This window comes from Haliotis rufescens, unplaced genomic scaffold (genome assembly GCF_023055435.1).
Source record: "Haliotis rufescens isolate VD_foot unplaced genomic scaffold, xgHalRufe1.0.p SCAF_31, whole genome shotgun sequence".
Lineage (NCBI taxonomy): Eukaryota > Metazoa > Mollusca > Gastropoda > Lepetellida > Haliotidae > Haliotis > Haliotis rufescens.
The window spans coordinates 2,815,808-2,959,986 of NW_025964013.1; the positions used below are offsets into that span (position 1 = coordinate 2,815,808).

At 39.9% G+C, this 144,179-nt stretch overlaps 4 protein-coding genes across 5 annotated transcripts in view; 3 read left to right on the forward strand and 1 right to left on the reverse strand.

Moving 5' to 3' along the window:
- Positions 1-13,428: 13,428 nt before the first annotated feature.
- Positions 13,429-104,464, forward strand: LOC124136765 (P2Y purinoceptor 1-like). Of its 2 annotated transcripts, XM_046502784.2 has the most exons (3): positions 13,429-13,892; positions 62,961-63,088; positions 101,686-104,464. In XM_046502784.2, exon 3 carries the CDS (start codon positions 101,714-101,716, stop codon positions 102,926-102,928), a length of 1,215 nt encoding a protein of 404 aa, XP_046358740.1. In that variant the 5' UTR covers positions 13,429-13,892; positions 62,961-63,088; positions 101,686-101,713; the 3' UTR covers positions 102,929-104,464. The 2 variants fall into 2 exon arrangements, with proteins under 2 accessions (XP_046358740.1, XP_048236563.1); XM_048380606.1 differs by lacking the exons at positions 13,429-13,892; positions 62,961-63,088 and adding an exon at positions 90,309-90,556.
- Positions 104,465-120,035: 15,571 nt separating this feature from the next.
- Positions 120,036-121,626, reverse strand: LOC124136847. Its single transcript, XM_046502895.2, has 4 exons — positions 121,472-121,626; positions 120,902-121,063; positions 120,586-120,687; positions 120,036-120,244 (listed from the first exon to the last, which is right to left on the reverse strand). The coding sequence occupies exons 1-4, from the start codon at positions 121,514-121,516 to the stop codon at positions 120,125-120,127; spliced, it is 429 nt and encodes a 142-aa protein (XP_046358851.2). The 5' UTR covers positions 121,517-121,626; the 3' UTR covers positions 120,036-120,124.
- A 13,219-nt stretch (positions 121,627-134,845) lies between these two features.
- On the forward strand, positions 134,846-136,445 carry LOC124136846. Its single transcript, XM_046502893.2, has 4 exons — positions 134,846-134,997; positions 135,395-135,556; positions 135,786-135,887; positions 136,238-136,445. Exons 1-4 carry the CDS (start codon positions 134,953-134,955, stop codon positions 136,358-136,360), a joined length of 432 nt encoding a protein of 143 aa, XP_046358849.2. The 5' UTR covers positions 134,846-134,952; the 3' UTR covers positions 136,361-136,445.
- A 6,843-nt stretch (positions 136,446-143,288) lies between these two features.
- Positions 143,289-144,179, forward strand: part of LOC124136845 — a 2,243-nt gene continuing 1,352 nt past the window's right edge. Inside the window, exons 1-2 of the mRNA XM_046502892.2 lie at positions 143,289-143,396; positions 143,867-143,992. Of these exons, the coding sequence (XP_046358848.2) occupies positions 143,325-143,396; positions 143,867-143,992 (198 nt within the window). The 5' untranslated portion in view covers positions 143,289-143,324. The remainder of the gene's footprint in view (positions 143,397-143,866; positions 143,993-144,179) is intronic.

The window sequence follows — 144,179 nt, forward strand, 5'->3', positions numbered from 1 at the left end:
ACAAAAACATGAGTTTTAAGTAAAGGAACATATTCTCGCCCATGGGCCTGCCCATGGGCCTACCCATGGGCCAAACCTTTTTCTCGCCCATGGGCGAAATATTTCAATATCGCTATAAAATAGTTGAATTAAGTTAAAATGAGTTAAATTTTGTGTCATGATACTTCAATAAATACATTTAATGTATTTGCGAAACAAAGTCATGAGTTTTAAGTAAAGGAACATATTCTCGCCCATGGGCCAAACCGTTTTCTCGCCCATGGGCGAAATATTTCAATATCGCTATAAAATCGTTGAATTAAGTTAAAATGAGTTTACTTTTGTGTCATGATACTTGAATGAATACATTAAATGTATTTGCGAAACAAAATCATGAGTTTTAAGTAAAGGAACATATACTCGCCCATGGGCCAAACCTTTTTCTCGCCCATGGGCGAAATATTTCAATATCGCTATAAAATCGTTGAATTAAGTTAAAATGAGTTAAATTTTGTGTCATGATACTTGAATGAATACATTAAATGTATCTGCGAAACAAAAACATGAGTTTTAAGTAAAGGAACATATTCTCGCCCATGGGCCTGCCCATGGGCTTACCCATGGGCCTACCCATGGGCCAAACCTTTTTCTCGCCCATGGGCGAAATATTTCAATATCGCTATAAAATAGTTGAATTAAGTTAAAATGAGTTAAATTTTGTGTCATGATACTTCAATAAATACATTTAATGTATTTGCGAAACAAAGTCATGAGTTTTAAGTAAAGGAACATATTCTCGCCCATGGGCCAAACCGTTTTCTCGCCCATGGGCGAAATATTTCAATATCGCTATAAAATCGTTGAATTAAGTTAAAATGAGTTAAATTTTGTGTCATGATACTTGAATGAATACATTAAATGTATTTGCGAAACAAAAACATGAGTTTTAAGTAAAGGAACATATTCTCGCCCATGGGCCTGCCCATGGGCCTACCCATGGGCCAGACTTCGCCCATGGGCAGGCCCATTGCCACACTTCGCCCATGGGCAGGCCCATGGGCGACATAGTCTAAATATTGAGTTTTTAAACAATTTTTTTTCCATTTTTTCTTCCTTTGTATGTTCCCATGAAAACGGCATGTTTAATTTTGTAAATACCTTTAACCGAGACTGGGCAAAGAGCGTAGAGTTTCTGGACTTTTGGGTTTCCAGAATTAAAATGGGACGTGTTATTTTATTGTTTAAATTGTATTTCCTACATTTTGAAAAGGTGGCTAAAAGTTTGAAATGGCCGCAAGATCAGTAGATTAGTTGCTGCAAAGTGTGTTAAGGGGAAATGTACAGGAAGATTATTCTGCTTTACCTATTGATAGTTCTGATTATCCGGTTGTTAAGGCTGACGTTGTGAAGGCTTATTTGTACTACCTCCGTGGTCTAGTGGTAGAGCGTCCGCCCGGAGAGCGGAATGTCCGGGGTTCGATCCTCGACCGCGTCATACCAAAAGACGTCAAAAGATGGTACTTGTTGTTACCCTGTCTGGCGCTCGGCATTAAGGGGCTAAAACAAGGACTGGTCGGCTCGGAGTCAGTATACTGTGTCTGAGTGGGGTATTCATGTTAAACTGCGGCATGGTATCTCAGTGAGCTAGCACTATAAATCGGCATCAGTCCGGACTAGTACAAGCAGCCACACAAACACACACACGTACATGCACGTCGCTATATACGTGCAATAATCTTGGACGCGACGTTAAACGCCATTTCACCTCACCTTATGTATTGGTTCCTGAAGCATACAGGCAAACGTATAGATCTGCTAAGAAAAGGGGTGATTTTACTTTTGTTGAGTTTGCAAGGGAGACAAAAAAATATATTTGGTAGGTGATGTACTTCGCGGAAGGTCAATGGTGATTGAGGCAGTTGGTTTTGCTCGAGGATATTAAGCAGTTTGTGTCAACAGACATTTGGACATATCTTGATGAGCAGAAAGTGGATCAGTTACACAAGGCTGCTACTCTGGCTGATGATTATTCGCTGACTCAAAGGGTTAGTTTTAAGCACTCAGGGTTTACAGGCAAGAGTTCACAGGAAAGGATAGTTCATCCTCTCCTAGATCTAGTCCTAACAAGTCTGGTTCTGAGTTTGTTGACAAAATGTCAAGTTCTACTCCAGTTGGTTTTCAGGATACTTTTGGATTTTCGTCAGCGCCTACCTATAGATATTGCCGTAAAACAGGGCATATGCTTTCTGAGTGTAGAAAGCTAGCTTTTAAAAAGGAATACATTCTTTCTCGAATGCAATTGTGAATGTCGAGTCACAACCTTTTTGTGGTTCGACTAATGAGGAGTTAGTAGTTGTTTACCAGTCATCGGAGTCTATTGTTGTGAGAGAGGAGTACTCACCTTTTGTTAGTAAGGCTTTGTGTCAGCTGTCTGAATTTAGATTGGTCGAGACAACATCTCTCTTTTAAATCTAGTTTCTATTTCCATCAGATTTATCAAAATTAACAAGCCTTTTCAAACACAATCTTAAGTGTTGGTACAGAGACCTATCGATAGCCAAGATAAAGATGCATATATGTTAAACCATAGCCGGTAAACCATAAGAAATGTGCACGTTCAATATCGGTACATCAGCTGTTTCAGATGTTTGTGTCGCTCACAAGCACTTGATCACAACAACTTTTTGAACATAATCAAATCTATTCAAAATACATAAGTAACCTTTAGTCCTACAGAATGCGTATTCACCCTTCTTAGCCCTTCTTGCTGGAATATTTTTCGCATAAGACCCTGTAAAGAGGGTGGATAATTTCAAACAGTCTTGGCTTCATTAACAATGTGACGAATGAAACAATGCTTCCTCCCTGAATAGATAATACACATTACTGTATAAAACTGTCCTGATCTTTTCAAACATACAGAGGTAATGACTAAAGCGACTATAAAATTTGTAAATTTTCTTGAACTTACCTTAATTACGTGATTGAATCTTGAAAGGGTTGCGTATTAGGAAACTGTTAGATTTGTGCTAACTGATTTCAAAAATCATATCTCCGATATATTAGTTTAGACTGGGATGACATGTGTATTTAATTATCAGCAGCGCGATGGTAAAATATGAACCATTTCAGTGAATATATTCTACTAACGTTAGACAAAACAGAAACGTAATTTTCGAGGTCATCGTGTCAACTGCGGAAATGAAAATATTAGGCCCAGTACAACGTGTAATGTTATACAAACTTTAGGATACAATAACCTACCTACTATATTATTATTATCGGTATTCAAAAACTCGAAATCTGTGTCGTATTGCTAGCAGACGTACGAAAATCGAACATGGCGCGCTTCGCCCGATCACACCAAAAAAAACAACCTATCAACAAAGTATGCATTGCTTTTATATAGACATCTAAGCAAACGTTTACTATGTTGTTAATCGACGAGTGCTTCGTTTGTCATTTTCAGCTTAACTCACGAGAGAAACGAAAATAAAAATCACGAGATTTGACAGCAAAAGCGCAAAGGTCACCGGACGTGAAATCACAGACAGGGGTCGTCTGCTGATATCTTTCGATGCAAAAAGGTAACGGTACATTTTGATATATTTCGTCTGTCACAGCCAGAATAAACACAGGTCACTACATAGTATCATTAATATCTACTCCCAAGAAATAACAATGTGGCTGACTATATGACTGACATATTATTGATACCCGTTTGACCTTGTATGCTCCAGTGGCCCGGAAACGGTAGTAGATATCTGGAGCTAAATGTCAACCTGTCACTGACAAGTTTCTTTCATTTGAAGTTTTGTTGATTGTTGAAGATATAATACATGCAACTATGCTGTTGATGTTGTTTTTAACTATGATAATTGTGTCCAACGCAACACGTCTACAGCTATCGTCGATCGGCAATAACCACCTTCCACAACATGTGCGCAAAAATGTGCGTGGCAAAATTTGTGTTTTTAAATAACATTCATGCTTTCCTAAATCTGAAAAGATATTCGCAGCTGCATGATGCATATGTTAATAAAATATTAATACATATCTGTTATTAAAATAAGTATGTTTTGATTCCTCATACAATTTGGTATATTTTAATGATTTTGGCTCTGATCATACATTATTTAATGCCTGAAAATTTTACATAGCATGTATTTAGAACAATATCACATAACATTTATAAATAAAATTATACCACAAATGAACATATCTCCTTCGTTGTGTATCGATGATAGACACTAAAATAGATCAATGCATCAGCAGTGTGTAAATTATCCATCTTCGATTATTATGTTTTATCTGAACATCAGTAACGTGAAACACATTTCAACATTATTTAATATAAGTGAACCATAAATGATAAATAGATAAGAACAATAACATAAACAAACCAAATTGACATCGTTTAAGTAGATTCACCAATTTGTTTCTGAGCAAAAAATGCTAAAAAAGAAATGCTAAAATATAGTAATGCAAAATGAAGAGGATGAATTCGTTTTTTGCCACAGCACATGCCATTTGTTTGGTGTACTCACAAAGACCTGGGTTGCACGTGTGTTGGTGGGGTAATCATATAAGTATCAGAGAAAGTTATCTTTTGAGAGAAGGAACAGGGCATATATGGATAATGTAAATCTTGCAGTTCTATTCTGTTGGAGAAAAGTACATAGAAATCATCCCTTGATTCTTACAATAAAATAATATGTAGTTGGTACAGCAGGACTTTATATGTATTGTGTCTGACGGTGATGCTTGTAGGGAGCAGTTGAATGAGTAATTATTCAGCATCACAAATTAATGTTTTCATGAAACGAAATATACATAAATAAAAAAACCACGATGATCTATAATTTACCAATGAATGGTACCGTTCGAAACATGGAACAGGGCACGCGTAAACATTGCAGCTCTTGCAAATAAAGGTGTTCTCATGCCTTCCTGCAGTTCTACGCAGTCGTTGCAGACGTCTTAACTTGTGGTGTCGTTTCCTGGATTTGCCGGGGAAATGGGGAGGTGTAAGTCTGACAGGACGCTCCAGGTTCGCTGCACGAGGCCAAGGTCTTACATTTCCATGTTGCCCGTATTCCCCCAGGCCCCATGGCCAATCTAAATGTCTCGGAAGTACGTAAGCCGTCTCTTACCTGGCTTTGCAGCTTTGAAGATGACCAGTGCACTGTTGACAGAAAGGTCCATGAGGTAAAACAATACCTTTTGCCACCACTTACAACATCATGCTATACTGCAACTGCTCGTCTGCCAGGTCCACGACCCAATATGGTGACTACAACTGAACCGCTTTTGGCTTTCTTACCTCTCATAAGCAGTTTTGTGAAGACCTAGATCTTACTCTTTTAAAAATACAAGAGCCATTTGGAACTCATGTCAAAAAGTTTCCTTTTCTTTTATCAGCACATGTGATGTAGAAGAGTGCATTGTCTCGAAATGAATGCGGATCATCACCGGCCTTGGGGCGGGCATCCTTGAAAGGCTGCGTTATATCCAGTCAGTAAGCCCCCAGTGTTCCACATGCACCTGTCTGTCAGATAGTTCCAGGAAGTGAAAACATTGTTCATGTACTCATGGTAATCCTTACCATACAGCGGTTGACACAATGGTGTTAAAACCTCATACCTAAAACTATGCGGTCTGGCTGTACATGTATAAACCTTCCCGTTCCACATGTACCCAATCCCGCTGTCTGACCCCACTACTTGATCCCCGTCTCTCCGGTTTATTTGGCATATATTGCCGCAAACCTTGTTCGTCCATTGTATGCATGCATACATTCGTCAGCAGATACCTCCCTGTCTAGTTAGAAGTGCTTCTGCTATCCCGAAACAAGAATTGTCATTAGAGGTATCAGGTTGGATCCTCTTTGGTGAAGTCTTTGGCTTTGTCATTTAAATGAAACAACATCAGAATCTGCATAAGCCAATTCTGGAGATGATAGCTTTGAACCCTTTACCTTCAGTTAGTGGGTCACTTGACCAGTAGGATTCATAAATTGACTTCTTTTACAGGCCCATCACTAGCAAGGTAGAAATGAAGACCTCATTTCGGAGGTGTCAACAGCTTTCCTATTCTTCGCACGTGATTGTACTTTCAACGTGTCGCTTAAATTTCCACCAATATTTCTAGGCTTCGATCGATCAACAAAATGTTGCAGCCATGGTGTTCGGTCGCTCCGACTAAGTGGTCCTCCGAGATATCTTCTTCCCCGTCTTCAGTGTCCAGATTGTCTACTTCTTCCAAATTCACGTCATCGAACCCGAACAAAATCGCCATCCTCCACGCTATCCGAATTTCTGAAACTTCCCCGAATATCCTCGATCGCGGAAGCCATAATGTAACTTCAAACGTTTTGTTGCGTATGGACGGATCGCAAAATAATACAATACATATTAAGATTTCTATCAACCGTTGCTACCAAGGTCAGTAATAAACAAGTGATTACGCTTACAATAGATAATTCCGTCATTTCCGTTTATTTTTGCGGGAAGATAATCCCGGAATCTCTCGAAGCCACCTATTTTAGCTCGAGGCGTGTCTGTCCGCTTTCAGCAGTTGCGGATAAAATTGCAAATATATCGCTAATTTTTAATCTACATTATATTTTGTTATTGCATTGTTTAGCCATTATTATATTGCGTTCAATGTTTTGTGTGTTATCAATTATTTTCATTTATCAGTTTTGCCATACGCGGTGATTCTAGCTCATTAAAGAACGATAAAATTATAAAAATGACATTAAAAAGAAATATCGGATTGCATGCCACTCAAAGTGAAGCGCCTCAAGTCATTGGCCGTTACGCGTGTTTTGGCCGATACTTTGTAACAAGCGGGATTTTCTTTTTGGGGTAAATAAGCTACAACAAGTTGTCATATTTAGCAAGCTGAGCAGTTGTGCATATCATAATTTAAATGATACCCAAAACCAACTTGGTAAACAGTTATTGCGAGTTTTATTTCAGGGTGTCCTTATGCCAAGCTATTTAAGTGAAAAATATTAATTGTCAGTGCAAGAGAATAACCAGCCTAGATTTTGAAACATATTCTACTTGGCGTAAAGGGTAAATATCAGTGGAAATTATATGAAATATGAATGGACCACTGAAAATCAGATGACACCAGGTGTTCTCGAAAAGGGTATTCTGCCCACACCAACCACTGTGCCACAACAGGAAGCAGTCCCTCATGTTGCGCAAGGCTGGTTCGTCTTCAGCTCCAAAACGGCGGTACTCCGACCTACTTCAGGGTCAGCTGGACTCTTTCCACCAGTACACCATCCTCATAACTACAGATCGCGATTGTCCTCTGGGTTGATGCATATTTGTAAACAGCACTGTCCCCATGTACAACTAATGTGGCAGCTATAGACGGTGAGGAGTAAGAGAGGAAGTGTCAGAGTTTGGGGCCAAAAGATAGAAATTCTGAATATGTAGCACTGTCACTGGACAGTTATTTCAAACCAACATAAGTACAACTTAAAAATAACTAAAGTAGCTAAACTTGTGATGAGAAATGAATTGGGTCATCATGTTTGTCATCAGTCATCACCACTGTCACCCGCATCTCTTGTTGAGGAAATGACTTATTGGAGCCTGAGTCTTATTGGTGTAGTATATACAGCTGGTTGCGATGAAATTAAATACATATCTATGAAGGGCTATCCGAATGCTTTATAAGAAACTATATATTTTTAACCACGATTTTGAACCAATAACGTGAGTAAATAATCTTGAGCTTGAGGAATATTTGTCACGTTTTTCACTACTGGGGACCCCCTTTCGATGTGTTCTGAATTAGTTGGCTCATTTCATATACCAGTATGTAATTACTTTACTGAATACATGGAAATCCCGGGGTTGTTGTTACTTATAGACTTTGAAAAGGCAATCGATTCAGTAGATTGGGTTTTCATCCAAGAAGCTTTGAATTAAGCACTGGATAACAACATTTTATCACGATATAAAATCTAGTGTTTTAGTGAATGCTTTTGCTTTAGATGTTTTTAAGTTACAAGAGGATGTAGACAAGGTGACCCTTTATCTCCTATATATTCTTGTTATGCGCCGAAATTTTGGCAGTAATGCTTCGCACTAATAAAAATATAAACGGAATTAAGATCGATGAGATAGAATATCTCATTTCCCAAATCACAGACGACACATCTCTCATATTAGATGGAACTGAAAATTGTATCCAAAACACCATGACAACTCTTCAAACATATGCGTCTTTTTCAGGCCTAAACATTAACACAAGCAAAACGCAAGTGTTGTGGATTGGCTCACAACGCTTCTCTGATAAAACTATGTGCAAAAGTTGGAATTTAGATTTTTTATGATATATTAAATAAAGTATCCAACAATATGATATCCAAAAAAATATTCAAAGATAGGAACATGAAGGAAGAAAATGGGCAAACGATTAATCGTAACCCCCACAGATATAATGCGTCCTCAAAACAAAAACGGTTCCAATACAGTATTATTCATAGAATTTGACCAGTAAACGAGTTACTGTACCAAATGGGATATAAAGAATAATTTCTTTGCATTTATTTGTAAAGGAGAAAAACAAACCTTGTGCACATGTACTTTGAGCGCAAAATTGGAACAACCTTACACAATGGATCAAAGACAAAACTGGAACAGTACTAGATTTTCAAAATTGACAATTTTGAAAATCAAGAAAAACGAAATGATGTATGAAATCATATTATAACTGTAACAAAGCAAAACATATTCAAATCAAACATTTCCGACTCCATACCAAATTTCCCATACATCAAACAAGAAATAACCGATTCATATTACATCAACAGAAGTAAATACATACAGTTCATGACATTTTGGGCTCTCTGTCACCACGTCATGCACAATCCAACAATATGACACTGGAATAGTTTTTGTTTGTTATTATCTATATAATCAGACGATATACTTTGTACTTTGTATGTATTTAAGATTGTATGTGAACTATTTCTGTAAACCTATTGTTTGTGTACTCCAAAAAGAAATAAAATCATAAAAAAAGTATGTAAGTACGCGTTATGAAGGATGCTGTCAGTGTTTTAGTGTTCCGGATGAAAATGAGAGGTATCAAGTCAACAGTTCGTCTTCCTCAAATTTATGAACACAACAGGTTTATATCCTGATTAATATTCCCTGTTAGCTATCATACTCATTCCGTATACGCGAATCCGCCCTGAGATAAACAATAACATACTTTAGATGTGATCAAAGTCCATCGGGAATCAATTCAATGACAGTACGTTAACATATATCTTATAAACAATCATCTCCGACATGGAAACATCAGTTTCATTATTTTACTCCAGTCTTGTATTTAAATTAATGGATGGACAGATGGCTGATTTGGTTTGTTGGGGAGTTTGTGGTCAGACAGGGTGGTGAATGGATGCATAAGGTTACACACACCCAAATGTTTTCCCATAGACTTCTATAGCAAAGTTATATATATATTTTTAAATATCCATGCATGCAACAGCTATTACCTGTACGTGTGTGCACAGTTTGGCCTAAGAGCAGCAATAAAAACCACAAAATGACAAACTTAGCCAGCTCCTTTTCCGAGTACAGGAAGCTAAACACATCAAACCCAGTTCCGCACCAAATGTTATTTGCTTGAAAATATTTGTGGTCACATTCAGCAAAAGTCATCATGTTGAAAACGACATGGTCAGTTTGAATTACTAGATGCATAAAAATCTTACACAAAATCATCCAATCACAGCTGCCAGATGATTCAATCTGCGATATACGAGAACTGCTCGTTGAGCGACTGATTCTGATTTGGTGTAGTAGAAATCATAACACAAATCATATTCCCACCGACATCAATTCTCTACTCTCGAACCGTGAAGATATGGATTAGAACATCTCTTCTTCAACCCATGCTTGGCGCAAGAGGCGACATGCTTATCGGACCGGGTGGTCAGGCTCGCTGACTTGGTTGATGCATGTCATCCCAACTGCGTGGATCAACGCTAAAAGATGTCAATCACTGGATTGTCCGCTCCAGACTCGATAAATTACGTACCGTCGGCTTTATACGTCATAGAGCTGGAATATTGCTGAGTGTGGCCTTAAACAACAAACACAAAAGCACCTCAATCTAACACTGGCAAATAAAATCCCCAGACAAATCCTGACAAAGCATCCCGTCTTCACACCAATAACCATAATATTCCGTCCCCAACAATACAACCAAACGATTATGCCTGCTACATACTCTCTTGATATGACTATAGTTGTCTTTCATCATGTTAGCCATAAGAACCCTCTCATTCTCTCACTACACTATAACAACCCTCTCAACCACACTCTTACTATTCGATAACAGCCCTCTCATACGCCCTTCACACGAAGCCACAACAACCCTTTTATCCACACTCTTAATATTCGATAACAGCCCCCTTATACGCTCCCTCACTTCTATAACAACCCTCTCAACCACACTCTTACTATTCAATAACAGCCCTCTCATACTCCCTCTCATACGCCCTCTCACGAAGCCAAAATAGTCCCCTCATCCACACTCATACTCTTCAATGAAAACCCCTTTATACGCTCCTTCACTTCTATAACAACCCTCTCAACCACGCTCTTACTATTCGATAACAGCCCTCTCATACGCCCTTCACACGAAGCCATAACAACCCTCTTATCCACACTCCTAATATTCGATAACAGCCCCCTTATACGCTCTCTCACTGTGGTATAACAACCCTCTCAACCACACTCTTACAATTCAATAACATCCCTCTCATACTCCCTCTCATACGCCCTCTCACGAAGCCAAAATAGCCCCCTCATCCACACTCATACTCTTCAATGAAAACCCCTTTATACGCTCCTTCACTTCTATAACAACCCTCTCATCCACACCCATACTATTCAATAACATTCCCTTATACTCTCCCTCAGTACGTTATAACAACCCTCTCATCCACACTCATACTATTCAATAACAACCCCTTTCTACGCTCCCTTACTTCTATAACAACCCCCTCATCCACGCTCTCACTACTCGATAACAACCCCCTCATCGACACACTTACTATCCGATAACAACCCCCTCATCAACACTCTCATTATCAACACTTTCAATGAGTGAAATCAAACCTCTCATCAATTCATTAACGTTACTATTACAACCCTCATATCGCAGCTCCCACCCAACGATAACACACACACCCTAACTACAACGGTCTTACATCCGTCACATACGCTCGCTCACTACGCTATGCCGACCCTCTCATCCACGAAACCATACAAACTACCTTCTCACTACAGCCCTTCTCAACTGTGGTGTTCGTGGACGACAACGACCCTATCGTTCGTGCTCTCACTTGGCTATAACGAACTTCTAACATCCATGCTCTCACTAAATGATAACAACCCAATGATCCATGCTCTCTGAACAACAGCAACCCTATCATCTATGCTCTCTCTAAATGATAACAACCCTATCAGCCATGCTCTCTTTAAACAACAACAACCCTATCATACATGCTCTCTTTAAACAACAACAACCCTATCATCCATGCTCTCTCTGAACAACAGCAACCATATCATCCATGCTCTCTCTGAACAACAACAACCCTATCATCCATGCTCTCTTTAAACAAAAACAACCCTATCATCCATGCTCTCTCTGAACAACAGCAACCAAATCATCCATGCTCTCTCTGAACAACAACAACCCTATCAGCCATGCTCTCTTTAAACAACAACAACCCTATCAGCCATGCTCTCTCTGAACAACAACAACCCTATCAGCCATGCTCTCTCTGAACAACAACAACCCTATCATCCATGCTCTCTCTGAACAACAGCAACCAAATCACCCATGCTCTCTCTGAACAACAACAACCCTATCAGCCATGCTCTCTTTAAACAACAACAACCCTATCAGCCATGCTCTCTCTGAACAACAGCAACCATATCATCCATGCTCTCTTTAAACAACAACAACCCTATCATCCATGCTCTCTTTAAACAACAACAACCCTATCACCCATGCTCTCTCTGAACAACAGCAACCATATCATCCATGCTCTCTCTGAACAACAGCAACCAAATCATCCATGCTCTCTCTGAACAACAACAACCCTATCAGCCATGCTCTCTCTGAACAACAGCAACCCTATCAGCCATGCTCTCTCTGAACAACAGCAACCCTATCATCCATGCTCTCTCTGAACAACAGCAACCAAATCATCCATGCTCTCTCTGAACAACAACAACCCTATCAGCCATGCTCTCTTTAAACAACAACAACCCTATCAGCCATGCTCTCTCTGAACAACAGCAACCCTATCATCCATGCTCTCTTTAAACAACAACAACCCTATCAGCCATGCTGTCTTTAAACAACAACAACCCTATCACCCATGCTCTCGCTAAACAACAGCAACCCTATCACCCATGCTCTCTCTAAATAACAGCAACCCTATGATATATGCTCTCACTAAACAACATTATGTTTCAGGTTTGTCAATACCATACCCGTGCTCGTGGGTTTAGCCGAAGTGGTAAACGTCTGAGACCTGCAAGACTTTGGGCTTTCCTCCCACATTAAACTGACACGCCGTGATATAACTGGAATACTTTAAAAAAACATCGTTAAACCCAGCTTACTCACTCACTCTAAACAACAGCAACCTTATCATCCATGCCCTCACTAAACGATAACAAACCTATCATCCATCCTATCTCTAAACAACAGCAACCCTATCATCAATGCTCTCAAAAAACGTTTTGTTTGTTTGTTTGTTTGTTTGTTTGATGTTTAACGCCGCACTCAACTATATGACACATATATGACGGCGGTCTGTCAATAATCAAGTCTGGACCAGGCAATCCAGTAATTGTCATGAGCATCGATCCACGCAAGTGGGATACGATGACATGTATCAACCAAGTCAGCGAGCCTGACCACCAGATCACGTTAGTCGCCTCTTACGGCAAGCATAGTAACAACCCTATCATCCATGCTCACTCACACTTAGCAATTACAAACCTCTCATCCATAATATCACGAAATGATAACAAACCTATCATCGATGTTCTCACTACGCGAAAGTTACACTCCTATCCACGCTCTCACCAAGTGATAACACCCCTAATGTTAACGCATGACCCTCCCATCCACGCTACCACCCAACGGCTACAACTCTCTCTCCCACGCCCCCACCCAATTTACCCATCACACTAAAATATAATTCCTCAGCCACTGCATGGTCCAGCGACAGAGCCCCTTAACAACTGCCCAGACTGCTACAGCATCTTGTTGGAACCCTTTCCCTGTCCGTATCTCCTGATTCCTTGGTTTCAACTTGAATCAGCGCCAATTAAACTATTCCGCAATGGCCTCTGACAGTAGCCTCCAAGGTGTATTAGCAACAACGGAGCATTCTGCAATTACTTTAGTCCTTTTCTGGGGCTTACCATGCCATACGTATGATAACTAAATAGGTTTAGGTTTCGTTATTGAAATAATAGCCAACGTGTCAATCAGCGCATAGGCGCTCCTGCCAATCGCTTGTTCGGCCTTGAGTGGGCGGGCTAATACCGATACTTCCACACCAATATCCGAACTGAAAGTAGCAAGTCTTAGCGACTACGGTAGAGGTTCTCGCGGTTAGATTTTCCCTCAACGACGATAGCGTCGGGAGGGACAGTGTGAGAGCATGTGATTTTCCCAGTCACTCAACATTGATTCGATCCTTCTACAAGTTGATTGGATAGCGCCATCCGAGGTCGTGTATTAGGAGAGAGGAGCAATCACCATGTACCTGACCTGGCGAAAGGTGGCGCACCAGTTTACCTGTGCAGCTGAACACTTGTTTATCACCTGTATCTAGACGACAGGTAAGAAATCATTATTCTTGCTTTTTCGACGCTAAGAGTAATATTGGTGCAAGCAGCGAAAGGTAAGTGTGAAATGATTCACTATTTATTCAACAAAAATCTTGTGTTAACGTTATCTACGCACTCAGGAGTTTATTATGAAATAAAACTAAAGTACGACTATGTCGGATTCATCAAAATGTCACTCAGAATCGCCGATTTCATTCATAAAGGATGCATGTGACATAAAAACGACAAAGCACAATCAACCAGACTGATGCAAAAAAGAAAAGAAATTAGTGACAATTAAAACTACTGTATATAAGTTCTAACAAATGATAAATGATGAAATACTTACACAACAAAATAACTCCTCACACACAGTTCTTTCTCCAGAATGACATGCCAATGACAATTTAGATTTGATTCATAACACTATTACGCTTTCATTTTGCGTCAACCATCAAAAATGGTAGCGTCGTGCTGATGTCACTGAGACACCCAATACAATCGGATTGGGAACATTTGCAGGGAGGTTGAACTGTTTCTCACGTTTTCAAATCATGCACGTAAACTGAAATATGGTAAAATAGTATACAAACCATTTGTTTTCATGTTGAAATCTATCCTGATTTGTGCACTGTTTGGTACATATATGGTACAACATAATGCAATGTAAACTATTGTTATCACGTGGTTCTGAAGATGTGGTCAGTGGACATAGAGAGTTTATCGAAATGATTACTCACATACTTGGTACTTTAACCGTCATTACTTTTCCACCCTAAATACAACATCTGGCACATTCATATATATTACCGCATTTGTAACGGAATCACAATGTTACTGACGTTAAATACTACTACCACTACAACTACTACTACTACTACTACTACTACTACTACAACCACTACTACTACTAAATTCAATGAGAGTAGCCAACACATTGTCAGGGGATGGGCAGCTTTGGCACAAACACAGTATCTTCAGCGAGCCTTTTATTACCGTCTGCGCCATGCTTGTGGTTTTGACACAGAGGTGCATCCATAGTACGACATAGAATATGAAGAGGGCGTCTTGGAAACTGATTAATATTAATTAGAAAGACGGTCATTACTGATGAGTGAGTGGGTTGGGTTAACGCCGCTTTTAACAGTATTACAGTTATATTGCGGCATGTCAGCCTAATGTGGGAGGAAAGCCCGAAGTGATGCAGGTCCCAGACGTTTACCACTTCGGTAAAACCCACGAACACGGGTAGGGTGCTGGCAGACCTAGAAACATCATTACTGACGTGAAGCCTTATGTACTTGTGTCAATATATCAAATGAAAGCGACAAAACGCTCTCCCTATGACCAAGAAATCTCTGCCAAAACTAAAGACGATCGTACAATGCCGGCCACATCATGAGCATGCGTCCAATAATCACCATCAAAAAGTGGTGATACCAGGTGTTCGCAAACAGGCGTGCGTTCGAAAACCGTGAGGGGGGAATTGGTGTCCCAGTCATCTATGGTTTCGCAATTCGCTGTGCAATGGTGATTTGCGTCCCAAGGGCGTGCCGGAAACCTATGATCGTAGATCCATCCTGATTGTATTTCAATGTTGCTCGGTAATAAACTGTGCTGGTGTGTTTCACCAAGGTGTTAAACGTCTGAGGCCAACACCACTTCGGGCTTTCCTCCCCCATAAAGCTGATTAACTGAAATACTGTTCACAGCGGCGTTAATCCAAACCAAGTTTCCCACCCACTCCCTTCAGACACTTTACAGAAGACTCCTGAATGACTAATAACAGTTTCACTGAAGTAGAATCAAAACAATTCTGGTTTAGTTAGGAAATTGTCAAGAAGCCATCACCGCAAGATATATGGCTCGTCGCCTTCGTCATACAATTGTACTTTGCGAAAATAACATTTGCAACAGCAGATTGAAGAAATAACAAATGAAGTTTCCCAAGAAAATAACAGGTCTTCCGTCATACTTTAGCATATCGCTAGGGGATATTCACCTTCGTTTATTGAATTCGAGACTCCAAATGCCGTTAAAAAGCCATAATTAGCCATTACATCCAGTTTATGACACACACGGGATCACTTTTGTTTGGATAGGAACGTGCGTAAATAGGATCCCCCTTATTTACATATCGACGATCGTACTGTATAAAGTGAAGGGCCAATACAGGCCTATATATCTCTCTGGCATATCTGATATTATTTTTGATGACGGGTCTCACTGACGTGCCCTTTGACATTGCCACCAACGACTGCTACGTTGATGTAGTCAGAGATGGCTTCTGGAAAGACATAGTAATCACACTTAGATGTGGAATAGTGATGGAAATACATCATATATTCTTTATTTTATGGACCGCCTCCGTGGTCTTGTGGTTGAGCGTCCGCCCGGAGAGCGGAAGGTCCAGGGTTCGATCCCGGGCCGCGTCATACAAAAAGACGTTAAAAGATTGTACTTGTTGTTACCCTGTCTGGCGCTCGGCATTAAGGGGCTAAAACAAGGACTGGTCGGCTCGGAGTCAGTATACTGTGTCTGAGTGGGGTATTCATGTTAAACTGCGGCATGGTATCTCAGTGAGCTAGCACTATAAATCGGCATCAGTCCGGACTAGTACAAGCAGCCACACACACACATACACGTGCATGCACATCGCTATATAAGTGCAATAATCTTGGACGCGACGTTAAACCCAATTTCACCTCACCTCACCTTTATTGTATGGAGTAATGTCTGACTTAAGGTAGGACGACTGAGAAAGTATAACATGGAACATGTTGCAATGAGGTGAACTAATATTAACTTTAGCTGGATTCTGCTGACCTCCATCCCTCCATGACCTTGGATATGCATTTGAGATGTATAGTGATCGTGTTATGTGTAGTAACTTGAGAGTCTGTATGTAAGTTTCAGGATTTGCCTGACTGTTTTGTTTAAGATCAATTTGTAGCGTACGTTTAGATCTTTCATTTGAAAAGCATACATTTTGATGTCAAGGATCTCGGACTAATTCCGGTGTTCTCTGTTGATTATGAGGTGTCTCGATATCTGTATCGACATGAATGTCACAATCAAAAGTGAAGACATGGTTTAAGGATGAAAGCGGTAATTTAGGGGGCACTGCTCTGGCAGCATTAAAAATTACGTTTTGTCAGGAATAGCCTTTCGTATTAGTAGCACTCGCCGTTCGTGAAGGTAAATCACTATGGCTCTAAGAAAATATTTTCTACTACATGTTTAAAAAATATCGAGTCAGGAGGTTAGATTACATACATAGCCATATTGAGAATGATATTTCTTCACGACACTGATCCCTTCTGAGCGTCAATGTCGTTTACCATACTGTATTTTTGTAGACACATATTCATATATCACATTATTCAGATCATTCTCCTGTCAAGCACCTATGCTGTGGAATACACTCCCAGAAGCCCTAAAAACTGCAGAGACCCTATCTGTCTTTAAGGCAAAACTAAAAACATTTCACTTTGACAAGTATTACCCTTGTACTATGTTAGCGCCACGAGCACACGAGCTGGTATGGAGTTTGGCGCCATATAAATGGACTCATTATTGACTCACAATTATTCCCAAGGTGGAATTTTCATTATTTTGTATTTCATAAGTAGATATACTATTATTATGCCTACAAGTACATAATATCGTTATCTCAGGTAGGGTGTAACGTTTCAACAATCTTAACATCTCATTTCATATCATCAATGATGACTGCGATAACCGCACAGTATACGTAATGATGGTCGTATAGATCTATTCGAGTGGGGGTTATATTACTTCAACATTGTAAATACAAACTGTCAACGCCAGGAATATTCTGTCTCGAGTACCTGCCGAAACAGATTCCATTAGCAATAAACGGCGAAATAGTGATGACAATTATATGAACGCATCACTGGAAAACAGTGACGACACCAGGTGTTCGCGAAAAGGGTAAAAACCTCACACACTGTTTCATGGCAAAAAAAGTGCTTGTCTGTTGCTAAACCTAGCCTAACACCTGTCACACGACGGTGGCCGGCAAGCAATCAAATCTGGACGAGACAATCCAGTGATCAGGAACATGCGCGAAGATCCACGTCGTTGGGGTACGGCGCTTCACCATCAACCAATTATTCACCCAGCATGACCACCGGTCGATCAGAGTAAGTGCCAGTGTGTACGAAGGAGTGAAAACTGCACGTTAGGTCATAGTATGGGAAAGCATTGAGCATCATGTTGGCAGTTTACCTATAATTATTACATATTAGTACATTCCTCAGAATGTCTACCGTAAAATTTCAGGAATGACTTGACCAGGCCTTTGATGGTAAAACTTTGATTGAAAAGCTCAGCTGTCAGGAAAATGTGTCTTTACTGAAATATGAATAATATGCACATGTTCTTAAGCACCTACGCAAATGAGTAATGTATACACCATCAGCTGGGGATGATGGTATATTGCTCTACGTGAAGGGCTGGCACCATAAATATGGCATGAAATCTTGGTAGAAAGAGCATACTCGACTGTACCTCAGACAACATAACCTGGCGCGGATAGTATATTGCTCGACGTGAAGGGAAAATTCACGATGGGAAAATCCCAATCCTCAGGCTTGACATACGGCTTGGTACACTACCATCTCAATCATCTCGCTTGACATACGGCTTGGTACACTACCATCGCAATCATCAGGCTTGACAAACAGCTTGGTACACTACCATCGCAATCATCAGGCTTGACATACAGCTTGGTACACTACCATCGCAATCATCAGGCTTGACAAACAGCTTTGTACACTACCATCTCAATCATCAGGCTTGACAAACAGCTTGGTACACTACCATCCCAACCATCAGGCTTGACATACGGCTTGGTACGCTACAATCCCAATCATCAGGCTTGACATACGGCTTGGTACGCTACCCAACAATCATCACGCTTGATATACGGCTTGATATACTACTTTCTCAATCATACGGCTTCACAAAAAGCTTGGTAGGCTACCATCGCAATCATCAGGCTTGACAAACAGCTTGGTACGCTACCATCTCAATCATCAGGCTTGACAAACAGCTTGGTACACACCATCCCAATCATCAGGCTTGACAAACAGCTTGGTACACACCATCTCAATCATCAGGCTTGACAAACAGCTTGGTACACACCATGCCAATCATCAGGCTTGACAAACAGCTTGGAACGCTACCATCTCAATCATCAGGCTTGACAAACAGCTTTGTACACACCATGCCAATGATCAGGCTTGACAAACAGCTTGGTATGCTACCATCCCAATCATCAGGCTTGACATACGGCTTGGTACGCTACAATCCCAATCATCAGGCTTGACATACGGCTTGGTACGCTACCCAACAATCATCACGCTTAATATACGGCTTGATATACTACTTTCTCAATCATCAGGCTTCACAAATAGCTTGGTACGCTACCATCTCAATCATCAGGCTTGACAAACAGCTTTGTACACACCATGCCAATCATCAGGCTTGACAAACAGCTTGGTATGCTACCATCCCAATCATCAGGCTTGACATACGGCTTGGTACGCTACAATCCCAATCATCAGGCTTGACATACGGCTTGGTATGCTACCCAACAATCATCACGCTTGATATACGGCTTGATATACTACTTTCTCAATCATCAGACTTGACAAATAGCTTGGTACGCTACCATCTCAATCATCAGGCTTGATATTCAGCTTTGTACGCTACCATCTCAATCATCAGGCTTAACATACAGCTTGGTACACTACCATCTCAATCATCAGGCTTAACATACAGCTTGGTACACTACCATCTCAATCATCAGGCTTGACAAAAGGCTTGGTACATTACCATCCGGTCTCTTTTAGAAAACAATCCATCCGAATACTTACTTCTATCACTTATATACATCCATAAGCTAGGTTGCTAGGCCATAAATCGCAATAAAAAATGAAGAGCGAGGTGTGGTTTATTTCACGATAAAACATTGTTCTATCATGACGTCATTTCTGGAGATTCGAGCATGCACTCGCAACTTGATGACGTCGTTATCCTTGAGAGTGTAGTCTAGTGAGTTGTTTCCCCCATAGATGTGGCTGTGCAACGCAGATGAACGCGATGGCCAAACCATCGTATCCGAAAGCGGGAGAGATATGACAATCGGTATTGGGAGAAAAGATACAGGTAATCCACGTGAAGATTGTGAGAATGTGCGGGCAGTACCATCCTGTGCATACAATTTACTTGTCCGACATTGCCGAGGTCAGATTCGGTCTATTCTGTCGTCTTTCCTCAAAGCGATCTTATTGCAACGGCTCTCGTAAGTATTTTCTTTTTTTTGCTTAACGCCTCATGCATTATTAGAGCCATATGACGCCGGTCTGTAAAGTATCGTGTCAGGACCAGACAGTCCGGTGATTGCCATCATGAACATCGATCTACGGAATTGATATACGATGACAGGCATTAACCAAGACAGCTAGCCTGACCTCCCATTCCCGTTCATCGCCTCTTACAACCAGCATGGGTTTCGGAAGACCAATTCTAACCCGGATCTTCACGGGTCGGATGTGTCATTGTCTGGCAGATACCGCGCTGCGAACACTGAGTTGAATGGGTCCAATTAGTGACAATATCCTTTTTGCATCGACAATGCACCAATATTCCTAGTCCGTCATACAGACCCTGAAAAAATATATCCAATACAGCCCATGCAAGTCAATAATGTTTGGAAAGTCTAGATTACTGCAGTATCAGGAAATGAAGCATCTGAAAAGGAAGAAAGTCTATGGGCTACTTCTATTATATTTCATAACTAATCTTTAGCAACTATTTCTTCTGTAAAATATGTTCATTTCAGAGACTAGATGTTAGTTTACAATATCCTATGCCTTATTTTCCTAAATGGTTCACTTGAGTTGTGTTTTTGTAACACAGTCTATTCCTAACAATAGAAATGGTTGAAAGCTGTTAATATGTGAACGTCCATGTGCTGTGAGGTTTGTGACGGCAAATATATAAAATAATATGAAAAATATCTCGAATTGTAAACACAGGTCATGAATCATATATACAGGAAAGCATTACATTACAGTATCCGTGTCGCTGACAGAATAGATTTTCGATCAGGAGCGTATCGTAACGATAAATATCAATAGAAAACGTAATAGATCGTAATTGAAAACCAACTGCATGAAAGTTAATAGGCTATCATTAATCATGTACCTATTCGCAAGCTTCAAGACTTTCGATTATGGTTTTCATCGCTTCCCCTTCCATTGTCACTAATTATCTGTTATTTCTGCGCGTCTGCAGAGCGTCAAACCCGAAAACCGGTCTTTAACCTCTCCTTTCTACTTTTTTAGAATGTATCTATAAATACACACACTATTACTCCTTCTGCCCACATATGGAGATTGAGATATATCTGTGCTTTATTAAATATTGCACGTGCTGATCGTGCAGGGTTTCACCAGTCTACACGTTGGTTTATAGACCCAGAGTTGGCGCCGTGATTTTCTTACTTCAACGAGTGTGGACACCGATAGGCAATGGATGATTTCTCCTCGTTTCCCAAAACATGCAGTTGGGCGTAAAAAGGAGTGAGTGATCATCTGGCGATGGCGCCCGCGCTATATAATGAAATTAGATGGTACAACTGTTACTTGATGTTATTGTCGAGGTGACCTTCTGGCTGCACTGTCACACTGAAAGCGGTGATAAGTTGGTCTTTCATTGTACACTTAATCCGTGCCCCATTATATGCTATTTTGAAAAAACGGAAATGTCGAGGGGTGTTTACAAAGAAAGATGAAAGGAGCCTATTTTCAGGTATCCAATTTAGAGTATTTACCGGCAACATGTCAGCACTTAAGTCATGTTTTCTGTGTAAATTATTCCTCTCAGAGGTGATAGGTGTTTTGTGATATATACTGAGGGGCGAAAGAATGTATACTGGCATTGTGGTTCATATAATTAAAAAAAATTAAGAACTGTTGTTAAATTCGATTAAGCCTATTGAACCATCACTCGAGCTCATTCCTGCAACATTCCTGTAATCTTTGGCTGGGTAAAAATATATTGGTCCCATGAGGATTGGGTTGGAGCTGAATTTGCAAACAGCATGACCCCTACCATGATTGAAATTGTGTAAGAAGCATATATATTTTGTATTCCAAATATATCAAAAATATCCATCAGCAGTTGTGTATTATGCGATTGTTTTTAGTTTGAAAATTTTCAAATCCATTATAGTTTCTTGAGTTTAGCTATGGGCATACTTTTCAACATTGGTGTTGGTTGTCACCCCAGGTGGGTATTTCAGGTGTAGAACACATGGGACCGCGTGAAACGTGTCCACCCGGAACACCGAGGACTTGCCCCACATTTTGTACATCCTGCCACCCACTGCATCACCAAACTGATCACAGTCGGCATCCCCGACAACGGTAACCGGACAAACGCTTCCTGTCATAAAGCTTAATTAATACGTGATACTGTCACGCCTGGTGTGAACATCGTGTTTTGTAAATGCAGTATTGGGGAAATGAATCAGATGATGATTTTAATGCATCTTTGAACAGTTGTATACAGTGGATGTGAAAGGACATGTCACAATGATGCAGCTCTTAGCCTGAGAACCAACTTGACTGTGCTGTTAGACCTGTACAATCAGAACCAAATCCCAAAGGCGTTACTTCCGGGTTTACTTGAGGATGTACTTGGAACCATACATTAGACATTGTCTTTCTGAATTAGGTTTTGGCGATGTATGGCTACTCCAAATGTATGGCAACCAAAATGTATTTTTAAATGTACAGCAGAGTGAGGTGAAATCCAGTTTAACGTCGCGTCCAAGATTATTGCACTTATATAGCGACGTGCATGCACGTGTGTGTGTGGCTGCTTGTACTAGTCCGGACTAATGTCGATATATAGTGCTAGCCCACTGAGATACCATGCCGCAGTTTAACATGAATACCCCACTCAGACACAGTATACTGAGTCCGAGCCGACCAGTCCTTAATGCCGAGCGCGAGACAGGGTAACAACAAGTACCATCTTTTAACGTCTGTTGGTATGACGCGGCCGGGGATCGAACCCCCGGACCTTCCGCTCTCCGGGCAGACGCTCTACCTCTAGACCACGGAGGCGGTCAAATTTACAGCAGAAACTCTTAAAGTTAATTATCGTAGTTTGGAATAATGACATTCGGTGAAGTCGAAAACTGTCCTATTATGCCCAATTCAAAGTAACTATGAAATGTGAAAATTGTTTGACATTTATGCCTTCATGTAAACTACAATGAGTATAGTCTTGCCTTCTATTGAACTGTCATAATGAAGAAACCGAATGTGGCCAACATCACAATGTACGAAGATCTTTAAGAAAATTATACTTTGTAATTCAAACTACTTTGAAACCGAGTTCTGTATGAGTGGTTGTCCAGCACATGTTAATGTGAGGCATACAAAATATGTCTGTACTCAATCTGTGGTACCCAAAGGCATGCGGTCTGAAGAAACTGGACATACCATTGATACCACAGTTTTACAATCTTACTACTACTACTACTACTACTACTACTACTACTACTACTACTACAATCTGTGTTGTGAACTCAAGCTCAACTTACGAAGCACTGCTACCAGCTGGGAGACTCTCACCCGTTCAGTGTAGCTCTGTTTCGGATACAACCCTTGATGTAAAATTACTCTTAATGTATTATTTGTACATTAAGGCTTACGTGTTAACTCTTAATGTAAACCGTTTTACATTAAGAGTAGAGAACGCAACCCTCAATGTGAAAAAATATTTTTTTACATTAAAGGTTAACATCATACATATATCGCCCCTACTGCAAAATATTCTTATAACTAAAGTGTGATTGGACATAAAGAGTACGTTTTCCTATTTTCTCATTTTTCATAGTTTTTTTGTGCACGGTTTCTTAAAATTATTTGTAAAAGAATTTATTCTTCCACATTGTGCATTTTCTCATAAATGGAAATGGTGTAAGTGCACGGCACTATTCTTATTCCGGCTACCTCTCAACAGCGACCACCTGGTAGTTATCACAGGTTGTATAAGCACAACACTAGTTTGCAAACTGACACGTTCTTATTAAGTCGGCAGTCGGGTAGCCTAGTGGTTAAAGCGTTCGCTCGTCACGCCGAAGACCCGGGTTCGATTCCCGACATGGGTACAATGTGTGAAGCCCATTTCTGGTGTCCCCCGCCGTGATATGCCTGGAATATTGCTAAAAGCGGCGTAAAACCATACTCACTCACTCACTCACTCACTTATTAAGTCACCAGCTTAATCACGTCCCTTCACTCTGTTACCAGTTCTTAAGACAATTGTGAGTGGGGAAATGTGAAATAAGGCTTCCAGATAATGTCATGAGCATCATTGTGCTCACATGTTATAGTTCCCACTGGGTATTAGTAGTTTATTGGTTTTTGTAAGCCGATGAGAAGACATTTTGGTAAATAATTATACTTGTTTGCTGTTTCGTGTAACTTCTAAATAGCATGTGAGTCGCAAATGTGAGCCATCACTCTTAAGAAATAACTATAACATGCTATAATAAATAACATGCTAAACACTACAAATTTAAAATAGCTTTATGTTTTATGTCGTGTGTGTTATATACACAAACAAATCAGAGACCTGTTAGTACAGTAGTATGATGTATGTGGTGGTCGTTGTATGATGTATGTGTTGTCCGTTGTGAACGGGGGTGGGGGCTGTAGTCGTCTAAGGCGTGGTAAACGTCTGAGAAGTGGTAAACGTCTGAGACCTGTTAAAAGTGGCGTTAAACCCAACTAGCTCACTCACTCACTCGTTGTGAACGTATCGGCATAATTCCTTTTTGTAAAGTTGAAACATTCACTTATTGTTTAGTACCATTTATCATGTAATTTTATCGGCTCGAAGTCAGTATATTGTGCCTAGGTGATGAATTCATGTTAAACTGCGGCATGGTATCTCAGTGTGCTAGCACTATAAATCGGCATCAGTCCGGACTAGTACAAGCAGCCTCGAGCTCGCTATATAAGTGCAATAATCTTGGACGCGACGGTAAACCACATTGCACCTCACCTCATTTGTAGGTTCAAATACATGTGTCAAAAAAGCCATGTGTCACACGTTGTCCAACCGCATTATTAAACGTTCATCGAGATTAGGCAGCCTGTATATTCCTATATATAAATACAAAGCAACTGGGAGTATCCCGGTCATTTCCCTCCATTCTTTCCCTCGTAGACATGGGCGGCCATGTAGCTGCATTATCGTAATCCGTTATATCACTCAACATTGGACCATGTTTGTAAACAGTAAACTAAGATCAGGGCAGACAAAGGTTGTATTTCCTTAATCAAGCACAGGCTCCGCTGTTCACAGCTGGTGACTTGCTTATCTCAGTTGGAATAATGCGGTGGTTAGAAAGATCAAAGAAACAGCGCTTGTTCGGCAGGTTTCGTTAAATCTTGTTGTTACTTCTCCTCGCGAGATTGTCATGACCGATAAATACCACCAGTATAAATATATAGGAAGGTATTCAATAATGAGATAATATCCGACTTTCATTAATCGACCCTAACGTAAGATTATGACAATGTTTTGTCTGTATTATATCACAGCGATGCAGACATTTGAAAGATTACATCTTTTGTCGTTCTCATGGATTTGTATAAATTCAGTTGGCTTTCTTTGGGAAGAAATATGACCTTCTGCTGTGTATGTGTAATCAATATTAGGTAATGCTCTAGTCCAAGCCGAATTAGAGTAGCGTACACTCTTTATCCATTACTGATGTTCCTATCCTGAACCACAAACCGCCTAAGTTTTGTATGACGCTGAGGGACGGGGTATAATCACAGCAAATAAAGGCATCAAAACCCTTTCCATAGTGTATGAATTATATATCTACAAGAAACGGAGAAGTGACAAGTATAACTCAGAAATATATTTAGAATAAGTATTAAGTAAATATGTCGCGTTTCCGACACTTTTCTCTGTGAATAATAGACAGTTAGTATATCTACATAGCGAACACATCCCCTACAGATAAAGATTAATCATTTGTCGTGTGCTTGGTTTTGTATTCCTGCAATTCCCTTTCTTCAGACAAACATTTACGTGCTACTCTATACGCATAGTTTGTATTTTGAATTTCCATTACTGTATCTAATCACAGCAATAATTTAACCACAAAACGCGTACAGTTCGGGATGACTAGTAACATTAATTGAATAATATGTCCGAGGAAACGTAAAGTGACACGTATAACCGAGAAATATATTTACTTATGGCATAGAAGAATACTGTGACTATGTGGCCATGTTTCGGTCCAGACACATTTACACATTTTGACTTACCTAGCAGTCCTGATTAAAAATTAACGTAAACTATAATGTGTCAACAAAATCAGTAAACGCGCTATGGTTTGATTGTAATTTCTCTCTGCTCCATCACTGGATTGTCTGATTTGTCTTCAGGCCAACGTCGCATGGCAGGAGTACTGTTGTGTTGCGTCAGGCAACAAGCAAAAAGTGACATATCCAAATTGAATGAGTGGCTGGTGCTGCCGACAGGACTTGCTCATCCCTTCATATAATTCCTATAATTTCCATTGTTATTTTGTCTTTCTTCTTTGCGCCCAATGGAATCTGTATCGGCAGATAGTCGTGACCGATGGTTCTCTCGCGTTGACGTTATATATTCTATTAATAATATTTTAATTTTTTATGGTCAACGGTTTGGTAGAACTAGCAGTAATGAAAGAGGCTATAGCAACTATAGAACCTCACAAGTTTGTTGGCCTCCACGGCATCAGAGAAAATTACAAGCTCAATAAAGGTAGAATGAAACCTATAGGGGTGGTATAGTATTTAATTGAATATGAGGATAGACGTTTACATCCATTTTTATTCACCCAACTTAAAAACCTTTAGTATTATTGTATCATTCACGGCAAAGTATTCAACCCAGGCAGATTATGTATGACTATGAATTTCCTACGTAAACACTAAGACTGAAACATTTGTCTTCTGGTCATAACCCTGACTTTACTTTAGGACCGATAAGCGAATATTCTGGGTATGTGGGCGTCGGGGTTTGGGTGAGCAATGCTGAATTAAACCACAAAAATATTAATAAGAATTAGGAGTGTATTCCAGTGTACAATGGTATCTTGCCCTATACCAAACAAACAGTATGGCTTAGTATGACACAAATACCGACATGACTTGCAAAACTCCAACCCACATAGCCCTGACGTGTCAGTTTGTATATTGCAAGAGAAACATCCACTGATATAAAAAAGTATAGGGAATCCGACCACATATTCCCAGATGTGCTTCATTATGGCATTCAAAACAAAAATGAGATAAATACTATATCTAGTGATGAAGATATGTTTATTCTTATGGAAACGATGACCGTTTTTACACACCTCTGTAATGTCATAAGGGTAACGAAATTTTTCAGGGCATTATCATTTGCAGAAGCCTGAGGTCTTCCATCAACTGCCCGACGAAGGAGAGCAGTTGAAAAGAGCAAGCACTTTTGCAAATGATAATGCCCTGAAAAATAGCGTAACCGTTGTTATAGCAAAAAAAGGATAGAATTTGTTATCAAACAAAAATAAACAACAATATCGGTTTTGAAACATTTACTGCAATCAACACACAACGAATGCCACTGACCCATGTTTACAAATATGGAAACGTCATAGAACAAACTAGATGACGTCACTCTTGAACATTAGATTTGATGCAGGTATTTGATGTGATGCAGGTATTAGACGTGATGCAGGTATTAGACGTGATGCAGGTATTAGACGTGATGCAGATATTAGACGTGATGGAGGTATTAGACGTGATGCAGGTATTAGACGTGATGCAGGTATTAGACGTGATGCAGTTATTAGACGTGATGCAGATATTAGACGTGATGGAGGTATTAGACGTGATGCAGGTATTAGACGTGATGCAGTTATTAGACGTGATGCAGGTATCAGACGTGATGCAGGTTTTAGACGTGATGCAGGTATTAGACGTGTTGCGGGTATTCGTCATTATGCAGGTATTAGGTGTGATACATGTATCTGTCGTGATGCGTGATGCTCGTGTTAGATGTGATGCAGGTAATACAAGTTATGCAGATATCAGACTGCGTTCCAAGGTGTTATCATCACAATATATCATTGTTATTATTGCACATTATAGCTAAAATGGATAGAATTATCAATAAACCGCCCGCATGTTATCAGAAATCAGCGGGCCACTGTAACTTGATAATGCCCTCATATTGCTTGACGACGGGCCATTATCACGCCCGCTGTTAGGTAATGTCATAGGATAGGGATAGGTGACGTCACGTTCAATAGTGACGTCATCTGGTTTGTTCTATGACGTTTCCATATTTGTAAAAGTCGGTCAGTGACATTCGTGTTGATTGCAGTAAATGTTTCAAAACCGATATTATTGTTTCGTCGTCAAACAATATGAGGGCATTATCAACTTACAGTGGCCCGCTCATTTCTGATGACATGCGGGCGGTGATAATTCCATCTATTTTAGCTACACATATCTATAGTCACTTGACTTCTTATATATTTGCGTAAAATGGGCCACTTTTGCGGCCAAATGATACGTCCCTCAAACTTTGGTCATACGAATCTCGGATTGCACATGCATAAATTTGGGAAATACCTTCCCGATCAGTACAACCAGCCAAGCACTGATGATAATCTTGAACGCGACGTAAAACTCTACTTCACCTCGCCTTATCTTGAACACTGCACTGCAACCAACTTCACAACTCGACATGATTCGATCTGGTACCGTACTACAACATTACATCGTGCACGTAGATAACGGTAAACACAGCCTTACGTTCGATTTTAGTGAACTTGACCGAGAACTGCCAGATCCCTTATATCACTGACGAAAGTCCATGACAGGACATTGTGCACGTATACATCGGGTATCACATCCTTCGTGACTGGAAGCATATATCTATTTATGGTAAAATGGCTTCATTTGAAGTTGTGGTTTACAGCCTTTTCCAACAGTTATACACGGAAATTGAAACAAATGAAATACAACAGTCAGCCTGTTCATCAAAGGCATGTCACCTAAACTCTGTCATATACTGTGGTCCGTTTAACAAGTGTTTGCCAGCCGCGTTAATTAAATAACACTCGAATGAACAGTCTTTCGGGCGAATGGTGAAGGTGAAATTATTTTCAAACATTCTCTGCTCCATCGAATCAAAGAGGCCCAACGTAATGTCAAGCAGTAGATCGACTAGAATGTTTCGACCTTCGATAATGCTTGGTAATATATAGGATCTAAACAAAACAATCATGTTCTCAATGCTTGTATCACGTCACTGATTACTTGAATTAATATCAGAAGGAACATTATCTGTGATCGATAAATCCCTACTCTTGCAAGTGTCACTCCAGGAAATAAAAACACATTGCTGCACTTGACAAAACTCATTATTCGCAGTTTACGCAACACAAGTCACCAGATGAATGATATTACGAACGGGTGCTTAGTAGCCTCAGGGTGGATAATATATAACATTATACTATGCATTCCTTCTAATAGCCTTTTCATATGCACTTACGGCATGAATGCGTGTGTCTGATCGCAGACACACAGTACGTGTTGCCAGTACGAGCGTTATCATAATGAATGATACTAATGGAGCATGCCCCTTTGCTCAGGGAGAGAAATTGTATCAGTAGGTTTGATATAATTCCACACCGTTATTGAGGAACGCATGGCTGATCTCACGAGTGTTTGTTCTGCACAGCCGGTATCGATCCCAGTGCTGCCAAAGCTTATTCCTCGTTTAGTAATTCGACATTTCAACTTCCAAATTGTTTCAGATACTCTCAACGATACAGGTCCCAAGACAATGCACCATCACCACCAAATAACGTAACCAAACCACTAAAAGTCTAGTTTCTGAGAAAGGCGTTAGAGATTATTCCGATTGTCACGAATGTTAAAAGAGTGGACTAAGTAACTTGGGAATGGAAAAGCAAGCTAAAAGCAGGAAATATTCCTCCGCACACATGCTTCCACTCTTCCCTTGTTCTCAGGTTTCTTTTTTCAGCTCACGACACAGCTCTTTGACTACCAGCATGACAAAATCATATCAGCCTGATGTTATGAAACAAAGTGCTACTGGTGTCATTGCTTTGTTCTTTTGTTGTTTAACGCCGCACTCAGCAATATTCCAGCTATATGACGGCGGTCTTAAATAATCCTGTCAGGACAAGACAATCAAGTGATTGACATCATGAGCATCGATCCAGGCAATTGGGATACGATGACATGCATCAACCAAGTCACCGAGCCTGACCACCCGATCCATCTAGGTGACTCTTACGACAAGTATAGTCGTCTTTTACGAAAAGCATGGGTTGCTGAAGACCTATTCTACGCTGGATCTTCTCGGGTCGAGCATTATAAGGGCGGTTGGGTAGCCGAATGGAAAAATCGTTCGCTCGTCACGCCAAAGACCCGGGTTCGATTCTCTACATGGGTGCAATGTGTGAAGCCCATTTCTGATGTCACCCACCGTAATGTTGCTTGGTTATTGCTAAAAGCGGCATAAAACTATACTCACTCACGGAGCTCTATAATAATATCGTCTGTTAGCTCTTTTTGAATTATCACTGATACCTATTTTCTGGTTCATTGCAATAACATAACCTTTGCCAGATCGTAAAACAGCCTTTCGATGTTGTAAGTTTTACATGAGCTAGATCTTGAGTCAAATGCTTGGGTTAGGCAAGGACGTATTCTGTCACCGCTACTTTTTACATTATACAGAGATGAAATTGTAAACGATTTTGTAAGCAGTGGATCTAGTGCAGATCATATTGATGAAGTCGTAAGTGCATTATCCATAGTTTTATTTGCCTGTGGGTCGCCCTTTTTGCAGTTATTTGTTTACAGCAAAAACATGATATCCTGGCAAAAGATACAACACAAATTACAATAAATATAGATAAGACTAAAGTGGTAGTATTCAAGAAAGGAGGTAAAGTTACAGAATGTGAAAAATGGTTTATTCGATCCGAAAAAAATTAGAAACCTTTTGAACGCTTTCATGCAGAAACACATTCCCCAGAGCATGCGATGTGCTTTGTAGAATGCTCTATATCCTATTAAGATTTATTTGCCGATTTAAAACGACACCACCTGATACCTTATTTAAGATACTTGATGGTACAATCCAACGAATTGTGCTTTATAACGCAGAAATATGTGGAACATTTACCGATACAACATAGAAAAAGTACATTCAAAATTCGGTAAAGTTGTCTAAGGTGTAGGCCTAGGCTACCTTTCTTCAAACAAGGGTATTCTCACAGAATGTGGCAGATAACCATTACGAATAAATTATGAAACAAGATTTATTTCATATTAGGTAAGATAACTAAAACAACCAGAATCACAGTCACTATTCGACACACTGCTACAACATGTTCATGTGTTAAGACGATCATGGAGATGTAAGTTGGATAATCTTCAGTTAGAGACTTTAGATTCCGATTGTCCTACTCTAGAATTTCGCAAGATGCTGGAAACCGAGAACTCTTTTTGTCTCTTTTTAAACAACGTTGCAAAGACATTTAGTATCAAGAATGGTCGTCTGATATAGCAAAACTCTAACGTTTTACTCACATACACGACATCTGAATCTACAGTTGCACCCGAGTTCTGTCTACAAGCCCTATCATCTCCGCCACTACGAAGATCCTTAAAAAAGTTATCGGTATCTTTAATTTACATATTCAACTGCTTAGAAGATCAAACGTTAATGATATTAGTATAGCTATGTGCCAGTAGTGTTTGAACATGCAGGATGATCAATTCCATATTTATTTGTGCATGTCCTTTGTATGCAGAAGAAGGAAAAAAATATATAGTCCTAATTTCTATACCAGTGATCCAAACCACCACAAATGTGTACATCTTCTCAAATCTCAAAATACAAACATAATTTTACGACTCGCTAATTTTCAAATAAAATGTCAAAAGGTAAATGTAAACTGTCTACAACTGTTGAGAATTGCATATAACTCATCTTAACAGACGCCCTGTACAAAACTTGTTGAAACTTTAGTATATACAGGCAGTCGTCATATAGCTAGAATATTGCTGATTCCGGCGTTCAGAAACAACAGTCACAGACACAGACACAGGCACACACAGACACACACAGACACACACAGACACACACACACACACACACACACACAGACACACACACACACACACACACACACACACACACACACACACACACACACTAACACACTCACACTAACACACTAACACACGCGTACACACAAACTATCTGCTATGTGATATCTGCTTTTGAACTATCACTTACTACGAAAGAGAATCCGTCGAAATATAACAAAAAATATTCTATAAAGTTCAATCCATTTAAAAGACAGCACATACACAATACTGCATGGAGAATATCCCCGTTACATCCCCGACCATAACATGATCTCCTGGAGAGCTTTTGTGCCATATAATATGATCTGCAGAAGAGCTATTGTGCCATATAATATGATCCGCAGAATATCGTCTGTGCTGTTTAATCTGATGTGAAGAATATCGTCTGTGCTGTTTAATATGATGTGCAGAATATCGTCTATGCTGTTTAATATGATGTGCAGAATACCTTCTGTGCTGTTTAATATGATCTGCAGAATATCTTCTGTGCCATATAACATGATCTGCAGAATACCGTCTGTGCCATATAACATGATCTGCAGAATACCTTCTGTGCTGTATAATATGATCTGCAGAATACCGTCTGTGCCATATAACTTGATCTGCAGAATACCGTCTGTGCTGTATAATATGATCTGCAGAATACCTTCTGTGCCATGTAATATGATCTGCAGAATACCTTCTGTGCTGTAAAATATGATCTACAGAATACCGTCTTTGCTGTATAATATGATCTACAGAATACCGTCTGTGCTGTAAATATGATCTGCAGAATACCTTCTGTGCTGTATAATATGATCTGCAAAATACCTTCTGTGCTGTATAATATGATCTGCAGAATACCGTCTGTGCTGTATAATATGATCTGTCGAATACCTTCTGTGTAGTATATTATGATCTACAGATCCTCGTCTACCTTTGTAAACTTGTGTGGTGACATCGTGTTGTAAACAATACGTTGAAGGTCATTTGAACTTAATGGTGACCAGTGTCATGGGAAACATCCTTTCGTTGCCTCGGGTCCTGTTTCAGAATTGGCCACCAGCACACACTATCAGTATTGACATGTCTTGTGGTCAGGCGCGGTGACGGATCTATTGATCACGTGCCATTGTACCCCGCAGCATGATAGTGGCTCATTATATCGATCACTGGATTGTCTGGTCTGGACTCGATTATTCACAGACCGCCGCCATATAGCTGGAATACTGAGCTGCCGAATCGCGAGTGAAGCGTTGAACAACAACAAAACAAACACACGCTATCAAGGCCTAAGCTGAAATACGATTTTCGCGATTCCAGTCTGACACCGTTGAGATGTTTGGTAACACATTTCCTTTCAAATAGACTTCTGGCCTATTCACAGTTGTTATCTTGCCCAGTAAATACAACTTTGACTAAGGTAATATGTTCACTGCCAACGTGTGATAAGGATTTGACCTCCTCGTCTTGACGTAAACATCGAGTTGTAATGCTCCCAGGTTTACACTAACGTCAATATTATGATAGTCGTAGTGATAACATTTTGAACGAGATCCAAATTCATGGAGGTAATTTCCTCCACGTATACAAATAACACACAAGTTAACACATATCACAGCTTGCAGGGGCCGTGTGGAGGTATGGAATTATGACTTATGAAATAGAAACGTGTCTTAAATTATCCTGCAATATGTCGGCATACGACCCTTCATGTGTGTATGGATACAGATGTGACTGAAACCGCCTCACCCCCTGATGGACGTTTACTCTTAACCTTCCGCCCATTAACCTAACACCGGAACACTATCTCTTGTGTGTGCAGGCTCTGATTGACTTTTATTGTTTTTGTCAATAAACAGTCTACATTTTTTTCTACCGATGCACATCTACTGTTTACTGATTTGGAATAAAAGGACCCGCCTTCCTCTTTACATCAGATGTAGACGCTGTGATGCGTCACACCTGAACGTCTCCCGTTCACATTTACATTGAGGGATGATCAGATTGGGTCCAGCTCAACAGTAAATGGGTTCGTATAAGCTTAGAGTAGACTCCGGCTGAAGCGAATTATTGGCTATTACACAACTCATAGATAAGTCATTTACCTGGAGAAAATAGATAAAACGAATACTAAGCAGAAGTTTTAATTTCAGAAATGGACACAAAATTTACATGTGGTGTAATTTAAATATATGTATTTTCAGGTGAACAATTGTCTTGCCATTGCATGTGTTTGTGACGGTGCACTCGGTGGGGCACGATACGCTCATTTTTTCGCGAACGCCTGGTATCATCAATATTTGACGGTGAACCATAAACACATGCTTTTGATAAAGACAGAATGACTCAATGACACAATGGATTTATTGTGATTATGGGCATGTTTTGGAAAAATACATATATGACATTAGTGTACATACTTATAAGATGTTCGTTGAACGTTCCTAGAGACCTACCAGAACGTACTAAACAGCCGTAACCAGATTGTAAAACCAAGTGGTTAATGCTGCTTTAAACTCCCTTTCATCTGCTATTAAAGTTTCACATCGGTGATAAATTAGAAATTAAGTTTAGCTTCAAAGTCTAAATCTTTTGAGACATGTTTTAGAATGACTGGCCCTTTCCGAACCGGAATTGCTCTGGCAATATTTTCGCACAGCCGTAGACACAAATGAAACAGTGGCACAAGGGACGACTAATGCAATAGATTCAAATATGCGCCTTGAAATGGAATGAAAAGGCGATTGCTTGCGTTGGAAAGTCGTCAACTTGATAGCAAAACAAATACATCCACAAATAATATCCTCACACAATGTACAGCCTATAATTGGAAAATAAGTTATCATTAGATGAATTTGGAAGAGACATTAAGATGGCCATGGATTGAGGCATTGTTGAACAAAGTATCTGAAAAGGTCATTCAACAAGTGCGAGAAAATTGCTTTCAGTTTTTCAAAGTGCAGTGTGAATGGCAAATTATTTTAGAACTGAAACTAAAACGCAATAACAGTGGCAAGTAGGTATGATTTCCGCATGTACTTGTCAGTCATTCATTTTCAACTAGACGTAATGCGGTAGCTTTAGTACTGTAACAACAGCCGGGCCAATCATACACGAACAGATAAACGTTTCTCTACGCGGCATGTTAATCTCCGAATACTAAGGTCACGACCTTCCTGCCAATAACAACCCTCGCGCCGCGGCTTCCAGCAGACACATGGGGGGTGTTAGCAACTAAAACACAACACTTCCTCAACGACCCATGTCGACGAGTGGAAGAAATTAACAGACAATTTCATAATTTAAACACTCCCCCGAATTAGATTTGTTTAAGTATTAACACATGTTTCCGACAACGAGGTGTGAAAGGTCAAAAGCATCCTTTAGATAATTCTCATCCTGCTGAGAACCCAAATGTGCAATTTAATTTTGATTTCGTAACAAGTGCTTTCGTAACGGAAAACATGCTTGGCAAGATACCACAGTCCATGTAACAGCGGGTTGTTTAGTTAACTGATGTTTTATATTGTAGTTCACTGATATTTCACGATTGACATTTGTTAATGTGTTGTACGTCCTGTAGCATGTTAATGTTGATATTTCACGGCATTTTACCGTAGAAACGACATTCACAAATCTAGCGCAACAGTTTACCTGAAGAAAAATACATTCAATAACACTGCTTAACGTCAACTGGGTATAACCAGACCAAATGTCACAACATCGAGGGCAGGGAAAATAGTGATAGCTATTGTATCGCTGAGTAAGCAGATTTTGATTGTTTTAATCTGAGATAAGACGTCCGTCCGTAAGGTTAGTTGTAATGATTGGGAAACATTATCTTATGAATACCTAATATTGTCAAGATGTAAGCGAAATAAACTTGAGGAAAGTCATTGTCTATATTTGACACGTAAATGTTGCGCTGATGTTATGGAGAAAAAGTCTTTGGGTGTATGTTTATATGGGACTGTGTGACACCGTTACTGATCTGCACCATGCCATGTCATATACCAGCCATGTATCAATCAGCCATTCAATTTAATCTGCATGTTATGTGTATTTGACAACGCTTCAATTGGTTTACTCGTGATTTCAATCATTGGTCCGTTTTACGACATTAAAACCCACACACTATCTGCGGGTGGCATATGTACAAATGCGCATGGCTACATCCCGAGATAACTTGTTGAGTCGAACGTAACCCATTAAGTTACTTCGCACCATTAAATATACTCACATGTTCGTCAACACACTAAAATAATGGTTTTCAATTATCCACATGGGAAGAATGATTGAACAACACATACTTTCGAACACAGATAACATGAGTGAGTGAGTTTAATTCAACGCCACTTTGAGCAGTAGGGCAGTATATCACTGAGAGTCAGCTTTATGAAGGAGGGAAGCCCGAAGTGATGCAGGTCTCAGACGTTTACCACTTCGGTGAAACCCGCGAGCACGGGTATGGTGCAGACAAACCTAGAAACATAATCCAGGCGAACCGGGATTCGAACCCACAATCATAGGTGTCTGGCGTGCCCAAGTAAGACAACACTACAACAAATCACAATAAGAAAATGACAGATTTTTCAGAGTCACGTGTCCAAACACCTTGTCATGGTAACCCTTGAAGTCCCTGAAATTGCACGGGACCAACAGACTGGCAACATCAAGGAGAGACGGGAAGTTAATCATATCTGTCCTCGTTCACCATCACAATCTTTTTACGACTGCAACTTTGACAGTCCGCAGCATCCGTGGCTTACGTCCGATTACTGTGGTATGACTGTGATGAATCGATTACGAGTGCATTACGTCCGACCACGACGGCCAGCTGTACGTCAACGAACTGAACGCTTGGCATGGTCAAGACAACATCTGATGTTCAGGTGACAGGACTGAGGGTTAGTCCTCTCCACTGATGAGTCCAGTGTCATCCTGACAGCCTTGATGGCGTCGTTTCATCAACGTGGTGGGGGCGTAATGGCGCTGGAATCAGTGAAAATCACTGTGACCTCTAATGGTCATCGATGGCAATTTGACAGATGTAGGGCAGTGTGATGAAGTTATCCGTTCTCACGTCCTCGCGTTCCCTCATACTCATGTACGTATCACCCCTTTTCGGCAGGGCAATGCACGATCCCACGTTGCACATGTGAGCACACAGAACATGTCCACACTCCCTCTGCGTACTGTTTCGCAAGATCTGACGCTCATCGAACATATGTCAGAAGAAATGAAATATCTGTTATACTGACTTCAAAACCAGCGGGTGACATTAGTCCATGTGCTACTGGCCTGTTCAGATCAAGATAACATCACAAGCCTTTCTCAATCATCTTGTGTCGTCCGTGCGGCGCCCTTGTCAACCTTGTGTCAGTGCTAATGGCGGTCTTAACCAATAATTGACAATTGACCCCAAGCCACTTTCAGCCCGAGCTGACGTTCACAGAGCACATGTGTTGACATCTTAGATGACTTCATGTTTCATTGACAACAATACCTTGTTCTGTTGCAAAACAGTTCGTTGATGTTATTTATTATTTGACAGGAAAGTCAGGGTTGGCAACTTGTGCCACTTGTATATTACAGTGTCAGTTCCGTGTGTATCTGGGGGCACGGGTGGCCGAGTCGTCTAAGGCGCCACGATTCTCTGTGCCGAGTTGCGTCCCTTGAGCACGCCCAAAACCTATGATTGTGGGTTCGAATCCCGGTTCGCCTTGATTATGTTTCTAGGTTTGTCAGCACCATACCCGTGTTCGTGGGTTTCACCGAAGTGGTAAACGTCTGAGACCTGCATCACTTCGGGCTTTCCCCCTGACGCGCCGCGATATAACTGGAATACTGTTAAAAGCGGCGTTAAACCCAACACTCTCACTCCATGTGTATCTGTAATTAGTACTAATAGTACTAATGTAGGATGATCAACTAGTCCGCTTGTATGAGTACTTGCCAGTCAGACCCGTGAAGATTCCGGGGTACAATAGGTCTTCAGCAACCCATGCTTGCCGTAAAAGGCGACTATGCTTGTCGTAAAAGGCGACTAACGGGATCGGGTTGTCAGGCTCGCTGTCATCGATCCCAATTGCGTGGCTCGATGCTAATGATATCAATCACTGGATTGTCTGGTCCAGACTCGATTATTTACAGACCGCCGTCATATAGCTTGAATATTGCTGAGTGCGGCGTTAAACAACCAACCAACCAACTTGCTAGTCAAGAGGTTCCATCAGTGGTATATTCTTGTGTCTTGGTTTTTAGTCGTCAGCAAGGGGCATGCGTGTCCCAGTCGTGACAGGCCCCGTAATTCACTGTGTATCGTTAATCGATTTGTCCCCTGGGCACGCCAGAAGCCTGTGAGTCTGGGTTCGAATCCAGTGTGAGCCCCGATTTTGTTTCTAGGTTTGTCAGCACCATACCCGTACTCGTGGGTGTTACCAAAGTGGTAAACGTCTGCGACCTGCAAATGTTCTGACCGTCCTTCCACGTAGATGGGTACAATGTGTGAAGCCCATTTCTGGTGTCCCCCGCCGTGATATCGCTGGAATATTGCTAAAAGCGGCGTAAAACCATACTCACTCACTCACTCACTCCACGTAGAGCTGACACAGAGTTATATAACTGGACTAGTGTTAAAAAAGCGGCGTTTAACCCAACTCACTCCCTAACTCGGTCGGTCATGAAGAGTCTGTACTGTAACTCACATCAGAGTTAAATGAAACACGCTGAGTTGTCAAGGCGCTAATGTGTACAGTTGACTTTGGCATAAACGAACACATAGTATACCACTGGATCTCTCCTCACCATGACTCACTTGGCATCCGTAGTTTGTCCGGAGTGCATCAGGATGTCTCGTACAGTGGCGGCCATGTCTGAATCCCAAATCTAGGATTTAGGGTGAGTTACATGTCTTTTTCTATCAGTCATGATTTTGGTCGTCCCTATTCCTGGATCCCATTAACTCCTCATGAACAAAATATGCTGAATGATAAGATTACTATCGCAAAAAAAGCTCTCATTCAATGTTTTCTGATGCAGAAGATCTGGATAAAAGACGCCTGAACATAACACTGGACATCCATATCTCATAATGCGTAACAGATAAAACACCGCCGTATGCCAAATAATAACACGGGTGATCTCGTCTAGACCGAAAACTAACTTTGTAAAGTTATCTATATGGAAATGAAGACATTTTGGATACATTCGCGTTTGTTTTAGGATTTCCTACTGTCAAAGTGCATAGAAAAGAATTCATCATAGCGAACACTCCGTGAGCTAATTGGGCTCCCCGGGGCGTGTTCGATGACGGAACAACACACACGGAAGAGCGATTGACGACCCCGTGGTTTGCCGCTGCTAGCGGCATTATATCTGTGGGTATCGGCAACACTGCTGGCATACATGCACAACAGGGTACGGACATAAAACTACATGATTCTTCAACTTTAAACAAATATATAGAACATTTTTATTACTTGTATTTCTAGCTCAACGATCTTTGCGTCTGCTGGAGCCGTGATGTGTTTGCTCCTTGCATGACGTTATGAATGGCAGAGTTAACGGGCAGTGTTGTCGCGCCTGTTCATGCCGACTACTGCGCTAGCCACACGTCCTCTAAAGTCAAAAGTAATTTTCCGCTGCGTCATCAGTAATTTCTGCTCACAGTGGGTTGGTAACAGATTTTTTGTGAATCCGACGCGGTTCTGCTGACAGGACCGATATCACTGCTACTGGAATTAATCGAGTTCCAAGAAGTTAAAATGAAGCTAAGCAGTGTGCTGGTGTTCTCTTCATCCAGCATATACATCTAAGAAAATGAAATCATGATATTAATTGCGGATCATTAAAACCACATCTCAAGCCACTTGGTCCTCATCCAATATTACATTCCATTAATCTTTTTGATAAACTTATTGCCCCACGTTGGCGCCAGGACAATTGCTGATGACACAGTAACAGCGGCACTTGTACTGAAATGTACGTTATAAGCAGACGTTTCTATGGAAACTGTTCCAGTAGAGGAGAGACCATTAATGAACTTTGGAGAAATCTTAAGCTTTCTCAAAGTGCAAATGCGATTGGACGTGGAGAGCTGAATAAAGTCCTGATCGACCAGAGGCAACACTTGAAACATGAGATGCCATCAGGTAGAATCGTCATCGCGTCATTTTGTGATACATTGCAGAAAAAGGACGACAGATTTATAGGACTGATAAATATGTGTTTCTTCCATTTTAATAACGCTACACTATTGAAAATAATGCCCGCCACATAAAACCATCTACCATAAAACCTGCTGAAAGCTTTACTTTGGCCTTGATTGGTGTAACCTTGATTAAACAAAATGGACCAACAGTCATCTGCCGTTGTTTGAATCTTCATTAAAGTAGCATTCTCGATTGGGTTGTGAAATGAAGCCACCTGAGGCTAGAACTACTGGAAGTTTGCTCAACATAAAGCACAGGAAAGTTTAAGGCATTCCTCTTGTCATATAGTCAGTCTTGTGGACAGTTTATGCCGCTCTTAACCTTCATCCACAGATCTAAGTATAAAACAGATGAGGTGGTTTTCTTGGTCTCAGTTAGGTAAATTAGTGGACCGGAATTGGTTATTTGGCCATAATTGAACGATGTCGTATCAAGAGAAGCGTGGGCAGAAGTTAATATTACGAAAACATAACAAACCCACTAATACCCAGATAGAATACGAATCCAGATGAATAATATTCAACGTACCTCTCGAGTAAGAAGCAATGTTGCTGTTTTTACAACGGAACCTTTCATTTTCCCAATTCCACACGCTGCACTGCATGTTATATTTTTTGTGCGTTTCATATGAATAACATTCATAACCAGAGACCGCAGATAGTTAAAAGCTTTTTACAGGTATAATGTCACTTCGTATTGCACATCCAAATTTAAGCTTGATGTACATTCTAAGCTATTTCAACTTGTATTGTAGTAATGGGTCTACGAAGCAGAACTGTTGGTCGGATTTCTTCAGAATTAAAAACTCGCACAGCTTTCGGGCCAGTTGTTGAGACCAGTAATGTTTCGCGAGATGACTTAAACGATGAATCAAGAAGAATTCCTATAGATTAGAATGTGTAGATATACAAACACAACCCGTGATCATTATATATTTAGAACATCAACGTAGGTGATGATCCATGAACCTATTCACTCTTACGGACCATAACTGTAAATGGGAGGATGCAGGTATTTGGGAAGATATATGTACTTAAACATGGTTCGATGACGTGGACTTATTTAGACCTCTTTTGATATCAATGATGTCACACTTTGATAATATTGGATATCCTATGATATGTATGTACATTTACAGAAGGGACTACTGCATTTCCGTGTTTGCATTATTTCTAGACTGAGTTATTGTGACTTCACTGCGTACGTCTCTAAAGCGAGGTCTGGGCCTACTCCAGATGTTTTGATTACAGGCGCGGAACTACTGATCAGATGGTCGGGCTCACCAACTAGAGAACCACTGGCAACCAATTCTGCAGAGATAGATCCATTCAGACTTGTTACACTCTTGTTAAAGGCAATGTTTATGTTTGGTTCCGCTTATCTGCATGTTGGTTCATGTCAAGTCCAAAACTTCAATCTGAAATCAAGAGCTTCATAAAGTGTGTCTGAGTCTGTGTTACAATACTATGTGACGAAAAAACAGTGCTCTGGCCCTGGACTGAGGAATACAATATCTTTTTTATATCACATCTCATAACACGAACGTCTTTGAGCAGAGACTTGAAATCTATCGATAATGGCTTTCACTAGAATTACATCATGTACACCTTATGAACATTTCGGTAGTGTGCCATTGGTTACATTTCGAAATGCGAAGTCAAAACTCATATCAATTCAAACTACCATATGCCAGTTTGACACTCGTATATGATTTCTAACCTATTGGTTAATACGTTTCGGTAGAGCAAACCAATGCATGTTCCTCTGTTGGGGCGTTTATAAGTGGTTCAATGTGAACGCAAACTGCCCCGAGGATTGTTACTTTGACGGTAGCTAATAGCGTAAGGTCCAATACCCGTTTTGATCACTGATAAAAGCAGCGCTGCAGCATGAAAGGGACAGTTGCTAAAAGCCGTTCTGTGTTCTCTTTGATAGCCAAAGAACTACTATAATATGTTCTTAAGATAATCTAAAAAGTATTCTCTAAAGTTCCAAACGATCTGAAGTAAATTGTCAATGCTCTTTCTTCACTGCCTCAAAATTTTCACAACAATAAAACTCACACGTAACTTGAAAGAAATCTGATTTTTTTGTTATCATACTCGAACACTATTTCACAACCGACAGGGTTCCATGGCCACGCTCAATGAGCCCTATGAAAAGTAATTTAGTCACAATGGCTTTCATCCCAATCACCAAGGCGTACATGCACAAAAAACGTCCGATAAAATCAATCCGTTATACAATGTTGAAACTGACGCTGTACAACTCGCTAACATTACAACTATTGAGGAACACATTATGTTACCTAACAGCTCAAAACAAGCATTATAGCTGTTAATAGTTACGAGAGGAATATAGCAAACAAGTCCAGGGTAGCTTCATGTCGTTTTCGTACGAACTTGGGCAATAAGGAGACTCTTCGCACAGTTTTTTCCTTTTAAATTTGTGAACCTCTTTAACATGAAATGAAAATATCCAGACATTCACATACATCTTGTGTAAAACCTGCTTAAATTTCGTAAAACTGAAAAATTGAAAAACATAAAAGACTGTGTGGTCCATCTTCATGCAATTAAGCACTCGTTCACTTTAAATTTCCAAGGAAATAGACAGGAGTGCGAGCTGTCTACATCTAAAACATGATGCTGTGATAAATGAGAATTTTTACGCTTGCTTTGAGTAACGTTTATGTAGAACTGACTCTGAATTATAGTCAGAGTGTTTATGGCATGGACGACTGTTATGTGAACCACTAAAATATCAAACACTTTTACCAAGGCAGTTTTGCACGTCAATAACCGTAAATGCCTATGCATGTCACATTGACAATCTGGTCAGTTTTCGGTTTCCATCTGAAGGGGATAAATGGATCAAAGGAAAAGATTGCTTGATTTGCATTTATTGAAATGAAATGAATATTGCTATGGCAAAGCGAAATAAGCTTAAACTAACTTCATTTGGCTATATTGATTTTATGAATATTTTATTGGTGCCCATGTGCACTTTCGCTGCAAATAGTTTGCAGAGTGTTAATCCCGCATCTAACAAACTTTATTGGTTTTAAACAACCATCTAAAGAAAAACCTTATCTAACACAAGGAAAAGTCATTTTCATGTTTCCCTGACAATGTGCAATATTAAGTTGTGTTCAACAAAACAAAGCATAATCATAAATGTGTTTCAACTGGTAATGCCATGAACACCTGTTTGTGAGGTTAAAGCACAATGTCCCCAGTATTGTATTGTTAGTGAGTGAGTGAGTGAGTGAGTTTGGTTTTACGCCGCTTTGGGCAATATTCCATCAATATCACGGCGGGGGACAACAGAAATGGGCTTCACACATTGTACCCATGTCGGAATTTGAACCCGGGTCTTCGGCGTGACGGGCGAACGCTTTAACCACTAGGCTACCCGACCAACCCCTTGTATTGTTACCTTGGTTAAGTCACATCACCACATATAAGACGCCAACGCCCGAGAACCGTCAGTCTCAGTTATTTGCCGAAACAGATGAATGAATGGATCACTAAACATCAGTGATGAAATCGATTATTTACAGACCGCCGTCATATTGAGGGGAATATTGCTGTGTGCGGCGTTAAATAACAAACACAAAAACTTCTCAACATGGTACGCGATACTATCTCATACTATTGCCTTTATATGGAATCTTTACATCTCTTTACTCACTGGCATTTTGTCAATGAATGGGGTCGTAAGGTTTGGTGACTTGGTTGACTCGATTGTTTACAGGCTGCCGTCGTGTGTATTGTTGGATGCGGAAGGCAACAAAAGCTTACATCTTTGTGGAAATTGTGTGAGTAGCTAGTGCTTCCGGTAAAGCAGAACACGTTAACCCTAGTGTCACCAATGATCTTCACATAATTGTCATAACTATGTTACGCTCAATGGAATCTGTTTCGACAGATGCTCCAGACTGATTGCACAGAACTGTCTACCGAGCGTCAGACAGGGCACACATTTGGTGAGGGCGGTCGGGTAGCCTAGAGGTTAAATCGTTCGCTCGTCACGCTGAAGACCCGGGTTCGATTCCCGACATGGGTACAATGTGTGAAGCCCATTTTGGTGTCCCCCGCCGTGATATTGCTGGAATATTACTAAAAGCGGCGTAAAACCGAACTCACTCACTCACTCACATTTGGTGAGCCGTGGACACAGTATCAAACACTACTTAGCTTGGTCCAGGTAATTGTATAATAGCTGACAGTGTCCAGCATATATCCATCAGTGCATTACTCTGGCCCAGTAGGTAAAGCTGCGACTCAGTACGCGATAGACCCTGGTTGGCGCCCCTTCATGTCAACAAAATGTAAAGCCAATCCCAAGTATTCCCACCGTAATATAGCGACTGTTGCTTAAAGCGCCGTAGAAGCCTACTCGTCCACTACATAATCACAGGGTGATTGAAAAAACAAAATAATCATTTTCTTCTCGAATCTGACACACATCATTGTAGGCATCCTTGTATCCCGCAGCATTGACTAGATGACATAGAGTCGTTAAATACAGATAACTAGAGTCCAATATGGATAGATCTGTGATCATAAATAAACCATATGTCAAACGGTAAATATTTACTTAAAATTTATCAGTTTAATGGTGTAGACGATACTCTGCTGTGAAACGGAGTACTCCTGTGTATATATTGGCGATACTGTACACGTTCGCGTGGTAAGAACGTCAGAGTTGGGAGCTATAGTAAATCTTAATCTCGTGTCATCTGCGTCGACAAGTCAAATCGGACGAAATTTATTTCCCTAATTGATAGACCAGAGGGATGTCATCAACCCTCCCCTGAACCATTTACTGCAAGCCATAACACAGATATACTGTCTCCGTTGTTAATGACTTCTGACAAATGGGCCAAGTCTTGAGTATTTTCCTGTAAACTTTGCGAATCAAGCTTGATAAACGCAACACGATCACAATACAAGTTACCCTACCTAACGGCGTTACCCTCGTCACTTTAACCTTGAAACAGTACCCAGTGGTCCCAAGTTCCATTAGACACTTCAACCTTGGAACGGTACCCAGTGGTCCCAAGTTCCATTAGACACTTCAACCTTGGAACAGTACCCACTGGTCACTAGTCCCATTAGTCACTTCAACCTTGGAACAGTACCCACTGGTCCCAAGTTCCATTAGTCACTTCAACCTTGGAACAGTACCCACTGGTCACTAATTCCATTAGTCACTTCAACCTTGGAACTGTACCCACTGGTCCCAAGTTCCATTAGTCACTTCAACCTTGGAACAGTACCCACTGGTCCCAAGTTCCATTAGTCACTTCAACCTTGGAACAGTACCCAGTGGTCCCAAGTTCTATTAGTCACTTCAACCTTGGAACAGTACCCACTGGTCCCAAGTTCTATTAGTCACTTCAACCTTGGAACAGTACCCACTGGTCCCAAGTTCCATTAGTCACTTCAACCTTGGAACAGTACCCACTGGTCACTAGTTCTATTAGTCACTTCAACCTTGGAACAGTACCCAGTGGTCCCAAGTTCCATTCGTCACTTCAACCTTGGAACAGTACCCACTGGTCACTAGTTCTATTAGTCACTTTAACCTTGGAACAGTACCCAATGGTCCCAAGTTCTATTAGTCACTTCAACCTTGGAACAGTACCCACTGGTCCCAAGTTCCATTAGTCACTTCAACCTTGGAACAGTACCCAGTGGTCCCAAGTTCAATTAGTCACTTCAACCTTGGAACAATACCAACTGGTCAATAGTTCCATTCGTCACTTCAACCTTGGAACAGTACCCAGTGGTCACCAGTTCTATTAGTCACTTCAACCTTGGAACAGTACCAACTGGTCCCTAGTTCCATTCGTCACTTCAACCTTGGAATAGTACCAACTGGACCCAAGTTCTATTAGTCAATTCAACCTTGGAACAGTACTCACTGGTCCCAAGTTCCATTAGTCACTTCAACCTTGGACAGTACCCACTGGTCACCAGTTCAATTCGTCACTTCAATTATGGAACAGTACCTACTGGTCACAAGTTCAATGAGTAACTTCAATTATGGAACAGTACCCACTGGTCACTAGTTCCATTCGTCACTTCAATTATGGAACAGTACCCACTGGTCACCAGTTCAATTCGTCACTTCAATTATGGAACAGTACCCACTGGTCAATAGTTCCATTCGTCACTTCAATTATGGAACAGTACCCACTGGTCACCAGTTCCATTCGTCACTTCAATTATGGAACAGTACACACTGGTCACCAGTTCCATTCGACACTTCAATTATGGAACAGTACCCACTGGTCACTAGTTCCATTCGTCACTTCAACCTTGAAATAGTATCCAGTGGTCCCAAGTTCTATTAGTCATTTCAACCTTGGAACAATACCAAGTGGTCACCAGTTCCATCGTCACTTTAACCTTGGAACAATACCCAGTGGTCACCAGTTCAATTCGTCACTTCAATTATGGAACAGTGCCCAGTGGTCACCAGTTCAATTCGTCACTTCAATTATAGAACAGTACCTAGTGGTCACCAGTTCAATTCGTCACTTCAACCTTGGAACAGTACCCACTTGTCACCAGTTCAATTCGTCACTTCAACCTTGGAACAGTACCCAGTGGTCACCAGTTCCATTCGTCACTTCAATTATGGAACAGTACCCACTGGTCACCAGTTCCATTCGACACTTCAATTATGGAACAGTACCCACTGGTCACTAGTTCCATTCGTCACTTCAACCTTGAAATAGTACCCAGTGGTCCCAAGTTCTATTAGTCATTTCAACCTTGGAACAATACCCAGTGGTCACCAGTTCCATTTGTCACTTCAATTATGGAACATTACCCACATACACTAGTTCCATTCGTCACTTCAACCTTGGAACAGTACCCAGTGGTAACTAGTTCCATTCGTCACTTCAATTATGGAACAGTATCCTGTGGTCCCAAGTTACATTAGTCACTTCAACCTTGGAACAATACCTAGTGGTCACCAGTTCAATTCGTCACTTCAATTATGGAACAGTACCCAGTGGTCACCAGTTCAATTCGTCACTTCAATTATGGAACAGTACCCACTGGTCCCAAGTTCAATTAGTCACTTCAACCTTGGAACAGTACCAACTGGTCCCTAGTTCCATTCGTCACTTCAACCTTGGAATAGTACCAACTGGACCCAAGTTCTATTAGTCAATTCAACCTTGGAACAGTACTCACTGGTCCCAAGTTTCATTAGTCACTTCAACCTTGGACAGTACCCGCTGGTCACCAGTTCAATTCGTCACTTCAATTATGGAACAGTACCTACTGGTCACAAGTTCAATGAGTCACTTCAATTATGGAACAGTACCTACTGGTCACTAGTTCCATTCGTCACTTCAATTATGGAACAGTACCCACTGGTCACCAGTTCAATTCGTCACTTCAATTATGGAACAGTACCCACTGGTCACTAGTTCCATTCGTCACTTCAATTATGGAACAGTACTCACTGGTCACTAGTTCCATTCGTCACTTCAATTATGGAACAGTACCCACTGGTCACTAGTTCCATTCGTCACTTCAATTATGGAACAGTACACACTGGTCACCAGTTCAATTCGTCACTTCAATTATGGAACAGTACCCACTGGTCACTAGTTCCATTCGTCACTTCAACCTTGGAACAGTACCCAGTGGTCACCAGTTCCATCGTCACTTTAACCTTGGAACAATACCCAGTGGTCACCAGTTCAATTCGTCACTTCAATTATGGAACAGTGCCCAGTGGTCACAAGTTCCATTCATCACTTCAACCTTGGAACAGTACCCAGTGGTCCCAAGTTCCATTAGTTACTTTAACATTGGAACTGTGCCCAGTGGTCACTAGTTCCATTAGTCACTTCAACCTTGGAACAATACCCACTGGTCACCAGTTCAATTAGTCACTACAATTATGGAACAGTACCCAGTGGTCACCAGTTCAATTCGTCACTTCAATTATGGAACAGTACCCAGTGGTCACCAGTTCAATTCGTCACTTCAATTATGGAACAGTACCCAGTGGTCACCAGTTCAATTCGTCACTTCAACCTTGGAACAGTACCCAGTGGTCACCAGTTCCATTCGTCACTTCAATTATGGAACAGTACCCACTGGTCACCAGTTCCATTCGACACTTCAATTATTGAACAGTACCCACTGGTCACTAGTTCCATTCGTCACTTCAACCTTGAAATAGTACCCAGTGGTCCCAAGTTCTATTAGTCATTTCAACCTTGGAACAATACCCAGTGGTCACCAGTTCCATTTGTCACTTCAATTATGGAACATTACCCACATACACTAGTTCCATTCGTCACTTCAACCTTGGAACAGTACCCAGTGGTAACTAGTTCCATTCGTCACTTCAATTATGGAACAGTATCCTGTGGTCCCAAGTTCCATTAGTCACTTCAACCTTGGAACAATACCTAGTGGTCACCAGTTCAATTAGTCACTTCAATTCTGGAACAGTACCCAGTGGTCACCAGTTCAATTCGTCACTTCAATTATGGAACAGTACCCACTGGTCACCAGTTCAATTCGTCACTTCAATTATGGAACAGTACCCACTGGTCACTAGTTCCATTCGTCACTTCAGCCTTGGAACAATACCCAGTGGTCACCAGTTCAATTCGTCACTTCAGCCTTGGAACAGTACCCACTAGTCACTAGTTCCATTCGTCACATCAATTATGGAACAGTACCCACTGGTCACTAGTTCCATTCGTCACTTCAACCTTGAAATAGTACCCAGTGGTCCCAAGTTCCATTAGTCATTTCAACCTTGGAACAATACCCACTGGTCACCAGTTCCATTCGTCACTTCAATTATGGAACAGTACCCACTTTTCACTAGTTCCATTCGTCACTTCAACCTTGGAACAGTACCCAGTGGTCACCAGTTCAATTCGTCACTTCATTTATGGAACTGTACCCAGTGGTCACCAGTTCCATCGTCACTTTAACTTTGGAACAGTACCCAGTGGTCACCTGTTCCATTCGTCACTTCAATTATAGAACAGTACCCACTGGTCTTTAGTTCGATTCGTCACTTCAGCCTTGGAACAATACCCAGTGGTCACTAGTTCAATTCGTCAATTCAACCTTGGAACAGTAGCCAGTAGAAACTTGTATCATTCGTCACTTGAAATATGAAATAATTCCTAGTGGTCACTAGTTACATTCGTCACTTCAACCATTGAAGCTTGTGTTCAGCCCTTTGTTAGCTATGATGCTATCAATTATTTCCTTTACCGGTAATTGCAAGGGTTTTTCATTCGACTGTATCCGAGGATACGAGATTGTGATATGTAAGTGAATAAGGTTTTGTAAATAAGTATTGCATTTGCAAACCAAACTGATCTGCTATACGACCCAGTCACATCCCTTGAGGACATTCCAGCCAACATTCCTGGCACATGACTTTATGATCTGTATTGTCGGCCATCATTTGTGGACTTTGCGTCAATCTACCCTCTACTACTACACAATATACTGTAATGCTCGTCTACACTCTGCTATCTCCTTGATGCTTCACATCTGCACGCTCTTGTTTTATAGCTTGAATGAGTAACATTCGTTTATTCTCTACGTGTCTTTCGTGTACTAGTATATTCGACTAATTCACTAATCTCTACTCCATCAATTCGATGCATCACAGCGGTCGCCGTTGCCACATGACAGTGAAGCTTGTGATGTCCATGTGACGCTGTCAGCTAGATACTTTACACCCGTCACAACTGAACAGTCACAGGTTTAAAATCCGCCACCGAGCGGCTCTGCAACCACCTTACATTACAACTGGTAAATTACATAATCTTTACTTTACTATGTCGTTTGGACTTTACACTTAATTTGGGTGTTTTCATCAACATTTACTTCGTGGCGCTACATCCGTTTATATTCATACTGTCATGTCCCATGTGCGTATACACTCTACTAATACTTTGAGCCCCTCGTCCATGTTTATCTTATATCGAAGAGGCAGCAGATCCGTTCATATTCTACTATCTTCTTGAGGCATCACATACGTTTACCCTCTACTATCTCCGTAGTGCCTCAGGTCCGTTTATAGTCAACTATCATCTTGAGGCATCATTTGAATTCTATCTACCATGTGTCTACAAGACCTTAATCCGGCGATGCTGCAGTTTCACCTTGAGGTCAAATGTCTATACCTTGTATGTGACAGAACGAACCCGAATTTAGCGAACTGTCTCCATCTGAACCCCTAGATTCCAAAAGGTACACGGGGTCCTTCCTTCTGCGCCAGCGTCTCTGTCTGTGGAGGGATTGAGGGGGATTATTCAGCTACTGCTTCATCAGGCCGCTAACACTCTGCGAGAGCGACTTCTCAGAGGATGTAATACAGAGGAAGATCGTGGGATTACATGCAGGTATCACCGGTCATTGTACTTATTCCAGGCTTTCGTCGAAAAACTGATGTGATCAGTTTCAAATGCATTAGACAAATCGGCGCCGGCGGAAATCAGTGTGATGGGGACTACTGAGTAGGCAGCCAGGAGTAGTTCTACCATCGATGCCATACACTTGGTTATGGCAAACATGATTCCTAATGAAATATTTCTGTTACGGAGGGCATCTCGCAATTAACGATAATATTTAATTATATATATTTAACTCAACTCATATCCCCATAATTGGTTAAGATATGTAATGTTTGACTCATTCGTTTTGACTAACAAATACCATCCTAAATACAGTGTAATTACAGTAAAACTCAATTCGGAGAAAATCGTGTAATCCCGTTGTCGCCAAATGATGTTGAATGAGCTATTTCAACTCATTGGCGTTATTTCGCATGAAAACCTTCAGACCACTAACACAACCGCGCGGCAGGAAAGGTACTTTACAACTAAACACTTCTATAATATTTAAATGACGCAGATTCCAGGCTTATTTGTCATACATGTCACATGGATAAAAGAGTAGTGACGTCATCATTCCGGTATCCATCTGCGAACTGGCGCTGTGGCACTGCTCATCACATTTGGGGTTAACAATTTTATAGAGCAAGTGCGAATTATTATGACTAGAAATGTGATGAGATCAATCTCAGCCAGTTCTAAAGAAGTAGTTGCCTGATGCATTCACACTATTTTACCGATTGGAATGTCCGGATCTTTGAGTCTGACAAAGAACGGGCTTTTGAAAAGTAAATTGCCTAAATTGGCTTCCTTAGGAAGAAACGTGGTTTGTAATCAAACGTGTGCTTATTGCCGGCACCTTGACACAACATACGTCGTTAAATGATTCCCTTAAGTGACATCTATGTGGCCACAATCGGGTATGAGAGATCTCTGTGGTCTATTACGTCTGCCAATGTTCTTAAAATCATATCTGCTTATTTAGCATGTTCAATAATTTACGAACAATCACGCTATAGTAGGTTTCTGCTTTCAGTGGTGTTAATGTTGATTTTAATGATGTATTTTGATATCAGAAACGTGAATCTATTTTAGACCTAACACAGAAACTGACTCAGTATAAAGGGTGGACCAGTGCGAAGTCAAGATGTCAACTACGCTGTGTTTAGCAACAATTAGGAATATAATCACACGCGGCGTATAAAGATAAACACGATTCGATTAAGGCTGAATTCATCATGTTTTGTAGTCTACGCCATCGGAATTATGACGTGCACTAATGCTATGTCACGGGTCAGAGCAGGTGCACTGGTCCAAGTGCTTGAATCACGATGAAATGTGGGGTTTCAGAGATTCTAATATACGTGAAGTGTTTTCACTACCTTGAACCACCAAACATGAGCATTGTGTCTGTCCCATAGAAATAGGGCTTTAGCAGTGTGTAGTATAATGATATAAATATATATAAAATATAATGACATACAATTAAATTTCATTGTAAAATTCCAACTGTATCATAAGCATGTGTTATAAATCACAACTTCTTTGATAGGCAGTTTGAGTACTAAGTCAGGATAAGAATCTATGGATGAACAACTTCTTTATTACAATTAAGAGCGACGTTTCGGTCAGCCGTCAATCAACCGTGACCAATGCTATTACAAACCCCCGGCGTACCATCAACTCATCAAAGTCCCCAATCAGCCATAATCCTGTTGTTTTATTATTGGCTTCATCCTTTGTTTATGTCACTGACTTCAGCGATGATTGTCATCACTACCCTTGTGTGTACAAAACAGCCTTCTCTACTCCATTATCACAATATCTACTCTACTGTGTAAACATTGACTCATACCTGTATATATATATACTTGCCAACCACACTCTGTATATCACTTGCTTGATAACGATGTTAGAACCTACACCGAAACGTCGCTCTTAATTATAATAAAGAAGTTGTTCATCCATAAATTCTTATCCTTGCTTATAAATCACAAGTCTATCAAGTAGTGACAATTCCCGGTGTTCGTTCCAACGGTGGCACCCGTTACAAATACATGCACAGACAAGTCCATTGCCATTCGATAGCCACATGGAATCTTTGCTAAGAACAGTGTCGACTATTCTATTGCGACTTTATCATGAGCAAGTGAACACGGAAACATATTGTAAAATAGGGAAATGTATTGGACAACATTATTGTCACGAATGTACTCCGCAATTCCACCACACAACCTTTTGAAAGCTTTTCTAGTGTATTATGCTTAAACTTACCCCTTAGTTAATGGCCCCTAAGGGAAGCACCACATGATGTTGCCTGCAAGACATGGGCATCTGGAGGTGTGATCAGATACAGAATTATCCTAATGTTCCTCACATGAAGCCATACGTTATTTTGCCCAGAACGTATGTGTTTTTTAACAGTGTGTGAGGTAAAATGCTTGTATGCAAAATAAGAAATGCTTCTTACAGGAGTAGGTTATGGTATTTGATTACAGGTGACACGATCTGCAGAGACCGTTCCTCTTGGCGTACCAGAAAGATATATCTTGGATTCGAATCTCAGTTTCTACCTCATTATTATTCTGGGTTTAGTGTAAAAGTTATTTTGGTAAATTGTACAAGAACTTGATTGGTAAACAAGTCGTGCGACGTACGTAAATTCAGCTCCAGTAATACATACAATCAAAAATGGTGGTGTGCCATGATATAGAAGTATAAGTTTGATATTTTGAACTATTATTTGGATATATGAAGAAACAATGAGCAGTGCCATCGCATATCGACCCACAGGAACGAGACGGGTCTTCAGAGATGGGTCTGTGGTCATTCAAGTCACTACAACCTATTTTCGATCCGTTGTCCAGGTCAAAATGTTTTGTATAATCATCAATTGTATTAATAGTTTGTTGAAATGATCCTACGGAACCTTCGTTACATTGTTTCATAAGTTAGTGGTAGTCGGAATAAATGATTTTGCATAGTTCAAGCTCTGCATTTAATTACTTGTAAGTTGGAACTATTCCTTAGTGAGTAATTACTTTAAGTGGAAACGCGCGGGGGAACGGGATCAGAACTTATTTACGAATTTATCTCAGAGAATCATTTAAACATTATTACGCCTTTTCTCGAGAGATTTAAACTTTGTTTCCTCACATATTATTCCATGACTAGTGCCTCTTGGAACCCTGCAAATTGTTCTTAAAGCAGGTGTCTGACTCTGATCTATCGTATATTTATCCAATATATTACTGCAATAATCAAAAGTTGGAAAGATGAATGTGTATATAGTCTCTAACCCTTTTCGAGATAACCGCTATTTATGACTTCGAAAGAAATGTATCTATAGGGCACACTTTCTTTACAACTACCTCGACATGACTATTCCACAGTCTTTTTGCAAGATCAAACCTAGATGATTGTTGTGTTCAACTTGTGCTTTATTAGTAGCTTTCATTTGTAACTCGGGTTTTGTGCTTGGAATTATTTTTCTGTGGAATGGATGATCTTGTCATGCTTCTGCCCAGTTAGAAATCTTTATTAGATCATCACCAATAACAGTGGCAGTTTGAATTTGATTATCTAAAATCAAATATAAAGTTGTGTCAAAGGCAAAATTCTGTATATTGCTTAATATATACTAAAAACAACAGTGGTCCAAACACGACCTGGAGGTACGCCTGCATGGACAAGGATTAGGTCAGATCGGGAATCTTGAATTGAAACCTTCGGTTTTTGTAAATAATTGTTAAATAATTTCGATAGATTTCCGTTAATACAGTACGACATAACATTACCAAACATTCCTTTATGCCATACTTTTGTCAAAGGTTGTACTTCACGTCACAGAACACAGCTCTGACGTCTTTACCATCATCCAGCGCACCGGTAATAAAATCATACAGTTATGTTAATCGTTAAACAGCAGACTCGCCTGGCAGATAACCAGACTGTCAGTTTGAAAGTATGTGTTATCACTCAAATATGTAAACACGTGTTTAACAAAAGTGTTCAAAAAACGTTTGAAATACAGCTAGAAAGTGTGACAGGTGGTGTATGGTTTGCATAGTCAATACTGTTTTTCTTATGACGAAGGCCTCTTTCCATATGTCAGGGCAACTATAAAGCATAAGAGATACCTACTTACTAATACAATCCGGTCCAACAGCCTTTGTTGAGTACACAGACAGTAGAATATCTTTGACTTCATCATATGTATTGCTTAGATATACTTGGTTGATTTAATCGATGTTTGGGAGAATCTTGGTCAGGGAACGTCATCGTTGACTATGCGGTGAACAATTCATTCATTACATCTGCTATGGATTTGCCATCATCATAAATATTATAGTTATAACATAATTGAGGAAGCGTCTCAGCCGCAGTGTGCCTGTACATGTTTGAATAGTGTATCACTTGACACCACCACTGCTTTGGTTCCCAGTTTTGCCAGCACCATTCCTGTACTCGTCCTTTTCACCAATGTGGTAAATATAAACGTCGAAGACCTGCATCACTTCGGGCTTTTCACCTATATCAATGTGACATGCCGTTCTATAAATACTCACTTCCCTACGTTCAACAGAATGTATCATAACTTTATGTGATAAAAAGACATAAAAACGTCCATTTTTCACATCAAGGTCACTGCTCACGAGAACTACTTCATGTGGATTACTCCGAGTGCAGCCCAAGATAACTTATAGGATTGAGGCGAGCCGAATGACCTTCCTATTATGAACGACGTCTCTATTGTGGGAGAATTGATTTTCAAGCATGTGGATGTAATGGTTTTGAATACATATTTTGATTCCTAAAATCTTTCTGAGGCAGTCTTGTTGTACTGATGGGGTACATAACATCGACTGCATCATTTCACCACCCGCACGTGGCTGTTCCTGAGTCATGGGGCGCTCCACAGCAACCAGTCGATACTACTGACTGACCTTGAACTGTCAACGACTTGATTTCCATTCGATAAGCGACAAATAGTCCTGAAACTCAAACAAACTACTTCAGGCCTTAATGCAGGTTCAATATTAGTACTATTCTTTCAGTGCACTATCTCCTTTAAACGTCAAATGCTAGTTTTAGACGTAAACCGGATTATCATCGATGAAAAGTCGTCGAAAGTACCTGTTCTATTGAACCTGGGCGCCGCTGTTTCATGTTTGTCCATTACTCGTCGCAAAACAGCCTGGCTTTTACAGTCGATGTACACAAAGACTGGTTTTACACTGATGAAACAAGCACCTTGAGTTGTTTTATATTGTTATTTCTTTATTCTGATCGAACGAACGACTGTTGAATTCTAGGGTCAAGTCACAAACACACGCACCCGCACACGCACACGTACACATACACACACACACGCACACGCACACGCACATATACACACTAACAACCAAATTGTAATCCCATTAGGTTATTAGCACAGTACATAATTTATTGATCTTAAAGTGAAATCAACCTCCGAACAGTTGTCATGTCATGTGATTTATTACTTTATTCTTTTAAAAAATATTGAGAGATTACACCCAGGGTGTGATATATCAATTGCAGTATACAAGTGGCTCGATGTCAGTATCAAATATATACCACACAGTTCGCGGTGAAGGATGCGTCGAACATGAAACTAGAATACAGAATATAAAGACGTGAGGGGCAAACGCTATATCTGAGTATCTAACTGAACTGTCATTTCGCTGATACTTGGCCGAAACATGGAAGCGTAAACAGTTTTAAATATTGGTATGGAGATAAGTTGTCAGTCTTACGAAACGAGATTTATGAATTATGAAGGAAAAGGAAGGCGTATGTTGCATCTACGATGTCTAATTAAAGTTGATCTTACTTCTGAAACCAGGGATGTATAAACCGTTAACCTTCAAGTTCACAGCGTGAACATCTCACAATACCATGAATCAGTATTCTATTATTCGTCATAGAAAGCAGATTACTCCACTTACATAATAAGAACTTGCTATTTCAAGCAATACTCAATTCATTCTTTGTTCATGCTAAGAGGCTTATAACCATATCAGTCTTGTAAATTAAAGCGCCATGTTCTTATCATTGATTCACAGTCAAGCCGCTTCAATACCAGTCCATTTGAATGTACTATTGATTCACAACTGGCGATTACAATCAAACTACTGAAAAATAATTATCAATCTGTTCAATATGATTCGATAGCAATCCTCTCTTTGGTCGAAGTGCAATTTGTGATTAAAATAGCTTATGGCAGGAAAATGTGGACCACTATTTCAGCTGCGTTTTGAGCAGTCGGGAAGTCAAGGTAAGGAAACTTGCTATTTGTGGGCGGTAAATATGCCAATACTTCAACAGTGTCTTCAGGCCTTGGAATGAAATATTTCATCGTTGTCGTGGCCTTTCTGAGTAATGAGTATTTGTGATTACGTTAGTGACGGTTCTGGAGATTTGCATGCACTGTTGTTAACCCACGAACAAGCTTACCATTCAGTGATAGTGGACACAACCTCAACTGCTGACACGGAGATAGAGTAGCATTATCATTCAATTCAAACAGGAGTCAATACAATGATATTGTAGCACCATACGGGGCGCCTAATCAGAGAGCCACATGTTCTAAATGATGCAGAAACTGTTGAATAGGATGGAGTATTAACCCATGACTTGATATTCTGAATGTAAACGTTTGAAAGCAAGCGCTGAGACATAGTGGCGAGATGGATTATACAGAATACACGGCGATGCTCATGTGATGTCTAAGGTAAGATTGTTGAATTCTGCGGCTCCACAACTGGGTGTTTGTCAGGATCCGTAAACACTTCACGTGCCATAAAACATTTTTAGTTCGTGATAAACGTTAGCCCACAACCATAACAATCCAGTTCTTGCGTAATCAATAGATAGCCTATTTTTGCTTGTAGTACGGACAAACCGCCAAAAAAAGAAGATAAACTTTTTCAGAGGGAACAATGTAAACAAAACTGTTGAAAAGTAATCAGTATGAAGACGTTGTCGAAATCAGGGCGTGATCACATTCTGCCAGAACAACCCTCAATTCTCAGTTTTTCTAAAAAAAGGTGCTTGAAGGAAGTCGGTTAAGACTTGTATGAGGAGGAAGGAGACTGGGGTCGTGCGGGATACAACTGATAGGTGAAATGTTGAGTAAACACGGTGCTAGGAAGAGTTGGTTGGATGGTTTGTTGTTTAACGCCACACTCAGCAATATTCCAGCTATATGACGGCGGTCTGGAAATAATCGAGTCTGGACCAGGCAATCCAGTGATGGATATCATGAGCATCGATCCACGCAATTGGGATCGATGACATGCATCAACCAAGTTAGCGAGCCTGACCAGCCATTCCCGTTAGTCGCCTCTTAAGACAAGGAATAGCGGAATTGTGCAATGGAAGCGTGGACGTCTTTCATACATAGTCCGACACATAACCAGATGGATGACCACACGTCGCATGGACTGAATGAGTGATATGTGTGTAAGCAACACGTAACGTAACACCGCGTTTGACTTTTTTTGCAGTCATATTAAGACGCGCAAGGAAGGTCTCGAAGATAAAATGTCATTCTGACTTACCCCAAATACGATACAATAAGTCGTACATATATCATTTGAAAGTCCAACTTGTGTACATTTATGACATCAATAACAAGATACTCTGTATATTATACAACTTATCTGTGTTGGTCATGTGAAACAGGACAGAATGTAGTCTGTACCCAAACGCCACCACTGAAATGTATGCTATTAGCCTATGGCCTTTCAGTAAAAGCAAACACATGTTTCATTGTTTGCTTGATTGATGACGACTGTGTGGCAGATTAATGCAGTGGAATATCAAAGATGACTCAGTCAGTGGACTTGCATTACTTTGTTCAATGACCAGGTCGTACGTAGACAAAACAAGAATCACAAAGAAGGATTTAAATTGTGGATTCAAACCAGGTCTTTTTAGGTAAGTGAACGAACATTTACCGAGCTGAACCCTTACACGAAGAACCGGACATGATATGCATTTAATGAGGTGCTTTCGTCTGTATGCTTAACGATTGCAGTTGTACTCTCATATTTTAGTAATTTATTATCTCACAGTGTCCGAATATATTTATGCAATAAACGCTACAATAACAATGGCACAGCAAGACGTAATTGTGTTCAGTGCATTTCGGCTATAGTAGGCTTTAATGCCTCTCTTGACGTTTTATTGAACAACTCAACTATCATCGACAAGCGAATATTTTAAGACAGTTAGAAATGCGTATAATCGCAATAACAATTCATATGTTGATTCAGTTGGTTATGATCGTTACTGCCTTTCAATTTCACACAGAATTATTGGCAAGTAATACTGCAATTTAGTGCGACTGAATTTTCAGAATTGTATAACTCATGGACTTTGCGTCAAAACAGGAACAGATGGTGACATGTGCTGATATTTCTTGGTTTGACATTTATCTGCTGACACAGCTGTGATCTGATCTTATCGGTGGATGAGATAAACCTGAAAATGGCGTAATTGCTTCGTTGTGTAGAAATGAAGTGATTTTAGAACATCACAGCAACGAGGTCAGCCAGAATAACCCTTCATATTCGGTACAGAAAGGCTTCAGTGCCACGACTGTTTATCGCACATTTAGTATTATCTGTCAAGCTCCAAAGTCCCAGACGGCGTTTCTACCAGAAGGTTTCCATGGCTTACACACGCAACCGTTTTCAGGTACACCTTGGTGTTTGGTGCAGATATAAAAGTACGATATAAAGACGGTATCGTGTGCTGTTTGATGCTTACCACTACGATAAATTTCACATCAAATAGAATTTGTGGATTTGTTGTATCAGTTAACAAAGCTGTATTTAGTTCAAGCCACCAGACGCGGTGATCCTAAATCACTGTGCTGCCTTTTATGTGTGTGACAGTGACTGGCAGTGGGCACCCAGCAGCGCCGTAACCTAGTAGCCTGACCTTTAGGTGATGATAATTCTATGACAGGATTTTACTTGATGGTCGGATGCTTGTACTCATTAGACACTTACTGGTTCCAGTGTCATTCAACGACGCTGTGCACTGTGCAGACCTGAATAGTGTCATCATAGAAATTGCAACGCCCTTTCCCAATATGTGGCCGATGCTCACACCCACACAGTTTCTAGATCACATACACGGAGCTCGTGTAAGCATATTGATCATGATTAAGCACATGCTGTTATGCTTTTGTTTTATTTATTTGTTGTTTAACGCCGCAACATTTCAGCTATATGACGGCGGTCTGTAAATAATCGAGTCTGGACCAGACAATCCAATGATTGATATCATGAGCATCGATCTACGCAATTGGAATAAGATGACATGCATCAACCAAGTCAGCGAGCCTGACCATACTGTCCCGTTAGTCGCCTCTTAAGCTTACGACAGGGATTGTCGCCTTTTTCGGGACGCATGGGTTGCTGAAGACCTATTCTAACCCAGATCTTCACAAGTCCATACAGTTATGCGCAGTGTGCAACTTACATGTAATACAACGAGACAGTGCCATCAACAGTTAGCGCCTTCGAGAGGGTGGCACGCAGATACAGATATTGCTTTGATGTTGTGACTTCGCATTTAAGTACATGTACCCCGTACCAAACATCAACATCAATCATCATATCCCCAACTTAATCAAACATATGCAATGTTGGAGGTACACAATTGTATTTTGTACAGAAATACATATGGAGTGCAAGTGTATTGAACGTCCGTTTCTGATAACATATAACATGAATTGTTTGATAGGCATTACTTAGAAGTTGACGGATGACAAGGTAGACACAATTTTATGGATAACAACTTCTTTAATACTGTAAAAAGCGACGTTTCGGTATAGGTCCTTGCTTGACAACGGTATAAGGATCCATACCGAAACGTCGCTTTTTACAGTATTAAAGAAGTTGTTATCCATATAAAAAATTATACCTTATGTAGACATGCCCTCTTTGCCAACAACCACAGCTCTATAACCAGTCACGTGTTGATTAAATAAGTGCAATGGGATGACATCTAACATTTCTGATGAGGCAGTTATGGTGTTGGACTGAGCTCCCATTGCGTCTAGACGTGATCCATCGGAGCGGGTTAAACTGAAGCAAGGGGCTCTATGCACACTCATAAGTTCGGTAGACTTCTTGCCAAATCGCATTTATTACAAAGGATTATTGAGATGCGCTTATGGTGTGTGCAGGTCTGATATTTCACAAAGTAAATCTTCTGTCGGTCAACATCAGTTTAAAGATATCAAAGTCAGCCAATCTCTTGGGTCGATTTGGTAAATTTCAATTTGAAAGGCAATTTGTTGGTAATGTGATTGTGTTTGAGGTCCATGAACTGTGACACACTACAATGTAAACAACTACCGACTGTTGTTATATAGAGGTCTTTCAAACCATACGCCGCAGCTCTACTACATACTGATGATTCAATGCGTCGGCACCGCGCAAGATTCAATACGTCGGCACCGCGCAAGATTCAATACGTCGGCACCACGCACGATACTAAACAGTCTCGATTCGAAACAGTGATGTTCGCGTATAGGCAAAATAGCGGTGACTTATATGAATGGATCATTGAAGGTAAGTGATGACACTCTCCTATGGCCAAGCCTCCTGTGCCTCGTAGAGAGTCCTTGTAAGAACATAGGCCTCGAACACACTATGTTTGTCGTAAGAGGCAAGAGGCATTAAAATGGATCTTTTAATTAGTTTCCGTCACTGAAACTTGGTTGACTGCATGTCATCGTGTTCTTATTGCGTGTGTCGATGCTCAAGGTGACAATAACTTGATTGTCTGGTCCAGAAGCTATTATTTCCTGACTGCCGTCATATAGCAGGAATATGCGGCGTTCAACAACAGACAACAAATCGTTACTGACCAGGCAATACATTGTTAAACCAGGACGAGTAAATTTTCCTTTCAGCTACTTTTACACTAACGAGTTGAACTTATTATCGGTGTCTTTGAAGCCAGTGTTCAGTTCTTCGGTTTCCAGGAAGCCACGTGGCCATGCCATTCGCCCTTCAAAGGTCCGGAGATATTCAATGGCAAATGTCAAACACTGTTAGCCTCAAGTGTGTCTTGTATTGGGAAACTTTAATAACCCTTTGCAGCCTCTCGCATACATTTCGATAATGCTAATGAGGCCATACTGTTTATGTGTGTTATTATTTTCACCTTTTGATTGTTGATTAGATTTAAGTAAGACTCATGCAGAATGTCCCCCGAAGCATCAGACGGGAAGATCGCAGCTGCCAATCACAGCGTTCATCTGATACAATTTACTAAATTATTTCACGATGCAGTAGCTTGGGCATCCGGTCCCATCATGTAATTGTGTTCATCCTTCGGCATACTTCGTTTGCAACGCTCCATTCAAACCCTACTGGTATTTTCAAATGTGTCTCGACACATTCATAAAAGAGTTATTTCGCTTTCCAAACTTAGGACTGCTTTAACTGAAAAAATATGACTTATACTTCAGGTTACGAGTTGCATAACTCCGTACTTGAAAAGTTAAGGTTAACCCAGAAATATCATACAACTTAATCGTGAAATCAGTAAATGACCACAAAATATCATTGAATAATCAACAATTAATATCGAAACACACACGACTAGGTTTACGCTCATAAAATGCAATAGATGGTGAAACATGTGGCAACAATAATAAATAACGTGCCATATTATACAGGTCATTGCATAATTGTCCATCACATGGATGTCTCGCGTTTAGCACGTGCTCCATTTATGGGTCCAGGAAGACATTTTGAAGCAGGCAGACAGGTCAGCACTTAAGATAGGTATGCCGTCCACACTTGACAAGAACCTACATAAGACGTTGTGGAAGGCCTCGAATCGCTCAGGTCTCGCACTTAGATAGGTATAGCTAGAAACTGTTTCCACGCTGAGCATCTTAAATGAGGTAGTCAGTCCCGACAGTGAATCGACAACAGTTACTGCTGACAAGCTCCTTACAGCAGACCACACGATGCCAGGATGGTAACTCATGTGCAAGCGCTGGGACGGAGCATGGACTGTAAACAATTAAGGGAGATTACTCTAATTTACTGTCACTAACAATCATCAGAAATAAACTTGAAATATAGCGATTGCAACTTAACACTTATTTCTCTGTTTGTAGGTAAAACCGAGTGTATCTCACTTGTACACTACCCGTGTAAAGCTGTTGATGCGAGGCGTTGCTGCCACAACGTGGGACTTCTGCAACATCACAACCATTGAAGACTTGCGGTAGTCATCTTCCCTCAGGTATTTTACTTCTACAGTTCTCAGTAGTAATCAGCTCAATAGAGTTTTATGCCGCTTTTAACAATATTCCACCACGGCTTGGAAAAACCAGAAATGGGCTTCACACATTGCACCCATGTGGGGAATCGAACCCGGGCCTTCGGCGTGACGAGCAGACGCTTTAACCACTAGGCTGCCCCTCCGCCCCAGATCTGTAGACAGCATGTCGTAAACCCAAGTCGGTATCTCATCTTGTCTTTGTTATAGTTTTGTCTGTTGAATGCGTTTTAATTGTCGGAGAACCGACATGCATTGCATTTTACAGGATTACAATGATTATCGAACAAATGCAAGTTTTTAGAATACAGTAACCTACGTTTATAACGAACACGCTAATAACGAACTGACCAATATAACGAACTTATTTGTAGTCACGGTCATTTATTGTATATAAGCTGTATACATGCTTATAACGCACGACGGTTATTACGAACTAAAATGAGTGGTCCCTTTTAGATCTTTATAACCGTAGTTCACTGTGTATTAAACTAGTACAAATTTAAAATACAAACAACTTGAACTGATGAACTTTTATTAAAAAAGGCATAAACCGTCTGTAGGCCTGGCAATGGCCCACATCAATCAAGTCAATCAATCAACCAAGTTGACTCGCCAAATCACCAACGGCAGTAGATGAGATATGTATTTATATACATAATACAGTATCGCCTCCCGTTTCACTTGAACATTTCATTTAAACTCTTTCAGAAGCTCATCCTCTCGACAGTTAATATGCAACCGTCATTACTTGAACTCTATCAGATTGTCATTGTAGCCACAAATACTGAGGCTTGGCAGCCAGAGACGCATGGTGCTTTACTTCAGTGTATACATGGCGTTTGAATGCTAAATTGTACTCATTCGGTCTGTGATTTTGTGAAAGTTTTGGGCCATGTTACGGATGTTTTGACGGTTCTTTTCCACGAGTACATTTCCAAATGAAGTTTTTCGGGCTAACAATTGACTTACCTTTGCATGTATTTCTGACGGGTGGCACCGGTGTTGCAGGATACGCTCACGTTTACGCGAACACCTGGTATCATTACTGTTTGATAGTGATTCATAAACACATGCTCATGATATAGTCGAAATCGTACAAACGACTCTGCTTTAAGCAAAGATTTCTGTTGGATAAGGATTTTGTCGCTATAGTTTCATGTTGCTGCAGGTAGTTTCACGTGTGCCTGAAAGGAAGATTATACTCCGGGTCCGTTGCAGTCATTATACATAAGCAATCAATCAGAACCCACGTTGTTTTTCTGGACACCGAAGGTTATTTTGAACATAATTATGCCAGTTTACTTTTAAAAAAATTATTTAATGACACAGAGACAGTGAGGGATTTTGACACGAGTGACTCTTTACAATATGTAGACCCAGACAGAAGTGGGCATCAAACCAGGGGGCACAGCTCCCCTTTAACTAGCGATCATGGCAGAAAGTAGACAAGTAGATACGTTTCTCCAGCAGAGATGGCATACATACGCCCTATTTCATCTTTACAAGATAAATAGCTGATAGTAGGCTTAAAACCATAAAGAATATAGTTAAGTACATGAGTTTAAAATAACTCCGACGAATGAGACAGCGTGAATTCAGTTAAACAAATCGGTTCTATACAACAACGATCGGTTAAAATTCAGGTCTGGATCACAGTGGTTGATAACATGATCAACGGTCCACAGCAGAGTGTGATTCAACGCTATGCACAGCAATTTCGCAAGTCGACTCGAAAGTACCAGTTACATATACTGCCTAAAGCAAAACTTTGTGTTTATAATTAACATTACATCTCACGTGTTTTCGTGAGTTCATTCATGTTCCTGACAGTGTACGTTTTGAAGGATGTGAATTGTACATGTGGTTACAGTGTACATGGATCTGATGCACCATTTGATCAAATGGGGCATGTCCGTCAGTTGGGCTTGTATATTCTAGAACGAAGTAAATCTCGACACACACAAATTCCATGACACTGCTGCAGTAAATCACCATGAACAGCTAATAAAGCTCATTTCAGGTGGTTTCGGTGTACAGGTTGTATTTTACCATGTAAAGGAGGTGGCTAAAATTGCATACACGTAATGAATATTCATTATTTGATTATTAGCTGTGAAAGTAGAGAAAATATATTTTTATTTAAAGTGTCAGTGCATCTGTCATCAACAGAGACGTATTTCCATCTCATATCAATAGTACAAATAATCCCCCTTAAGATGAGAAAATATCCATCTTTAGAAATGGCTAGACCCAGATACTCTTGCTATGGGCCAGCGGGGATCTATATTTCTGGCGGAAATCATTATATTAATTCCCCAAGGGAGGTCGAGACCGACAACGTCACCATCACCCGCATCTGTGATTAAAGATGACTACACTGGGTGAAGATGACCCCATGATTCCGCAGCTTTGTTAGAGACTGGCCATTTAATATTCTTGGGGCTGGGATTTTCTTTGAGACAGGACAATTTTAGGTCATTGCTTCCAAACAGTTGAGCTAATTTATACCACATTTTGTTGAGAACATCCAGCATGTATGCCGAACACATTGTCGCTGTAAAACCCGTGTTAATTGTTGTTTTCTGAATTATGTTTTAGACAACCTACATATTGTTTCTGTTATGCAAACTGTGACGTTAAGTTTACAACTACGCACGGTGACAGTAAGTGTAGGTCTCGGTGTTCTTCTTTTGGGGTGTACAACTAAAGCATCCTATGAGTTGCTAGAATTTTAACTTTCACCTTGCCATCACCTCCTACCGGCTACCCATTTACTGCTGGGTGAAGAGAAGCATATCTTTACCTAAGGAGACACTTCATGTGGTACATGTGCTTCAGTGTTGGGCAGGACTGAAGTCCTAGAAACTCTCAGGTGTCAAGCTGCCGAACGCGATCACCCATCCCGTTACTCTCCGCGATCTGATCGGTGACCTGTGCGCTCTAAACGGGTTCAGGAGCTACCAGTTGTGCCATCAAATGTCTGTGTTCACTATTGGGTCTGGTCCCAACTGATGATTCAGGCATGTCATACTTTGACAACACGGACGTGATAACAACACAGACGAAAACATCTCGGATGTTGCCTTTCCTCCCCAGTCAGCAATATCTTCCAGATTTATTACGGCGACTAGTACATGATAAGCTCGGCCAGGATAAGTAAGTGGGAGACAGCATGAGTGGCGATCCATGCTATCGGAACAGGAGTAGCAAAGGATTTTTAGCAATAAGTGTTAAATAAATGGCTGAAGCACTATATTTGTATGTGGTAGTTAGGTCTTGCTGATGCAATAATTCTTCCCTGATGTCGCAAACAGAGTGTTACCCCCTACATCGGTACAATTTGTTTCTCCCGCTGTAAAATTGCACTCTGCCGATAAATACGCCGAAACGCCTAAATGTGCTTGCATGTGGCTGTCCATGGAGGTGGGAAATACCAAAACAGTGTCTGGACGCTATTGTATAGGTAGGATGTTCTGAATGAGACAATTCCAGCCTCTACAATGCTAGAATGTGTAACATTAATAATAGCTTAATGACACTTCTACATTATTGTACCTATTTTCCCGACGAACCCTAGGAACATACACCGTCCAGGCAGCGAGAGTCATTCAACTGAAACTGGATACCAGTTAACCAAAGGAGGCGCTCTATTGTATATATACCAGACGGAAGGTCGATCCGAACACATACAGTTTAAGTTGGTGCTTAGTTCTTGAAGACAAATCTCATTTGACACACCATTTACACAAGCAGGAAAGTATCGCCTGTTTGGAGAACTAACCCACAATGCCGGGGAACTTTTTTCGAATACTTGTCATTGTTTCAAAGTGATGGAGATGGAGTGTCTATATGTGTATGGATGTCGACGGAGACCTATGCACACACGCATGTGGCCTCGATTTGCTTAATTAAAACATGCATGTGGAATCTGAAAACACTTAAGCTCCTACGAATACTTAATGAGAGCGTTTGATCTCAGATAGATAGAAAAACCAAGATTAAAACAAATCAGCGTCAAGTTGACACAAGCTGTCTCACGCTGTCTCACGCTGTCTCAAGCTGAAAGCAAACACGAACGGTGTATGCGTTCACCAAGGACAACGATGCCTATAAGGGTATATTGGTTGGTTTCACAGGAGCATGGTTGCGTTCTTTGGACGAATTGTTATGGAAACCAGATGTAGGATAAAATAGGATTCAGGCTTCCAAATTAAATTGTCTCTTACCTAAATATATTTTATCTATACAAAAGCATGTCTGTTTTATGCTTCCTTCCACATCAGATCAAATGGCACGTCTGTGATCTTTTCACAAGAGCTCAATGTACTGAAAGTTTTCTTCTTTTCGATAAGAGAGATATATGACACTCGGTACCGAGAAGAAAACACATCCTTTTGTTAGTTTCAAAGTACAGTTAATACGACACAACCGCTGAGAAAAACGTTGTAGTTGACCCATCTATACACTTTCATACAACTATTTGTTTTTATTTTAGTGTGTGTTAAATTTGTATTTCAACTATACGACACTTCAAACGCGCCTCGGAATCAGACAAGATGCAAGAGGGAAGTGAACAGGTTTAATCAGACCGTGTTACTTGGCTATTACAACAGATCCTCTGATAGCCATGGGCACCTGGACGTTGTGAAACAATGTTAACACATGACTCTTCTCGGCCCCATCAGGCATACTCTAGCTTTGCGTGGGTAGACGTGTGCCACCGTCCAGGAGCAGCCGTCACTGGAATACGTTTGAAGACAGTCAACATTCAGTTTGACTGGTTTGCTTCCCATAATGACCGGTTGGCTTATAATGACATGCCTGTGGTGAATATATGGTATATTAGTATACAAGCACATGGCAACTTATTTCCATGTATACTCTATCTATCGATCATAAATCTATCATGTTAATCGATCAAAGTCATGCTTTCATTTATTAATCTATCCATCCTATGAGAATCATATTTAAAGCTCTCTGTCTGTCCGCTGTTGTTTAGCTATTTTTTAAATATCATTTATCAAAGCGCTTCCATGCTATGGATGCCGACGGTCCATGTGGTACGATGTATATACAATCTTTTGACTGGACTGCCTAATACTGCATATACAGTGTATATGTTTTTTTGTCATTTATGTCTAATTGATATCGATCAATTACATATATATTATTTACATACACCATGTATTACGATACATGTAATATTTATAAAGCCTAAATAGTTGTAAAAATTTGTATGGAATTAGTTCTATACAAGTAACACATGTTATTATTATTTACAGATTAAAATAAAAAATATAAGTAATTTCATTGGATTTATCAAAAAGGACAAGATCAGGTTTATTGGCCTGGATACGTCTGAGGCTGTAATTTTTATTATTATTATTATTATTATTTAATAGCTAGTGTATATCTACCTTTCACTAATACCCCACTCATTTGAATGATCCAAAGACGTATGTAGATACGTCTATAGACGCCTGTGGTTTATCATTGTATTATCAGACACATTTCACAGCCATCAGATGACCAACACTGACAGTCCCTCAATTTGGACACATCTTTGATTACAATACGATTTAATTAAGCGTCTCAAAAACGTCCAGTAATAAGCACTATACATTCACTGCTGACATAGTGGGTAACGCTACCCTCCTTCTACACCGACACCTCGCTGTGCAAGCCGTAACGTAATTTGCCCCGTCTGGAATCATGGGCCTAACACCATTTGCCAATCCACGTGTCCTGCATACACCGACACTAATCGCGTTCATTAATAGTCTCAACACTTCAGTCTGCCTTAATTACGCCTCGCCTTGTGTGTTACACCATAAATGATAATAGGCGTTGTATGGGAACACATATATTTCGACTTGACCCTTGTCTACTATTTACATAAGCTAAAGGGTTCTTGTTCCTTTAGACGTCACTACAACATTCATTAACTACATGTATATTCATTGAGGCTTGTCAGGCGATCGTTTACTCCAGGGCAGTGTTTAAAGCTGGGAACTGCGTTGTGTCACTAAACTCAACGACCTGTCTCATCGAAACACCAACACACTGTAGCGACGTGTCGGTGGAAGCGACACGGCAGCTCGTGGAGGACGTTGTAGGGGATTGTTTCAGCGGGACTTCGGCGGAGTGTATAGCGGGCGGCAGCGTGTAATAATGGTCAAACAAGTGGCCTGATTAAGTGTCAGAAACAATGGCCCCTGAACGCTGGGACCACTCCACTTTTATAATGGCAATAGTGCTGGTCACAGGAAACTATTTATTGAATCACTACAAAGCCTAAGGCGACATAATGAATAGGAATGATGTTGTTACGCACGTACGGAAGACAATATGAGATCTATTATAGACGACTAAACACAAGTTAGAGAGGGAATTAGCGACTGGTGTACATGTGTGGACTGGAATCAGCACTTTTGTCGAAATCGAGTCTGGACTAAGCAAACCGGTTCTTGATAGCATGCACAAGGATCCACGCAATCGAAACAAAATAATACATCTTCAACCAGGTCACAGATGTTGACCACTCGATCTAATTTTAGTTCATGTTTTTAAGAGCTTCAATACAGTTGACCCATTCTTCCCTTTAATCACAGGGCAGCGTAAAATTGATTCCACCATGAATTTAGAAAATACTCTCTTCTGGCTGTTTAATCCGAGGTTTCAAATCACCAAAACAACCTCTCCTAACACTTGATTTGACGCCCGCATCATCGCCGAACATAATATTTTCAGAAAAGTACTTTTTTCGCAATTGTTTTCGTTAGGTATTTTGATGTGTCCATTTACATGTTACAAATCCAGTGTTGTGGATAGTACAATGTTCAAAGTTATGACAAATTATGTTGAAAACATAATATACATCGACAAGGAAAGTGTATTTCTTGTTCCATAGACGACAGAGAGCCTAGCATTTGAAGTTTTATCATCGTTATTCGTCTGTGACGTCGGTAATCATGACTATTATAAATATTGTCTTTGACAACAGGATAGGTGTCATGCTTGTTGTAGGGGTTGACAAACATCGGGGACTAGGTGAGTGTATGTCTGCTTGCGTGACATCGAACAGTCTGATCGTTACTAAAGCTGTGATTGTCTGGTGCAGACTGGATGTTTTACATGATGCCATGGTATATTGTGAACATTGTTTAATGTGACCATGGTACATTGATGAATATGACTATGTTATATTGTGAATATTGTTGAATATGACCATGGTATATTGTGAATATTGTTGAATATGACCATGGTATATTGTGAATATTGTTGAATATGACCATGGTATATTTTGAATATTGATGAATATGACAATGGTATATTGTGGATATTGATCAATAAGACCATGGTATAGTGTGAACATTGTTGAATATGACCATGGTATATTTTGAATATTGATGAATATGACCATGGTATATTTTGAATATTGTTGAATATGACCATGGTATATTGTTGAATATGACCATGGTATATTGTGAATATTGTTGAATATGACCATGGTACATTGTGAATATTGTTGAATATGACCATGGTATATTGTGAATATTGTTGAATATGACCATGGTACATTGTGAATATTGTTGAATATGACCATGGTACATTGTGAATATTGTTGAATATGATCATGGTACATTGTGAATATTGTTTAATATGACAATGGTATATGGTGAATATTGTTGAATATGACAATGGTATATTGTGAATATTGTTGAATATATGACCATGGTATATTGTGAATATTGATCAATATGACCATGGTACATTGTGAATATTGTTGAATATGACCATGGTATATGGTGAATATTGTTGAATATGACCATGGTATATTGTGAATATTGTTGAATATGACCATGGTATATGGTGAATATTGTTGAATATGACCATGGTATATTGTGGATATTGATCAATAAGACCATGGTATAGTGTGAGCATTGTTGAATATGACCATGGTATATTTTGAATATTGTTGAATATGACCATGGTATATTGTGGATATTGATCAATAAGACCATGGTATATTGTGAATTTTGTGGAATATGACAATGGTATATGGTGAATATTGTTGAATATGACCATGGTACACTGTGAACATTGTTGAGTCCAGCGTGATATCGGATTCACGCACTCGATGCCTGGATACATGGTCTATCAATCGCGATCGTTCACCTTTAAATGTATGTAGGAGCAGCACATAAAAAATCACCTCCTTTTACCATTTCACCAGAACGTCTTTTAGCAAGGCTGAAAAATTACTTAACAACGTGCTCTCTCCATGGCTTCCGCTGATGGTGGTGATTTTCTGGTGGAAGGGTATCTCTTAACTGCAGTTCTGAATTTTCCGTTACTCTGGATGACACAAATGGTAATTTCGTGTGATCTGACCCCTACAGGAACACTCGCAAACACCTGGAGACATTTCCACATCAAGATGTCCTGATTACCGAGCGGAAAGATACAAAAGTGCATTGCCACTTCATTATTCAAACGTGAGAATGCATCCTGTACAATATGGCATTTTGTGCTGGAATAAACATAGTAGGGATAAGTCGACCTGTCTAGACACAATTTCTAGCATACTTGTGATAACACTTTGAGTCAGACTCTGGTCCAGTAAGGAATTGGGTATTTTTTACAAACGTTATCTTGTATTAAATGCTCTGTTATCAGAAACCCACATGTATCTTTGTTACTTCAGGCAGATTAATATAGATTGAAACACCAAGCTCCTCGACCTAATGTTCCCACAGCAGAACATGCACGCTGGCTTTGATATTTTATACGGTGTCTGTAAATACAATGCTTTGTATCGGTATTCCGTTTAATGACAAAGAGTTATGCCGTATCCATGTGTAACATAAGAATAATTAAACATTTCTGGATACCTTGGCTCAGTGGGGACACGAAAACAATAACCAACTAAATCAATTTCATACATCTGAACCGACAGGACAAGTACATTCATAACATCAACATGTAATGCTTGCACTTTCTGATCTCCCTTTCAAAAGTAATTATTCCGGCATATGATGAACTGCTGAAAGGTTCAGTTCAAGTATGTTGTGGTAGATTGGTTGACTGATGTGGCACCGCAGTATCAGCTGGGAGTGTTAGTGCCTCATCTATTCAATATGATTACCCAGCAAGAACAGGGGGAAGGTTGACAGTGATGAAAGGAAACATTCTGGCCGAGATACAGTAGCTTGTAAACAGTCTGTTGTTGAGAGAGCCATTTATCAGACCTTATCGATGGATCCTGGCAAACATGTTTTCTTAACCCAAATGAATTATAACATACGAAACTTTGCAAATCGGCAAAGTTTTGGAGTTCGTTTTTCATGCTACTACTTTGGCAAACTTTAACTGCGACTTTGACGACGACAGTCTTCCGTTTCACCACTGCTTACGGTATGTCTAGCAACATTGTCAATAAATGAGTGTGGCATTCTAATGACGGGACATGGCGGATGTGACGCCTGTGTACATGCAGTAAATTGACAAAGCGGAATGGGTAGTCATATCCTGTTAACAAATCAGAGTAACAATAAAAATAAATCTGTGCTTTAGGGATGGTCTCCCAAACAATATATGATTAAACAGAAATACATTAATGGTTTAAAAAGAGGGAAACAATGGCAATTTAAGCTACATGCTGAGCTGCCGAGTGGGTGATCTGGTGTTTAACGGCACATTGAACAGTATTAAAGTTATTGGAATCATACAATGGTTTCAGCTTCGTGCAGAGATTTCTTATGACTATGGAATTAATGGTTTTGTCGCTTTTATTTGATTATATCACAGCGTTGCAGCTCAACGTAAATTTACGTTAACCACTTCAGTGACACCCACGAGGAAAAGTGTTACATGTTAAAAGATCACCAGCTGGACGAAACACGGTCTCGAACTCACGACCAATGGTATCTTTGTAGTTAAAGGCTATACACAGAGTTTCAGCAGGGAAGTTCATACTTATCATCCCGACTAGTAGATTAGTGCTTAACGCCTAAGATGTAGACATGGTGCTATTCCTGGTATCGCATTCGCGATCCTGATATGGCTGTAGGTATATCAGTAAGCGCTTCTCGGAAACCTCACTCACAAGGATGGAAGTGCTGCGTAAGCATACGTGCCCTGTTTGTGCAAACTCTGAAAAAATCAATCATAGGGTTACAACATTGAAGTCCCCAACTTTGTACAAACAGTATAGTATGTTTCCTTGTTTTACCAGGTGAACAATTGACTTGCTTTTGCGTGTTGGGTTTACTTTTTTGCGAACATTTTGATTCATTAACACATGCTCATGAAACAGTCGTAATCGTTCAATCGACTCTGCGTTAAGCAGAGATTTATGAATATGGAAACGTCGGCATCGTACAATCAAGTATTTGATAGTGATTCATATACAAGTGTCAAACGACTCTTGTTCAAAATGTGTATGATCAAAGTTTTAACAGTCGAGGCCTCGGAACAGCTTTCAAAACAAATTATGGCAGACATGTGGAGGACGTATCGAAATGTGTCGCATCAGTGACAAATGCGATGTCCGATGCAGTTTCCTATTTTGATTTAGATTTTTTTCAGTTGAACTGTTGACTTGCTTTTTCATGTTTGTGACGGATGCCTCTGGTGGGACAGGATACGCTCATCCTTCCGAGGATTTGATAGTGATTCATAAACACAAGCACATGATATAGTCGGAATTGGACAATCGATTCACTTTTGGCAGATATTTCTGATGAATATGGAAGGGGTTTTGTCGCTTGTATTGTCAGGAACGCTTGTTTGGAAACGACATTTTAATGAAATTGCACATAGAATGCCAAGACACGGATTGGTTTTGTTTTATTGATTGTTGTTTATCGCCGCACTCAGCAATATTCCAGCTAAATGACGGCGGTCTGTAAATAATCGAGTCTAGGTCAGACAATCCGAACAGTAATTGAATGTACATGCATCTCAATTTGCACTTGAATGTTTATGAATCAAGAAGGAAACGCTCTGTAGCAGCGGGGTGAGGAGATAAATACACACATGCAAGTCCACATTCCCCAGATGTTAGAACAGGCTGGGTTAAACGCTTTACACGTCAGTAGTCGCACAAGTAATTGTGGCTGATGAAGCCTCGGACTATTTTGCTTTGCATGAGGGTAACGCCCCCACGTATCCAAATTCGGAAATGCGATTAGGGGCAACAGAGGGCTGTATATAATTGCTCACATTTCGTATAAAATCATTACACCTGGTTTGCAAATGTCGTATGTGATTGATGGACATACATATATACATGAATGGGGATTCATCTGTTACCATTTTGGCTGGTTTGATGAATTAAATTCCAAGCATCTGAAAAGGAGAGTGTTGTATTGTTGTTTACTACCGAGCACAATAACATGGTTAAACGCCAGGGGAGATTTACTAGCAAATGCTGGATCTGGCGTCGCGGTGAAGGAACCATAGAGGTTGGGGAATAGGTTACAGCTCACAGAAATAATTCGCCTTTCAACTGAAACGTGCTTCCAGCTATCTTAGCAGACTATATTATTTGGTGTTAATTACAAGCGGTTTTGGAAAATTAACTATTGTGGAAGCTGTATAAACCCCAGCTCCTTCGCCCGGACTTTCTGTCCACACTGGTATTAATATTAAGTTTTATTATTCCCCGCCACGAAGTGGAAAGGGGATGTAGGAATGGGTGTTGTCCGTCAAAAACCGTGAGAGATATTTTAACCAAACCTGGCAGATAGATAGGTCCAGTGGTGAACTGATGCCTCTGGATAGTTTGGGAATTTTGAAAAAAAATAAAATTTTCGAGCTTCCATAGAAACGACTTTGACTTAGACTTACAACGGCGGTAGTGCTCCTTTCCGGAGCAGATCTTGAAAACCGTACAATAATTCTTGCCTTGCACACAACCGGACATGTCACACTGGCGGGGCATATGATTATTTTATGCTTGTTGTCAGCTGCATAGAGTCCCATTAAACCTGCATCTTCCCTACCGCCTGCGTGGTATAGTGGTAGAGCGGCCGCCCGGAGAGCGGAAGGTCCGGGGTTCGATCCCCGCCTCGACGTACCAAAGAAGCTAAAAGATGGTACTTGTTGTTACCCTGTTTGGCACTGGGCATTGATGGGCTAAAACAAGGACTGGTCGGCTCAGTATACTGTGATACTGTGTCTGAGTGGGATATCTCAGTAAGCTAGCACTATAAATCGGACAAGTGCTTACAGTCACACACACACACACACACACACACACACGCGCTAAAAAAGTGCAATAATCTTGCCCCCTGCCCTCCCCAGAATGGCGAGGGTGCACTGCATCAGTACCTAGCAGGCACAACATGTACAGTTTGTCCTATTCTTACTACCAGGTCGTGCTCGTTTGTCGAACAACCAGAAGCCTTTACTTATTACATCCGACTGAATGGTGCATGAGAGTTGAGAATAGAGTATAAACATCAAGACTAGGGAGCAAGCAGTTTCTGTCATAGAAGATGAATATCAATGTACAACGTATAATAGGCAAGATAAGATGTGCTCTTAGCAAACAAATAATATTAAGCTTTCAAATGTCAGGAACCTTTTTGCGATATTTTCTTTAATGAGTTGATGCATATCCATAATCAAGTATAAGGTTTGTTTACTTCGGATAATCGTTGTAAGTAATCCTCACATTGAACAAAACTGACGCCAAGCCAGAAACTAAATGGTATTGTGAAGACATCACGCAGGGGCTACATCTGCGGAGTTATGGTGTTACGTGTGGTTGTTATAGATTTTCACTGGAATCGAAACTCCTGGCAACGGTGTGCGCTGTGTTTGATCCCTTTACGAATTGAAGACAAATTCATCAGTGTTATATTTAACCTCAGGAGAGATCGTGTTAAATCATCTTGTATCTGAGAGAGCGCTCCTCTGATCCAAAAGCGTCAAGACTGTGGTTAGACAATTGTATTTTCACGATCATGCCCATGAAAAACTGGTTTGATACAACAGTGATGGGTATGCCGCATATATCTATCGCAGCTAGAAATGTGTGGCTTGGCTGCATCATGGTTGATTAATTTATTATATATTGTCTACATCGCTACAGCGATTTATTGTTACATAGTTGTTTGAGGTGAGGTGAGGGTAGGTAAAATGGGCTTTAACTGTGCGTGCAGGTGCGTGTGTGTTGTGTGTGTCTGCGTGTGTGTGTTAGCGTGCGTGCGTGCGTGTCTGCTTGTACTAGCCCGCTTGTACTAGCCCGGGCTTATGCTGGGTTTATAGTGACAGCTCACTGAGATACAATGCCGCAGTTTAACATGGATACCCCACTCAGCATACTGACTCCGAGGCGACCAATTCTTGGTTTACATCTTAATGCCGAGCGCCAGGCAGGGTAACATCACGTACCGTCATAGTTGTTTGAAATCTTTTGATGTTGATATAGAAGCGACAAAACCTTTTCATATTCATCAGCAGTCTCTGTCAAACGCAGAGTCGATTGTACGTTTTCCAATTCGCGGAAATGTGAGCGTATCCTGTCACACCGGAGGCATCCGTCACAAACACATGAAAAAGCAAGTCGATTGTTCACCTTAAGAAACAACATATTTTACAAACCAAAATAGGGAACTGCATCGGACATCGTCTTTGTTACTGATGCTACAAATTTCGATACGTCCTCCACATGTCTGTCTTAATTTGTTTTGAAAGCTTTTCCGAGGCCTTTAATGTTGTAACTTTGATCATACACATTTTGACTCGCTTGACGCTCTTGTTACGTGTTACGGATTGTTACGTGTCGACTTCCTAATAGAAACAGTAAGATAACCCAAAAATCAATACGCAAACGAATTCAGTATGAAACCAATAAACAGCAAAGAAATGGAATCATACAATTAACAATTGTATCATAAAATTACCTAGGTTTACAAATCAGTACAAATTACTGCACTGCGATTACAATGGTAGCTACACAATAGAATGGCAATACAAAATTCAGTGACAGTACAATTACAATGGCTGTAAAAAACATAATAGCAGTGATAATAGCAAAAAATGTCAGTGATGACAATCTTCCCCCCCAGGCAGCAACAGTGGTCAAGATTAAAAAATAAGCCTCGGGTGGATATCCAGAGTGAAAACCGTGATTTTCACACATCCGCTGGTCGTGATGTAATGTGAGATGAGTGGCGTGATCTTGCTCATCTTATGTAGTTTAAATCCCTTCTAGAAGGTTCTATACCAGATTTGTCTGGCTGTTCTAGAAGATTCCAGATTACACTTGACCACAAGAGCATTTTCAAATGGTAACTTCCACAACACTGCTTACATAAGATAGCACTACATCCCTGACAACTAACCATTGTCAAAACACAAAGATGAGAGCGTCAGTACAATAACATTGTTTTCGACAAAAAGAAGATGACTATTGGAAACTTCAAGTGATCCTTCCTTTCCTCTTTATGTGTAGATCTAAATATCAAACAGACGAGGCGGTCTCACTTATCTCCCATATGTCCAGTTCTGGTGGGTAAGGGCGTTACCCTAGTGGTTAAAGCGTTCGCTCGTTACGCCGAAGACCCTGGTTCGATTCCCCACATGGATACAGTGTGTGAAGCCCATTTCTTGTATCCCCCGCCGTGATATTACTGGAATATTGCTAAAATCGGCGTAAAACCACACTCACTCAGGTGGGAAAATAAGTGGAAGAGAATTGCTTGTTTCATGTTTATAGAACTACATCCGATCATCGGATATCTGAAGCTTAAGTTGAACTACGTGGCCAAAATTACCATGTTTTGACTTTGCCAATCCGAGCCGAAATTCCAGTTCATATGCAATAAGGAACATATCGGCAAAGGGGAGCAGAAATGGCGCCCACAGTGATACCTACATATTGCCTTAATGTCTTACCCCCAACTTGTACACAGATGGTATCAGTGAGGATGTCCAAAATTCAACATATTGTTCTCTCAGTCAACTGCAGATGGCATTCGCTTACATTATTGACACATTGACCTGAAGAAGCGTTTGAGGCATGCATGTTTTAGTCACATTAAGTGTCTCATTAAATCACAAACTGATATCTGGTAGCATTCTTACACAACTGTATTCCGTACGCTTGACTTAATGACTGTAAACTGACAGTCGAATAACGACCAAATCTATCTGCGAGACATAGTTTCTTAAACGAGTGGCAATATGAGCCTATGAAACCTCCAAATATGTCCTTTGAAGTGATGGGTACAATAAATAGATTCGAATAATATTATCATCAGACAAATCAGTCACAGTGTCAGTGCACCGTAATACAACTGGCCGTAAAGTATTCGACGCCACAAAGGTCAATACGACTGACTCAACGTGAACGTGAAGCGATTTTATAGGTGTTGATATTCATAATTCAAGTATCCGATCATTTTAAGATGATCAAATATGTGTAATTTGGTGCCGAATTACGTTCATAGATAATCACAGAATGATGGAAAATGTCTAGTCGTTGAGTTGATCGTTTCCCCCTTCATTTTGTCCAGTTGGAGTAAGAGCGAGAATGATGTGAAAGATAAGCAGTCAGAAATTCTTAACTTTTTCAAATTAGCACAAGCTAAAAGTGCCCCAGTGATCATAAACAACGGTTATGCATTTATTCATGCGAGAGATTTCCAAGGCTTTTCCCCACGAATGTAGAAGTAGTCAATTGCTGTTTACGTTCTGTCAAGAAAAGTCTCATAAAAAACGTATGAACGTCAATTGACTCGTTCAAACGCATAGGGACTTGAGAATGGTGGTTATGTGACCGACATCTCGTCTTCAGGAAACTAACATGTCGTGTACACTTCACGTTAAGGTAAATTACATGATTGTGTAATCACCTCCTTTTATCTTCAAATCTCCCCTGAAGATCCCCTAAATCACCCCCTGATTTTCACTCAATGGAACTCAATCACAGATTAATCTTAGCGGTGGTCTGGTGATGATTGAACTATTTATCTGGACCAAGCCTTTTGTTTCGTATCTTAACACAGAAATGCCCAGCCTGGGGGGAAACGGTATTATTAATTCGAAAGCAGTCATGATTTGTGGGCATTCACATGTCAAAGTACATACTCGTCATATATGGACATGGCCATCACGTGCAGTTACATTACGCATTACGCACAATACGATCCCACAATGACCAATCCGTGACAATGCGACAAGTTACAGTGAAATAAATTTGCACTACGGCATATCTGTGACTCAGAGCAGCAAAAAAGATTTCTCATTTCCCTGAAGATTAGAACTTTGAGTAACGAAACACAATTACGGCCATCTATCATCCCCCAAAACATATGCTGCAATTATTTTTCACATTCCTTCCTAATTGGCACCATGCCCTTGTTGCGAGGGGCGTTAATCGCGACTGTAGCTGCGTTAACATTCATGTCCCCTGCTGGTAGCCATGGACAGGTTTCGTACTAAATAGTCATATCCCCCAGCATTATGTAATTTACCGTAATATTTCTGCATGATCTTCTAAATGTGTTATCGGTGGACTTCCCTTATTGGGAGTCCATGGGTGCCGGATGCAAGGATTGTTCCAGTGTAACTGCCGATGGCGGTGGGATCAATGAACAAATCAAGGGCCCGGACTTAAAAAAACCGTCGCATTATGGAACCATTGACATCCCCAATGTATTTTTTATCGCCACTCAAATTGCAATCAATGTCCAAGTATCTTTTTCATTAACCTTCCAAATGCCCCTTCCTAATGTAATCGATGGTGTTTGGTTAAAGGTGTATTTTTTCTATTTAATTAATCGAACTTCTTCAGATCATTCACTGGAAGCATCATTTTCATGTTGGAACATGGACAGTTAAATTTACTTCTCCCGAAGTAATAGTCCATATAAAAAAGAACCAATAATATTGTTCTGATACCCCATTACTGTAATCTGAAGGGGGCTCAATTGTGCTCAGTGCACTATTAATGACACAGGATCACATTATGTCCTAGGAATAACTTCTCAGGGAAGATCCTCATTCAATAACTCCTCGCTCCCTGCTCCTATTAACCCAACATACAGTATTTACAGGCTACAGTAATATTACAACTCTATTTAGAATTCACTTCACCGATGCTGCTTATGCCATACTTAATATACAATTATTGTTGGCGACTCAATTACTATAGAATTCGGAACTAAACTGAATTGCTGGTCCGAATGTAAAGCACTCACACGTGATGTGACTCGCTGTTTTCATTCTTTATGTGCCAATTACATAGATAGTAATGAAAGAAAATACAGATGTAAAACAATTACAAAATATTTTATGCAAAAACGCATACTTAAAGCTGGCGCTTATGATTAGTTTGTTGGTTTGTTTGTTTAACGCCACACTCAACAATACTCCAACTATAAGACGGTGGTCTAATAATTGTCGGGTCTGGAACAGACAATCCAGTGATCGATATTATGAGCATCGATCTACGCAATTGGGATATGATGACATGCGTCAACCAAGTCAGCGAACCTGACCACCCAATTCCGTTAGTCGGTTTGTAAGGATTGTTGAAGACCAATTCTAACCAGGATCTTCACAGGTTGTGACGCTATGAAGTTTACTGAAGAATGCTTCAAACTGTACATGTACAGTCAGGTCTACACTCTGACTCTACCCAGTGTAGCAGCGCTGTGGTATGTCAGCGAGGAACCATAAACATCCATTATACAAGGAGTATACATTGACACCTATGCTTTGTGTAGAGTGAATGAGTGAGTATGGTTTTACGCCGCTTTAAGCAATATTTCTGCAATATCACAGCGGGGGTCACCGGAAATGGGCCTCACACATTGTACCCATGTGGGGAATTAAACCCGGCTCTTCGGCGTGACGAGGAACGCTTTAACCACTAGGCCACCCGACCGCCCCGCATTGTGTAGAAGGCCGTCATGAACATGAAATCGGTTGACAATTGCACTTAGAACAACCTGAATACATGCCCGTGTTACAGGACTCTGTGACCCTGTAGGGTATCACTCTTTCAATGTAGCACAGGCATGGAGAAATCAGCAATCAACAGCTTTGTCCTCCACAATCAGTGGCATTACTAAAACGCTGCAAAAACAAGATTGTATCAATATTGCAAATGAGGATGTCCTTATTATACAAATACATCTGTTTCGAATCTCGATCACTCTCTGGAACACAATCTAGCGGCTAAAAGAAGCAATTATTCATTCATGAGACGAGACTCAATTATGACAATTGATACTTCTACGATCGTCTTTTTCAACAAAATGTTTACAATTCTATACGATAAACCCACGAGACTCTCACTGTAGACGCGATTGGCGTTCTTCGTGAAACTGTTTCAAAGTTTGATTACTTTTTAAACTTTTAAAGAGTCTATAATTCATTTACAGATTGGAATAGGAACAAAATAATTCGTCAAAGTAAAATCGTAACGCAGTCAAAGATTAAGATATAATTCAAGATGTGCCACTTATTGAGCCGACATTCGCGCTACTAATCAACAGAGTACACCTCTAGCAATTCTAATATTTACTGGCGCAAACTTTACGCAATTGACTACCTCTGCCAATTTGGCCTCTAATTGCTTGGCAAAATAAACGGCCCCTGGGCCCGTAGAACCACTTGATCTATACGTCTAGATATTGTTGACTTGCTAACAAGTGGCAATTCCCCTAGAATGAAATGGCAGACACAACATTGCTACATTTTATTGCCCGTCACTTTCTGTAACACATCTACAACGGATGTGGTGGCACTAGCGGCCTGGTAAGTACATGTTTGGAGCGTGTTCTGAAATGCCAGGGACATATTATGTCACATTTATACAAATTATGCAACCTATATTTGGCAACGATTTACCGACTCTCATATATCTGTGAATATTAGTGTTTCTGTTGTTTGGTATAGTCCACATTGTGTCCGACTGTACATCTGTAGAATGACTTTGAGGTCATAAATAGATCAAATACTATGCTTAATATGTACATAAGAATATCTTAATTATAAGGTTTGTGGTTTATGGGGTCTATTGTTGGAGGAAAAACTGGAAAACACCTTGACCTTGACGGATGATTCCTCTCAAAATATTAGAGGCAAAGACTTTGGAGTCTTTGGACATTACTGAAGTACTGTTTAGAGGGGAGTCCATCCACTCACTTAGTCACTCACTCACTCACTCACTCACTCACTCACTCACTCACTCACTAACAGATATACAATAATAAGTACCTTTGAATTGAATTAAATACAGTTTATCAGTATGTAGATGTAAACAATTGTTCCAGTTAACCTCATACAAATTCTCGTTCATATTTTATCAAGTAAGGTAAACGACAAAGTTATATGTTGTTAGCAAATTGAGAAAACACTGATTTAACAGTATCAATTGATCGTATCTCTCGTTAATTTCGCCTTGTGAACTGGTATCCTTTCCAGAACCAACCAGTGCCTTGTAGACAACTGTGCATACGCCGCAGACAACTTGTACCAGTTTGGCTTCAAACATTCCTTTTAGAGGTCACCGACAAAATGTCCACATAATCAAGGCTGGTGAAAACAGTGTTTCAAGAGCGAATCTTGCCAGTACACTACCATAAAATATACTATCAGAAATGTTTTACGGACAGTTTAGTCGATGTTCAAAGGGTATCTAAGGCTCGTTTGTTCGTCTTATCCCGCCCAGTTGAAACCACGCTCAAGTGTCAGTCAGACGTCGCCAACCTTGCCGTCCCTCCTGCTGCATGTCCGGCGATTGTGCCAGCTGAAAACCATCACGTACCACGGACTTTGTCATATAGTTTATCCACGAGGAAACGTGTGGCCTTACAGTCTATGTTTAATGTTTCTTAAGGATCACGCACATGTACGAGCATGTGCTTAACTCGGGTTTTAGTGAGTGAGTATGGTTTTACGCCGCTTTAAGCAATATTCCAGCAATATCACTGAGGGGGACACTAGAAATGGGCTTCACACATCGTACCCATGTCGGGAATCGAACCCGGGTCTTCGGCATGACGAGCGAACGCTTTAACCGCTAGGCTACCCGACCGTCACAATTCGGGTTTTGGCGTCGCGTTCAAGATTATTGCACTTATATAGTGACGTTCATATACTGACTCCGAGCCGACGAGACTTTGTCTTAGTCTTCACATGCCGAGCGCTAGGCAGGGTGCCATCTTCTTAGGTCTATTGGTATGACGCGGCCGGGGATCGAACATCCGCCCTTCAGCTCTCCGGGCAGACGCTCTACCACTAGACACGTTCAGGGAATCAGATAAAAAACAACATATGCATATCTATATACACATTGTGTCTGTGCTGAAGTATTTCAGCATTTGATAATACAATTACAAAGCAAATATAATTCAGTTTGTGTTTACATTTTAGGTTGCAATTTCAGCGTAAACAAAAACAGTGTCCTTGTGGTTAAAATACGGACGAATGGTAGTTCCGTATAGGTCGGAGTTCACACACCAATTACAGTGCGAATACCCAGAATACCTGAAAAAATGTATGCGCTCCCTGTGGAAATATTAGAATTATGTGCAACGATATGTTTCATCTGTAGATCTATCGATAAATACATGTATTGAATATTTCCTTACGAAATGGATCAACTACATATTGATCTACACTGACGTTTCTATTGACGCTGAATCCTTCAATATCTTTTCTCAACAAAATAGTTCACAATCTAGTGGCAAGCTGGTGCTTTTCTCATATAAGATAGATTTACATGATTTGTGACACGTGTCATTTGGAGCCGTTTAGGGTTATTTCCAGAACGTATCTCAACACAGTCCAACGTTTCCTGCCTTGATAACGTCTGAATAATGTCGCTGTTGTCGCTGCTATATCTGTGATACAAGGACATGCTTTTAGCATTAACGCAAGTAGGAAAACACTGTTACATAACTGAAAACTCATAGACGGTAATTTGGACATTGTCCATAAGCTTGGTTTGGTGTGCATGCGGCGCCTTATCTATGTAAAGCTGTTTGTAAGAGAGGTCCCGACGCGCTGGACATGTTCAATCCACCTAGGTGTGCAACTGTACCAAATACAGTGAGTACGGGGTGCAAGACTTGGGCAACGTTTCTATTGTCCAATAATAATGGTTATCAATCAATAGCACAGGTTCCGTGGTACCCCTCGGCATATCGATCTAGATTTCGAACCCGTGAAGTTTCGGGTTTGAATTGGCCTGGAGCAACCCATACTCCTCGTATGAGCGACAAGCGGGATCCGGTGGTCATCATCATATCCCATTCGCGTAGATCTTTGCTCAAGGTGTAAGTCACTAGATTGTCTGGTCTAGATTCGATTATTTACAGACCGCCGTTATTTTGCTGGATTATTATCGAGTGCGGCGTTCAACATCAAACAATACTGGAATTCGAAGCCATGATCATCAGATCGCACCTCCACAAGGCATTGACATTATTGCTAACCTGCTCTACTGTTTTTCTCAATAAAATATAGGAAATTTCTCATAATAGGTAGACCTTCTTCGAGTTATCACAGGATGTTTGCATTTCATCATCCGACAGGGCACTTTCACTGAGCAGTTCAATCTACAATCCAAATCTAGAAATCTCCAAAGTAAACATTTCAGTGATGGTCAAACCAAGCCATATAACAGTCAAACCGTGCGGATTCACCAGTTTTAAATACACGCCTTCTCACGACTCTTTCCACCAGAAATTACTTACAGATTTCAATCACTGGATTGTTATCGAACGTGTTGTCCAGCTGTGGTCAGAGGTGGTACTCCACTCTCCGATGCATCGCCGACTCTTACAGAATAACGCGAACTGTAGGTCGGGGACCCCAGGATATTATCTAATGAGATTGTTGGAATGAGAGCGTGGCGTGTGCAGGCGGGCAGCTTGCAGGAGGAGAAATAGTATTCCATTCAAACACAACCCGAGGATCAGTGGCGCCTTTTCATGCTTCTTTAAGACTATAATTCTGCATTAAAAGAACACGATTTTCTATAAGGTCTGGGGTCGCTTGAAGGTATTCCAGATACAGATCGCCACATCCTCCAAGGAAATAATGCGTTAGGTAGACTGATAAGAATCATAACAGCTTTCAGATAGGCATTGGCGTGAATTTAATTATCCGAAAGTCGATATATAGTCGTTATCTGTGGTCTACTTAATAATAGATTGATAACTGAAGCCTTGCTGTCTCTTTATGTTAAACGATGTTAACGCTACAAGCTATATTACGCATACAGTAATTAATATAAATGTTCTTATTAGCTATACATAAAACGATTTAAATTATGATATTTTGGTATTTCTTATTTTAATGAAATTACTAGCGTCTTAAACACGTATAAAAATGTTGATAAACTATCAGTGTAAACCAGTGTTCATAAAACCACTAATATCGCTGTGTCTGGGTAAGTTTTATGTTTGGGAATGTGGTAATTGTAATAGTAAGGTTCTGCTCATTTAGTTGCTGTAGTTCAACAAGTGAAAGGTTCTCGTGCAAAAACATACTGACGGAACGCTTTGTTGCTATGTTGCGTTCTGTTAGTATGTATGTCCTCCGTTTTGCATGCACGTCCTATTCCAATAATTTTCTTTAAGGTAGCGGGCATTGACGTCATGAACATAGCAAACAAAATGGTTGATTCCTTGTACCATCATCGCTTCCGATGGCTCCATTACCACGTCGTACGTGCCAAGTATACAGACAGGCTCTCCCTTTCGCCGGTATCTTTATCAGAAGTAGGACAACCGGGGCATCCAAGACATTCTGATTAATAGTCGGAGTGACAAAAGTAGTATAAAAGATATCAATGATCACCTCAGCTCTGCCACTGGCAAGCCTCTGTTCCACTTGTCGGGGTTACCATCACGCTGATAGTTCATTACGGAGTCATGCATACAGAATCTAGATATCAACACCCTCGTGACCGACTAACAACATGACACGGCGCCTTGTGAGCTCCATACCACTTTCTCGTAGCTAATGAAGCATGAACACTTGTCAATTAACAACAGTAAACGAAGACAAATGTGCTTTGTGTGTCGGGGAAGAGAGTAAACCGAGGACTGACGTTGTAGTTGAACTGCCTTGCCAACATTGACTGATGGATGGATGGATGGATGGGTGGATTGACGGACGGATTGATGGATGGTTGGATGGATGGATGGATGGATGGGTGGACGGACGGACGGACGGACGGACGGACGGTCGAATGGATGATGGATGCATATGGATGGATGGGCGGGTGGATGGATTTGTGGATAAGACGTCTCAGCACTAGACTGCACTTGCATGTTCTTCACGTCGCATCGCTTTATAGTATATGGGTGAGCTCCTTGTAGCCTACAGCGCCACATTGAGATTTTATCACAATGCAATAAATATGCATATCCCCGAGCATTCTTTTGCCGCCTTTTGTTAGAAGAGTTGACTAATATCTTTATGACAACAATAGCCTAACACTTAATACAGTAATTATTACTGATATCATGTTGCATTTCTTGCAAGGGTTTCACTTTGTATATATGTACGTTTTGGACAATGAGGTTTTATTGATAATGTTATGATTATCTAAGTACTCTATGAAATAATTTAATTTGTGCCCATTGGAATCCCTCCGCAAGAGACAACGTTTAGTAAAGAGATCCTGTTTTTTTCATAGATTTCCCCCTCTATTAACCAAACGGAATGGTCGTCTCGTAGTAATTCATAACCTGACCGATAGCAATAAAACATTAAGAGGGTTGAAGGGAAATAATATATTTTCTCAATACGTTATCATCCGTTACGCGTTTACTTATTTGCATCAACAAACACGGACACATAATTTGTATTTCACAAGGCATGCCGTGATGCAAAACGAGTGCACCGTGGTCACACGTAGTCTTGCATACCAGTCTACAGACTTAGAAGTTTCAAGTTCTGTGAAAAGTCTATTACGCATATAAGCACATACCTATAAACAGCCGTAGGCACGTTCTTCGTAATAAATTACCATCACCATGCAGGAAATGTGACTACTGAATAAACCTCTATCATTCTTATCGGACATGTGTTACATATATTCTTGTTAATGTATGCCCTATGCTATGCGGTGACGCCGGATATCAATATTACAGATGGGCGTATTGATATTCAATTGTGCTTTCAGCTTTATGATGTTACTGCTCACCACTTTCAATATAATCGTTTATAAACGAAAGGAAACGATTTATTATTGACTGTGACAATAAACACTGTTAATATTTCTATCGTAGTAGTCAGTTTATAGTTTACTTTATACTAGTATATGTGTGTATAAGTAAATTATTGTTAATCTTATTATAAGTATACACTCTCGTCATATGCCAATGATAATATACCAACATCAAATACTTACCGTGGGATCCTGTGGGATCTGAATCGCGCGCATATGTAACGGTTGAACATACCTATTTGTATAACCAAAAACGTTTTATTTTGTATCTGTATTTATTACCCACCGTTGTGGGTGTCAGTAACACTTCACCCCCCTTGATATTCCCCCACCCATCTTCAGCGACCATTAAAGCGTATGTTTATCCGAGCATTTGCCATGGTTAATGCTTCGTGAATAAGTTCTAATTTGTTATCAGTGATACTGTGTGTGTACTTAATAAACGTTCAATCTTTATAGGGTCGATGACCTGCATCAACCAAGTCAGCGAGCCTGACCACCCGATCCCGTTAGTCGCCTTTTACGACAAGCATTGTCGCCTTTTATGGCAAGCATGGGTTGCTGAAGACCTGTTCTAACCCGGATCGTCACGGGTCCAATCTTTATGAGTACAAAAGAATATGATTACTTGTGAGGTTAGTTTTGATGAACTGAATTCACACAGTGTGGATATACCCGGGGCCCCCTGTAGGGGTCGATTATGGGCAGATTAACAGCCATCACTGATAAGTGTTCACCCCACAGACAACTGGTCACATACAGACTATAGACACTGATGCATATACCATAACCTCTTCAACCTGCAGGGTGATTGGGCTCGAATTTTCTGTGAGTTTGTGCAGTACTTTGACGTATCGCAGGGTTCGCGAACAATTATGCCTGAAGTATAATCACGAGTACCATCACAACGCCCATCGCCGCGCCGGATGAATTTGAACTTCGTGTTGCAAATGAAGGTAACCTCACCCATCCACTTCTTCCCCTTCCTGATTGAAAAGATTCATTTAAAATTTCTTAAACTAAGCTGTGTTTTAGAAAGTCAACCCAATTGTTATGGTTTATGAAGATCTAGGTAGAATACCCTTATCGATTTATTAGTTTCTGGCACAACCCCGAACCTGCATCGAAATTATGGAAACTTATCTATCAGTTTTCTCCTTTGCAATTACTATCTAATAATCAACAAAATTTAAGGCAAAAACTTATTTATGGTCTATCCTATCATTTATTATATTACCCCAAAAGCGAATTAAGCAAGTGGGTATTATGTTCAGGTAGTAAAGGCTATAAAAGATTAGTTTTATAAGAGATCAGACGCCGAGAGAAGTTCAAAAGGGTATTATAAATATTTAAAAGATACCCCTTCATTTGAAAACGTTCTTCTTCTTCTTCGATCTTAACACATATATCTTATTCTGAAATAAAGAACATATAACCAAATTCTACCTGTCGTTGGCGTGGTGTGGTGAGAGAATGTAGGACATGTAAACTGTGTATGTCGCCATCTGTCGCCGACGAACTTCTCTACCTGTTTAAATGTGAATCCAGATTCAAATTCATTTCAAAGAAATACACGCAATTTCCTAATATCACAAAATACCAAAACTTGTTGAGTACCAGAAATGTATAGGAATTCAAGAACCTTGCAAAATAATTTACAAAAAACAGGTAAGAACCTTTATGTTTGACTGTTGACAGATAATGTTTGGTAATCTGTAAACTGGCTTATTTCTGCATGTGTTTCTGTTCAAGTATTCATGCCAATGTTATGCCAAATGTTTAAATGCCTCAAACTTTTGTACAGTCTAACCGACATCCTGTAAAGTACAAATTATTATCACCCTGGATGATTATTTTTGATAAATAAATTGAAGTGACTAATTGTTAGAAATGTAATCCACAGTGTCGTGAATGTTTGATGCACCGTTATGGGTGTTGCATCTCGATAATTCCAATTACTTTCACAACACAATAACCGCTGATTCGTATGAGACCACATAAGCTGCATGGCATGCTTCGATGAGCCGATCGTCTCTCGGGTCTCCTCGCCTATACTAAACGCAGCTTGATTTTACAAAGTCGAATGCAAATGTTTCTATCTTGGTATTGTTTGTGGTGCCAATTATGGACATGTTTTTAAATCTGCATTTCATCTTTTCTCATAATCGATCTCGGAGTATGCGGTGCACTTTATTGCCGGGTGTCAATAGCGAAAGCAGTCGATGGTCGACTTCGGTTGTATTCACACACCTCAATGTCTTTTCCAACGATGAATGTGGACGGTGTGCAAATTCAAGTAACTAATACATAAATTACTATACTCATCCCCGTTAGATACCGTTTCCTTTACAACTTGTGCATTTCAAAACGTATAAGAGGAGTTTTCTCTTTCTTTCTTTGTAATAAAACTGAATCGAACGAAGACGCGCCTAGTAATCTATATTATGTATATCAAGCAGACTATAATGGATCAGCAGTCGTACATAATCTACAACGCTTGGCTGCATTTCCATCTTAAAGTCAGTATCCGGTGTACGAACACATTGCCATTAGCTTGCAATCAAAGTTAACTTTGTTCTGCATATTTTTAATATAATGAGACAGTAAACCATTTGACGTTGCAGTATTTGGAATTAAACTGAGATTTGCGGTGGCACAAAGTGATAAATATTCCAAGGCGTCTCCTGTCGGGTCCCCTGGGTACGAACCACCTTAAACTACATCTGCACTTACAACTAATACGAAAAACACATCGTAACCTAACGTAATCGAAAACCATTAATTGTAGCGGAAGCACTTCATATAGAGCACCCACGGGGTAAATCCCGCTGGTAATCTCTATTGGCGGAAAATGTCACGTGTGGAAACACTTACCCCTTATTGGCTGAAACCATACAGCCATCAACTTTGAAGAGAAATTAGATTTAAGGTTCTATTAGGTTCATATGGCGCAGATTGTCAACACACTGATCACGGGCTGGTAAGAGCAAGGACCATTTGACGATGTGCCAATAACATACAGCTTGCCTGGATAGAGGAAATAATGTCATCATTGATTCGCCTTTTGTGCGGTTTGTGAATCATAAACTGACGCGGACCATCAACGAGGAGACTGCCTTGGACACCTTGGCTTATAGCCCAGGACTGGATATATATGTATAAGGTTTTCTTTACTGCGTATAACAATTTTAAAGGGATCATATAGAAGATACATTCTGGTAAGTCATTCTTAAGGATTTTATAATATAGATATAATATTGTACAGCATCTACTCTTTTCGGGGTTATAATTTGAATTTTACTTTCATCGGATCAACTGATTCAGGTTATGACTGGCTCAATGATTATTAGTTTAATTGCAATAAACATGATAACGCCAATATCTTTTAAATGATCTTATGTATATGTATATTTATGTGCGTTAATCGCAGATCATGACAAAGTATTGATAAGTGTTTAAAGCATAACAACCCATTTGTATGTGTATCTCTTACCTGCATGTGCAATGGCTGCGTATGCATAAATTACATATGTGCAGTTGGATACTCTGCGTCATGATCTACGCACGATCTATGTTTTACGCAATAATTAAGTATGATGAGTGTGCAAATAGTACATAATATACATGTATACGTCCACATACAAACACAAACACAAACGCACACGCACACGCTCTCTCAAACACACAATCACTAAAACTAGAACATATATTTCAGATACATTTTAATTTAATCCTAGTGCATAACCGTAAAAGTTCAATATATGATGAAATATTATTTAATCCATGTTGCCTTTGTCTTTGACCGTGCAATGATTAATGCATAGTTAATTCAACCCGCGGAGTCACTTACACACAGTTTCATGTGCATAATGGTCGTTAATGATCGGTATAAGGAGAGCGGGTGATCTCTTACTCACAATTTTGTAATTTCCTAATCTATTTTTAATATTTGGTTTAATTGTTTGTTGCTTAACGCCGCACTCAGCAATATTCGTGCCAGATACCGGCGATCTGTAAATAATCGAATATGGACCAGACACTCCAGTGATTGACATCATGAGCATCGATCTACGCAGTTGGGATACGATGACATTTATCGGCCAAGTCATCGAGCCTGAACACCCGATCCCGTCAGTCGCCTCTTTGGTATCTCTTAGGTTAGGTATCCTTTCCTTGATCAACGAATATGTAGTCCTTCATTAAATAAGTACATTTTATGCTTCACTTTTCACATTTATGAACGGGCGCTTCGCTCAGACTGCATGTACTCCATCCATGCACATGCCTCTCTCGTGGCGTCATGGATAACTTGTGGAATTAACAATGACAAATTTACTTACATCAAGACGAATAGTTTATGAACGTGAGCAGAGTTGCGTCCCTTTGGTACACCAAAAATCTATGATTGTAGGTTCGAATCCCGGTTCGCCTCGATTATGTTTCTAGGTTTGTCAGCACCATACCCGTGCTCGTTGGTTTCACCTAAGTGGTAAACGTCTGAGACCTCAATCACTTCGGGCTTTCCTCCCACATTAAGCCGACACGCAATAATGTTAAAAGCGGCGTTAAAACCCAACTCACTCACTCACTATGAACGTGAATATTTGTTGTCTATTGAGTACGTTATTCTGTACATTAACGTCACAATATTTTGGAAACTTTTCGTTAAAATTACTCTTGTCTTTATCAGGGCAAATAAATATCTATGCATTTGATCAATGAGCTCGATTTGGTCCAATATTCATTGTATATCTGCCCCAGGACGTCAGCCCATGACAAACGAAGCATTGTATGTCTGCAACATGTAGAGACACCATCAGGTCTGCCGACAGACCTGTCACACACACACACACACAGACATAACTTCGCTTCCCCCACTTCTCAGTTATTGCCAAGGAAACGCTAACGTCACTCTTCCAAACGAACGTGGCGGGAGAGAATGAATATTTGGCAATGAGTTGCAGATATTATTGTTGTTCGTTTTGTTTCTTATTTCTGAAACTGAACGGACTGAACTTAAACTAACTTTAGAAAATAAGTACACTATTTGTTAAAATTAGCTTCAGTGGTGATACGGCCTTTTCAATCATCAAAGGTGATTATTGTGATTTGATACTTCTGACTGACCGATCAGAGTTGGGTCATGTTCAACTTCATGGTTGAATGTCGCTTCAACCCACCAATCATATCTCACGAAATAGTAAGCCGGGGGAGACAGGCATAGAGGCATTACTGAAATATTGGATCTGTTGTGGGACAGTTGTTTGGACATGACGCGAGGGCACCAGATACTATTACATTTCATCCAGCTACGTATAGTTTTACACAAAATATTTCAATCAGTAAACGCTAGCGAGAGATAGTTTCATGATAACTGATATCAAGTGAATATATTATTTCTCATTATAGAGGTAGGTGACCTCTAATGTTAGACTAATTAATGTGCAATCCAAATTGGCACACTTATTTACACGTTTGGTCACGTTCCCTTCCACTGTGTTCTGACGTATACGATGTTTAACGTGACATTACATAACATTACATTCTAGATCTGAACTGCTTCCAAGCATCTAAGTGGGTTGAAACATAATACATGTTTTGATTTTTTTCAGTTGAATGAAGGTATCGATAAATACATAAAACATGACTGACTCTTTTAAATATTTATTTTAACTTCAACTGAATAATTTTATCAGTTTTATACAAACCTCTGAACCATTCACAATATTGCCCATAAATCGAATACACAATTAGATTTACTGGATAGCCGAAAGCGTGGTCATTATATTATAGCATGTGGGTCACTGAAAGCTTTGCTGTGTCGATTAGATCGAATGATTCGCCAAGCTGGCCTAATAACTGTAGGTCATGTGTACTTGGTGGTTTTGGGGCGAGCGTGGCCGACTTGTCTACGGAACAGCGTCAGACACGGATGTTGATTCTTGGTACCATACCCGTGTTTCTTGGTTTTACCAAAGTTATAAAAGTAAAATGTTCCCATTTTTAGGCTTCGTGAAATTTGGGGATAAGACATTGAGGTAAATAGTAGTGATCAGTTTCTCCGATCATGCAAATCGGATTTTGTACTACTATTGTTAAATCGAAGAAAACACACTCTGCCAAAACGTTCAACCTCGGTTTCAAATATAGAGAGGGTCTCATTTATCTCAACAATGCCAAGATAAATGAGTATCTTCACCTCATCTAGCCACCAGCGTTGGAAATCAAAGAAGCTGAGAGAGTTTACAATGCTTCCTATCTTTGGCTGTGCTAGGAGATTCATAATATCGGCTACCTCTGTACCAAACTGTATGACAAGAGGGGTGATTTCGATTTTTCAATCTAACTTTCCACTTCCCGTGGAGTAATATATCATCAGCTCCAGCTTATGGCGCCTACAATTCTCAGTTGTTTAGGTACTTTAGTGCATGTACATTTTATTCATATTTCGTTGAAAGACAAATTTTGCTTACAGCTAAGTTCTTTTAATCACGGCTCTACTATCAACGCCTGTACAGTCCAGAAATGTTATTGTGGACATCCAAATGAACGTACTAAATGTGCCATGCCGCTTGTCATCATGAGGCGCAATGCAAGGAACTTCACGTGGAGTTTCCACACCATGGCACTCACTTGTAGTACATGGTACTGCATGTTGTTATTATAAATGTTCATGATATTGATAATGTTAAAGTACTTGCTCCTCAAATTGCCATACAAAGGACAGATCAAACGAAAGTGTTCGTCTTCGTTATCTTTCTATAAACTAACAGTTTTACAATCTAAACTTAATCTTTATTTGTGCACAATATTTTCCCATCGTACTCAATATGTAAATTATGATTTCCATAACGGAATTTACTTCAACATTTCTTAAATAACTGATTCTTAATGTTTACTGTGTATTGTTCTGGTCGTAATACCACTTTACACTGCTCATCAAATCTTAATTTAACTTCCACATGTAGATTACAAAGCCAATTTTGACATGATACATCTTTCAATCGATAAGCAAGTGAAACAGAAATTATTTTGCGCGTTTCCAATACCATGTTATAACCAAACGATTCCGCATCCATGGCCAAACAAATCCGACTCTCGGGCATTATCTGATGGAAACAACATATTATAACAAATTCTGGGGTATCATGTCATGGACAACAATTATATCCAGTAGGATATACATTTCATAACACACACTTCCTAATTCACCAAATACAGCATTATTGCTGGTAATACTGGAACACCTGAAATTCGTTCACTGACATATAGCTGAACCCTTACCATACAATAATGTTACATGTTTACGTCCCCTTTATCTACTTCACAGGCGTAAATTAAAATGGGTGCAATCATTCTGTAAAACACCAACATTGATGGATCTACATAAAGGAGACCAGTGAGACGGCCTCATCTGTTTCATATTTAGCTATATGCATAAAGATTCAGTGTGACAAAACACTCTCAAATAGACTGCATGACAAGAGGGATGACTTCAAGTTTCCAAAAGTCAACCTTCCATTCACGTAGAGCTATTTTCGAGCAGCTCCAGCCTTTGGTGTCTACATTTCAACTTTTGAGATACAATCGAGCCTTCTCTTTCTACAAAGGTTTCAATGAGCGTCATACAACTCTTACTCAGAAGTTCTTTGATCAAGGTTACAACATTCATGGCCTCAGTAAAGCTTTCAAAATGTTTTGTGATAGACATGTACTGGACATTTCCACATTTGACGCGTCAGTGACAATAATGATGTCCTATGCAATTCCCTATTTTGACTTTAGGTGAACTGTTGACTTGCTTTTTCATGTTTGTGACGGATGACTCCGGTGGGACAGGGTACGCTCATCCTTCCGAGGATTTGACAGTGATTCATAACACACGCGCATGATAAAGTCGGAATTGTACAATCGACTCTGCAGTATTTCTATTGGAAATGGAAAGTGTTTTGCCGCTTTATTATACCGCTATTAAACCTTAAAAGCAATAACGTGTCTTCCGTAGCTCCGCTTGTGATAAGTGTAGACAGATTCCCCCAAACTCAGTTGATGTGCAAAATACATACATACATACGACAGTTCGGGCTATGGATTGCCATTAGCCAAACCCAGGATTAACAATGCTTAAAAATTAGAAATAGATATGCTACAAATAAATGATTTAAACAATGTAGTCATGTGTTGTAAAGTATTGTCAGCATACAATATATCAGCTATCAGCGCTATTGAAGATAGGATCGATGTTGATCATCAAGCATGGAATTAATGCATCCAAACAAAAGACACTGAATCGTGCGTGGGTTTGCAGTAGTCCCAGGTTTGATCCCCGGCATCTCTCAAATTGGGTAACTCATTCTTGATATCCTGCTCTGATATGATAGTTCTACTTTTCAACGGGGCGTCTTTAAACGTCACCAACTCACAAGAACAATACCGATTTGAGTCACTCGTAAAACAGTGTCCCGATTAGAGGAATGTAGAGCTGAACGATAGTTTGTTTCCTCAAACATTTGGGTATTATCAAACTTGAAGGAGCATTACTACCTGCAAACTATATGTGTAACCAGATTGCAGAGTCAGATTGGAACAAGGCGGAACAGGACTTGACATGTGTCTTTGAGGTAATTTTAGCCGACTATTGTACCCACTCTCCACGCTATTTTACAAAATGTCACGAAACACAAGCTTTGTGCAATGCAGTTCTAACCCTGTGTGTATAATTTACATTATGGGTCATATTCATATACTACACATAAAGGAAATCTACCCTTTAATGAGGCTGCACATCCTTTGTCGTGCCTGAATCAGAATTCTATAACTTGAGATTTGTTCTGATCCCGAACCCAGACAAGTAAGATTAAATCTTGTGAAGAGGCGAATATATTGGAACTGGTTTCTTTCATAAAATGATCCAAAAATATATCTCAAAGAATTTCTTCAATGCAAAATAATGACTTATCGTCATGTCTGTCTCTATGAAGGTTTTCCGTCGGGTTGTGGGCTACTGATAGTACTGTATCATCTTCTCTCAGGGATGTTTGATCATAAAATAAATCGATAACAAAAGTAACTTTTTCGTCATGAAGTGTTCAAGATCTGATTAAAGGAAACGAAGAAGGAACGACTAAATCTTACATCACAGGATTATGTTGTGGAGAGCTTGTTACATGATCTTTAATTCGCTGTTATAATGATTATATCGATCAATAACAAAACAAAACTCCATTCCTATAATCCTTAACTCCAACATAACCCTGTTCTGGCGCCTAGTTTCATTAGACGTGTGATCTGCAATGCGTTGGCCTCTTTTGCAAATTAACTTGTCTTTCATAATGTACAGAAGTTATTGATGTAACTTAAAAAATGCCTCATCCTCATATCTCATATGAATGTTCTAAACAATCAAATTGATTCCAAGTAGTTCTAAGTCTTATTAAGACCCAGAAGATTCTGTTTTCCTATTTGAAATATAAATGAATCGGCTTACACGGAGCTGACAATCAATTAATGACCTCGTTGGAATTTTATGTCATAAATATTGAATAAGAAGGATACTGAAGACGCTTGCAGCCTGGGGGATGCTCCCGCTTCTGTTTGTGTGAAACTCGTAATACACAAGATTCAGTGTCTACCCCGAGGGTTAAATGTTCATTATGTTCCAATCACAGTCACATTATCTGGCAGAGGAGTTTAATCTGATGTCCTACAATCAATACTTTGACAGTTGCCACCACAGTCAGTTGTTATCTGTTTTATATCCGATGCATTTCTCTATTTTGACCAATCTTGTACCATATGTTCCCGTGATTTTTCAGGTGAACAATTGACTTGCCTTTGCATGTGTTTATGACGAGTGCAATCGTTGGGGCAGGGTAGGCTCACCTTTTAGCGAACACCTGGTATTATTATTATTTGATAGTGATTCATAAATACATGCTCATAATACAGCCGGAATCGTACAATCGGCTGTGCTTTGTGCAAAGATTTCTATTGGATATGGAAAGTGTTTTGTCACTTTATTTACATCAGTGTTAAACTAGCTATAGCAGTCGGTCGTTGTGTGTATACAGGTACATAGTGTTGTGTTTCATACGTGGTGCATATGTGTGGGAGGTTACATATATGATAATTGGTGACGTGGGAACAGTCTGTACATACATACATTCGACTCGTTATAAACAACATCCTTACATCAACATATATCTATTAGTATCATTGTCATCCCTGTAATATAATCTCGGCGAGATGTTATTGGCCTGGTCTTGTGGAGTATCAATTCTAGACCATCAAAATACTGTAAGGAAATAATTTAAACAAATTGGTTCTAGTTCCGATGGGTAAAGAAAGCCCTATTTTAACAAGTTCTTCTCCTAACACCTATTGTAATACAAACACTTATCTGAACTCAATGCCCAAACTTGCCTTCGTGTACGAAGGGATATGAAGCGCCTGAGTATAATTCGGGTATGTGCCTAGAAATAATGGAAAGGTGGAAATAGAACACTATATTGACCAGTCGATGACCCTCCTGGATGGATACAAACGTTATCCGGAAGAGGACGGTTGGAATGAAAGATGGCTTAGCAGTAGATGATGTCGGGTTACTTGCCCTTGGACATAATCTGCAGTGAAACGAGGTGTTGATGCCTAATTCAGAGAGTCATTACCTCGTAAACGCGGACTTCGCTTAGCGCGTGCTTTGATGTTGTGTAACTGGTTACTGTTGGTGATAGCCGTTATTAAGCCCCATCAACCGTCATCGTTGTCGGAAACATGACCTGTTCATCACGCATGCTATTTGTATGAACTTTATGAACGGAGTTTTTATTATGCGTTATAATGTTTCCTAAGAGATGGCTTTTAAACTCTCTGTTGCGTTTATTGAGATATCAACGTACATGCTGGTGTGTACATGATTTTTATGTTCGTGCCACCATAATCTCAAAACTGTATTGAAGTCTATTATCATAAATAGATCACAATAAGTCAATAGTAATAACTTGCTTATTTAATCATAATTCGCAAAAACTGTAGACAACGACACGAAATCAGTGACATTAGCCCAGCCCACTATATTATCAGCCAATCATGAAACAGTATTCATCTTGGGGTGCGGCCAAGTCACTTATTGTTAGGTTCATGAAGACATAAACGCAAAAACAAATTTCTTGATTAGCCGATCAAATGTCATGGAATCACTTGCAAGAATGTATTTCATTTTGTGGAAATTTCCTCAACAATCATGACAGTTACATTTAAATTCTTCCTGGAATATACCCGGCATTAACAAACAGATTATTATGCAATAAGCCTGTTCCCCTTCCTGGACAAGCTATTGTTTCACTGCCTATGGCCTATCGCTGTTGCCATAGAACAGCGCCATCATATCTGATGTACGAAGCCTCAGATCTACCACGTACTTCAAATTTCAAATTAATGTCTGTTTTTTCCCCATCATTATTCCTGTTCTGCACCAAAGTTGTGGAACTCTTTACTCCTGCATATCAGTATGTTATTCTTCCCTTTAAATCAAGGTTCTTTTCAAGAATGTGTACTGCACAACTCCCATGTGGTTTGTTTAATTGTCTGTTGCCTAACGCCGCGCTCAGAAATATTCCGTCACGACATGCCAATAACTGTAGTCACGTGATACTCATGAATACAGCATCCCATGCATGTGATGCAGTAGCTCTTTACAGTTGTGTCATGTTTAAGATGTTTAAAATGAGTGCCATAACAATCTTTGACGCGATCAATGGCAGAGCGGAACGATCCTTCATTTCGAATAAAACCCATAGCTTTAAATGGGAAGTCTACACACACATTAAACTAACTTACACTTTATTGATATATAATTGATATATAATTGGTGGATATAACATACAGATACAACGTCTATAATGATAATGATATCTGCATTAACGTGACGTATTTCATGTATAAAGACTTAGATCAAGATGAAAAGCACCATGGTATATCCCCATTTGGTGTCAAGTGTGTGATGTCATATTTTTCCGCCGTCGTGCCAAATAAAAGAACGCCTCAAGAAATACCACAATACTCGATACAGTCCCTGTATCCAATAATGCACAAAGTCAGAGAGATATTTTTCTTTGTCATCAATGTTTGTCCAGATTCATGAAACTCATCTACTTTTCCAGCTTATGGTTTTTTCCTAACGAATTATTACCTTTTGTCACATTTTGGTTGCATTTTCGTTTGCCTGTAATTGGGGGGCATTATTGACGTTTTGTGTCGGGTGACTTATCCAGTACAGAAATAAAATATGTGACTATCAAATCTCAGCAGCTCGTGTTAGTGTTCACATTTTCCAAAATAACAGGGGGCACGGGTGGCCCAGTCGTCTAAGGCGCCGCGATTCTCTGTGCAGAGTTGCGTCCCTTAGGCACTCCAGAAACCTATGATTGTGGGTTCGAATCCCGGTTCGCCCCGATTATGTTTCTAGGTTTGTCAGCACCATACCCGTGCTCGTGGGTTTCACCGAAGTGGTAAACGTCTGAGACCTGCATCACTTCGGGCTTTCCTCCCACATTAAGCTTACACGCCGTGATATAACTGGAATATTGTTAAAAGCGGCGTTTAACCCAACTCACTCACTCACTCCAAAATAACATGTGGAAGTAAAACAGAGGGACGCCTCTCCCAGGTGATGTTGAGTTTGTAACGACGGCCGATCTGGGTGAGCACGTTGATTTAGTGTCGGTCGCAGACCTGAAGTGCACACGAATTGAATCTGAACCCCATTCTTATTTAACCGTTTTGCACAGAATTAAAAATGGATTCTCACTTCTGTAGCACCTGTATTTATTAATGCCTCATTGATGTAGTTGATAGAAAGTCTGCCAGGAGTGCGGAAGTAGCTGGTTCGATTCCCTGGCCAAGATGCCGTTAAAGGATGGCACTTGTTAGTACCCTGATTGGCTCTCGGCATTACGGGTATAAGTCCTGATATATCAAACTATGTACTAGCCAGATGCCATTCGTGGCTAGTGTTAAAGGGACATGTCTGTCTATAAGAAAGGACGACTCAGGTAGGACTGCGGCCTGGTATCAAAGTGGATTAGCACGACAAAGTCAGGATCAGCACAAGCAGACATAGACACAGGTTCATGCTTTTTAGTACGTTGGTGAAATATTCTTGAGCCCGAGAGTACACCTCATTTTAACTCAACCCACCTGTGCCACCTTAACGAGCGTGCTTGTAGCCGCAGCCGCGATTACAATAGACAGATCAAAACGTTTTTGGCACGAATGTCATGATTTTTAATGCCGATAACTCATGTTATGATTTTATTATTCATGAAACAGTTTAATAGTGGCTCTTAGGAACTAGACTTCCTCATAAAGACGTCAACGTGGATGTGCAAAGTAAAGTTAATTAAACATACAACATAAAAGAATAGTAAATATTATTCATTTCAGTTTTTGTGTACAGTTCCTATTTAACGTCAATGATGTCTTCTTTGAGCATTCTTACTTTTACAGTCGTAATGGTAACACATTTAATACACTAACCAAACATTGACAAAAGCTCTGTGACCCGAACGTTCAAAGTGAACCTTTGATTTGGATACTAAAATAACTGAACATTAAGGAATATTGGTTGATATGCAGACGCACTGTAGAACAGGTCTACATATAGACCATCGGAAATGAAACGATCGGCCAGGCTTTGCTTTCTTGGCCATTTATTTCACCATGAAAACAGGACAACGTTATTAGCTGGGCACGGCGCAGCTCCGATGTTATTACCCAAAACAAACACCAACCGTGAGATATCATCATCTAACTATCATATGCTCGAAAATACACGAAATGATTAAAGCATGTTCCATTAACCAGGCTACTGGAACCCCCTATGAAATAGCGATAGTGTAACAGAACCATAACACACCTCTCTGAAAGGTCGTACAGTTGCTTCCTGTGAAGGAAATGGAGGCAATGTAACGATTAGCCTTGTCCATGGTATACGTTCGCGGCGGCTGAATTTGAGTGAGTGGTGGTTGGCATTGTTTTGGCATCACATGCCTTTTCAATGCAAATTGTGTGAGTGGCTGGTGTTATCGGCTGAGCTGACAGAGTTTGACATGCTTACGCCTTTCGCTAACACCTGGTGTCATCGCTGATTTTCAATGACACGTTAATATAATTTTCAACACTATTTTGCCATCTACCTATAGTGGAATCTGCTTCGGCGGATAATCGAGTTTGATATATTCTAGCATTGACGTTTTATATTTATCCGTTTTTATTATTATATATCGTAGGATGCGAACATAGATATTTGTATTATCCAAGAGTAACCATCCCTTTGACTTTCTTTCAGGTGATCTGGACACCTAACCTCTTGTAAAATGACGTCAAGTGAACCCAGCGTGGCGGGCGTGTATAATGTGACAGCGTCTCGTTATGACGACAACAATGTGACAGACATGAACGTCACAGCAGAGCTAGGCACCACCACACCGAGTCCCTGGGGTAGGTTTGGGCCCATCGAGCAGTACGGGGAGTTCTGGGCTGGATACTACATCAACCTGTACTATCTGTGGGTGGTGTTTGCGGTTGGATTCCCAGGGAACATCGCAAGCTTCGTGACTGTTTTGCGCATGCCTCCTCTCACGTCATCAACAGGATATGTTGCTGCGCTGGCGGTGATGGACAACCTTGGTATTATATGTAAACTGTTATTTCATCAACTGACGCTCTATGATGTTCAAATGGGAGCAGGTAGTTGTCAGGCGTTGTACTTCTTTGGTTCATTCTTCATCATGTACGCCAACTGGATTCTGGTAGCGATGTCTGTAGAGCGCTTCATAGCCATCTGGTTCCCTCTGCGAGTCACGACTCTGTGTACCGGCACCAAATCCATCCTCTTGATGATCATCATAGCATTCGTCATCATCGGCGCGGATCTCCATTTCCTGTGGACAGCTACAGTTGAGGTGACGGGCAACAAGGATGTCCGTTGTACTTTTAATAAAGAACACATGGAATTTATTGAGAAAATCTGGTACTGGATAGATGGCTGTCTGTACGCTATCATACCCTGCATCCTGCTCGTCATGTTCAATGGACTCATCATCCTTGGTATCAGGAAGTCTCGGAAAATCCAGAAGGACCTGACAAACAACAAAAGTGACCAGATGGCTGAGAAGTATCGCCAACAACGCCAGATAACAATAATGCTCATCGTCGTCTCGATTGTGTTCGTGGTGCTAGTGTTACCAAACTGTCTCTTCTTCATCGTCAAACCTTACTGGGTTTTTGAATCTGGAAGTCATGGTCAGGCGGTCAATTACCTTGTTAGCCAGTTGATATTTCTGCTCTCGGATTTCAATCATGCGATCAACTTTTACTTGTACTTTCTCACAGCCCGGCGCTTCAGACGGCGATTTACTGACACCTTGTGCTGCCAGACATCCGGCCGCAAGCCGTTTACAAGCATCATGCGTACAGCCAACTCCAATATATCCAATACGTCGATATACACGACTCAAACATCCATGAATGGCTTTGCGAGGGAGAGCGGGAACAACAACTCCAAGAAATACCACACAACTACAACATGAGTGAGTGAGTTGGTTTTAACGCCGCTATGAACATTATTCGCGTTATATCACGGCGTGTCAGCTTAATGTTGGAGGAAAGCCCGAAGTGATGCAGGTCTCAGCTCGTGTATGGTGATGGCAAACCTTGAAACATAATCGGGTCGAACCGGGATTCTAACCCATGGTCATTGGTTTCAGTCGTGCCAATGGACGCAACTCTGCACAGCACACTGCGACGTCAAAGAAGCCTTGGCCACCCGTGCCCAAAAGTACGAAGTGAAACGACGAGGAAAGAGTGAAATGTTTTATCATTTTGCATGTTTTATCCGCAGCGATAAGCAACAATATCTGTTCTTTTTTATATATTTCGAATTACCAAACTGTATCATAAAATATTGCATCTAACGAAGTTTTGAAATAACTTGTTGCCTAAAGTTTTAGATGCTATCTGTCTTAAATAAATCTTACGTTCAAATGGAATACACAAAGACACGGGGTGGGTCAGTTCTCTTGATTGTGGACGTGACTCCCAGATTCAAGTTGGTCATGGTGCTTGTCCTGTCTGAACGTCTTGTCCGAAGTATTGAACATCTCATATGTTCAACAATTGGGGCATCTCTCCTACATTACGCCTGATCCGTGATTTAACTGAAATAATGTTCAAAACGGGGTTGACCTCAGTTAACTCACCAACTTGAACAAATCGAAATGAAGCTTTGCGTGGAGCTGGAGAGCACATTTCAGACTGGACTCTATATCCCAAGTACATATCGGACTGAAATCTATTCCCCATGTATGTATCAGACTGAAATAATTACACATGTACATTTAAAACTGACATATATTCCCCATAATACACATATCAGGCATTTGTCACGTCAGGTGGTCAAGACCTACTTATTAGGTCGTTTAGCATTGTCATAACGCTCAAATAGCAATACCTGTGACCACAAAGTATTCCTCATGACAAACCGAATGGTAACGAGGAATTGTTGCATAATGTGTATTAAAATTGGGTTAGCTATGATGTCCGATGCAATTCCCTATTTTGACTTGTACCCAATGTTTTCGTGTGTTTTTTTCAGGTGAACAATTGACTTGCTTTTTATGCGTTTGTGACGGATGTCACCGGTGGGGCAGGGTATGCTTAACTTTTCGAGAACACCTGATGTCATCATTATTTGATAGAGATTCATTAAACACATGCTCATGTTAAAGTCGTACATTCACACAACTGACTCTGCCTTTAACAGAGATTTCTGGTGAATATGGAAAGGGCTTTGTCGCTTTTATTTAGACGTTCAGGGGGGTCTTTATGACAACTGCAAAGTCATTACGCCTGATCAGTGTCTGTACCTTGTATAATCTTTTGGGAGTAATAAACTCCGACAATTCCTGTGTGGGTTTACATTACAATCTGTGGGATCGCCTGTTATGCATGCACTATTACATGTGTTATTATGATCATGTTGCTTTAGACAACGACTATCATTGTACCCCGATACAAGAATGATGTACATCCAGTATAAATCATCTGTCGCTGCAGTTTCAGCAAAGGGCACATTATATGGTCGTTTGTGGTAACTTCAGATGTTTAGAAATGAGAAAGGCACAGCATTACAAGAGTTATCCCCTGTATTCATATGAATGAGAATATTACGCATTAGACATGTTGTGGACATGTAATAACACTCAATTTAGAGGACAGATAATGTGTTATAAGCTTGATCTTAGAGGTTTTCAGGAAGCATATTTAAGTTTTTGGGCCATGGAAAAGTCAAAACTAAGTTTATTTATTTGAAGATATAGGACAAGCTATGCATTTGTATGGTAACACAATAATCTTTGGTTGCGGACGTTTGATTTTTACAGTTTAACACATATTTATGAACCTGATCACGTTCTTTGCCCAAAGTTTGCCAAAAGTGTAATAAGGGAGGGAATGATCACTCCTCTGAGCATGTCAAATCATGCTCCTAACGATACTTCATAACTATAAAATCTGACATAATCGTTAATTCATAGTTACATTTCGTCGTAGACGTACATCTGGTTACCGTGACTGTAATATTTAATTTCATATGCATCTGTCAACATGATTGTAGAGGTATATCACGCGAAGTACCCCATAACTGTAACTCAACAGGTTGAAATATGTATATTCTCTATATTACATTTATCCTTGGATCGTCAACAAGTTGATAATTGTATATTCTCGACATTCATCTATCCTTGCATCACACCGCCTCCGTGGTGGAGAGCGCAAGGTCCTGGGTTGGATCAAAGGCCACGTAAAACCGAAAGACGTTTAAAGATGGTACTTGTTGTTACCCTGCCTGGCGCTCGGTATTAAGGGACGAAAACAAGTCAGTATATTGTGTCTGGGTTTGGTATTCATGTTTAACTGCGGCATCTTAGTGGGCTAGCACTGTGATATCGGCATCAGTCCGGACTAGTACAAGCAGCCACACACAGACGTGCATGTGCGTCGCTATATAAGCGCAATAATCTTGGACGCGACGTTAAACCCCATTTCACCTCACTTATCACTGTATCATCAACAAGTTGATGGGTATGTATCTTATGTAGTACTGTATCGTCTACATGGATGTATTTCATAGTCATATCTGTTTCATCAGCAAATTAATGGCAGTATGTCCTCTATATCCCATCTGTCGTTGTATTGATGTATATCCCCTATGTTACATCTATTCCTGCATCGTCAACAATTTGCTATCTGCATATGTTACAGATTAGCTCTTAAGCTGTATTCAATTTAGTATTTATATCAAATGACAATATATATCAATGTGTATATCCGACATAATAAGCACAAAGAACTATAAAAAATGTGTCGTTTCGTGCATGACATAGTGATCTGTATAAAGAAATGTTGTTTTGTTTTATCCTTTATACAACTTCACTGACTTATTCGAATCTTAAAAACAATCATGGACAGATTATGCTTAGGGCAATTTCGAAAGAAGCAGGTTTGGAGCATCTGCAATGTCAGTTATTGCAATCAGGAGGTGTTGTCTGGAAGATAGATCTATCCATTGTGTCAACACCTCCTATATGAGTATTTCGTACGAGACAAACGACTTGGAGACGGTCGATGACGAGCTGCCGGATGATCTGTCAGCGGTATGCTCCTAGTGGTAGGTTGAAGACATTAATGACGAGGTGGTGAGAAGATAACTCCCAACTTGACGAAGGTGCTATCGCCGTTTCTGCACTGTGTTCACAGAGTAGCAATTCATCAACCTTGAGACCTCCGTGTCACATCTCTGAGTGGATGAAAAGAATTCACACTTGCGACAGCATACCTCGGAAAATAATTTACGTAAACTTCAAAACACATGCCTTTCTAAATGTTGATTGATATAATTTTTAAAAGAAATACATATTGAACATAATGCACCAAGTAGATAAATATCTATTTGGTATTGAACACTGTCTCAATAAGTTGCATACAATTATAATATAATTGTCCTTATTCGTTTGAATATATTTCTTACACATGTATGCACATTTAAGGTAATCATTGTTAATGAATACCTTAACACGTCAATACATGTACATGCAAAGGTTAAAATGGGGAAAGAGTTAGCCGGTGCAAATGGGGTAAACCTTGTCTGTAATAAAATAATAAAAATACACGTTCACCCAATTGGTAAAGTATTTTTGTAATTCAGTGTCGTAGATTATGAGCTGTCGGTGCGATGTACAGTCCACTAATAGCTTACGTAACAACATCCACAGTATTTTTATGATGAATTTCACAATGATTTCCGAGATCGTGTTGGGTTAATGTGTGGCGAGTTCATTCGTGAAAGGAGGAATTATGGTGGATTTCTTAATTTGATAAGACAAAATTTAGTTCAATAGGTACAGTACCAGTACATATAATACTCTTTTCTTAAAATGCACTAAACGGTCCTACTTACGAAGAAAACCTCAAAGTTTTGATAATTATAATTGGTATGTCATTTCATTCTTTTCTTACAGATGTGTTTTAATGAAAGTTTGAATAAACACATCTAAACGTTCTGATTGAGAATTGTCTGTACATAATTTGTCAATCCTTTCGCAAAGTCGAAATACCAGCTGCATTTATTTTAGTTTATTGTGTTGACGTAACTGAATTGGTTCTGTCAGTAATTGTGTTTGTACAACCGTGAACTATTATTGATTTTGTTGAATTTATACAGTCTTCATTGTACACTGTTAGACATATCGCAATAAATGTTGTTTGGAAAATGTTGATAATTTGATAATTTGTTGATATATGTTTTTACAGCCCTTATAGATGCAGCTAAAATCGAACATACATTGAAATGCATTTGGACGTTCAAATAGATCAACAAGATGTTTAAATGGACAATAAAGTGCGATTGTTTATCAAATTGTTCTTCTTTTGGTAACTGTTGTCAATACAGTTTGATATTTTCACATGCATCTCGTAATGGCTTGTACCATCTGAAAATATACCCCTACATCGGTACACACAAGAAGTGGATTCAAATATATTCCCAGCTATACACTAAACAAAAGCTAACTGGAAAACCATCGTAACATCTAAAGCGCACTACAGCAATTCATTCAGCTATTAGTATATTCCGTTCTGAAGTACAAACAGGTCTATATAATAAAGATATTCAAAATGAAATCTAGATTTTCTAAACGTGTCGGCTTCCCATTTATTTTAAGAAGGCTTATGGATACTATTTGAATGTAAATATTGAAAAGTAAATTCATTTTATACATATTGGTTTCGATGAAGTATAATCTGTGTAAAAATTGGTTTCTTTCGTTTTCTAAAAATGGACAAATAATGGAACTTATCACCTATTTCAGACAGCATACAAAGTGGACATTTGCTTTCGGTTAAAGGTATTTTTCTCTATTTACCAATTTCAATAGGTAGATTATGGATACAGGTTCTAAACTTAATTAAGACTCGCCAAACGTTTTCCTTAGGTACGTTTAAATGATATTCAAAATTTAGGCAATCATTTTTTATGATACTATACATTGTGTCTTTTGAAGACTTATCTCTTGCACTTGTCCAACACTGTAGATTAAAAACGAAATGTCAGTTACTATTTCTGGACTAAATGTTTTAGATAAGTAGGATTTGTGAAACTTTGTGAAAACCAAGCTTTTCCAAGTTTGTCCAAGTTTCATTTGATATATGTAATCCATTTATGTTTACATTTTCCAAATAAGTCGTCATTAATTAATAATTTGTATACACGAAAGGATAATATAGATGATGTCCCGGAAAGGAAACTTATCATTCTCATTCTCGTGTTAGATAGATGTAGTCTTTTAAGTTCCCCATGTACCATGAAATTTGTCTTAAATAAATGAAAACAGATATTTCAGAAAACGCAAATGGACACCTTCTTGAAGTGACACGTTTTCAAATCCCCATACTTTGCATTCAAAGAGAAGAAATGGTATAACGTCGCAGTTGACATCTAAGTGAAAACTTTTTCTTTGTTGGAGTGAATTTTGAATTTCTTTGGACAGGTAACATCTAGATAGTTATAGGAATCAACTTTTCCAAAACATCATGACCAATTTGGAAATAATGTTCATAACCGTTTTATGATTTACCAAATATTTACATTTTTAGTTTCGGTAGTATTAATCTTAAGCCTCCAATGTATACAATAGCTATGACATGTGTCTACCATATGTTTTATATCCTTTGTGTCCTATGACACTGCATCATCTGCGTACAGTAACACAAATATTATGATAAGTTTTTTCGAATCGATCATAAAATTCATCTGGTTTCATTTAGACACCTTTACATGAATCCTGTACAAGTGTCACTTCGAGGCCAACAGGTACACATATTGCAAACAAGACAGGCGACAGGTTTTCTCCTTGTCTTAATCCAGAATTACATAAAATGAAATTTATTTAATTACTAATACAGGAAACACACAATTTGATATTCTGGTACATATTATTAATAACGTTTAAACGTTTCCAGATATGTTCCTTTGTAATAGTTTTTGCCAAAGCCCTGATCTCCAAACTGTATCAAATGCTTTTTTATGAAAATCTACAAACTCACACAATAATTTCTTATTTCTAGCTTTTATTTATTCCATGAGGTTGTTTGAGCTAAAATGTGATCATTGGGAGAATACCTCTTTCTGAAACCTACCTGAGCTTCCGACAGTAAAGAATTCCTTTCGATAATTGTTCGCAAACAGTTATTTAAAACTGCTGTACATAGTTTACCAAACAGCTCAGCAGGGCTATAGGTCTGCAATTTTCGGGGTTTTGTGGGTCATCTTAACTCTTAAATATTGGTTTGATAACACCCACTAAATATTTGTCTGGAAAAGTACCAGTATCGAGAACCATGTTTGATATAAATATCTATACATCAATGCTGGTTGAAATATATTCATTAATTATATTGTCAAGACCAGCAGCTGTGTTATTTTTTATATTCTGAATACTGTTTATAATTTCACCTCTTGTTATAGCTGCAATAAGTATTGTGCTTTCTTCCATGTTTACTTCACGTAGATTATCTATATCAAAGTCATCATCTGCCGAAACTTCATTTCAAGATTAATATAAAGATGAATAAGAATTTACTATCTTGTAGGTTTTCATCGTCAGAGCGCCTTTGCTTGAGCAGTTTCCAAAATTAACAGGAATAATTTCTGTCCACATTATGTTTAATAACACTTTCTCAGTAAAGTACGAATTCCAGTACTTTTGGGTCGAGTCTCATCCTGGTTCGAACCCGCACTGCCAGAGTGAGGAACCTAATCGTAAGCACACAAAGTCAGCGATTTAACCCACTCAGTCACTGAGGCCCTGAAATATCTAGGGCGATTTTACATTGTTTACCCAACCAGGTTTTAGAGCGCTTGTGTGCTGTTGATTTTCTCTTAAACTTTTAAACAAATCCGAACACTTTGCCAGCAGCATGAAGAAGCACATCACTTATATTGTCATTTACTTTTGTAATATCATCAACTTGATAGCAATAATCAGCACAAAGTAGTTTCGATTTAATGATTTGTACAACCTCTTTGTCAATAGAGTCGACATATTCAGTAGCAAGCGTCCTATTGCATTTTCTAGGTTTACCCCCACTGTGCCCACTTTTGAATTTCACTTATCACCGCAGTGCCCACTGTACAGGTGAGAACATTTAAGCTGATACGGTCCCCCGCTTAATCCCTAATCCCCCCATTGTCTTCCCCATGTTGTTTTAGGACCAAAAACCAAAAGTGGGCACAGGGGGGGGGGGGGGGGGGGGGGGGACACCCATTTTCTAAGGCGGGGGCTTATGTCGTTCGCTGGTCTTCACGCTTGGGGTGAAACAGGCTTGTCGATGTTTTGTGCTTGTGTTACTGTGATAGGTGAGTGGATGTGTGAGAAGAATGGTTCAACATGAAGGACCTCGAAATCTACTATTGTTGGGGAAACATTAGCGGTTGCTACTGTAACAGCATAATCCACCAAACGTTCTGCTTTACATTTAACTTTACCAACTCCTTTGTCAGGTCCAACTCGGCTATTGACAATGTGTATGTTATTGTTTTTAAAAAATCCGCTAGCTTATGATCATGTGAGGTTGGATTCCCCAACTTGACCTTTCTAACAAAATGTTAGCATATTTTAGTCTTTCCACATCCTTCATATAATCAACACAATCGTCACGCTTTAGCTCCTCTCTGATAGGGCTTCAGTCTGTTGTGATAAAATTGGACAAAGTACATGTCCTTGCATTGAAGCTGTTGTCGCTGTCTGGTGATAACTTACACGATATTTCATTGTGTAGTTTGGGAAGTGTTTTGTCAGAGTAATATGGCGTACCTCTGGTGATACCAATATATACATCTCCATAACAAGATACATTTAATATTTCATGAGAAGCGAGAAACCATTTTGCATATTCGGAAGATTCGGCTCATCTATAAAGTGCTTTTCGTATTCATGCTTTTTAGCAACGGCTATACCGTTTGATTTTCTACCAGTACTCGCAATTCTGGATTTAAAAATAAACCATTGCATATCCAGGAATGTCAATACAATCAAATTCCTCTAGTTTTGTTTCAATAAAACATAACATGTCATAATTACTAATAACATTCATAAATTCAGGAATAAGTAATATAGATTTCAAACCACACACATTTAAGCAAATCAGTCTAAAATGAGAATCATGACTGTGACTCGATATAACAGCGTCTTTTGGCGAAGTCTCATACACAGGTTGCTCTGTTCGTATATCGATATCTGCATGTACATGTACACATGTCACGTTCAGACTCACATGTTATTTTGTCGTTGGATGGCACACTATTGTTAATTCTAACATAGATATCACAGTATTCTTCACGCACAACATTTAACTAGATATTTATATTGTATTCACGTATTCGCCGTGATATTGCTGGACTTTTGCTAAATCCGGCGCAACTCATTCATTATGTACGGTTTGTCAACTGTTAGACTTGCCTGAAGTCCTCTGAGTTTTAGCCTCCTTCAGCTTATGGAGAAGCTCTCAACAATTTCAGGTGGGAACTGTTCGCTGATACCAAACTTTGTGTCCTTGAGATTCTTAGATCTGGTTAGAACGTTCCATCTCTCATCAGATTCAGAGATCTTAGCCACGGGGTCTGTTTTCATTCAGTGGTCCCATTCTATTAACGCTCACGAGGTTAATATCTGCACTACAATTCACTTTCCCTCACGGACATGCAAAGTCCTGCCATGCAGTAGAAACAAACAAGTACACTGTTGTACTATTCTAATATTCTTATGGAGTGTGAGTATTTTCTGAATGATGTGTTATGTTGATCAGGCATTTGCTATCACGTTACAGTCTCACAGTCGTATGTGTGACGTGGAAACGTAGTACTCTACACATGTCTTACTTGGAGTACACTAATGCTGACGTGGAGCCCCCTGAAGGGAATGAACCGCAGCGTGGCCTATAAATCAGCGCACCATGTGTACACAGCTCGTTCCGCCCGTCCAGAATACATGGACGTACAGCCACACACACAGGGTGTTTCTAGTGTTGATCCAATGGCAATAAACTGTACTTAATAAAAATCTATACTACTTGTTTCTTCATCAACCCATGCTTGTCGTAAGACTAACGGGATCTGGTGGTCAGGCTCGCTGACTTGGTTGATCCATGTCATTGTCTGGGCCAACCCGATTATTTACAGACTGCCGTCCTATTGTGGGATCCGGCGTTAAAAACAACAACAAACAAACACGTCATTTACATATTGCAGGACATGACGCAATTAGAAATTAATACCTATAATTTTATTTTTAGTTGCATGAACTGCAGCAAATGCGTTTTCGTGTCACTGGATTTCCTGATCCATCACTTGACTGTCCGCCGATGCATGGCCGTTGTATGGTCGTTGCATGGCATACGTACACCTGGCGAACATACATACATAACATAAGTACACCTGGCGAACATACATACACAACATAAGTACACCTGGCGAACATATATACATAACATAAGTACACCTGGCGAACATACATACATAACATAAGTACACCTGGCGAACATACATACATAACATAAGTACACCTGGCGAACATACATACACAACATAAGTACACCTGGCGAACATACGTACATAACATAAGTACACCTGGCGAACATACATACATAACATAAGTACACCTGGCGAACATACATACATAACATAAGAACACCTGGCGAACATACATACATAACATAAATACCCTTGGCGAACATACATACACAACATAAGTACACCTGGCGAACAGACATACATAACATAAGTACACCTGGCGAACATGCATACATAACATAAGTACACCTGGCGAACATACATACATATATAAGTACACCTGGCGAACATACATACACAACATAAGTACACCTGGCGAATATACATAACATATAAGTACACATGGCGAACATACATACACAAAATAAGTACACCTGGCGAACATACATAAATAACATAAGTACACCTGGCGAACATACGAACATAACATAAGTACACCTGGCGAACATACATAAATAACATAAGTACACCTGGCGAACATATATACATAACATAAGTACACCTGGCGAACATACATACATAACATAAGTACACCTGGCGAACATACATACATAACATAAGTACACCTGGCGAATATACATACATAACATAAGTACACCTGGCGAACATTCGTACATAACATAAGTACCCCTGGCGAACATACATACACAACATAAGTACACCTGGCGACATACATACATAACATAAGTACACCTGGCGAACATACATACATAACATAAGTACACCTGGCGAACATACATACACAACATAAGTACACCTGGCGAACATGCATACATAACATAAGTACACCTGGTGAACATACATACATAACATAAGTACACCTGGCGAACATACGTACATAACATAGGTACAACTGGCGAACATATATACAGAACATAAGTACACCTGGCGAACATACATACCTAACATAAGTACACCTGGCGAACATACATACATAACATAAGTACACCTGGCGAACATACATACATAACATAAGTACACCTGGCGAACATACATACACAACATAAGTACCCCTGGCGAACATAAATACACAACATAAGCACACTTGGCGAACATACATACATAACATAAATACACCTGGCGAACATACATACATAACATAAGTACACCTGTCGAACACACATACATAACATAAGTACACCTTGCGAACATACATACATAACATAAGTACACCAGGCGAACACATACATAATATAAGTACACCTGGCGAACATACATACACAACATAAGTACACCTGGCGAACACACATACATAACATGAGTACACCTGGCGAACATACATACATGACATAAGTACACCTGGCGAACATACATACATAACATAAGTACACCTGGCGAACATACATACATAACATAAGTACACCTGGCGAATATACATACATAACATAAGTACACCTGGCGAACATACATGCATAACATAAGTACTCCTGGCGAACATACATACATAACATAAGTACACCTGGCGAACATACATACACAACAAAAGTACACCTGGCGAACATACATGCATAACATAAGTACACCTGGCGAACATACATACATAACATAAGTACACCTGGCGAACATACATACATAACAAAAGTACACCTGGCGAACATACATGCATAACATAAGTACACCTGGCGAACATACATACATAACATAAGTACACCTGGCGAACATACATACATAACAAAAGTACACCTGGCGAACATACATACATAACATAAGTACACCTGGCGAACATACATACATAACATAAGTACACCTGGCGAACATACATACATAACAAAAGTACACCTGGCGAACATACATACACAACAAAAGTACACCTGGCGAACATACATGCATAACATAAGTACACCTGGCGAACATACATACATAACATAAGTACACCTGGCGAACATACATACATAACAAAAGTACACCTGGCGAACATACATACATAACATAAGTACACCTGGCGAACATACATACATAACATAAGTACACCTGGCGAACACCTGGAGTCATCTCTGATGTTGAAAGACTCATTCTTATCATTTTCAAACTATTTCTCTACCTTTTAGGCAAAATGGAATCTGTTTCGGCGGAAAATGAAGTTTGTTTATTCTCTGGCGTTGGAGGGATATATAGCAACCACGACAAGCAGTATCACACAACGGAAGACTGTTTTGCTATGTCTGTATTTTCTGGCGGCTTCATATCCACGGTAACGAAATGGGTTTCACAACAATAATATTTATTTGTCTGACAACTTTAAGTATATGATTTATTTAAAGAAACATCGCATTCAATGTTTCAAAAAGGTAAACTAGGGAAACAGAAAAAGATAATATTATAACAATTCACAAACACCTGGCATCATCACTGTTTCATAGCGATTCATAGACACATGTTTCGATATAGTCGGAATCGTACAATGGACTTTTACTAGAGACTTCCTTATGATTATGGAAACGGTTTTGTCACTTTCATCTCCTTACATATGATCTACCACACAACCTGTGATACCATGACATTGTATCACATACGGCAGTATATTGTGCCTAATAAATGCGCATCTCGCCTCCAAACATGCTACTATCATTGATAATGAGTTGTTAAAGCATACAGCTAGAAGCTCAGACCTCAAGGTCCTGTATGTGATCAGTATATAAGTGAGTAAGTGAATTTGCTTCACGCTCGCTTTCTACATTTTCTGCTATGTCCGATATGTCACAACATGCTGCAATGTTGGATGAACGTGACTGACGCCGGCCTGATAACATCTACAGCTTGTATGAAAGCCACGAGAATGGGAATGGTACTTATCAATCATAATCGAATCGACTGGTGCTGTCGGACCTGTTCTTAGGATCAAGAAGTCATGAACTCTTACTCTTCCAAAAGCTTGTTGTTCCACGGCAGACAAAATAAGATAATCTAACGAATGAAATAGGACTCATTTTCAGTCTGGGGAAAATCAAATATGTCTCACGAAGATGGTGTTGCTCGGTTGTATTTGTTCCACTGTAACCCATTATCAAGATCGGAATCAGCTGCCTCGTGACTGTGATCAATCACACGCGCTCTGGATGCCGGCATGGCCTAACGTTACAACCATCTACATCACCAAACTGCTAGCAGAACTACAACACGGTACAAGATATGCTTCTGTTTACGTGTCAAAATGTTCCGCGTCCACGCATCTCAGTTTCCTCTGGAAGGAGTATTGTTTCAATGCTTGACAGACCTTTTCGTCATTGTCCGTTCCGTCACATGAATTTGGTCAGTTTGCGAGGTGAATTGTTTGACTACTTTTGCGTAAGAACAATTGCAAGTACTTATTCTTCAGAAAACGGATCAGCAGAGTATTGTATTGACTTAATATATTAAACGTACATTCTCCACCCTTTACTCCTTGACCCTTGAAGACCCGGGGTAGAATAGGTCTTCAGCAACCCATGCTTGCCGTAATGAGGCGACTATGCTTGTCGTAGGAGGCGATCGTGTAGTCAGGCTCGCTGACTTGGTTGAAGCATGTCATCGATCCCAATTGCGTGGATCGATGCTTATGATATCAATCACTGGGTTGTCTGATCCAGACTCGATTATTTACAGACCGCCGTCATAAAATGAAGTAGTGATGATCAAATAACTGTCGCTACAAATATATTTTATGGAACTTATCAGTGTGTTGGGTTCAGCATCGGTTGTAACGTAAAACCTAGGAAAGTATGTAGTCACCAACATTCACAACAGCAAGCACTTGTGACAAGTGTCACCATGGATCAACTTTATGTCGCTAAACCATCTCCCGCCACTTGACCAAACCAATCGCCAGGACGCGCGACGGCCCATATCAGAGTCTGGGTCAAGGACTACGTGAGTACGGTGCTGCTGTGAAGATTTTATGGACGTATCTATGGATATATAAATGATTATGACATTGTGACCATTGACATCAAACTCTACTTATTCAGTGAAGTCGTTAACAAAACCCAACCCAACATAGCAATAGATTTATCTATATAACAGCTGAGCTTCGTTCAATATACACATTGAAACACCAACAAATTCACAAATACACTACAAATAACAAAACAATAATTTGTTATTTAGTGGTATTTTATCTTTACGAAGAAATATATTTTAACCTCACAAAAATAACAACATACATCAAACAGAAATGCACAAGTACGTCCATAATGTAGACTTTGCTTGACTCCTGAGCCATACGCGGTGACTATAGCTTTACAAATCTATCTTCAAAAGTTCAGGACAATTTGTCATCTGATGTTAACTGAGAAAGAATAAGTGAAATGATGGACTACATTCCTATAGATGGTATACATGTAAACATGTGGACAGAATATTTAGGCAAGATGAGGGTTCTCCGTAGGCATCACTTGTGTTTACATCCTTGCTGATATGTTTCGTTGTGCATATCGATCTTAACTGCTGCTGCGTTTGGTGAATAAAATACACGAGAGTTTTGGCCTGGAAGTTTAACTTCGAATTCGGAAATACCGATGTTCTGAATAGTGGTCGAGTAGACAATTACATGTAACTGCCACTGATTTATCCACCTCAACTAGGAATACAGGAGACCACTTAATCTCCTCATCCGGGAAAATATGGTAAAGTCTAAATAGGGAATTGCTTGGACATCATTTTTATTATTGATGTGTCGGAATAGGAATTGTCCTCCGCACGTCTACCACAAAACGTTTTGAAAGCCAAGACTGATTTGTGTGATGACTAAAGCAGTAAATGCAGGCAGTATACACAAAGGTTATGTTAAACTACGTATGTTTTCATTCCAATTCGTTATTTGCGCGTTGTCAAAGATTGGCCTTAAGAATGTCGAGGATAGTTGCTCTAGATCTGTTTTGGTTAATATGTCCCTCTGCGTGCCTGTGGTATCTGACAAAGACAGGCGAGACAACAGATGTATACATAGAGCAGGCAAGGTGTTAAGTTAGGAGTTCTGTCATTATCGAAATGGGGCCTGTGTTCATGGTAGCCGTTTATATTCAAGGCATTATGAAACATTATTTACTTCCACAGCAAGAAGATGATGTAACATTTTTTTTATTTCTTATATTCAAATACTTATGTTCTAGACATTCTTCGTTATTGACGTTAGGGAATGTTTATGTCTAATTCACGGTCGTTGGTATCAATGCTGATATCAAATCATCGCTTCAACAACTAACCCCCCGGACCATTCTGGCATCATTTCGCGTGTTGTCGCTCTAGACCTAATATTATACTGTTTAAGATACACATCAGTTGTCTTTTCTGTCGACAAGATGCCTAAATTTGATCTAATGCTATGAATAATCGACCAGATTGCCCGTCGTTACCCCTCCGAAAATGTGTGAAAACTCGAGAGGGGATGATACTCCGCTGAACGTAAGACTCTATTCTTGTGAAAAACATGGATGTCCTACATGCAATAAATACAACCACCCCCTCATTATACTAGTACTACAAAAAGAAAAATAATTTCATTAATAAAAATAAACTGTTCGAAACTAATGAAAAACAGTTTTACAGGCAGTTTTGGAAAAGTTTTGGAAACAAGTATGGTCAATGCCAGGTAACTGTAACATCAAGAAGCATGGGTAGAGTATTTCAATGATATTGTACATGACAAATACGGTCACCGTTGTGTTTCATTACACCTGAGTGCATGAACAATGTAATAAAAAAGTCTTTGTTGTGCAAAGGTCGAACAATACCTCTCCCAAAGAAAGGTGATTTGACTGATCCCAAAACTTTCGTCCTTTTACTTGTCTGAACACATAATACAAAATATTTACAGGGTGTCTTACATGTCCTATGTCTATGTACTGCGCTGTGTTATTATTATGAGCAGAAAGTGATGTTGGGGTTGCAAGGGTCAACTGTCGGTTAAAAAGACTGATCCCTAAAGAGGCGAAAACCAGCTAAAAGTTAATTCGTAAACGCAACGACTGGGCTCAAGAGAGAGAGAGCAATGATTAAATATGCCAATACGAGGGGTGGTCAAAACGTTCTAAGCCTGACTAGCTTTCAACTATGGGACCAAACAAAGTTTAGTAGTCATTGTAATTCTTTTTGATTAATTAGAAAGTCAGAAGACGATTACCGGTGTCTATTATGCTGATATGCTTCATCACTTGAGATATTCTATCAAAGACGAGCGGCGAAGAATGCTGACAATTGGAGGTCTATTACTTCATGACAATGCCTCTTCTCACATCCCTAGATTTACAAAGGCTGCTGTTGCTACAATGAGGGTTCCACACTCACCCTACTCACTGGCATCAAGTGATTTCCACCTGTTTCCTGAACTGAAAGAACACCTTCGTGGAAAGCGCTATGATGACAACGATGACCTCAACGCTGTCGTGAATAGGAATTTCATGGTGGCTTCAAAAACCTTTTTCCTGGCTGGAATTGAAAGGCTACACTGTCGATATGAGAAGTGTATTGAAAAGCAGAGAGATTATGTTGACAAATAAGATTAAAAACACTTTCACAATGGTTGAATTTGTTTGTTAGGCTTAGAACAATTTGACCAGCCCTCTTATCAATTGTGAGGAAGTAGGACTATCTAAATCATTTGTATTGAATGACAGGACTTTGGATTTCGAGGCAAGGTCGACCTTGTCAACATGCAGTCAATGGCTAATGTCTTGTACAAGTGGATAATGATATATCAGGACCATTTCACAAAGTATTGTGTGTTGCATAGATTTACATCTACATGTGCTTCATTCTTCAGGCAATAAGTATATTGACTGAACATTTCAGTGAATATGCACATTGCCTGAGTGAAATTTTCAGTCAGTACATATTGCCTGATTATAGACATTAACTGTAACGTTTGCGTGTGTGTGCGTGCGCGCGGGTGTCTTTGTATGTGCGTGCGTGCGTGTGTGTGTGCGTGGCTGTTTGTGTGTGTGCGTGCGTGTGTGTGTCTGTGTCATGTGTGTATACATCACTAATAGAGACGATACCCGGTATTTACGAGAAGGTTACAGCCCAATTTGATGGGACAACCATATCTCAACGATTTGTAATACTGAATTATTAAACATGCATATTCCGAGAATGTAAACTAAGTGTTTCTTTCTATTTTAACATGCAATAGCCCAGGTTAAATAAAAAACGGAGAAATCGTAAAGCGGATTGAATTAGAGTTAGCATAGCAGATAATAAATGTTGCCTGTGAATATATCATGAAGAATGTAACACACAATATTTGATCCTGTACATAATTATATAATCAGGTCGAAAATATGTAAAATACATACAGTGTAACACGTCGTTACCTTACGTTTACCACATTAAATACCTGTAAATATTTGCCTATATTACATGTATTTTGTATGAAGTTGTTCTTTCTTTTTAATAATTTTGAAGTTGTGAACTTGTGCCTTATCCATATGTCCTTTGACAATAAACTCTAAAACGACACTTTCCATAATGAGAGATAACACATCTGAACTGAATTACTACTTATAATTCATCGAGCAGAAAAAAAAAGATCAATAAAGTCGTCAGTTGTGACAGTCGTCTTTTATTAGTAAATCGTATATAATCCCCGTCCTCTACAATAAGTAATGAAAAACGAACATTCCAAGCATTATTACTTTTGAACCATCATTATTGTTCTCGCGTGACAATGTGCAGCGACCCAATGGTCTGGAGCGGCTCCTGAAAGAACGGTCTGCTTTGTGGTGTCAGAAGCTAGCGCAGCAAGTTGAAGCTAGAAATAGGAAGAAACATAAAAAGTAAACAACATGACCGAACACATGCCAAACAATTTGTGTTCATCTTCTTTTAATCACTACACTCGAATAAACCTGCAACAAAATGTTGCAACAAGATTGATTGGCGCTTTCAGACAATATATCATATATCTTATATCCATGCGCTCGATGTGCATTACTTTACAAATCATAATGGATAGTTTTTGCAACTGACGTTGGTCATCAATTCCGATTTCTTCGGATTTATTTTTTACTAATTTCTGCGTTATAATTTTGATAGTATCCGTCATATAACCATAGCACTAATGTGACATCTGACTGAACCCATCTGAATTACCTCAAGGGCCTCAATCTTAGCAGGGTCGTGGACGTCCAACTTCTGGGCATCGCTCAGCGCCCACAGATAGCAATGAGTTTGGGTTACCATGACCATTTCGCCCTGTGGGGAAACATTTAGCATTCAGAGGAATGGGCATGGATGTCAGGTTCACACGTTTATGCGTTAACGACTTGCATCATTAGGTCAGGAATATCGTCAAGTTACTTAATGATTTATTCAAATTTAACAATTAATCCTGTTTTATGTTCAATCATTTCTCTTCGACAAGGTGTATTAATCGTTTGTGTGACTTTATTGATGTGATAAGACTTACTGATTGTTTGTCATAGGCAAAGGTAAATTGTCCGTGCTCATTTCCACCGTGGGCACCATGCGTGGGATGAACGTGAACGTCGTGGGTGGCGTGTGTCTTGACTTCGTGGGTGGCGTGTGTCTTGACTTCGTGGGTTGGGTGAGGTGGATGGGTGTGTTGAGCCTAGAAACAGCATAAAACATTATCTCATGTGATGCATTTTCAAAAAATGTTTGGCTTGTTCACGTTCGTACACATCTACATGTCATGCAACCAATGACTGTAGAGATAGGAAAGATACACTATTGAGTATGTTTTCACTTAAAAGGTTAATATCTGCTGATGAAATTATCTGAATACCTATGAATTGTCATTGTGATAATAGCATGAACGTATGTTTCGTATACATAAACGTTTATTTTCTTGTAACGCAATATATGTACGACGGCAAATTGATGAAAATGAAGTTAAACAATTAACCAATATGTCCTAATGGTCTGGCGCTTGTTTGTGTCCACAAAGTGAAATCAAAATAGAATTGTCTCATAACAGCAGTTCCGAGAAAACGGAACACTAGTTTAAAGTCCTCACCTCAGCTAGCAAGACAACACAGGCAATAAGGGCAATCTTCAACATGGTGGATTCAGGTTGAATTCGGTAGCGGCAGATGAAGTATGGCACTGGCGATCCTCTTTATACACGTCCCTATCAAGCTGCATTCTTTCGTCTCTTAAACTATGGACCTATTAGAGTCATGATTCATAGATCTTCAGCCGTTCCTTGTCATGCACATTTGCTTGTTCACACGGACTTCCATTGATCTTATCACACGATACCTGTGTTTAATTACACATTCAGCAGCGATGATATTGTGGTCAATGTTAAAATAGTTATAATATTTCAATCAAGGAAACAAATCCTTCATAATGTATCCTAATTATGAAATTAAACGTCGTAATGCGAATTATGAACTAGTATACATTTAAGTCTTTGATGGGAATTATGTACATTAACCTTATCTCATTGGCTTCGTCATTATATTGTTTGTACATTTATCCTACCTTATGTTGTGTAAAAATATCATAATGTATATATTAAGAGCAAGAAGAAGCTCCGAAACGCTGTGACAAAGAAAAAAGGAAATTGTTATCCATAAAATGTGTCATGAAGTATACATAACATATGGAGAATTAATGGCATCGGATAATGTATGTGACATAACAAAATCTCTTTTATGTTGCAATGAAACTAAAGCATATGACTGCACTGCTTTGCTTGCATTACAGCACAACAAGTAACGCTAAACAGGTACAGCAGTGCAGATATGGTTTATTTCAACTTTTTGCATGAAGTTATTTTTGCGGTCAACCCTCACTGAGTTCATGTATATTAATTGTTGAAATTTCTAAATGTTATTTACCTATGAAATGGACATCTCTTCATGACCAGAGATTGATCAATTAGATTACATACTACATTCACGAAACTTTCCATATCTATGTGGTCCACTTTATTTTTCCCTTATCTTCCATCAGTGATCGAGGTGAAACGTGATATAACCGGTTCGAACTTTTACTTTCAAACTGGAACATCTGTCTTTTTGGTTGACCTCTTAAGTGTCTTTTTTTGTTTAAATTTGGAATTTTTAATTCAGATAACTACTGTTTGGGTCCTGTCGCCATCAAACTTTGTTAAATGTTAAATGTGGGATCAGTTCCTGGGCATATCTTATTCATTACTATATTTATATCTATATTTAGCAGCTTGAAGTACACAAAAATCTTCTAGCCATAGAAATCAAACTTGGAGAGTAAATGGAAAAATGCAAATACGATCTGATATTTTTTCATATGATTTTAACATGGGGATAACAATTGTGCGCAATATTACCAAATGTTATAGAATTAATGGTCTTGAGAAGTCATGGCTAACTGCGAAGTGGTAGCATATAGAGTTTAATATACTTGATGAATTCTGATGATTGACAACAGAGAAATTCACATAACAGGTATGGCAAAGTTACACATTATACATGTCCTGGTACAGGATATCGTATCCACTACATGTATATGCATGTTTGACGTGCTTGTTATGTCGTATCCTGATGTCCACAGCGCGATTATTCCTGTTATCTAAAATACAACCATTATTCGTACCTGATTCAGTACCCACTTTCAATTATCAGGTACAACGTAATTACGGTAAAGTGTCAATTAATCTCTGTCATATCTATCAACTTTATGATGAAAACAATGTTGGAGTATTTCTAATCTCATTGTAATCAAATCTTAGTTCTAAGTTCTCGCTATCGCTAAACAAAGTTATGAGGACATCCCATTATGGGTCACGTCAGAACGACCTTTATACGACCAATCAAAGCGTCGCTTACCAGATCATGAAAATGACAGTCGGAATGTTTTTTCTAATCATGCAACCTCGAAAACGTTAACACGGGGTATTTCGAACGACAGTTACGGCTCGTACGACTGATTCCGTCAAAATATCGTCTATCTCTCGCTTCCGTGGGATAAACATTTGAACGGAGGAGGCATTGCACAGTACGTAGGAAGCACTGCCATACACTCTCAACGATATATTAGACATTCCGGAATGTGTGTTTGTTCAGTTTTCAAAATATTAATCGAGAACTGTGTCAATATATATTTTTCAAGCATGGAATTCGCTAGGTTGAAGCGAGTGCCGTAAAGCTGGAGAAAATTGCTTTCTGATTGACTGATGTCGACTTCTTGTTAGTCATTTCAGTCCTCAGATCTTTGTGTAGCGGTAGCGAGAACTTAGATCTGATTTGAATGAGATTGGAGTATTTCATAATAACACTTACTTATTGAAACTGAATAAAATTACATATGCTTGTGCCTGAGTGCTTGCACACGTGTGTGTGCTTGCGTGAGTGTGAGTATGTGTGTGTGTGTGTTTGTGCGTGTGCGTGTAAATGTGTATGTGTGTATATGAGCGTGTGTGTATGTGTGTGCTGTTATCGTGTACCTTGACATGACGTGTTTTATATTAAACATGTGTTATATATTGATGTCACTCCAGTAAATATATGTATTCACAACTGTCAAAAGATAAGATACCACAAATAGGACAAACGTAGAATAAATACATCCGTGGGAAGAAGCCATGTGCAGGTTATAATGGCACTGTTGGATGCCTTGAGAAGGGAAATACAGTTTAATATGGCATATAACGTCGCTGCTGACAATGCATCGGTGATATTAGTTTTGAAGATCTCCCGGAAGGAAGGAATGGTGATTTGACCGTTAACCTTTGGCATCTTGGGTTGTATATCAAGCATGGAAAAGCGCAATACAAATGGATAATTATTATTGTTATTCACAGATTAAAATAGATAAATGCAGCGAATGGAATTTCTCCTAGGAAGCGCTGCCTAATCGAACCCACCAAAATTTTCGGGGAATGTGAAGAGAATTATTGTAATAACACGGATTCTGCAGAATAAGTTTCGGAGTATCATGTGTTAGGAAAAGGAACAACAATCAGGACAACAGTCCCCGGAGCCCTACGACATGAAAGGCATCATAGTTTATCCCCCATTGGTGTCAGCTGTCTGATGGCATCTTGGACTGGGCATTAGGACATTACACCTCATTTCACCTAAATCCACCTGTGCCATCTTTCAGACCGTGTTTGTATCCGCGATTACAATGAACAGATCAAAATGTATTTGGCGCGAATGTCATGATTTTAAATGCCGATAACTCTTATTACTTATTACTCAAGAAACAGTTTAATAAGGGGCCTTAGGAATTAGACTTCCTCGGAAAGACGTTAACGTGGATGTGCAAAGTAAAGTTAATTAAACATACAACATAATAGATTAGTTAATATTATTCCTATCAGTTTTGGTGTACATTTGCTATTTAACGTTAATGATGTCTTCCTTGGACATTCATATTTTTACAGTCGTAATGGTAACACATTTAATACACTAACCAAACATTGACAAAAGTTCTGACCCGAACGTTGAAAGTGAACTTTTGATTAGGACACTAAAATAACTTAACATTAAGGAATATTGGTATATGCAGTCGCATTGTGGAACTACATATAGACCAACGGAAATTCAACGATCGGCCAGGCTTTGCTTTCTTGGCCATTTATTCCACCATGAAAACAGGACAACGTAATTAGCTGGGCACGGCGCAGCTCCGATGTTATTACCCAAAACAAACACCAACCGTGAGACATCATCATCTAACTATCATATGCTCGAAAATCCACGAAATGATTAAAGCATGTTCCTTTAACCAGGCTACTGGAACCCCCTATGAAATAGCGATAGTGTAACAGAACCATATGCATAACACACCTCACTGAAAGGTCGTACAGCTGCTTTCTGTGAAGGAAATGGTGGAATTTTAACGATACGCCTTGTCCATGGTATACGTTCGCGTCGGCTGAGTTTGAGTGAGTGGTGGTTGGCATTGTTTCGGCGTCACATTTAAATTAACTTCTAGATTGGTACACACACTAAGTGGATTCAAACACACACCCAGCTATACACCAAACCATAGCTAACTTGCAAATCATCTTATCATCTGACAGTGAGTGAGTGAGTGAGTTTGGTTTTACGCCGCTTTTAGCAATATTCCAGCAATATCACGGCGGGGGACACCAGAAATGGGCTTCACACATTGTACCCATGTCGGGATTCGAACCCGGGTCTTCGGCGTGACGAGCGAACGCTTTAACCACTAGGCTACCCGACCGCCCCTATCATCTGACAGAGATATGTCCACATATAAAGTGCACTGACGTAATGCATTCAACTATTGGTATATTCTGTTTTGAAGTCGATGTACAGACAGGTATATATAATGGAGACATTCAAAATAAAAATATCTAGTAATGCTAAAGTGTCGTCTTTCCATTTATTTTGAGAAGGTTTTTAGTTTATGGATACTATTTTAATGTGCTGGCTTCATTGTTTCTGGATTGTTTACTTTCTAATACAAAATTGATTGCCTCGTGAATTGAAATCTCTGGCTGAACTGAACTGAACTTGTATTTACACTAAGGCCGCTATCAGCATCATCAAAAGAACAGACTTATTTCAACAACATAATACATATACATATAAATGTAGACTAGATACAAAAACATCTTTGTCGCGCATGCATGCATATTTATGCAGATTCACTATGGTAGCAATATTTGTGCAATTCCATAAGGGGGGAGAGTTACTAGATAGGTTTAAACAATGACATGATGGTTTTACAGAATTTGGACAATTTTCGAAATGTACCTAATCGTGAATTATTGAAAAGTTAATTTATTTTAGCCATATTGGGTTCGATGTAAGAGTGTAAAAAGTGTTTTCTTTCGTTTTCTAAAGATGGTCAAATAATAGAATTCATTGCCTAAGTCAGACAGTTTACCAAGTGGTTATTTCCCTTCGGTTAAATGTATTTTTCTCCATCTCCAAGTTTCAATAGGTAGGTTACAAGTTCTAAACCTAAGTAAGATTCGCCAAACGTTTAAGTTATATTAAAAATTTAGGCAATCATTTTTTATTATACTATACACTGTGTCCTTTGAAGCATTATCTCTTTACTTGTCCAACACTGGAGATTAATGTTTTAGATAATCAAGTAGGAATTGTGAAACTTTGTGAAAACCAGATGAAGCTAAGTCCAAGTTCGTCAAAATTCGTTTGATAATTGTAATCCATTTATGCATACATTTTCCAAACAGGTCGTCATTAAATAATAACCTGTGTACAAGAAGGGACAATTTAGATGATTTCTCAGAGAGGACTTTTTGGGCAATGTTTGATAGATGGTGTCTTCCTAGTTCCCCATGTACCATGAATAAGGAGTACATTCTCTTAATGACAAAACGATGTTTCAATGCAAATTGACACCTTCATGAGTTGAGATTTTTTTCAATTCCCATACTTCGCATCCAAAGAGAATAATTGGTATAACTATAATGTCAAAACGCCGCAGTTGACATTTAAGTGATAAATTTAACTTCCGTCCTTGGCATAAAACATAGATAATAGCTTTTTAGGCTTAATCTTTTATCTTTTTCCTCGTCATAGAGAAATTTTGCTTGTCGTAGGAGGCGACTAACAGGATCGGATGGTCAGGCTCGCTGACTTGGTCGAAGCAGGTCATCGATGATCATGATATCAGTCACTTGATTGTCTGGTCCAGACTCGATTATTTACAGACCGCCGTTATAAAGCTGGAATATTGCTGAGTGCGGCGTAAAACAACAAACAAACAACACCAATAGAAATAAGAAAACAACCCATTGACCTTATGTAAGAAGCAATGCGAAGTCCTGATTCTTCAGAAAACCAGGTCAGCAGATTATTGTATTGACTATATATAATAAACGCACATTCTCCACCCTTTACTACTTTGTAATGGGTTAAGTGGTTTTAAATGAAGTGCTGATGATCAAATAACTGTCGCGACAAATATCTAATCAGTGTGTTGGGTTCAGCATCGGTTGTAACGTAAAACCTAGGAAAGTATGTAGTCACCAACATTCACAACAGCAAGCACTTGCCACAAGTGACACCATAGAGCAACTTTGTGTCGCTTAACCATCTCCTACCACTTGACCGAACCAATCGCCCTGATCAGAGTCTGTGTCGAGGACTACGTGAGTACGGTGGTGCTGTGAAGATTTTATGGACTCATCTATGGATATATAAATGATTATGATATTGTGATAGTTAACATCAAACTCATTCAGCGAAGTCGTTAACAAACCCCAGACCAACCCAATAGGTAAAAGCTTCGTTCAGTATACACATTGAAACACTTTAGAAACACAAACAAATCTAAAATACACTACAAATGACAAACAAAAATGTTATTTAGTGGTACTTATCTTTACAGAGAAACATATGTTGAACCCACAAAAATAACAACATACATCAAACAGAAATGCACAAGTGCATCCATTATGTAGACTTGGCTTGACTCCTGACCCATTCGCGGTGACTATAGCTTTACAAATCTATCTTCAAATGTTCAGGACAATTTATCATCTGATGTTAACTGAGAAAGAATAAGTGAAATGATGGACTACATTCCTCATAGATAGTATACATGTGAACATGTGGACAGAATATTTAGGCAAGATGAAGGTTCTCCATAGGCATCACTTGTGTTTACATCCTTGCTGATATGTTTCCTTGTGCACATCGATCTTAACTGCTGCTGCGTTTGGTGAATAAAATACACAAGAGTTTTTGCCTAGAAGTTTAACTACAAATATATATACGGGTATATGGATTTTCTGAATAGTGGTCCAGTAGACAATTACATGTAACTTCCACTGATTTATCCACCTGTACTAGGAATAAAAGAGACCACTAAATCTCCTCCTGTGTTTCCTATTTTCATCAGAGTGACAAAGTATCCACTAACTGTACGACAAGAGGGACGACTTCAACTTTTCATTTGTCAACTTTCCGTTTGTTAGATTGTTTATTGAAAGGGATTTTTTTGCCTTGAATGTCAGCAGCTACCACATACATGTACCTGTAAAGTATATAGTAAAACGTGAAAGATTGTTTAAAGACAATGTGGTGAATGATACAAATCCCTTTCGATGATAATGACAATTACAGTCTTACTTGGCAACGGCATAAGGATCTATACCGAAACGTCGCCTTTACAGTAATTAAGGAAGTTGTTATCCGTTAACTGTATCTTATTTGTGTACACATGGGTTATATTTAACTACGTGTATTTTCAGTCGAATTTGTTTTTTGGTTTTTGGGCGTTGTCAAAGATTGGTCTTAAGAATGTAGAAGATAGCTGCTCTGTTTTGGTTATCATGGCACTTTTCGTGCCTGTGGAATCTTACCTAGACATGCGAGACAACAGATGTACGGACAGAGTAGGCCAGGTGTTAGGTTAGGAGTTCTGTCATTGTGGAAATAGGGCCTGTGTCCATGGTAGCCGTTTATATTCAAGGGATTAAGAAACATTGTGGACATCGATAGCAAGAAGATGATTTAACATTTAGTATTTTGTTTTATATTCAATTACTTATGTTCTAGCCATTCTTCGTTGACGATGTTGTGTCCTGTTTATGTCTAGTTCACGGTCGTTGGTACAATGCTGACATCACAAATCAAAACATCTCTTCAACAACTAACCCTTTGGACCGTTCTGGCATCATTTCACGTGTTGTCGTTCTAGACATGGGTACAATGTGTGAAGCCCATTTCTGGTGTCCCCCGCCGTGATATTGCTGGAATATTGCTAAAAGCGGCGTAAAACCATACTCACTCACTCACTCCCTCTACAAGAAGCAGTCCGTTGTACGATTCAAACTACATCATAAGCATGTGTTCAGGAACCACTATATAACAGTAATAATACCAGGCTTTCGCGAACATGTGATCGTATTCTTCCCCATCCGCACCTGTCACATACACATGCAAAGGCAAGTCAAGCGTTCAACTGAATATTAGTACCTGAATCTGATATGATCACGTAAAGTGAATGCACTTCCACTAATAATAGTCATATTGTTTTCATTCTTACATACTATATGTATAGTTTTTAATTTTATTATATATATATTATATATTTTATTAAAGAAAAAGGTTAAGCACACCCTCACATATTGCATTATTGTTGGATCCAAATATTTTTAACAGTCATGAAAGATATAATTATGGGATGATTTACGTTTTTCGAGATGGTGTAATCAGTCATGTATGACGGAAGCTCACATGCCATGCATAGTATGCCCGTGCAACATGCTACCCTCGAGTATCTCTAAAAGCAGAATATCCAAACGTTAAAATTCCTTTCTTAAGCTTGGTTTTAAACAGTTATTCCATGACATGTGTGACCATGGCACGAAGGCGATTATCAAACGCCACAATATGGCACATAACCGGCATGCATAACGCAGGAATGTCTTGTCATGACATTGGTCGGAAGTTGGGTTACCATCACACTGTCGTAAGCCGTTTAGTCGAGAAACATGCTCAGACCGTTGATGTACAGGACCGTCCCAGATCCGGAAGACCTCCTGTGAAGACACATCACGAAGAAAGGGACCTTCTTCGTCTCATACGCCGAGAACCCGTTTTAACAAGTACTCGTCTGAAACAGCTGTGGTTGCCCAATCGTCGTTTCTGAGGGCTAGACGAGTCATAAGGCGTCCCTTGTTGAGAGATCAACACAAAGCTGTTCGTTCAGCATGGTGTATTGCACAACAGAACTGGACTCTGAGAACTTCGAGACGGATCCATTGGTCAGACGAACGTCGCATTCTGCTCCAGGTCACTGATTACAGGAACATTAAACCGACTGTTGCATACGGCGGGGGCTCGATAATGGTTTGGAGGTGTATCTCTCATGATTGCAGGTTGGATTTAGTCACCATAAGGGGCAACTTAACAGGGGCTCAGTACATCCGGGACGTTTTGAGGCCAGTCGTCGTTCCTCATTTTGACAACCACCCTCTTGCTACTCGACATGGATGACAATGTCAGGCCTCATTGTTCATATGCAGTCGTGGATTACATGAGTGCCAATGCAATAACGAATCCACCCTGGCCAGCAATGAGCCAAGATTTGAACACCCTTGAACATGTTTGGGATATTCTGGCACGAGATCCTCCTGTACACGATTTACGCCAATTGGAAGCAACATTGCATCAAGAGTGGTTGTTGTTGACCCATCAACAGATCCAACGTCTGACTGGAGGCATTAGACGTTGGGTGGAATGCGTCATCCGGGCACGTGGCGGTTATACCCACTACTGATCTGTTTCAAGTGTCAAGTAGAGGCTTTAAGGAACTTTTTGATATGAAACATCAAACGTAATTCGGTTGTCCGTAAATGTCAAACATGGTCTATCCGATGACACTGGTATCGCCCAGCTCCTGTGGTCAGTCATCCCATGCCATGATTTTTTGCCATTTGTCATGGTTCAGAAATAGGGGGGTGGCCCAGTTGTCTAAGGCGCCGCGATTCGCTGTGCAGAGTTGCGTCCCTTGGGCTCGCCAGAAACCTATGATTGTGGGTTCGAATCCCGGTTCGCCCGGATTATGTTTCTAGGTTTGTCAGCACCATACCCGTGCTCGTGGGTTTCACCGAAGTGGTAAACGTCTGAGACCTGCATGACTTCGGGCTTTCCTCCCACATTAAGCTGACACGCCGCGATATAACTGGAATAGTGTTAAAAGCGGCGTTAAACCCAACTCACTCACTCACTCACTCAGAAATAGGGGTGTGCTTAACTTTTTTCTTAGTGTATTTTATTGTATACAAACCAACCAAGCTGGAGATCGGACTTGCCCCGGGGGAAGGCACAGAACCCATCCAAGAATATCTTGGAATCACCAACACATGTCCACGCTTCTTAAGTGGTCGAAAGCAACAGGATGGCCCGAAAAAACACACGAGTAAATGGCAACTCATTGAAGCAGTATAGGGACAAAGCCATGTTAATGCATGCATTCTGTGCGAAATATTCGTGACCATCTCCGGCGACTAAAGCTGTACATGCGCCATGCAGCTGGTGAGCTAACTGCCAACACTCATCAGGCACCTTTGCATGAAACCTTAGTTACAGCAGTGGCAGACACGAAATGAACGTTCGCATTGTTCTCCCTAAATTACCTGATGCAGTTGTCTTGATTCCTTTAAGGTAAAGTTAAAGGTCTGGACAGAAAGAAAAAGAAAGTGTGACAAGAAAAATAATTTCCTAAAACAAAGTAAACTGTTCAAAAGTTTTGCAGGCAAGTAATTGCAACCAGTGGCAGTAGTGAAGAAAGACCCACCATGGATTGCAATGAAAGGTTTTGGAAACATCTATTGTCTATACCCAGCAACTGTCACCATACGTAGAAGACTACAATGAAGTTGAACTTGACAAAATAGAGTCACCATTGTTGTGTTTCATTACACCTGATTGCCTGACAAATGTAATAAAAAATACCCCTTCGGCCAATCTTATACGGCGCCAGGGCCTGATGGTATTCGAAGCCGGAAGTGGAAACTGTTCCCTTGTGATCAAACAACATTACTTCACTGTTTAGGTTATCTTGTAGAAACGAGATGTTCCGCCTTGGTTGTGAAAGCAACCATGCAGAGTTCTTCGCTTGAAAGAAGTCGGCTGTCCTGATAAGAGAAACAGAAGGCTTTCTGTTTGCTGCTCAAGAGTAGTCACTTCTCACTCGAATCCGTCAATGTATGATTTTGCATCAAAATGTAAAAATTAAATGCAGATTATGCAATGAATTTAATGTGGATGACAGCTTTGGCACAAACACAGTATCTTAAGCGACATGATCACGAGAGTGGCTCGATCATTTTATTATCGTCTTCGCCATGCTTGTGGTTTTAACAAAGAGGTCCATCCATGGTACATGCACGACCCAGAATATGTAGAGGGCGCTTTGCAAAAGATAAATACCAAATTTTCTGGAATAGGCCAGTATACAGCTTCAGACCTATTAAGGCCAACAAATCTGATCTTGTCCTTTGTATGGTTCCTCCCAATCTGTTGACTGACATAGGAGGAGTACCTGAGTTTGCTGCCAGGAATACAGCCCTTCTGACAATCTGGGTAATGCAGAAGGCTGCAGTGTTGGGGACTCTTCACATTCTCCGAACACTTCTGGGCGATTTCGATGAGGCAGCGCTTCGTGGGAGAAGTCCCATTCGCTGTCTAGGCTCAATATAGAGAGACGGAAAAGGCTCTGAGCTGATGATGAACCTAACCAGCTTGACTGTGCCAGGATCACTCAAACCCTCTTTGCTATTTCTATTTGTATTGCTGGATATACAAGCCACGCGACCCATGAGGCGCAGGTTAACAGTCACATCATCATCTCATCCTTCCGGGAGATGTGATAAAGTATCTATCATGTGTAAATGTCGGCTACATACATGTTCATCTTGCGTCAGTTTCTTCTATATTCAAAACTGATATCACCGATACATTGTCAGCAGCGACGTTACATGCCATATTAATCTGTATTTCCCTTTAAGGCCTCAAGACATTCAACAGTCATTATAACCTGCACATGGCTCAATCCCAAGGACGTTTTTATTCTACGTTTGTCCCTTTTGTGGTATCTTATCTTTTGACAAGTGCAAATACATATATTTACGAGAATGACTTGACGATTTAATGCATTTATCCGAAAACAATGTCATGTCTAGGTACACTATCATAGCACACGCACGCACGCACGCACGCACGCACGCACGCACGCACGCACACTCACACACACTCACACACACACACTCACACACACACACACACACACACACACACACACACACACACACACACACACATATATATATATACACGCACACATACACACACGCACAAATACACACACGCATGCATGCACTCATGCACAGGAATATGTACGAACGTGTTAATATGAATTACTCCAAAATTGTTTTCATCATCAGGATGATAGTTATGGCAGAGCTAAATTTAGCGTACTTACGTTGTAAAGCGGGCACTGAATCAGGTACGAGAAATGGTTTGTACTTAGATAGATAGATAACACACTGTACTGTGGACATCAGGATAACATCAACATTAACGTTAGTCATGCATATACGTGTAGTGGATACGATATCCTGAACTTGTATATTGTATAAGTTTGCCATACCTGTTATGGGAATGTCTCTGTTGATAGCATATCATCAGAATTCATATGCTACCACTACGCAGTTAGTCGCCGCATTATAATTAATTCTAGAACATTTGGTAATATTGCTCACAATTGTTATCACCATAGTAAAATCATATTTAAAATATCAGATCGTATTTGCACCTTTTGATTTACTCTACACATGTGAGTTTTCTGTGACTGGAAGAATGATGTGGACTCCAAGCTGCTAAATATGGAATGATATATTAACAGGTTTAAATTAGATATGCCAAGGAACTGATCCCACATTTAACCTTTAACAAAGTTTCGTGAAGATAAGGCCCAAACAGTGGTTATCTGAAAAAGGAGGACATACAGTTCAACATATAAACAAAAAAGAGAACAACCAGAAGAACAGACGGTCCAGTTTTAAATTTAAATGTTGAACACGTTTCACCTCGGTCACTGTTGGAAGATAAGGGAATATTGAAGGTGTGTTGTCTACGTGCAACTGACGACATAGATATGGAAAGTGTCGTGCATTCAGTACGTAATCTCAGTGAACAATCATGGGTTTTGAAGGGATTCATTTTATAGGCAAATGACATTTAGAGTGTCCATGAACAGTTCTTATACATGAACATGAGAGGTATGAATGCAAAATTAACTTCATGTAAAAAGTTGAAATGAACTATCTCTGCATCTATGTTCCTGTTAAGCGTTTCTTGAGATGCTGTAGTGCAAACACGTGTAAGAAAGGCGGTGCAGTCACGTGCTTTACTTTCATCTTCTGGAAAAATGCAACAAAAAAGACAATTTGTTACCTTACATACATTAACCGACACCATTAATTCTACATATGCTATGTATACTACCTGATACTATTTATGGATAACTTCTTCCTTTATTCTTTGTCGAGGCATTTCAGAGCAACTTCTTGCTCCTTGATCAGTTGGCGCATGAGTATATATCTACATAGATTTACACAACACAGGGTAGAATAAATGAACAAAGACAACACTATAATAACAATGTAAATGAGATAGGATTAATGTATAAGATGCCCATCACAGACTTAATGTGTACTAGTTCTCAATTTGCATTACGACATGTATTGTCATAAATTGTGTAGCATGTGCTCATGATTGAAATATTTGAACCTTAATATTGACCAAAGTAACAAAGTGCCGGTCCATCAATACACACTCACAGTGTTCAGTTATCGTGTGATAAGATCAACGGAATTCTGTGTGAAAGAGCAAATGTGCATGACAAGGAACGGCTGAAGATCTATGAATCATGACTCTAATAGGTCCATAGTTTAAGAGACGAAAGAATGCAGCTTGATAGGGACGTGTATAAAGAGGATCGCCAGTGCCATACTTCATCTGCAGCTACCGAATTCAACCTGAATCCACCATGTTGAAGATTGCCCTTATTGCCTGTGTTGTCTTGCTAGCTGAGGTGAGGACTTTAAATGAGAGTGTCGTTTTCTCAGAACTGCTGTTATGAGACAATTCTACTTTGATTTCACTTTGTGTAAACATACAAGCGCCAGACCATTATGACATATTGGTTAATTGTTTAACTTCATTTTTATTCATTTGTCGTCGTATTTATAAATGCGTTCAGTGTCTTCAAGAAGATGAACGCTAATGTATATGAAACATACGTTCATGCTAATATTATTAACAAAATGACAATTCATTAGTATATATTCAGATAATTTCACCAGCAGATATTGACCTTTGAAATGAAAACATGCTAATCTCAACTGACACGTGCTGCATGACATGTGCACATACACGTGATGAAGCCGACATTTTGTAAAAATGTATCACATGAGATGTGATGATTCCAGGCTCAGCACACCCATCCTCCTCACCCAACCCACGAAGTCAAGACACACGCTACCCACGACGTCAAGACACACGCCACCCACGACGTCCACGTTCATCCTACTCATGGTGCCCACGGTGGAAATGAGCACGGACAATTTACCTTTGCCTATGACAAACAATCAGTAAGTACTATCACACAAATGAATAAGCCACACAAACAATTAATACATCTTGTCGAAGAGAAATAAATAAACATAAAACAAGATTAATTGTTAAATTTGATTGAATAATTCATAAAGTTCCTTGCTGACATTCCTCACCGATTGATGCAAGTCGTTCTTTTCAACAACGCATAAACGTGTGAACCTGACATCCATGCCCATTCCTTTTAATGCTGAATGTTTCCCACAGGGCGAAATGGTCATGATAACCCAAACACATTGCTATCTGATGGCGCTGACTGATGCCCAGAAGTTGGACGTCCACGACCCTGCTAAGATTGAGACACTTGAGGTAATTCAGATGGGTTCAGTCTGATGTCATATTATTGCTATGGTTATATGACGGATACTATCAAAATTATAACGTAGAAAGTAGTAAAAGATATATCCGAAGATTTCGGAATTGATGACAGATGTCAGTGGCAACGACTACCCATTTTGTCTTGTAAAGAGCTGCACATCTAGCACATTGATATAAGGGATATTATATAATGTCTGAAAGCGCCAGTCAATCTTGACGAAACATTTTGTCGTAGGTTTATTCGAATGTAGTGATTAAAAGAAGATGTACACAGATTGTTTAAATTTGGCATGTGTTGCGTCATGTTTCGTTATTTTTTAAATTTTTCTTCCTATTTCTAGCTTCAACTCGCTGCGCTAGCTTCTGACACCACAAAGCAGACCGTTCTGTCAGGAACCTCCGCTCCAGACCATTGGGTCGCTGCACATTGTCATGCGAAAACAATGGTGATGGTTCAAAATTAATCATAATCAAAATGCTCGTTTGGCATTACTTATTGTAGAGGACGGGTATTTTTAACGATTTACTAATAAAATATGATTGTCACAACTGACGACTTTATTGATCTTTTGTTTTCTGCTCGGTGGCCCAGTCGTCTAAGGCGCCGCGATTCGCTGTGCAGAGTTGCGTCCCTTTGACACGCCAGAAACCTATGATTGTGGGTTCCAATCCCGGTTCGCCCCGATTATGTTTCTAGGTTTGTCAGCACCATGCTCGTGCTCGTGGGTTTCACCCAAGTGGTCTGAGACCTGCATCACTTCGGGCTTTCCTCCCACATTAAGCTGACACGCCGCGATATAACTGGAACATTGTTAAAAGCGGCGTTAAACCCAGCTCACTCACTCACTCTCTCATTATGGAAAGTGTCGTTTTATAAGTTTCTTTTTAGAGAACATATGGATTAGGAACAAGTTCACAACTTAAAAATATGTTTCCTTATATCACTTTAGCCACGTGAGAAATTTAAAGAAATATGTACGCAAATATTTACAGGTGTACACGTTGGTTAAAGTCGCGTTACCCTGTATTGTATTTCAAATATTTTCGACCTAATTATATAATTATATGTATAGGAACAAATATTGAAGTGTTACATTCACGGAATATGCATGTGTAATAATTATCAAATACCAATAAATCCTGTTTAATGATTCAGGAATTCCCTGATCTTTGAAAAAACAGTTGTTCCATCAAATCGAACTGTCACCTTCTGGTAAATACCGGATATCGTCACTATTTGATAGTGATTAATACACACATGTTTCTGAAATAGTTACAATCGTGCAACGGACTCTGATTTCCTATTGGTATTGAAATGGTTTAACCTTTCAAAGTGTTATGTTGTCTCCCTTTAGTCTCCTTCAGGTAAACCCTGCTTGAAAGTAGTGTCTCAGTTCTAAAGTTTTGGCAATAGAAGCACCCTTGGTGTAAGCTTTGGATGTAGAAGCTCCCCGGACAGAGTGTGCTCCATGCACTGCTACATTGATCCCCGCATCTTTCATCACATTAGTTACCCATCTAGCCTTCTTGAAACCCTCCAGGCCGCTAATAGCAGTGTCCCGTTTGCTACCAGAGGGTGTGTTTGACATTGTGATGATTCCAGCAAGTCGTCCCACACAGGTATTGAACACTCCACTGACATCTCCAACAGGACAGTGTACCGCGCCTGGCCCTGCCGCACAGGAGTTCTCTAGGTCAGTTCTGCCCCCTCACTCCTTACTTTACACAGACATCGCACGATCATTGAGAATGGGGTCAAGACATAACCTCTCGCCCCTTCAATTTTCACCCGGAATGCGTCTATGAAAGTTGCCCGGGAGGTCTGGTCTCCAACATACGTACTTATCCAGTTGGTGAGAGAGGCGAGATGCGAAAAGGTCTATCAAGTGAGGACTAGTCTCTGATTGCACTGGTTGAACACCTTGCGATTCAAGAGCCATTCGCTTGAATCTGCAAAATGGCGATTCTCCCAGTCTGCAGTGATGTAGGTAGGTATAGTGCTTCCAGAGTTATCTTTCTCTTGAGACAAAAGTCCCATAGTTCTTTTGCTATAGTGAATAGAACATGGGACTTTGAAGGATGTCCGTCACTTTCTATTGGGGAAGTGTTAGAGTGAGACACTGAGAATCAATTTCGAAACCCAGAAAGTTGAGTTTCTGACTGGAGCAAAAACTGATTTCTCTTTGTTGATAACGAAACCTAAGTTTTCCAGACGATACAAGAGACTCTCTCGGCATCATATCGTCTAGGTATATGATCATCCGAATACCTGCTCTTCGTGCAATGCTTACAACAGGTTTCAGCAATTTCCTCTGGTGCCTGACAATTGGCACGCTGAAGTATGCATCCTTCAGGTCCAGTTTGCACATATAATCGTTTTCCTGAATGACATCCTTCAGGACTGAAAGGCTTTCCATCTTGAAATGATTGTATAGAATGAAAGCATTTAGTTTTTTCACATTGAGTATTGGTCTCAGACACCCGTCCTTTTTGGGTACCACGAACATAGGACTTAAAAACTAAGATTGATATTCAGATTCACATGCTGAGGAATCTCTTCTATCGCCCCTTTCATCATTATGTTCCCAATAGCTCCTTGTCCAGTACAACCTGCTTAACCTGAGAAAGTGTTAACGGTGGAGTTGGTTTTCTTTGGATAGGCTTTTGAATGAATTCAATTTTAAAGCCATGAACGGTCTGAAGAATCCATGGGTCTAGAGTAATCCTTGACCAATTTGTGTAGAAATGTGTCACCCTTCGAAAGGAATGTTTTCTAATTTTAGATCTTCGATTTCTGGTATCATACTGTCTGGATGATCGGGATTTGGGGCATTCAGATTCATGGGACTTGAACGTATGCCGAGCTCCATGACATCGGTATTTGTTGAAAGAGAGTGGTACAAACCTATATTGTCCTGAAGATCTTCCTCTTTTGCCACCACGGTCGTTCCCTCTTTTCCTGGGATTAAAGGATGCCTGGACTGTGAATCCGCTCCTCCCCCTCCCCCAGGAGGACCAGGCTTACCATGAAAGGGCTGCTGCGAGAAAGGCTGGTTGTTGAAGAAATTAATCTTATTCTTTGGAGCCGAATGCGGTCCACCAAGAATATCCCTAGCATTTTGCAAAAGCTTCAGATCAGCGAGGACCGTATTGTATTGTAAAAGGGGTCTTCGAAGAGCTTCACTTTAGCATCGGCAATGGTGTCCTCGTATTTGTAAATCAACATTTTTGCTTTCTTTGGATCCTTAACCAGTTTGGATAAAATTGGACAATTGAAATGGACAAGTTGGCTTGTTCCCAAGGCAGACTGCCTTCTCTGTGAAGAAGTTCACATATGTCTTAATCAGGTGAAGCCTCCCTGCGTCTGATTTTGTCAAGATTTCAACAAAGGACAAAGGACCCATGATATTTAACATTCTCTTTTGAATAAACTGCAATGAGGAATCTTTTTTTCCTAAAATGACCCATCCCGTGCTTCTAAAAGATCATCTAAATACCCATCTTGTTGGGGAGCAGTCAATCATTGCTCATCAGGTATGGGATGATCATCAAGAATGTTTTCATTCAACACATTATCTTTTTTGAAAGTAGAGAACTGAGTATTTAGATGATTAGCCAGATGGCTTGTTGACAAGGACCAAAAATCTGATTCCGCCTGTGTGATCGGAAATGGGACATCTACTAGTTTAGCTGAAGCGGGCTTCAGTATCATAACCGTTTTTAGAGCGGGGTTTATCAAGTTTATTGACATGAACGTTGGAATATCGACCTCTTTTTGTGAGGGTTCGATATATACTCACAACATACATGGCGAGATACCTACGTGTGATTACCATGAGGCCATGATAAAGAAGGGCTTATGGGTAATTAGGTCTCGCTCTCGTTTTACGAGATCGTAACCTTTGAACTTGGCCTATTTTATTTTTAGCATGAGCAGACGAAGACACCGCTATCACATCTACGGAGTTATATATGGTGAAGTTACCAACCCTCCCTTCCCTAGCTCTTGTCGCACCTTCATGTACATTGAAGCTAAAAGAGTATTTAATGTTGTTATTGCTATCACTGATTAGCGTCTTCTGTCAATAAATACTGTTCCAGCCCTCATGCTTCCGTGGGTGGACACAAATGCATGTAGCTCGTCTGCTGTACAGTAGAGAGCACATGGTTTTCGCTGATGCTGCTGGGAGTTATCTCCCTGTGCTCGGTCTAGCGCCCGTCTCCGCCCTCCACACCTGGCATTTTTGTCTCCAAACATTCTCTTCTGTTTTTATTCTGTTCCATGGTACATGACAGAAGCACAGTTAAAATGGTGAGTATTAATGAAAAAGGTGACAATATATACTGTATAAATTTGAGACGTTTCCTAATAAATCACATTCCTGACTGAAGTTGACTTAATTATGTCTGGTCCGAAAGATTCATCCATTAAATGCCACCGTATCTGAAATTGCCCAATGTGTTCTTGTTGTCTTTGTAGTCATTGAAATATGATGGAAATATTGGATGTTCCCATACTTGTTTGACTTAGTATATATTGACTGTTACTGGGAACAAACAGTTCCATTAGTTCACCTTCAAAATCAGTATCAAAAGATCAAAAGTGTACCGATCAGTTTTTCAAAATGGTATAAACGACCAAAACAAACCCAGTTAATGCAAACGTTGTATTTGGAAATAATTATCACTTGAAAACGTTCTTCTCCTATCAAAACAAATTTATTATCCTATTCTAAAACATAGAACCTGTAAACATTATCTACCTGTCGAAGTTGGCCGTTGCCTTGGTATAGATAGAGAATTTAGGACATGTAAACTGTGTATGTCGCCAGCTATAGCCGATGAATTCCTTTACCTGTTTAAACGTGAAGCGTTCCGTGAATCTAGATCTAAACTTATCTCGAATAAATATATGCAATAAAAAAATACAAAACATCGTTTAGTACCAGAAAAGTAAAAGAAATCAAGAACCTTGCAAAATTCATATGTATAATAGATAAGTTCCTTTTAATGTAACTGTGTATATGTGTGTTTGTTTATGTAAGTGTTTTTGTTTAAATGTTCGTACAAATCTTCAAGCAAAATGTTTGTCGCCAAATATTTGTACAGTATAACATCTCGTTTTATATTAATCATCATCATGTTAAGAACCTTTTTCTCCTGTACCACTGTGGGTGTTTCTTTGAGAGAAATAAATGATGATTGATTGATTTGCTATACACCGTAATAACCATCACATGCCACCATCACCGTTCGCAAACAGCACTAGCGGTAACATGTGCGCACTCACAGAACAATGTTCGAGATGAGGTGTGAACAGACATCATCATAACGGTCACTAAATGAATGCCAGTGATAAAGTGGCGAGTATTTCCTCTACGTGCAAACATGCAGAGTTCGTGAAGCGTCTAATGACGTCATCGGGAATTGCCTTGCATTCCTCTCTGATTGCTTGTGCAACGTGATGTCTGCTCATTGTCGAATTGGCACGACGTCGGATTCTCTGGCTACGTCAGTAGATCCGTGTTGTGACATCGGCTCTGAGATGAGATAATGCTGGCGTTACATTTGACATCACAACGTGAACATTAAGGTCGATGTCACGTGAACGTCATTCCTCTGAATTATGGATATGCCCTGAGACCATGCTGCCGTAGTCGGCGATGCACTGTGTGACGACTGATGGCACGGAGAACGCTGAAGCTGCATCTGACGTTACGGTGAGGAATCTATCACTTTGGTTACAGGTGCGGGCCTCATTTCCTCACTGGTGGCGTCTTCCAGTTCGTGACGTGTCACCAGTGATCAGTTGATATTTCCATGGCACAGTTGTTATAGTCTTGGGGAGGTTTGCTTCATAAAGTCATCTTACACAAACTGCATAGCCCAAACGCAGCAATTTGAGTGGTTTTTAGCTTGTAAACGTCAGCTAATGAAGTGTGAATCAGCCTCTTGTTGAAACTGAATAGATCTAAGAATAGTCCAAAATATAACCAATAATTGTAGGTCGTGAGGACACTTGACTAATTTGATTTATATTACTCAAACAATAATAATATTTTGTTATTATCCTGAACATTCACATGCAAGGACATTCCGTGATTGTGTGGAAAAATATTGTTAATAAATAAAATGTATATTCCGAATTTTGTGTTGTCATAAAATAATTTTACTAATATCTGTCAGTATGGTATTTACGTATTAAATGTGTCCTCAGCAGCATTTGCTTCCCGTACGCAGCATTAGGTAGTGACTTGGAGTCAAAAAGTTTTATTATTGACATGTGGAGGACATTTCCAAATATAACGCATCATGTGCAAACTAATTGTCCGATGCAATTTTCAATATCGACTTGTACCATATCTTTCTGTGTGTTTTTTTTTCGGCTGAATAATTGACTTGCTTATGCACGTGTTTGAGACGGGTGCCACAGGGTGGAGCAGGATGCTCTCACCTTTTCGCGAACGTCTGTTATCATCCCTATTTGATAGTGATTAATAAACACGTGCCCATTATAGTGTCGGAATCGTACACTCGACAAATATTAAAAGGGTTTTGTAGCCTTTATCATCATAATGTCGATTACTGGAATCTAATTTAGAGTTAATTGATTTCAGGCCACCATCATGAAGATGAAGTGCTTTAGCAGGTGCTCGATGTACGCCTGGAGAGGGTGCGACAAGAATGGGACAAGTATGGTGCCTAAAGGTTACTCACAACCAAATGTTTTCCCATAGGCCTCTATAGTAACGTTATATATTTTTTTTTAAATAACTAAGCATTCAACAGCTATTACCTGTACGTGTGTGCACAGTTTGGCCTTAGAGCAGAAATAAAAAAATAAAAAATGACTAGCTTAGCCAGCTCCTTTTCCGAGTACAGGAAGCTAAACACACCACCCCCAGTTTCGCACCAAATGTCACCTTCTTGAAAATAGCTGTGGTCACATTCAGCATAAGTCATCATGTTGAAAAAGACATTACTAAATATAGGAAAACATGGTCAGTTTTAATAACTGGATGGATGTACATTTGAAAGACATAATATTCTCCAATCACAGCCTGCAGATATCTCTCGATCTGCACTGAAGGCTCCCTACGAAAACCGCACTGTCCAAACTGGTTCTGATTTGGTGTAGTAGAACCTCTACTCTCTACCGCTCCCATTCCTGCACCTATAGTATGTCATCTTGCAATGTACCTGTACGTGTACACGTCGCTTCCGCCGTTTGGTTTCTCCTTTGCTTTTTTTATTTCTAAATGAAGATACACATTGTTTGAAAAAACTTCCTGTTTAAAACATCTGGTTTAATCCAACAAACAGAGATTACATATTTTTAAAAAGTCGTCCACGAATTCCAAATATGAAGGGCACGGATTGGAACTTGATAAGAACAAGCATAAAAGGTCCTCCCAAGTGAGACTTGTCATGACACTGCTGCCTCTCACATTCACCATGCTGAAGATTGTACTGATTGCGTCCGTTGTGTACCTGGCCCAGGTAAATACCTTCTATACATTCTGCGTTTACCAACATGCTCCTCCCAATCGAGTTTCCTGAACAAAGTCCATCCGTACACAGGTCAAGAAGGTGATTCATGGGTCTGTGTTAAGGGCAGAACTGGCCAAGTGATGTTCGTCCACCATGCATGGTTGGCGCTACACATAGTTTCGTATCGCTACGACAGTTTCTTTACTTCTCTGAGCGGTGGGTAGCCCAGTGGTTAAAGCGTTCGACCGTCACGCCGAAGGCCCGGGCTCGATTCCCCACATGGGTAGAATGTTTGAAGCCCATTTCAGGTGTTCCCCGCCGTGATGTTGCTGGGAACTTTACTGTACTACTTTAGCCCATGTAGAATGAAGGAGGTACAATCGATATGTATATTGTCCTATTCAGATTGAAACCAGTACACATGGTTAGAAAAGCATCCATTCACTTTGTTCAACCGTTATGCAACATCATGTTTCCAGGCCCAGACCCACACTCACCATGCTCACGTGACCCATGCGTCTCACGCGCCCCACACCCACCCGACTCACACCCATGGGACGCCGCCCCCTCATGGGAACTTTGCCTTCTCCTACGACAAAGCTACTGTAAGTGTTTGATTTAACACATTATACATAATTATTAAACTAACATATGTTTCAACGTACATATTTCTTAAACGTTTTTCTTTACTTAAGAGTTTAGAATTTCTGGACTTGCAAACAGCAGACGTAATTCATAACTATTTTCTGTACTTGATTGTCTGGTTTGTTCTGTTCGGCGGATAATCGAGAC

Excerpts from the sequence above, each read along its gene's own strand:
- LOC124136765 (XM_046502784.2), top strand. The coding sequence starts at position 101,714 with ATGACGTCAAGTGAACCCAGCGTGGCGGGCGTGTATAATGTGACAGCG.
- LOC124136847 (XM_046502895.2), bottom strand. The coding sequence starts at position 121,516 with ATGTTGAAGATTGCCCTTATTGCCTGTGTTGTCTTGCTAGCTGAG. Across the intron at positions 121,064-121,471 it reads GTGTTGTCTTGCTAGCTGAG|GCTCAACACACCCATCCACC; the intron begins GTGAGGACTTTA and ends TGCTGTTTCTAG. Across the intron at positions 120,688-120,901 it reads TTGCCTATGACAAACAATCA|GGCGAAATGGTCATGGTAAC; the intron begins GTAAGTCTTATC and ends GTTTCCCCACAG.
- LOC124136846 (XM_046502893.2), top strand. The coding sequence starts at position 134,953 with ATGTTGAAGATTGCCCTTATTGCCTGTGTTGTCTTGCTAGCTGAG. Across the intron at positions 135,557-135,785 it reads TTGCCTATGACAAACAATCA|GGCGAAATGGTCATGATAAC; the intron begins GTAAGTACTATC and ends TGTTTCCCACAG. Across the intron at positions 135,888-136,237 it reads CTAAGATTGAGACACTTGAG|CTTCAACTCGCTGCGCTAGC; the intron begins GTAATTCAGATG and ends TCCTATTTCTAG.